This window comes from Humulus lupulus, chromosome 9 (assembly GCF_963169125.1).
Source record: "Humulus lupulus chromosome 9, drHumLupu1.1, whole genome shotgun sequence".
NCBI classification, from domain to species: domain Eukaryota; kingdom Viridiplantae; phylum Streptophyta; class Magnoliopsida; order Rosales; family Cannabaceae; genus Humulus; species Humulus lupulus.
The window spans coordinates 73,808,419-73,952,597 of record NC_084801.1 but is presented as its reverse complement, the minus strand read 5'-3'; the positions used below and the strand labels follow the sequence as shown (position 1 = coordinate 73,952,597).

Sequence of the window (144,179 nt, the reverse complement as noted above, 5' to 3'; positions counted from 1 at the left end):
GGCAACCCGTGCTTTGACCAAAGGTAAGAAAACTACACTCAGTATGTGATGCATGTGATGCATAAGATACATGTGACTAGGGCATGGCATAAATGTTGAATATGGAATTGCTCAGAGATTGAGTCTCTATAAATGTGAATGCTCATTATTATGCTAGTGATTTTTGAGTAAGCATGATTAATGACCTACATTTGGATATTTGACATATGATATATGCCTAGTTGCATTGCTTACTTATGAAAGGAACTGACCTATGAGTCAAGAATCGGCAATGGTGTCAATATTGACTTTGAAGCTGGGGCTTACTAGTCAAGTTCAACAGTAGTACTGAACACTGGTCGTATTGTATTGGCTTATGAATCAAGAATGGTATTAGTGTGTTTAAAGCAATCTGAAAAGATTAGATCTAATCGAGATAAGCATTATCATCAGAAGCATGAAATTCTTGACCGACCTTAAGTTAGATGAAAACTAAAAGCACTTGTCTATTCTAAAGGCTAGTTATTTAGAGCCAGAGCCAAAAGGCTAAGGTGACCTACACATCACATGGCTAGGAGGGTATGGGACCTCAGAGATAGACTCATTAGTCAACTATTCAAGAAGCAGGTCCCCAGAGATTGACTCATTAGTCATCTATTCAGACGCAAGACCCCATAATCATTTATTTGGACTTGCTTGCATGGATGAATAAGGCTATTAATGCTAGGCATTATATTATGATTCAGTGACATGCTATTACCTGTTCATAAGCATATTGAGTTTTCTTGCTGAGCTTTGGCTCACGGGTTCTATGTGGTGTAGGTAAAGGGAAAAGAAAGCTGGACCATCCTTGAGTTGGAGAGCTTAGGTGACAATGTGTACATATGCGGCTGCTTGACTGCCACGGCCGAGGGTTTAAAGAGGAACTAGGGATAAACCCTATTTTGGCGCTTAGGTCGGCTGGTTGTAAATATTTTAATGTAATTAACCTTTAAAATATATTTTCGAGATCCCAATTTATATAGTGAACATTTTAGTGAAACGTTGTATCTTAACAAAAAAAATTAATCCTAAACCGTTAATCAAACTTAGCTACACAATTATCGCCAAATGACTCGATTAGCGAGTTTAGCACTATTTAAAACGCACACCGTAACGGTCCTTGGGTAGTAGGATGTTACAACTTGGTATCAGAGCGACCCAAGTTAAGGGTTCCTGAAGAGAAGTTGGACATGTACACTCGTCACTAAAGAGAGCTTCACTCAGGGTATTGTAACTATTTATGTAGTTATGTGCTTAACTGCTTAAATAGAATTTAAATGCTTTACCTGCATATTGTATTAGGGAGCATGAGATTCTGATTATAACGACCCAAATTCGCCATTAAGGCTTAAGGGCCTTGAGTAGTGTGCCTGGAGGGCATAATGGGATTTTGTGTGTGACTTTAATGAGTTTAATGCACGTTATATGACTATTTGATTATTTGAGATGCATGACTATGTGAATTAGTATGCATGTAGACCTGATTATCTTAGAAAGAGCATAATTGTAATTTGGGCATTTTGGGCATGACTGTGTTGATATATGTGATCTGTGACTTGAGACGATCCTAGAATGAGCGGGTTAGCGGAAAAGTCAAAGCGGGAATCTATACCCGGCTTGGGTTAAGCCTGGGGAGTTTATATGAGAATTTGGAAATTATATTGAGGTTAATCTTGATGATGAGGAATGTATATTTGGTGACTAATCAGGTATTGGGTAGCGAGCGGGAATTATTAGGAACACTTGAGGAATTAGTGGGAATTTGGGTAATATGACTAAAATGTCCCTTTATGCGCAAAAAGGTTTAGAATTATTAAGGAGGGCATTTTGTTCTTTAGGCTTGTTAGAGATAAGTTAAAGGGGGCTTTATACTTAGTGGATTTTGTAGAAAAAGAGTTAAGGCTGAAAAAGAAAGAAAGAAGGAAGAAAAAGGAAAAGAGAGAAAAGCTGAAGGGTTTTGTTCCAAAGAATCGGTTTGTGGCTCTCCCACCATTTCCCTTCATTTTTTCTTGGAGTTAAGCTCAGTGGAGAGCTAGGGTAGGCTGAGCATCAAGGATCCTAAGCTAGACTTGAGGATTGGCAAGGGATTAGCAAGATCACATCAGAAGTTTGAGGTAAGTTCTTGGAGATTTCAGTTTTAGGGCTTGACTGGTTTGAGCTGTGTATTTGAGCTAAATAGATGGGATTTTTGGGGAAATCAGGTCAAGGTTGTGAAGGAGCAAGCTAAGGAGGTCTAGGGTTCAACTCAAGGTCGAATTTCTATCCACGGTATCATGTCTAAGACCTTATCTTTGATGTTTGAATGAATTTCTGGTTTGAGGGTTCATTATGGTGGATCTTGAGTTTTGGGTTGCTTGAGCTTGGTGTATGGGTTCTTGGGATGCTTGGGATGAGTGTGAGGTGTTGATAAGTTTGTTTTTGGGCTTGGGAAAGATTTGGACAAGTATGGGGTTGAAATGGTAGAAGGAAATCGCAGGATGCGATTTTGGGCATTTCTGGTCTGCAACTAGCGCTACAGCGCTAGTCAGTGGGCGCTGTAGCGCTAGCCCCTATTTTGGGGGGTTTGGTTATGCTTGTAGCGCTACAGCGCCCTCTTTAGAGCGCTGTAGCGCTGCACTGTTCACAGAAGGGGATTTTTGGGTTTTTGTTGAGGGATTTTGACATAGGGTTCGGGGCTCGATACCACCACTTTGTTTTGGGGATCTAGGACTTCCCGGGGGCTCGGGATTGGTCCCGAGGCTAGGTTTTGGACTTGAGGTTTGGTAATGACTTTGACTTATGGATTTTTCTTAGGTAAGCACTAGGGCTCGAGTAGGATCGTGCTCAAGGAGTCAGGCGATCAAGGCTATCGAATTTAAAGGTAAGAAAACCGTAACACCTGAGACCAGGGCATGGGCCCATAGTGCTATTGCAGGGCATGGCCCTAGATTGTATTATGTGCCAATGTATAACCTTAAATGAGTTATTATATGTGTGAATGATTATTTCGAAATGTACGATATGTGTGAGGATAATGAAATGAACGGCTAAGGCCGAGAGCGGCGAAGGCCGGGTACGGCCTTGGGGCCGGAAGTAACACTCAGCACATGGGGTGCTTATAGCCAGGGTGGGACCCAAGGGATACATGAGTTATCCTTACGGTGAGGACCGCGACCCCAGGCTTTGGTAAGGCCTCTGGGGCGGCATGGCCGTGCTTGTTCAGTTTGATGGTTTTCCTATTTATCAGTGGGTTATGTCAGCTATATTCTATGCATATGTTATGTACTATTTGGGTTTTCTTGCTGGGCTTCGGCTCATGGGTGCTCTGTGTGGCAGGTAAAAGCAAGGAGTCAGTCAACCGGCCATGAGTATGGAGAGCGTGGGGGCGGCGCGTATATGTTCGGCCTGCCCGACTGCTTTGGTTGGGGGCATTTTGTTTATGGCTGTATTAACTTATTCTTTTGATAGTTAACCTGGTGTAAATCTATTTTTGAGTTGTAAATATTTTGTAAACCTTATTTTTGGGATCCCAGATGTTTGATACTTAATGTTTTCAATGAAACTAAACATTTTCAAAGAGTACAGCCTTAAATTCTGGTTTAGTCACACTTTTGGTTTTAGAAACCACGTAGAGTCAGTCAAAAGCACGATTTCTGTTTTAAACTCACTAAGTAATGGCTCTAAGGTAGTAGGGCGTTACACTGATAGAGCCTGGCTCTTGACTATTAATATGATTATATGATTACATGCTCCGTGATTATATATATGAATGTTTTATTTGCATGCTGAAGTTGAAAGCATGAGGTGTATGTTGGAAGAGCAGGGGTTATGAATTGATGAACGAATGCTATGGGCATGTTTTTAGGACTGCTATGGTTTGTTATTGTAGTGTGGTATGATTGTTTCCATGGGGAAAGCTTTTGATATGCTCATTATGTTTAATGGGTCAAGTTATTGATTGTAGATTTAATAAGCAGGTATGTATCCAAGACAGATAATGAGACCTGGTAGTTGTTATACAGAGGCTGGGAATTACAGCCAAGGCTTGAGTTCTTCACCTGCCCCTGAGAATTTTTAGCAGGTGTTTATAGATATGCAATTAAGATTGCAGAGGCAAGAGGAAGAGATCAGGTGTTTGACCAGATGGGAATTTCTCTGTGGAAGATTCCAGGAGTATTACCCTCCAGTCTTTGAGGGAGGCCTAGATCCATTCAGAGTTGAGCAATGGATGGGCATGATCAGTTCCATCCTCGACAGTTTGGGGTTGGTAGGTCATGATAGGGTGATCTGTGCTACATATGTATTGCAGGATGATGCCCGGACGTGGTGGGAGTATCCCATACCTGAGACACAGCTGTGATGGACTGGAAAGAATTTAGGTAGCTATTTAATGAAAGATATTAGTGTGATGCAGGCAAGACTGCTAAGATGAATGAGTTTCTGAGCCTGGTTCAGGGAAATGCAATAGTAACCGAGTATGTTAACAAATTTGATGGGTTGTTCATGTATGGTTTTGATATGGTACCCACGGATGTAGCTCGAAAGGAAAGGTTTATCCAGGGATTGAATCCCAGAATAGCTCAGGGCGTTGGAGTTGCCCCAGTGCATGAAATCTCTACCTACGCTCAGGTGGTAGGGAAGGCTCTTGCTGTTGAAAGCACAGGAAATCAAATTGAGAAGGAGGCTGCTGGAGAGCGTAGTACTCAAGTAGTGACTCCTCCGTTTATTGAAGCGAGCAAGAACAAGGATTGGATATTTTTCCCAATAGGTGCCTGGTGCAAGAGGTGTCATTTGAAGGTATGCCGACCAAAGGCATGTTTCTTATGTGGAATGGTTGGGCATTTCATGAGGGATTTCCCAAGTCGAGGGACATAAGAGCAAAAGGGGGTGGACAACTCGACTCCATCTTATGTGTTTGTTCGGATGCAGTCAGAGTCGGAGACTGAGACTGTGACTGAGGTTGGTTCCTCAGGGGTGGCAGGTCAACTTTCTAGTTCTGATTCTTGTATTGTGCTGACTAGTTTTGGTTCCACGTTGTTCTTTGCTTGTTGCATTTAGAGAAGCATAGACTTGTTATATAGATCGCATGATTATATTGTGATGAGTTAGAGTTTATGTGGAAAGGACTCATCAGTTGATTTGATAAGGATGGTTATGAATGACTTCAGTATGATCCTAGATAGGGAAACATGTGGTTAATGAGACTTGTGTGTTGAGTTATGAGGATCTGGAGATTGAGGCTAAGATATCCTGTGAGGAATAACCAGTCTAAATATGAGACAGAAAGAACAGAGTTCATAAGAACAAAGCTATACCTTGGGTTAAGGTATGATACATAAAAAATGAGGTTGAGGGAGTGATCTGGGAACTGGAATCAGATATGTGGAATTTATATTCTAGGCTATTCAGATAAATTTCGAGGATGAAATTTCTTTAAGGAGGGGATAGTTGTAACGACCCAAATTTCCTAATAAGGCTTAAGGCATTGATTATGGGGCCAGGATGGAAAATCTTGGAATTATATGATTATATGATATTTATGTGTATCATTATGTGAATATGTGAGTTATATCATAATATGACTAGATATGCATGTGTTAGGTGTATCAAATATGCATGTTGGCCAATTTTTATTTAATTGGGCAATTTTCATATTTGAGCCATTTTGGACATATTTGGCATATATGTGGTATGTGTGTGGTGCTTCATTATTATTTGGTTGTGCTAAGGTAACTCGGCACGAGACGATCCTATGAAGCAAGCTAGTGGGAAAGTCACAATGGGATTTATACTTGACTTGGAGTGAGTTAAGGGGTATTTAACACATTACTAGGATATTGGGTAATGGGAATAAATATTTGATGATAAATTAGGAGTTAGTAAGATCAGGGGGAAATTCTGGGAGTTTTGAGTATTTTACCCCCGGGGGGGGGGGGGGGCATTTTCGGGACTCCGAGCATTAGGATTTGCTTGAGGCTACTTAAGCTTGAAGTAATCTGTTAAGAAATAAAAAGAATGTTCAGTACGTTCTCTCTCCCTCAAAGTTCCATTTTCGACACCCAATCACATTTTCGAAGGAAACTTGAGTTCTAGGACTCAGATTCAAGCGAGGATCGAGGCATAGCATTTTTAGGGAAGATTAGAAGCTTATTAGCTGGAGGATGTAGCTGGGAAACAACTCAATTGGAGGTAATCAAATTACTAAGTTATGAGATTTTAAAGTTTTGAACCTTGAATTGGATTTTGTGTTTTGATGAATTTTTGAATGAATTGAAGCTTGGGTTTTAGTGCTTTTGGTTAATTAGGATGTTTGGGAACTTTGATTTTGGAATTTAGAGATGTTTGGATAGGTTTTTGGAAAGTTTTTAAATGGGGAAAATGAGGTTTTTGGGCTTGTTCGTGGTTTGGCTGCGACCCTGCTCTAGGGTGCTGCGGCGCAGGTTTGAAGAAGGAGGAGTTTGGCTCTATCTGGAGGCGGGCCGCGACATGGTGTTTGGAAGGCCGCGACATTTAAGGGAAAATTTGGCCAGTTTTGGTTTTTAGTCGTTGGAACTTAACTCTAAGGGCCTGGGGTCGATCCTACTACCCAGTTGAGTGGAATTCGACATCCCAAAGGCTTGGGTTGGGTCTGGAAGTATTTATTTACTCATTTTGATGATGTTTTATATTATGGTTGTGACTAGGTTATTGCTAGGGGCTTGGAAACAGGAATGTGCTTATGGCTCGTTTATTGGTAACCCGTACTTGGACCAAAGGTAAGAAAACTACACCCAATATGTGATGCATGGGATGCATAAGATACATGTGATTAGGGCATGACATGAACGTTGAATATGGAATTGCTCAGAGCTTGAGTCTCTGTAATTGTGCTTGATCATAATTATTCTAATGATTGTTGAGTAAGCATGCTGAATGCCCTACATTTGGATATCTGACATATGATATATGCCTGGTTGCATTGCTTACTTGTGAATAGAACTGACCTATAAGTCAGGTATCGTTAATGGTGTCAGTATTGACTGTGAAGTTGGGGCTTACTAGTCAAGTTCAGCAGTAGTACTGAGCATTGGTCGTATGGTATTGGCTTATGAGTCAAGAATGGTATTAGCATGTTTAACGCAAGCCAAATAGATTAGATCTAATCAACATAAGCATTATCATAAGAAGCAATAAATGCTTGACCGACCTTAAGTTCGATGAAAACTAAAAGCGCTTGTATAGTCTAAAGGCTAGTTATTTAGAGCCAGAGCCAGAAGGCTAAGGTGACCTACATGTCACATGGCTAGGAGGGTATGGGACCTCAGAGAAATACTTATCAGTCATCTACACAAAGATAGACTCATTAGTCATCTACTTAGAGATGGACTCATTAGTCATCTACACAGAGATAGACTCATTGGTCATCTACACAGAGATAGACTCATTAGTCATCTATACAGAGTGTGACTCATGTGTCACCTATACAGGGTGTGACTCATTAGTCACCCACACAGAGATAGACTCATTAGTCATCTATTCAAGAAGCAGGTCCCCAGAGATTGACTCATTAGTCATCTATTCACATGCAGGGCCCCATAATCATTTATTTGGACTTGCTTGCATGCATGAATAGGGCTATTATTGCTAGGCATGATATTATGATCCAGTGACATGCTATTACTTGTTCAATAGCATATTGAGCTTTCTTGTTGACCTTCGGCTCATGAGTGCTATGTGGTGCAGGTAAAGGCAAAAGAAAGCTGGACTATCCTTGAGTTGGAGTGCTTAGGTGATGACTTGTACATATGCGGCTGCTCGACCACCAAGACCAAGGGTTTAAAGAGGAACTAGGGATAAACCCTATTTTGCCGCTTAGGTCGGCTGGTTGTAATAATTTTAATGTAATTAACGTTTAAAATATATTTTTGGGATCCCAATGTATATTGTGAACATTTTAGTGAAACGTTGTATCTTAACCAAAATTTTTTATCCTAAACCGTTAATCATACTTAGTTACACGATTATGGCCAAATTACTCGATTAGCTAGTTTAGGACTGTTTAAAATGCACACCGTAACAGTCCCTAGGTAGTAGGTCATTACAGGCCTAAAGTCCAATGGCGCATCTACAAGATCTCAAACAAATTTAGAGTACTTAGACTCAATTTCCTGGTACTTGGCTTCAAGCCAAAGATCCCTTTCAGACATACCCATTGTCTGTTTAAAGACCACCATATCATTGTTACTTGTGTCCCCAACCATCTTTTGGGTTTCAATTTCCATCTCATAGGAACTGGGTTCCGAGAAACCCTTCCACTACGACGACGCACCGTAACTTTCTGACTTGGCTTAGGGGTTTCTAAATCTACCATGTTTTCATCAACTTGTGTTGGTGATGATGGAACAATAGTTTATCATTTTTCATCAAATACTATTTTGTTACGAGGCTTGAAATTCATTATGAAGTCATTATCAGAAAAAGTATCGTTTGTAGTGCCAAACATTTTCTTGTCTACTGGAATATAATATAGACCACTCTGAGTACCTTTAGGATAGGAAACAAACAAACAAACCTCAATTCTTTGTTCTAGATTGCTGACCTCTTTCCTCAGAACATGAGCATGACACCCCGAAATTCCATAATGACATAAACCAGGCTCATGACCATTCCATTATTCTAGTGGTGTCTTGGAGGCAGCTTTGAGATGGGACAACATTTTAAAAAATCTCACATGCGGTCTAGGTAGTATGTCTCTAGAAACGACCTTGGTAAGAAGTCGGTAGAGTTGAATAGCTTATCATAGAACACACATTTTTATAAACGTGTGATTCACGTTGCTTTGTAACACCGTTCTGTTGTAGAATCCCTGGGACAGTTGCTTTAGAAAATTCTCAAAGTTCAATTGAATGATCTCGGTTATCAAAATATAATCCACCCTAATTAGATTGCAAGATCTTTAACGTTTTTCCTAATTTGGTTTTGAAAGCCATAGCAATGGATTCTTTGAACTTCTTAACAAATTCTCAGAATTCCTATGCTTTAGGTACTTACATGGGTCTATAGAGAAATCATCATTGAAGGTGACGAAATACTCATAACAACCCCTCGCTTGAACATTCATTTGTCTCTAGACATTTGAATATACTAGCCCTAGGTGTTCTTTGGCCCTTTCTCCTATCACAGAGAATGGATGCTTTGTTATTTTGCCCTTGAAACTATATTACAGGCATGTCACCCTAGGTGAGTTCCCTCAATGATTCAACCATTGTTAGTATTTTAATGACTTTGAATCCTATCATAGTAAATATGACCAAAGCGAAGATGCTGAAGGTACGTCATTTTTAACGTTATTAACCTTTTGTTGTTTAATGGTCCTAGATTTAGCTATCTAAACAACTCATTATTTAGTACATAGGGTTCGTTTGGTTGCAATAGGCATATCCCTTTTTCCATACATCCACTCAACAATTCACATGTGCCCCAGTAGGCAAGTGTCACAAATATTTCTTACTTTATGAGTTTGACTCACAGTTTGGATTATTATAGACTTAATTGCTATAGTCACCGTAGAGATGAGTCTATAGAAAGTACATCTATAACCATCTATCCTAAGAAATTTAACCATGTTAAGAAGTCCAGTGAACACCTTTCATAGGTAGACGAAATCAAAGCGACATGAGGCCCCACTTAACTCTATCCTTGTTAAATCAACGGTGGAGATTGAATTCAGATTTTAAAACACATTATTAAATATTTAGTATTTTATTCTTTTGAAAATTATCTACTTAGGTTTGCCAAATTATTAAAATAATCAATATGTCAACTTAATTTTACCAAATTATTAAAATAATCAATAAACCAACTTAGATTTGCCAAATTATTAAAATAATCAATAAACCAACTCAAGTTTGCCAAATTATTAAAATAATTAATAAATCATAGTTTATAATTTTCCCATTAATTCTAAAATTACCCATTGAAAGTTATTCCAAAAAATTAGAATTAATTTGTTTCTAATCAATTATTAGGTCAAACTAAAAAGATTAACCTAATACAATTAAGTTCAACATAGGTAAATGAGCCTTAACAATTCGAGCTTGCATGGAAGAGAGCTGGGTTTAGTATTTCGGACCCACTACTAAGGCTCCCTAACTTCCATACAATGCCCAAAAAGACATGAATTTGAACATTCATTTTATTAATTGTTATTCAAGTGATTATGCCCAATTTAGTAATGCAAAGCAAATGAGCATTCACAAGTGGAACCACCCACAAAAGAGGAATTTAAACTTTACATGTTTGATTGGGCCGAAATAAAACCTAACATTTTATGGAAGTTTTATTTGGGTTTTCCCATATTTATCAAACAAAATTGGGCCATCATAATATTTATATTTAATTTAATTTGTTCAAGGCTTTTATATTTTGTTTAATATTTTTAACTAATTAAAATTTAAACTTAATTTTAAATTTAAATAAATCCCATTAAGTTGCCTATATAAGGAATATGATATCTAGAGTTTTTAGAATTAAGTCTCAGTTGATTCATTGGTTAAGTGAAAACTTAGACAATCTAATCCTTTCTTGGCCACTCACTCTCTTCTTCTTTTCTAGATCTCTGTCTCATGTGTTGAGAACCAACCCACACTAGTTCTAGGTTGATCAACTACTTGGTAAGGAAGACTGTGTTGTTGATCTAGTTCAATATCTTGATAATACTCTTCAGCTGAAAGGAATTAATGATTAGAGAGATTAAAGGAAGGAGTTTGTAACGCCCCAACTCCAGGGACCGCTACAGTGCACATTGCAAACAGTGCTAAACTCTCTAATCGAGTCATTTGGCCATAAACGTGTAGCTAAGTATGATTAGCGGTTTAGGGATTAAAAATTTTGGTTAAGATATAACGTTTCACTAGAATGTTTACTGTATACACTGGGATCCCAAAAATATAGTATCAGAGTCTACTACAAAAGAATATTTACAACAGGCCGTTCTAAGCGGCAAAACAGGGTTTAACCCTAGTTCCTCTTTCAAACCTCGCCCAAGTATTGGTCGAGCAACAGCATATGTACACGTCATCAACTAAGCTCTCCAACTCAAGGATGGTCCAGCTTCCTTTTGCCTTTACCTGCATCACAAAGCACCCGTGAGCCGAAGCCCAGCAAGAAAACTCATATGCTCATAAACAGTCATATCATGATATCAAATCATATCTGGCATGCCTAGCAAACACAGCTTTATTCAACATGCAAATAAGTTCAAACAATGCTGGGGTATCCAGGATAAGAAATCCTGTCCTTCTGATTGGAGGACTATCAAGTCAATCCTAATCAGATGAGTTTCTCAACACTTGAGGTTCTAGTAAACCATGTTGAGTGACCAACAAGCAAGTCACTACGGGGATCAGCACCCAAAGTCGTGCATATGATGATCAAAATGATCATACAGAGCTCATAGCTCTGATCAGATGAGTGAATATCACTTGAGGTTCTGGTAAACCATACTGAGTGACTGACAAGCACGTCATTGTGGGGCCGGTGCCCATAGCCATGTGACATAACAGTCACGGGGCTAGCTGGCCCTGGCTCTAAATGGCTAGCCCTTGCCTAGACAAGCACTTTTTAATATTCATCTAACTTGAGGTCGGTCCGGCATTAATGCTCATTTGAGTCATTCAATGCAGATGTCGATTAGATCTAATCTTTGTTGGCTTGCATGGAACACGCTAAGGCCGTCCTGACTAATGAGTCAGCGCAATGTGACCAGTGCCCAGTACCACTGCCGAACCTGACTAATGAGTCACAGCTTCACAGTTGATACTAACAACTTTGCCAATTTTGACTAATGAGTCAGTACCATGCACAAGTAAGCATTGCTACCAAACATATATCGTATGTCACACATCCAAAGATGAGGCATTCAACATGCTTACTTAACAATTGCGAGCATAATAATGATCATGCACAAACACAGAGACTCAAGCTCTGACCAATCTCATATTCATCGTTCATGGCATGCCCTAATCACATGTTTCTCGTGCATCACATGCATCACACTTAATCATCCAGCATGCCTCAATAATAATCATATGCAAATGGGCAAAATTTCCAAGCATTCATTATGCTATCAATGTTTACATTTAAACATCCAACATGCATCAATAATAGCCATGCATGTCACACATGGGGTGCAGTTTTCTTACCTCAGATTCGAGCTAGAATGATTAAAAGAACGACCCTTGAGAACGATTAACTTTTAGTCCTTTAGCGGTCATCTAGTCATAACCAAGATATAGGATTCATCAATGAAAATGAAAACAAAGGATCCCAAACCAAAACCTAGCCTCCGAGACATCAAACATTACTAAACCGGGTAATAGGATCGATCCCGAGGCCTAAGGCTTGCATCCCCAAGCTAAAAACTCATTTCTGGACAAAAATGCCCTATGGGCCGCGACCCTCCCTAACCGCGTCGTAGCTCGCCCCTCAGACAGAGGCGGCTCTTCTCTGCCAAGCAACATGGGCCGCGGCTCACCATATCCATGCCGCGATTCATTATGCAAAACAGCAAGAACCAAATTTTTCTCCCCTGCGATTTCCTTGAAACCAACTCCTCAAACCAATCCCAAACATCAACCTAACACCCAATTCAACCCCTAAACTTTATCTACAACTCACCCTCTCAAGCTTGGTTTTGAATCCCCTTCAATGGCTGAATCAAGTTCCTAAGCTCAAACCTTGATTTCCTAGCTTATTCCTTCAAATTGGCTTCAAAATTCCAAAGAGAGAAAGAGGAAAAATGGTGCACGAGTGAGGGAGATAGAGAAGGGTGATGATGCTATGTTTTTTAACATTTCCACAACCTTCTAAACTCAAAGGGCTGATATATATCTTAGGGGTGGAAAGACTATTTTGCCCCTAGGTCAAATAAAGGCTTCTAAAGACTCCCAAGGGTAAAATCGTCATTTCCCGCCTATCTCGTTAATTATAATTAACACCCTCCAATTCCCAATATTCTCAAATACCAATAATTCACATCCCGTTACCCCTTTAATTCCTGGCAACGTTCTAACCACCCAATTACCCCGAGACTCACTCCGAGCCCCGAACATAATCCCGTTATGACTAGACCGAAAACTTGCATTCCATGATCGTCTCATGCCGAATGGCTCGAACCAATCCACATATAATGTGGTATTATTTATAATTCACCCATATGCATGAAAATACCCAATCACGCCCTCAATGGCCAAATTACCAAAATGCCCTTGCAATTAAATATGAACCCATATGCATGCATTCACCATCATATAATAATATAATTCACATAAACATGCATATAATCATTAAATACCATAATAAATCAATTATGGCCCTCCTGGCCTCCTAATCAAGGTCCTAAACCTTATTAGGAAATTTAGGGCATTACAGAGTTGTTCCAGTTCAGCTGCGTATTTGTAAGTTTCTACATCTTTGTGTTTATGTTAATTTACGAATTTGATATTCATATGTATGTCATGCTATTTTATGTTTCTATTATGTTTTTGGAAAAATAATAGGGAGCATGCATATAAATATAAATTCCAAGATCCTACACTAGGTTCTTCTTACTATACTTCGATAATTTTCTTTAAATCTTATTACAACGTTACGTTATTCTTCAAACACTCTGTACTTAGATTTGTGCCATTCTAAGATATAATTTAGAAAATTAATAAATTTACTATATTCAAATTTTAAACTTGGGTTCACTCTCCTCAAAATCCTCAAATTTATTCTAATATTAATTTAAACTAACCTGGGCTCCCACTATCTTTATTAGAGATAAATAACTCTTTATAACGTTAATTACACTCGAATAATTTAGACACGTTTCTAGTAAGAATATGCTAAGGTGAACAATTAATGTATCCGACTCTAAGTTTTACAATAACATTATCATTAATATAACTCAATACAATTAGCTTTAATCCTTTAACTATTATATACATATAACGTAACTTAAATCGAAGCTTGTTGACTCGTGCTCATACTTAAGCATACTAGGTGCAAACCTTAGATTTCAACTTAGAGGTTAGAACAAGGTTATGTAAATAGGCCACAAGGTCAACTAAGCGAAAAAAACTATACGTGCTTCCTAGAGTATTATTTCTGGCTCTAGGCCATAATTAAACTGTGAAAGATTGTTCTTGATATGTAGCGACCCAAATTTGCTAATGAGGCTTGGGGCGTTGATTAGCGTGTCTGGAGGGCAATAATTGTTATATTGTATTAATATGTGAATTTAATGAATATGTGATTAGAAGTGCATGTTTAGGTGATTAAATATGCATGTTGGCCCAATTTGGCTAGTAGGGCCATATTTGTAATTTTAGCCCGCTGAGTGCATAAATGTAATATTTGTACATGTTGTGATTGATACCATGCGTGGGTGGTGATATAACTATGATGCATGTTCCGAGACGGTCCTAGGGAGCTGTTTTGCTAAAAGTCACAACGGGGTCAAATACCGGCTCGTGAGGAGCTTAGGGGTATTTTGGGAATATTATAACTTGAGTGTGGGAGCTATTGAGGAATGGTTAGTGGAAATTTGGTAACTTGGGTAACCATAAGTAACTTTTGAGGATAGTTGTTGTAAGTGGGAAAATGGTTTTCTTGTAAGAGATTAAGGAAAAGTCAAGGATGCCTTGAGGGTTAGCTAGAAACTAAGCTAGAAAGGAGGGCAAATGGGTCATTTGGCCTTAGGAGAAGATAATTTTGGATGAGGAAAAGTCATATACGATATTTAACTTAGGCATAAACTAAATGTTTTGTTTGAAGTCTAGAGGAACCAAGAAGCTAGGGAAGGAAGGTGGAAAAGAGCTGAGTTTCTTTGAGGCTAAGGAAGGAAATCAAGGCTGAGAATTGGGGCAACAAGAGTCAAGCTTAGGCCAAGAACGATTCAGAGGTAAGGCTTCATCTCTGGTATTGGGTCTTTTTGTATGTTTTTTGGAATTTGAATTGAATGCTGAAAGTTGGGTTTTGGCTAGTGACTGTGAGATTCAGCTTGAGAATCAAAGGAAATAAAGCTTGGAGTTGGATTTGAAAGAAGTTTAGAGTCGAATTTCAGTTTGAGGTAAGAATTTCGTGCATCTTTGAAGTTGATTGCTGGTGTGGTTTAAGATTTTTGAAGGGTGGTTTGAGTTTTGTAAGTTCGGGTTTAAGTTTTATGAAGTTTTTAACCAATTTGAGAATCATGGGTTTGAATGTGTGTATGGGATTGTTTTTGATATTTTTAGGTTTCCTTATGGTCTATTTGGGGTTTTTTTATTGAATTTGGGACTTAGGTATGTCTTGGGGTTCATTTGGAAGAGTTTTGGCACGGGAAAATGTTGGGGAAAAACCCAGATTTATGGGTTCGCGTATGGGTGTCACGGCGCTAGGGTGCATCAGGGGAGGGGCACCATTCAGGGAGTCGCGGCCCCTATAGGGGAGTGCCGTGGCGCTAGGCCATTTTTGGGCAGGGGAAAAATGTGGTTTTGGGGTGTAGGCTCAGGGGGCTCGGGGGATGCTTCCGCTACCTTGTGTGGGGAAACGGGAGGTCCTGAGAGCTCGGGATTGGTTCCGGGAGATGATTATAAATTTTTTAGTAATGAGAATGATTTGTATGTGTTGTGACTAGGTTATCATCGAGGCTTGGGTTAGAGGACCGTGCAGAAGGTTTCAGTGCTCAAGAAGCTCGGGACACAGGTAAGAAAACCGTTGTACCGGGCGAGGCCCCATAGTTGTGTTGAGGGGAACGACCCAATATGGATATATGCAGGGCATAGCCCATTGATTATGTTAATACTTGTTTAAGTGTTTGATTAATTATGCCATGTATGCAAATATGTAAATGATCGGCAAGAGTCAGGAACGGTGAAGTCCGAGAACGGCAAGGGCCGGGAACGGCGAAGGCTGAGAACAGCAAGGGGGCCGAGAGCAGCGTTTAGTACGCAGAGTGCGAGTTGCAAGGGTAAGACCCTAAAGGATACCTGGGATATCCTTACGGTGTGAATCGCGAACCCAGGGCCTGGTAAAGCGCCTGGGACGGCACGATAGTATGTGTTTAGCCTGTTGTCGGATTTGTTATATGATGAGTGATTGATATGTATATGTTATCTATTTTTTTGGAGTTTTCTTACTGTTCTTCGGATCATGGGTGCTCTATGGTGCAGGTAAGGGCAAGGGGAAGATCGGCCAACCATGAGTACGGAGAGCGTGAGGCGACGCGTATATGTCTGGTCTGCCTAGCTGCCGCGGCTAGGGGTATTTTTGGGAGATGTTTTGTCAGAGTCCTATTTTGTCGTTTAATCGACTTAAAGCATATTTTAAGTTGTAAATATTAATAAACAGTATTTTTGGGATCCCTAATGTAAAACACTTATACTTTTCAATGAATGGTTACATTTTCAAATTATGTGGTTTTAATACAGTTTATTTACACTCTTTTTGAGATACATGCTTGGTTAGCGAGCTAAATGCACATTTTAAACTCACTTAGTAATGACTCTAAGGTAGTAGGGCATTACAACTTGGTATCAGAGCGAGCCAAGGTTTATGGTTCCTGGAGATTAATCGAACATGTACGCTCGTTGTCAGTGACAAGCTCGACTCAGGGTTGGTTGGTAATAAATGATTTATAAGCTTGAATATGTGGTTATATGTCTGATTGCCTGCTTAATTCATATAGAGCATGATGAATGAGTTAACATATGCATGATGCCAGGGCATGGCCCGTTGAGTGTTATATATGTTATTTGTGTTATGTGGATTGTTGTTATGGTTGGCTGATGTGAGTTGGGAGGTGGTTTTGGATGTTGTTATCTTGCCTGATGAGCAGCGTCGTTGATTGTAGGCATATTGTTGTGATGCCTCGAAAATCATCTAGACTCCGCGGTAGTCGGGCCGAGGATGACACTCAGGGTCAGGACCCTCCACCTGCCCCACAGAACTGGCAAGAGATGTTTGTCAAAATGGAAGCAAGATTGCAACGAACAGAAGAAGAACTCTGATAGTTGAGGCAGCAGGCCCCTCCACAGGTCACTGGGCTGCCAATTCAGCAGGTTGTGGCGCCAGTGCTGATTCAGTCTGTGATGGAGAACAGGTGGGAACCTTTGTATAAAGGTTTAGGAAGCAGCATCCTCCCACCTTTGAAGGTGGACCAGACCCACTGCGGGCAGAGCAGTGGATGAATATGGTTTCCTCTATCCTGGATTCCATGAGGGTTGAAGGGAACGAGAGGGTAGCCTGTGCCAGTTACATGTTTAGAGAAGATGCCGACATCTGGTGGGATGTAGTGGTTTAGAGAAGAAATGTGGCAGTTATGACTTGGGAAGAATTCAGGAACATCTTCAATGAGAACTATTTTAATGTTGCAGTCCGAGCTGCAACGGTTGACGAGTTCATCAACCTGACTCGGAATCGATTGACTGTGACAGAGTATGCCCTGAAATTTGATCGATTGGTGAAGTTTGCGTCAGATTTAGTGCCGACAGATGCGGCAAGAAGAGACAAGTTTGTACGGGGATTGAGCGTTATGATCGCCCGTGATGTGAAGATCACCTTGGATCCAGAGACTACTACCTACGCTCAGGTTGTAGACAAGGCCCTCACAGCTGAGGGGGCCAAGGACCAGATTTGGAGAGAGAGCACTGTTAGGCATGATGCCAGGAGGACAGTGCATCCTTTTGTTGGATCCAGTCGTGGTAGTGGCTCCAGTGAGAAGAAGAGGAAAGCCCCAGATTCCTTTGTTCCTCTAAGTTCGGATAGGAGGGCACGGGGTGCTTTTAGTGGCCATCAGGGTGGAGGAGAAAACTGGAGGAGTTTTCCAATGTGTCCTCGGTGCAGACGACGACACCAGGGTGAGTGCAAGATTAAGGCCTGTTTTGTCTGTCGGAGTGCCAATCATATGAAGAAGGACTGCCCACAAGCCAAAAAGGATGAGCCGAAGCAGGGTGACAGTCTCGCTCCTGCCAAAGTGTTTACTTTGACTCAAACTGAGGCGGAGGCTAGCCCCTCAGTTGTGACAGGTCAGATTTCTAGTACTGGTTCTTTGTATACTGCATTGATTGATTTGGGAGCTACCCATTCATTTATGTCTGCTAGAGTGATAGATCAGCTGTGTAAACCTAGTGCTTTGTATGCTAGGGGTTTTAAGACTTCGTTGCCAACTGGGGAACTGGTAATCTCTAGGATATGGATTAGAGCTTTACCAGTAGAGGTAGATGCTAGGGAATTGTCTGTTGATTTGATTGAGCTTGCGAGGGATGAATTTGATATGATCCTAGGGATGAATTGGTTAGGATTGACTGCAAGCGCAGGATGGTGATTTTTGAACCTGAAGGGAAGGTACCCTTTGTATTTGTGGGGACGGTTAGTGGACCGCGGGTACCTATGATTTCAGCACTAAAGGCTAGAGACCTGATGCAGGAAGGTTGCATAGGATTCCTAGCAAATGTTGTGGATACCTCTAGAATTGTGCCGGTTGGACCAGGCGAGACCAGGTTAGTATGTGAGTTTCTAGATTTATTTCCAGCGGATCTGCCAGGGTTGCCACCGCAACGGGAGATTGAGTTCATTATAGAGTTGGCACCATGGGTGGAGCCAATATCCAGGACACCATACAAAATGGCTCCGGCTGAGTTGAAAGAGTTGAAGATTCAGTTACAGGAGTTACTAGATTTGGGGTTCATCAAACCGAGTTTCTCACCTTGGGGTGCTCCAGTGTTGTTCGTCAAGAAGAAGGATGGATCTCTTAGGATGTGTATTGATTACAGGGAGCTGAACAAGTTGAACATTAAGAATAAGTATCCACTACCTAGGATCGACGATTTATTTGACCATTTACAGGGAAGTACAATGTTTTCTAAAATTGATCTTCGGTCAGGTTACCATCAGTTAAGGATCAAAGAAGAGGACATACCGAAGACTGCTTTCTGCACAAGGTATGAACACTATGAATTCCTGGTCATGTCCTTTGGATTGACCAATGCCCCAACAACTTTTGTGGATATGATGAATAGGGTTTTCAAGGACTATTTGGACAAGTTTGTGATTGTCTTCATCGATGACATTTTGGTATATTCTCAGTCAGAGACAGAGCATGAGCAACAACTACGTCTGGTATTGCAGTGGTTGAGGGAGCATAGGTTATATGCTAAGTTCAGCAAGTGTGAGTTCAGGTTACTGCAAGTCACGTTTCTGGGCCATATTGTTAGTAAGGAGGGGATTCTAGTTGATCCAAGTAAGATTGAGGCAGTGAGAGATTGGCCTAGAACGAGCAATGTTCTAGAAGTTAGAAGTTTTCTAGGATTGGCAGGATATTATCGGCGGTTTGTTGAGGGGTTCTCCAGGATAGCTACACCGTTGGCAGAATTGACAAAGAAAAAGACAAGGTATGTTTGGACAGACAGATGTGAGAACAATTTTAAAGAGTTGAAGCGGCAATTGATCACCGCGCCAGTGTTGAGTTTGCCAACAGATAATGAGAATTTGTGGTTTACTGTGATGCTTCCAGACAGGGTTTAGGATGTGTGCTGATGCAAGCTGGTAAGGTGATAGCCTATGCATCGAGATAGTTAAAGGAGTATGACACAGAGATATCCCACGCATGATTTAGAGTTGGCAGCGGTGGTATTCGCACTTAAGATTTGGAGACATTATTTATATGGTGAGAAGTACGAGATATACACCGACCATAAAAGTTTGAAGTACTTCTTTACTCAAAAGGATCTGAATATGCGCCAGAGACGGTGGTTGGATTTGGTTAAGGATTATGATTGTGACATCCTATACCATCCTGGGAAGGCTAATGTGGTTGCTGATGCATTGAGTTGGAAAGGCCCAGGACAATTGTTCAGTTCGAGATAGATATCTGATAAGCTAGCTGAGGAGATGACTAGAGCAGGTATAGAGTTGGTGGTTGGTCGGTTAGCCAACATCACTCTTCAGGGTCACAAGTAAAGGGTCAGGGAAGCGCAGGAGAATGATTTCCAGGTAAAGAGTCACAGGGAGAACGTCTTAGTCGGAATGGCTAAGGACTTTTCTATCTCGAAGATGAGATTACTGAAGTACAAGGGTCGAATCTGTGTTTCGATGGGTTCTGATATCCGACGGGAGATATTAGATGAATCGCATACCACTCCCTACTCTTTACATCCAGGTACGACGAAGATGTACCAAGATCTGAGAGCTTTGTATTGGTGGTCGGGCATGAAGAGGGATGTGGTGGATTATGTGGCCAAGTGTTTAACTTGTCAGCGGGTCAAGGCTGAACATCAGAGGTCAGCAGGGTCGCTGCAGCCTCTAAGGATTCCAAAGTGGAAATGGGAAGATATTACCATGGACTTCGTGGTTGGTTTGCCGAAGACCGTGGGGCAGCATGACTCAGTGTGGGTGATTGTGGATAGGTATACCAAGTCCGTCCACTTTCTACCGGTCAGGATGACTTATACTGTGGAGTAGTATGCTGAGTTGTATGTGAAGGAAATTGTTCGACTTCATGGGGCTTCGAGGTCGATAGTATCCGACAGAGACCCCACCTTCACCTCCAAGTTTTGGGAGAGTCTGTAGAAAGCTATGGGCACGCAGTTGCGGTTTAGTACCACTTAACATCCTCAGACAGATGGACAGTCTGAGAGGATGATTCAGATACTGGAGGACATGCTACAAGCCCGTGTGCTAGATTTTGGGGGATCTTGAAGTAAGTATCTCCCTTTAATTGAGTGGTCGTACAACAACAGTTACCAAGCGACTATCGGAGTGGCTCCGTATGAGATGCTTTATGGAAGGAAGTGCAGATCACCTATCCATTGGGATGGGACAGGTCAGAGGAGTTATTTGGGTCCTAATATGGACTAGAGGACTAATGAGGTGATAGAGAAGATTAAAGCTCGAATGCTCGCTTCCCAGAGTTGCCAGAAAAGTTACTCAGACCTGAAACGCAGGAGTGTAGAATTCCAGGTCGGTGACCATGTGTTCCTTAGGGTTTCACCTTTGAGATGAGTGAAACGGTTTGGTGTTCGGGGCAAGCTGAGCCCTAGGTTTGTGGGCCCCTTTGAGGTTCTGGAACGGGTTGGGGAGGTAGCTTATAGATTGGCAATGCCTCCAGCCTTATCAGGGGTTCATGATGTATTTCATGTGTCCATGCTTTGGAAGTATGTATCAGATTCTACACACGAGTTGAGTTATGAGAACTTGGAGCTAGATTAGGATTTGTCATATGAAGGAAAGCCGGTTCAGATTCTTGACCGAAAGGATAAAGTTTTGCAGAGCAAGACCATCGCCTTGGTGAAAGTGCTGTGGAGAAACAGTAAAGTTGAGGAGGCGACGTGGGAACTTGAATCAGATATACGGCAGCGGAATCCCAAGTTGCTCAGGTAATTTCGAGGATGAAATTTCTGTAAGGAGGGGATAGTTGTAGAGACCCAAATTCGCTAATGAGGCTTGGGGCCTTGATTTGTGTGCCTGGAGGGCAATAATTGTTATATTGTACTAATATGTGAATTTAATGAATATGTGATTAGAAGTGCATGTTTAGGTGATTAAATATGCATGTGGGCCCCATTTGGCTGTTCAGGGCATATTTGTACATGTTGTGATTGATACCACGTGTGGGTGGTGATATAACTGTGATGCATGTTCCGAGACGGTCCAGGGAGTTGTTTTGCTAAAAGTCACAACGGGATCAAATACCGGCTTGGGAGGAGATTAGGGATATTTTGGGAATATTATAACTTGAGTGTGGGAGCTATTGAGGAATGGTTAGCGGCACTTTGGTAACTTGGGTAACCATAAGTAACTTTTGAGGAGAGTTGTTGTAAGTGGGCAAGTGGTATTCTTGTAAGAGATTAAGGAAACGTCAAGGATGCCTTGAGGGATAGCTAGAAAGGAGGGAAAATGGGTCATTTGGCCTTAGGAGAAGATAATTTTGGCTGAGGAAAAGTCATATACGTTATTTCACTTAGGCATAAACTGAATGTTTTGTTGGAAGTCTAGAGGAACCAAGAAGCTAGGGAAGGAAGGTGGAAAAGAGCTGAGTTTCTTTGAGGCTAAGGAAGGAAATCAAGGCTGAGAATTGGGGCTACTAGATTCAAGCTTATGCCAAGAACAATTCAGAGGTAAGGCTTCATCACTGGTATTGGGTCTTTTGGTATGTTTTTGGGAATTTGAATTGAATGCTGAAAGTTGGGATTTTCTAGTGACTATGAGATTTAGCTTGAGAATCAAAGGAAATAAAGCTTGGAGTTGGATTTGAAAGAAACTCAGAGTCGAATTTTAGTTTGAGGTACAAATTTTGTGCATCTTTGAAGTTGATTGCTGGTGTGGTTTAAGATTTCTGAAGGGTGGTTTAAGTTTTGTAAGTTCTGGTTTAAGTTTTATGAAGTTTTTAACCAATTTGAGAATCATGTGTTTGAATGTGTGTATGGGATTGTTCTTGATATTTTTAGGTTGCCTTATGGTCTATTTGGGGTTTTTTATTGAAGTTGGGCTTAGGTATGTCTTGGGGTTGATTTGGAAGAGTTTTGGCTCGGGAAAATGTTGGGGAAAAACCCAGATTTCTGGGTTCTCGTATGGGTGCCGTGACCTTGTTCTTTCGTGCCGCGGAGCTAGGATACATCAGGGGAAGGGAACCATTCTGGGCACCGCGGTGCTAGGCCATTTCTGGGTAGGGGAAAAATGTGTTTTTGGGGTTTTGGCTCAAGGGGCTCGGGGGATGCTTCCGCTACCATGTGGGGGGAAACGGGAGGTCCCGAGAGCTCGGGATTGGTTCGGGAGATGATTATAAATTGGTTAGTAATGAGAATGATATGTACGTGTTGTGACTAGGTTATCAGTGAGGCTCGGGTTAGAGGACCTTGCTCGAGGTTTCAGTGCTCAAGAAGTTCGGGACACAGGTAAGAAAACTGTTGTACCCATAGAGCAGGGTGAGGCCCCGTAGTTATGTTGTGGGGCACGACCCAATATGGATATATGCAGGGCATAGCCCATTGATTATGTTAATACATGTATAAGTGTTTGATTAATTATGCCATGTATGCAAATATGTAAATGATCGGCAAGAGTCGGGAACGGTGACGGCCGAGAACGGCAAGGGCCGAGAACGGCGAAGGCCGAGAACGGCAAGGGGGCCGAGAGCAGTGTTTAGCACGCAGAGTGCGAGTTGCCAGGGTAAGACCCTAAAGGATACTTGGGATATCCTTATGGTGTGAACCACGAACCCAAGGCTTGGTAAAGCGCTTGGGACGACACGGCCGTTTATGTTTAGCCTGTTGGTGGATTTTTTATATGCTGAGTGATTGATATGTATATGTTATCTATTTGTGTGAAGTTTTCTTGCTGGGCTTCGGCTCATGGGTGCTCTGTGGTGCAGGTACGGGCAAGGGGAAGATCGGCCAACCATGAGTACGGAGAGCGTGCGGCGACGCGTACATGTCTAGTCTGCCTGGCTGCCACGGCCAGGGGTATTTTTGGGAGATGTTTTGTACAGAATCCTATTTTGTTGTTTAGTCGCCTCAAAGCATATTTTGAGTTGTAAATATTTATAAATAGTATTTTCGGAATCCCTAATGTAAACACTTATACTTTTCAATGAATGGCTACATTTTCAAATTATGTGGTTTTGATACAATTTAGTTACACTCTTTTTGAGCTACATGCTTGGTTAGCAAGTTAAATGCACATTTTAAACTCACTTAGTAACGGCTCTAAGGTAGTAGGACGTTACATGATACCTTTGTGTAATAATGATTTATCTAACCATTCGCTTTGTCTATTTGCATTTTACTAACCATAATCGGAGAAACACAACAACAACCCAACTTTCGGAGATTATAACCTATAATATAATATCTTATAATAAGGGTGAGTAAATTTTTTAGTCTAATTCTAATAATAGAGTGGCAATTCAACTCACATGGATAATAGCCAATAATAGTATCAACTTGGAAGGTAGCTGACAATAAACCAAAGGTAACCCTAGAAGCCAACTTAGGAGTTACCAAAGTAATTTGGGGCTGACAGGTGCCACTAATCATGCATACAGTTGAAATGGAGAATCGAGCATCCACATCATCCAATCAAATTATAAAACTACAAAAAAGGGTACGCATTGGTTCCCAAGGCATAAATATTATCATGGGTGTAAATGAAGTTACACCCTCTTATCTCTTGGCAAAATGTCACAGAATCTAACCAAACAAATAATGTTAAGACAGATTCCATCTACACAACAATTGAATATACGGATACCGTCCGCACTAAATAACAATAGGTGGTTACCGTCCACATCCTCATTAGATAGGCATAAGCCGTATGCGCAATAATTTAATAAGTGGATACCGTCCACACACTCATGAGATAGGCAAAAACTGTATGCTCAATAATTTAATAAGTGGATACCGTCCATGTACTCATGAGATAGGCAAAAAATATATGCGCCATAATTTAATAAATGGATACCGTCCACACATAAATCTTGTGTTGAGTATAAGCACCCCTAGTCTTTGTCTTTAAATGAGCATCCACAACTAGCGTAAAAATACTATTTCTAGAAAACAATACACTAGTTAAATTCATGTTGTAGCCACTTAAATCAGAGGTTAGCTCAAAATATAATTAATTCACAGAGTTCATCCTAGTCATACCAACTACACAAGATAACAGAGACATGAAACTCATTCATCAACAAAGTACCCATAGGTATAATCATAAAGTCTGTCATTCTTAGTTACACAGATAGACAAGTACAAGTATAAAATCAATCATATTCTCAATTGCATAAAAATGCACTTATAATAACCATATTGTTGACGCAGTTTTTTTTTCTTACAGTGTATTAAGAAATTAAACAGGTAGATTAGTGCTGAATTATAAACCGTAATGAAATAATTAACACTCTCTTGAACATGAAAAACTTTTATGTGGCTCAATTGTTAAAATCCACCTAGTCCACGAGCCAATATTTTTACTTTTATCTCTCAATTTCGGCAAAGTTTTGGTAATACAAAAATGGGCTTTCCAATAACTCGACCAAAACTACATTCAATGTTTCAACCTCTTTGGTGGTTGCCAGTCGAGCCAGAGCATCAGCGTTGGAATTCTGCTCGTAGGGTATTTCCTCAACGGAGCTAAACTCAAACTCAGACAACTTGCCCTTTACCTTAGCCAGGTAGGCCACCATCTCGATGCCTCGAGCTTGATACTCCCATTATATCTGACTTACCATGAGCTAGGAATCACTATAGCTTTGGATGGCTTTCGCCTTCAGCTCTTTCTCCACCCTTAGCCCTGCCAATAAGGCCTCATACTCGACTTCATTGTTGGATGCTTCAAACCCAAACTTGAGAGTTGTATGAAACTAATGTCCTTCAAGTGAGATTAAGATTATCCCAGCTTTCGATCCATTCTCGTTTGATGATACATCAATGAAGATTTTCCATAATTCCTGCACTGGTTTCCTTATCAGCTCATCCTAAAAACCAGTGCACTCAGCCACAAAGTCAGCAAGGGCTTGACTCTTGATTGCTGTTCGTGGCATGTATAATATCTCGAGCTGGCTAAGTTTGATGGCCCATTTTAATAGACGTCCCGATGTTTAAGGTTTTTGCAACACCTGCCTTAAAGGTTGGTTGATTAAGACATTAATAGAATGGGACTCGAAATACAGCCTGAGCTTTCTTAAAGCCAAAATGAGACAGAATGTCAGCTTCTTTATTAGTGGGTCGCGTGAATCAACTCCAAGAAGCCTCTTGCTTACGTAATATACGAGTTTCTGCAGCCAGTTTTCTTCTTGAACTAACACAGCACTGACTGCATTCTCTATCACAGCCACGTAAAGAAATAAACACTCTCCAAACTTTTGCTTTGATAGTACGGGGGGTTCATCTAGATGCGGTTTTAGATCGTGAAATGCCTATACTCATTCCTTGGTCCACTCAATTTTCTTGTTTTCCTCGAGCAAGTTATAGAATGGTAGACACTTGTCAGTGGATTTTGAAATGAAGCGGTTTAGAGCTGCCACCTTTCCAGTCATGCTTTGTACTTCTTTAAGGATTCGCTTCTATCACCCTTGTCTTGACTATAAATCCCTGAAAATTTCTTGACGCATCCCTGAAAGTGCACTTCTGGGCATTCAGCTTCATGTCGTACTTTCTTTGTATGCCAAAACATTCTTCTAGGTCAGATACATGGTTATTGGCAGTCTTTGATTTGACGAGCATATCATCAACATTCACCTCCATGTTTCTCCCGATCTGATTATTGAACATCTTGTTGACCAATCGTTGGTTTGTAGCCCCAACGTTTTTGGCCCGAACGGCATAACTTTGTAGCAATATACATTATGCTCGGTATTGAAACTAATATGGTCTTGGTCTGTAGGGTTCATCATGATCTAGTTATATCCAAAATACGTGTCCATGAAAGACATGAGCTCATGACCGGCCATGGCGTCTACCAATTGATCAATTCTTGTTAGTGGGAAATAGTCGACTTTAAGATTTTTCCCAATCTTTACAACTCTTGAAGTTTATTTTGAGTAAATGTTTATTTCCTCAAGATCTTCTATTGCTTTAAGCTCAGACCTGTCTTCGCCTACCCACAGATCAATATCGTCCCATTGGTTGACCTCGCCATCTTCTTCTCGAGGTTCCTCCGTCCCACAAGTGACTTCCACCTCTGAGACTCCTCACCTCCCTCACTTATGACCATTGTCCGCTGCCTAGGTTGTGACTTTCCCTTCATAGAAATGCTATAGCATTCTCTGGTGGCAAGTTGGTCTCCTCTTATGGTGCATATCCCTAAGGTTGAGGGGAATTTCATTGCCAGGTGTCGGATTGAAGTGATGGCTTCAAATGCCATCAGTGTAGGTTGGCTCAAAATCACATTATATGCGGCAGAACAATCAATTACCACGAACTCGTGTATTTTAGAGAGAACTCATGACTCTTCTCCCAATGTCACTACTTGTTCGATTGTCCCTATGGCAGATGCTCCTTCACCCGAAAACCTGTATAGAGTCATTGAGGTCGCCTTCAAATCGGATACAGACAATTCCATCTTTTCCAGGGTGGACTTAAAAAGTAAATTTACAGGACTTCTGTTATCCACTAGTATTCTCCGTACCCTTCCGTTAGCGAGCTGCACGGATTCCACCAGTGGATCATTGTGTGGGAATTGGACGTGGCTAGCATTCTCTTCCATGAAAATGATTGGTTGTTTTTCCAACCACTGTTGTTTTGATAACCGCCGCTCCGGAACAAACTCCACACCGTTATGTGCTTTCAAATCGTTGATAAACCTCTTTTGGGCCCCGCTGCTCGTGCCTGCCAAATGAGGTCCATCTACAATAATGGTTATATATCCTCCTATTATTGGGGGAGGGTCGACCTGATTCGTCTTAACTTCAAGTTGACCTATCAGAGCTTCTGGAACTGACTGAGGATTCTTCTCGATAGGTTGATTGGGAACTACTCGATTTCGGGCCTACTAGGCTAATGGTCTAACTCAATTATTAGTGTTTTGACCGATGTCATTATCGAATCATAAAAACTTTGAAGGATCTCTCTTCGCCCTCTAGTACCTTAAAGGCTCTAGCTTTTTCCATGCTGGTCGATTAGAATTAGCCAGGAATGTAACGACCCAAATTTGCTAATAGGGCTTAGGGCCTTGATTAGCGTGCCTGGAGGGCAATAAATGATTTACTATGTTAATATGTGAATTTAAGTGAATATGTGATAGAGATGCATGTTTAGTTGAATTAAATATGCATGTGGGCCCCGTTTGGATATTAGGGGTATGTTTGTGATTTTAGCCCGTTGAGGGTATAAATGTCACTACAAGAAAAAATGCTTTTAATAACACCAAAAATGTGTTATCAAAACATACCATAACACTTTTTGATGTGTTAAGACTGACTATGTTATCATAGGTCAGGGTACTTTACATAACACTTTATCATTGTTATACAGATGTGTTATTATATTGTCAACGATAACATACTTTCTGTGTTATTTTAATTATATTATTTATAGTTGATTATATAACACATTTCAATACTTATAAATTTGTGTTATACTACACTTTAGTATAACACATTTTTTGTGTTATATAATGAAGTTTGCATAACAAAATTCTTTACTTATAAAAAGTGTTATTATAATAGATATTATAACTCATTTTTCGTATTATTTTAATATTTAGATAAGTTTAAATTCTCATTATATATTCATTTATATAACACTAATTTATTCTATTATATTTTTATTTTTAATTTATATAATTAAAATTAACTTTTTAATATATACTAGCATCATCAAATGAACTTGATTTTCAAATAACAAAAAGTAAAAACATTCAACATTGTATTAACAATCCACAAATTAGTTTAAAACATTCAACACAGTCATCAACAACAAAATGTTCTTTAAGTATTCAAGTATTCTTAAATATTCAACATATTGAAAAGTTACTACTTTCAGCACAAAATATTCTACAGCTGCCCAACACAAGGCCTTCAAAATTAAGTATCATTTTCTATTTCGCTTGTCACATCTGCAAAATAAACAAAGAAATATTTTATTGTTATTATCTAGCATCACAAATTACTTCAAGAAAAATTCTATGGAAATTATTTCCAAGAGAGGACACCACATACAAAATAATGAATTTACAACTACATCAAAGCAAACAAAGAAACCAAACACAATACTTTTTTTTTTGACAAAGGTCACATGGCCTTATTTTATACTGTAAGTATGACAAAAATATGAATTGTCACTACCCCAGACCTAATTTTTTTTGTCAACAATAAAATAAGGGGCCAAAACATGATTAGAATGGTAAAATGAGACACTTGAAAGTTAAAAGGGCCAAAGTTAGAATGGTAGTGCGTAAAAAAACAGGGGCAATGGAGACCCGAGTATATCCACAACAGCAAAAAAGCCACAGCCAACAGCAGATCATAAAAAGTTCTGTAATGCTCTTTTTTAATGCAAAACAAATGTCTATAGTATACACTTTTAAAGTCTAGCTATGTAGTATGCACCTTACAAATGAATTATTTGCTAATCTATGAACAATTTTAAAAAAGCTTAATGGAAGTTTGCATGAGAACTAATGAGACAAGATAAGGGGAAAAAAACTAAATAAATAAATTCAATACCTTCCAAAAGCCTCCCCACCAAAACCTATATAAAAAGTTACAAGAGACAGAAAAAGTAAAAGGGAATTAGACGCATGTACAAAAAGTATCATAAGAAACTCAAGTTAACATAGAAACTGATGCAATTCCATTCCATCCATGTACTTAATAATATTGTCTGTTCCTTATAAAGTCTATAATACAAATACATATTTATATGTATCCTTACCTTCCTCCAAGGCTACTGTTTAATGCTTTTAATAGCCATGGCTTTGGCTTCTGAGATTCTTTAACCCAACATTCTTGGAACCTGCAAAAGGTATAAAAATAATGATGTAACCTTTATCAGTTAAATTCTATTGACAAGAAACTATAAGGTACGAATGACTGCATACTTAGCTTTTAGTGTTTCTGTTCTATCCCAAGTATCCAACTTCCACACTTCCCTCGCTATTATTGGTCTTTGATATGCACGCTGCATAAGGGGATTCATCCAACCAATGAATGTTCCTGGTAAAATAAAACACAGCCGAGATATGAATTAATAGATACAACATGAAAGAGGAATGATCAGCAGATGCAAACAACTGTAGGACAGATGAAGATAGAATAAGCTCTGCCTCACTATATATTTTACTGCATAGAGAAGCAGATATTAGTTCAAAATATGTCATTTTATTGAAATGACATTTAATCACTCTCTTATTATTATTTAACATCAAACCTACATCTCAATGGTTTAAAACAAATTTGAAAGTACATATTTGAAAAATGGTTTATAATAAAATTTTAATATGAAAAGAAAATAAAAGTAGTCATATTTACACAACCTCAATGATAATACATAGTACATACCCCTATAGAAAAAAGAATAAAAAAAAATAGCAGTGTTAGGGCGAGACTACATTGGTACACATTTCAGTGGGTTAGTATAGCCCAAATACAAGTGCACCATTTTGGCAGCCGAACATAATTGTCCAGCCATCCAGTGGAGCCAAAACAGACAATACCCTTCCTCAGCCCAAAAAATAAGAAGCCACATATATAATACTGTATGTATGAAAAGAACTAAGTTTATAACAATTCAAAGATGAAATTTTTTTTCTTTATTGAACTTAAAATGACATACTTGAAATTATATTGGCGTGCCTCTCAGAACATATCTGCTCCCTTGCAGGAAGTTCTTCATATGCAGCATCATCAACAATAGACCCCTGTGTAATTTCCCCAAAATCACAATGCTATACTCAAAGGTCAAGACAGGAGCAATATTTCCACAATACATAATAGAATTAACCAAAGATGGCAACTCAAGAGGAACAATTCACAAATGCAACTGAACCAGTCCAAGGTACATAAAAATATTACCTAGAAAGATCTACAAAGGAGCAGCTCGGTAGTGGTGGAATGAAATTGGGGCTCAGGTTGTGGTGTTGCTTAACCAGGAGCTCACGAACCTGAAATTTGGGTATTGTATCAAGAGTACGAAGAATTCCTTGTGGAGACTCAGCAACAAGTTCAATAGCTTCTTTATACTTTGTTTGCACAAACAGTTCTTGGAATCGCTGGACAACCTAAAATCATTCATGGAATATTAATTTGTGATGAACCAACAAAAGGATGTAAAAATTATTCATCAAGACAAAAAGAAAGGAATAAATTTCTGATTAAGATTCTAGACCTATCAAACATATTTGTCTTTTTTAATAAAGGGGGTGAATTAAATAATACTAAGCTAACCTGGTTGGGCACCAAGCTCTATAACATGCAACTTTGATGTAATTTGGCCAGCATTAAAAGTCTTTGTTGCAAAGGAAATGAGAGCAGAAGGATTCTCATTCCCTGGAACCTGTATAAATTCGACAATCAATCAACAAATATGCATATATGATATGCATACCAAATGCGATAAAAAACAAGAGAATTAAGAGAGATAAAGAGAGGGAGAAGTTAATTTAAGCACTTTAAATTGTGAAAAAGCAGCAGCATGAGCTTCCAGAGCTTGACTTCTCTGTTGTTCCACTAAAAAGAGTTGCATATTCCATTTAACCAGATTTTGCCTCTGCAAACAGAGCAGATAAATAAATCAAGTACAAGAAATAGGACAATTAAAGCTCAGAGTCTTCCAAGCAATCAATAAGGTATTAAAGCATGTTATAGGAAAATTCAAGAGGACCATTTGGACAAGGCTCTTTGGAAGTAACTAGTTACAGGAGAAGCAGTCCCTTCTATTCCAACTACATGGATTACATCGTTACAAATGTAACATACAAATACCAAGATCATCAAATATATTGGCTTGATGAGGATTTCCCTATGAAAAATCTATACATAAAGCATATCTACATATGAGTATCAATCTACTAAATGATGTTACAATATATAAGAACATACCTCAGGAGCACCAGTGGAAATTCCAATCAAAACCAACCACTTTTCAGAAGGGTCATATCGATAGTTTATTATCTGATTGTTTGCCAGATTAGCACTTCTTTTGAACATCTTCACAGGTTCAGTCTCACCTACAAGGAAGATATAGTGCACATACCAGCCAAATTTTTAAAACAAAAGTAGTTGTATTGTAACACAAAGCACGCTAGAAGAGAAGTTTAATAATAATAAGAAAGTGACAAACCATCAATTGACCAATGATATATTGAGGTCTGTGTAACCAGACCCAACAACTTTGGGGTAATCCATTTCCAAAATACAACCTACATAAGTGCATGGAGGCCTCCCTCATGGCGATCGGAGCGTTAGCCGCCGTCATGGTTGCTCAGATTGTATGCGTCTAACAATTTTTGCCTTGGAAACACAGTCGATGATGGTAGGCGAATAAAAAAGTAAAAAGTAGAAGATAACTTTACTAATACGCGGGCTCCAAAATTTTGGTACCGCCAATTTTTTTTCCCACCTATTATTTTATTATTTGATGTATCATAATACTTTTTCAATACTATTATATTCATATGTTATGCAAAGGGGTATTTGGTGTATTTATGGAAAGGGGTACTTATGCTTATTTCAGATTTCCTTAAATAACACCCCTTAAAAAATAAAATAAAATTAAAATTAAAAAACATTAAAATACACTCAATATAGGATTCTAAAGAGCTGCCAAAATGGGAACCAAAATATAACACAAACAAACCTGAGTGGATAAAACAATAGTAAGAAAGCATGGGAACAAAACATGTACTAATGTGGGCATCACTTTATCATCCAAGTCATCTGAGAGAAGAGCCAAGCACCTCAAAGCTCCATGAACTACAACATGTAGAAGCAAATCATGCATCTTTCAGATGTAAAATCCATAAAACTCTTAAATATGAAACAAATAACAAACAATAACTTGCAACACTTGAGCAAGTTAAAATCACTAATAGCCTAGATTTAAAATTGTCATAATATAGTACACACTTAGAGGTTATTGTTGTCAATGTAATAGAAGTTGTAATAATAGAAAAACAACAAACAAGACAGCTCAGCACCAATTGCTGCGGGACAAGCCTAATAGATGATGTGTATGTTAAAAACAGAAATTAAAATCACAGTATATGACATGTGATTCATTTTTGAGCTTCCTGATTCAAGCCAAAGCTTATATTGACGCAATAATTGAGGCCACCAAATACTTTGACTTGGCCAAATCATGTAACTAAGGAACCTTATCAATTTCTTTCAAAATGATTTTAATGAGAATGTGACAACAACCTCATAGTAAAACTTCAAATCCTGAGAGATTAATATATGTTCTCAAAGAAAATATTTAAAATTTAAAAAGCATTAACATAGACCAAGTAGTAGAAAATTATTGTATTTAAGACCACATAAACAAAGGCCAGTAAGAACAATGACGGAATACTTACTTCCATCCCTATTTGTCTGGTCCTTAATTAACTTCAGGAGATATGGCAACAAGTCAGGCCAATCCTCTGGCCAATCTTGAAGTGCAATCGTTGCAATAACCATACTAATTGCAGTGCACATTTTTCTATAAGAGTCATCTAGTGACAACAATAGAAGTCTGCGTATCCTTTCTTAAGTGTGTAAACATGGCCTAATTAGCCTTGGAACTCTTAAGATATAATATACAGAAATTATGAACTGATTTTTTTTATGAATTACAAACTCTCTCACAACTAAAAGTATTGCTCTGAAATATTTTGAATCTCCTTTTTTTTCTTTTTCTTTTTTCAAGGGAGGGGCTAATTAATTATATTTTGGGAACATGTTTGAGTTGGGATGGAACCCTTCACAGCTGCATTGCCTATGATAAATCCACACGATTTATCAATGATTCAATCTGTTGACGCGGTTCTTCGGCAACAGATAATTAAGAGAAGAGGAGAAAGAGATTAGTACTTAAAAGTAGAACCGTCGCAGATATGAAATCTTTGTGGAAAGAACTAGGTGACCCTAAACACGTTTTTAAGTGGTTCGAAGGTTAAAATCCTTCTACTCCACTAGTCAATATTATTGATCTTTTCTGGGTAATTGGTTTACAAAATATATAGTTCTTACAAGACTATTTTTTCCAACCCCTATCAATTCCCAGGGTCTCCATATTTATAGGAGAAGGCACCTGGAAATTGGTAGGGAGGTCATCCCGTGACCTTACCATTTGTCATATCAAGTCTGTGATATTCATGATTAATTCCTAAACCTGACACACAAGTGTGGTCTAATCAGTATGGAAGGAGATAATGGGCCGCACGGCCCAACCCGTCCGTGGGTGTCTGAATACGCACGTTCCTGCGGCGTGTCCGAGAAGTCAGGGGGATATCAGACACGTGATGGCAGGATTATGCACGTTTATCTTGCGTGTTGACTTCCCATAGGGTCAGAGCTTCCTGATAAGCTCGCTACCGGAGCAATCCATAACCCGAGCTGATCCGTCAGTGGCCGCCGGATGTTGTTCCCAGCTCCTGGTGCAACAGAGGGAGTTGGAAACAGGACCCCCTCGAGCTAGAAAGGGCCCGTCCTGAAAATAGAGCATCTGGCCTGTGGGAGCCTCGGGCTAAATCATGTTTAGTCCGAGGCTCGTCCTGCTAAACAGCCCGTGGGAAAACCAGGGCGTACATCTGCCCCCCAAGCTCCTGCTCGTGGTCCATGACGTCAGATATGGGAGACCACAGTAGGGGCTTTTAGACTTCTCCCACAACCCTTCGCATTCCATGCTCTTCGCATTCGTCTGATATGTGGAACGCCGTGGGTGGCGACGGTACACTCTACGAGAACCGCATTAAATGGCCTAGCCTACTGTCTAGCCGTCGTTTCACATTTCGAGTGGAGGGTCTCCCAAGGGCCTTTTACACGTGATCCTTCCCGTGTATAAAAAGGGGTGGTCATCCCACGCACGGGCCACCTTACCATTCAAAACCTCTCAACTTTCCTTGTTTTCTCTGACCTTCCGAAGAACAAAACCCTCATTTCCATTGCTCTCATCTTCTTCGTTCACGAAGCTTAAGCGCACGAGTTCCTTCCAAAACTTCGGAGACCACCGTGCCAACGAAGCTCCTACCAGCGCAGCAACCTCACTCACCATCTAACCATATACTGTAAGTCTCCTGTCCTTGTTTATTTTTGAAAGCATGCCACTGTAGCTTAGGCAAAAATGTTACTGTAGCCACATGCAGAGGTTTTCTGGGTCGCGCGGATATGGAGGGTGATAGCCCTTCTTAGATTAGGGCACACTTGCCATGGGACATCATCTTAGAATATGGTTTCCATGGTTCTTTCTTAGGAACGATTTCTGGGTAGGACCCTTAGGAATTCCGGGTGCAAAAACCGGGTAGCTTAGGGAATACGCCTTAAAAGCGGTTTTGCCACGCCTTGCTTGTTGAAACTTTCCCCCCAAGGCGATTTTTTACCCTGAGTTCTCTGACACACGAATTTCGAGTAATCTGGGATCTGTTGGAGGCATAGGCGCGTGTCCCTTGGAACGCGTGGCACCACTCTCCACGGGCTGGGCTTACCCCAGCTCGTGTACTTAATACTTGCTTCACTCTCCTGCTTGGGTCGCCTTTTCTAAAGTGTTTTCTTTTGTTCGATAGGCGACCAGATGGCTCCAAAGAGAAATCTGCCACAGAAGAATGTGGGAAGTTCGGCCTCCCAGAAGGATAAAGGAAAGGCGGTGGTGACCAGCTCGCCAATTCCTCACTTTGGGCCGGCGGTGGAGAAGCAGGCCGAGGTGGCTCCTGACGCGTTTTTTGAGGCAGAGAGAATCGTCTCGAAGATAACCAGCCAGGCAAAGATCACCAAAATCTTCCTTAACCACAACATTCCTCTGGGGAAGACCTCCGTGATCGCCCGACCTGCTGCGGATGGGGAGAGGAGCTGTACGCCGCTCGACGAGTCGTTCGCGGCCTGGAGCGGGGAACACTTCAAGGCAGGGGCCTTCCTCCCCCTGGATCAGTATTTTGCTGATTTTCTGAACTATGTGGGGTTGGCCCCATTTCAGCTCCCCCCCAATTCATACCGTCTGCTGGCGGGACTGAGGTATTTGTTCCAAAAGCATGAGTGGGAGGTCCCCACTCCTGCTGATATTCTATATTTCTTCTGCCTCAAAGCCAGCCCGGACCAGCGGGGGCGAGGCGACGGGTTCTATTACTTAACCCGCTTCCCTAACACAGCAGTAGTGATCGAGCTGCCGAGCCATCCAAACGACTTCAAAGACCAGTTTTTTATGTCTACTGGGTTCCGAAACTGCGATCATCACTATTTCAACCGCCCTCGTAAGTAATCCTTAATTTAGCTCGTCTTTTAACGGTTATCTTATTTTATCTCGTCCCTTATTCCAATTCTGATTTCAACCAACCTTGCAGCCATCTACTCGAGGACCGAAAAGTCTGTGACCCTCGGGGGTCAATACGATACACTGGCGAACCTGCCCCCCAGTGAGAAAGACTACCGCGTGCTCGTGACGGACGAGACGATGGTATTCTGCAAGCTGATTTTCCAAAATCAGACTTTGAATTTGAAAAGGCCCCGGGGGCCTCCCCCAGCTCGCGACAACAGGCCGATCGTCGCGGAGGAGGTCGCAGATGACGAAGGCGAGGAAGAAGGTGAGGAAGTTCCTCTGGTGAGGAACAGGAAGAGGAGCTTGGAGGTCGCCCAGGGGATGAGCGAGGAGAGGGCCCAATCCGGAGCAGCCGCGGGTCCTTCCGGTCAAGGTAACCCTTACTTATTTAAGAACGTAGATAGGGCCACTGCAGACCCCCGGCTGGTTCGGTTCAACCCTAGGCAGCTCGTCCATCGTCACCCAAGGAATCCGGACCTGGACACGCTCCTGCTCCACTGCGTTGACCAGCTCGTGCTGGACAACCAAGAGAGTCGGCCCAAGGGTGCCGTAGTAGTAGATAATACCCTAGCCTTTAGGTCGGCCATTTTTGGGGAGTACGGGACCAATTTACGCACGTGGCCTGCGCTCCAGAGGGGCATCTATGCTCCGGGGATTAGGCAGTACGTAGAAGAGTCCAGTCCCGATTCAGAACCGGACCTAGAACCTTCACCAGTTCGCGAGATAATCGTCCTAGGCTCTTCCAGCTCGGGGGGTAGGGCTCCCTTAGTATTTGCTTTCTTATTGCCTTTGGACCTTTTGTCTTTATTTCTGTATGATTGCTAATAACCGTGTTTTTTGCTCTTGGCAGAAGATATGTCTCAGCCCGGGAATAGTCTGCGGGGCATTGTGTTCAGTGGGAATCCCCCAGCGGGGCCGAGGCTAAAGAGGCTTCGCGAGTCCAAGAGCTCGGCCGGGGCCTCCATCGAATCCCTAGCTGTGGAGAAGGAGAAAGCCCCGCCATCCCAGGTCGCGGGGGCGAACCTTCCTGTCGCCAGGACAGGACTCATGCACCCGCCACCCCAACGATCTCCACTGGCCGTCCAGGACGGGGTAATAGAGGTCGGGAATCTGGCCGCGTCAGCCCCGGACGTGCGTATCCCGGTCGACCCCCGGGCTCTGGAGAAGATGCACGAAGCATTCCGGGGTACGGTGTATGAGTCGGCTAGCTACGCCGTCAGCCACTATTACAATATAAGGGAGAAGGAGCTCCGGGCCATCGAAACAACGAGCCCGGTCCGAGTTATAGAGTCTGCTATGGACATGACTTTAACGGTAAACTGCCCCCTTCTTTTAAGGCTTTGACACTCACACGCCGCCTTTTTCCTTCCAGTTTGCTAATTTATCATTCTTTTCTTGCAGGGCATGGCTGCCGCCTATAGAGGCATCGTTAGGACCAAGGCCCAACTCGAGGGTTTGGAAGCAGATCGCCAGACCGCCCTCCAGGAGTCTCAGGAGGTGAGAGACGCTCTGGCGGCCTCTAAAGCCGAGCTAGAGAAGATCCGCTCGGAGAACCAAGATCTTAAACGCTCCCTGGCCGCATCCGAGCTAGAGAAGCTTCGCTCCGAGAACCTAGAGCTTAAAAACTCCCTGGCCGCATCGCGGACAGATCTTGAGGTGGCGAAGGCCGAAGTCCAGGCCTCCCAGGCCGCCCTGAAAGACGAGCGGGCCGTGTCGGAGCAGTCCTTACAGGACCTGTTCTATCACTGCTGGTCCCACAATCCGGACGCGGACTTCTCCTTCATGCCGCCGGACCTCTGGGCATTCTTGTTGCCGCGGCTTCAAGCACGCCTGAATAAAGAGGCTCCTCCATCGGAGACTGGAGAGGCCTCTGCCGCGGCGGAACAGGGCGAGACCGCGACCTCCAAAGGGCCAGCTGATGGGGCTTAGGATGCTCCTCGTTTACGTACTTTGAACACTTTTTTATTGTAATTCTCTTTTTTGTGTGGGGCGTTTCCGCCTCGAGACAATTTGCTCAACCAGTTTTATATATATATTTGTATGCATTTGGTCACAATTTATCTTTTTATTTTTATGACTTAGTTCAAGTTAACATTATCCGTGTCCCGGGCTCTCTAAAGAAGATCCGCGTTCAACAAATTTTAGTTAACTTTTAAGTTTTCCGACCTGGTTAAGACCAGGAACTTATTTTGAAAAAACTCAGATCGCGTCAACTTTTATCCGTATCCCGGGCTCTTTTAAAGAAGAACCACGGTCAACAAATTTTTGTTAACTTCTAAATTTTATGACCTGGTTAAGACCAGGAACTTATTTTGAAAAAACTCAGATCGCGTCAACTTTTATCCGTATCCCGGGCTCTTTTAAAGAAGAACCACGGTCAACAAATTTTTGTTAACTTCTAAGTTTTATGACCTGGTTAAGACCAGGATAGGACTTAGTTTGTGATGACTCTTATCCGTAGACAAAAATTAACACCTAAGTCATTAAGGAGACCTGGATATATCCAGGTACCATATGCCCCCCAAGTAACTGGGAAAGGGTCTTTCGTTGTTACTTTAAAATTACACTTGCAAATAACGAGAAACATTTGATTTTTATTTATACATGGAAGGTGACCTTCTAGGTCTTACAAATGTTCATTGATAATATTTCTTTAGGTGGATTGCATTCCAAGTCCGCGGGACCGCCCCTCCACCAAGTCGAGCTAATTTATAAGTTCCCTCTTTGATGACTTCGATGACCTGGTATGGTCCTTCCCAGCTTGGTCCCAAAACCCCCTCTTTGGGATCTTTCCCGGCCAGGAAAACTCTCCTCAAGACCAGATCGCCAACGCTAAAGGCACGTCTTTTGACCTTAGTGTTGAAGTAGCGAGTGATCTTCTGTTGATAATGGGCGAGCTGGAGTTGTGAATCCTCTCGATTTTCATCCATTAAGTCTAAGGAGTGGCATAGGAGCTCGTGGTTCTTGTCTTGTTCGTAGGACCAGACCCTGTGCGACAGGACCTTCACCTCCACGGGGAGGACTGCTTCACTTCCAAAGGTGAGGGAGAAAGAAGTGTGACCCGTGGGAGTCCGATGTGAGGTCCTATAGGCCCACAGAACTTGGGGGAGCTGTTCTGGCCAGATCCCCTTTGCCTCATCTAGCCTCTTCTTGAGGCTTGCCTTCAGAGTTTTATTGACAGCTTCGACCTGGCCGTTCGCCTGGGGATAGGCCACGGACGAGAAGCTTTTCACAATTCCGTGCCTTTCGCAAAATTCGGTGAACAGGTCGCTGTCAAATTGAGTACCATTGTCGGAGACGATCTTTTTGGGTAGGCCAAATCGACAAACGATGCTTTTAACCACGAAGTCTAGCACCTTTTTCGATGTTATTGTCGCCAACGGCTCTGCTTCGGCCCACTTGGTGAAGTAGTCAATGGCGACCACGGCGTAACGGACCCCGCCCCTTCCGGTGGGCAGGGCGCCTATTAGATCTATGCCCCAAATGGCGAAGGGCCAGGGAGACGAGATCATTTTTAGCTCGGTCGGGGGAGCTCGCGCAACCGCGGCGAACCGCTGACATTTGTCGCACTTTTTTACATATGAGATCGAGTCTTTGGACAGAGTCGGCCAGTAAAAACCCTGCCGAAGGATCTTCAAGGCCAGTCTTTGCCCCCCAGTGTGATCTCCACAGAATCCGTCATGAACTTCTTGCAGGATGGCCTTCGCTTCACTTGGAAGAACGCACCGGAGGAGAGGTAATGAATGCCCACGTTGGTACAACACCCCCTCGACTAGCGTATATCTCGGAGCTTGATAAAGGACTCGTCGTGCATCGTTGCGCCCTTCGGGTAACTTGCCCTCGACGAGGTACTCAACAATGGGAGTCATCCAGGTCGGCCTGATGTCAATCATCCCAATATCTGCTCGATCTCCGTCTATGCTTGGTTTGTCCAAGAACTCAACTGGCACCAACCCCAGGGTTTCTGCCTCTCCTGAGGTGGCGAGCTTGGCGAGAGCATCTGCATTGGCGTTCTGCTCCCGAGGTATCTGTTCGATCGACCCTTGCCCAAACGTAGACAGTTCGGATTTTACCTTAGCCAAATAGGAGGCCATCTTGGGACCCCGCGCCTGATACTCGCCTAGGACCTGATTCACCACGAGCTGGGAGTCGCTGAAGCATTGGACAGAGCTTGCCTTTAGCTCGCTAGCTATCCTAAGTCCAGCTAACAAGGCCTCGTACTCTGCCTTGTTGTTGAACACCTTGAACCCGAACCTCAGCGCCGAATGGAATCTATGCCCCTCTGGGGATATCAGAATGATTCCGGCCCCGGCGCCGTTCTCGTTAGATGAGCCATCAACGAAGATCCTCCACGATGAACCTGAGGAGGTGAGCTGATGTGAGTCTTCCGATGGGATCTCATGGAATCCCGCGCATTCTGCCACGAAGTCGGCCAAGGCTTGACTTTTTATGGTAGTTCGGGGAGTATAGAAAATCTCGAACTGACTGAGTTCGACCGCCCACTTTAGCAAGCGTCCCGAGGCTTCAGGCTTTTGCAAAACCTGCCTTAGAGGCTGATCGGTCATGACGTGTACAGAGTGGGACTGGAAGTATGGCCTGAGTTTTCGCGAGGCCGTGATTAGGCAGAACGCCAGTTTTTCCATCAACGGGTACCTTGACTCAGCTCCGAGGAGTCTCTTGCTGATGTAATAAACCGGTTTCTGAGCCTGGTCCTCTTCTCGCACCAAAACGGCACTAGCTGCGTCCTCAGTGACGGCCATGTAGAGGAAAAGAGGTTCTCCTACCTTGGGCTTTGATAGCACAGGTGGCTCAGCTAGGTGCGTTTTTAGGTCGAGGAATGCGCCTTCGCATTCTACTGTCCATTCAAACTTCTTGTTTCCGCGGAGCAGGTTGTAGAAGGGCAGGCACTTGTCGGTCGATTTGGAAATGAACCGATTCAGTGCTGCCACCCTTCCTGTGAGGCCTTGGACATCTTTCCGCGACCTGGGGGATGGAAGCTCGAGCAGTGACCTGATCTTGTTGGGATTTGCCTCGATTCCTCGGGTATTGACTATGAAACCCAAGAATTTCCCCGATGCAACACCGAAAGTGCATTTCTGAGGATTGAGCCTCGTGCCATATTCTCGCAGTATGTTAAAACATTCTTCCAGGTCGGCAACGTGGTTGCTGGAAGTCTTTGACTTGACAAGCATATCATCGACGTACACTTCCATGTTTTTCCCGATCTGATCCGCGAACATTCTATTTACCAGCCTTTGGTAGGTATCCCCGGCATTCTTAAGACCGAACGGCATGACCTTATAGCAATAGACATTAGTCGGGGTCATAAAGTTGGTATGATCCTGGTCTGCTGGATTCATCGCGATCTGATTGTAGCCCGAGTACGCGTCCATGAAGGACATGAGCTCGTGCCCCGCCGTGGCATCCACCAGTTGATCGATCCTCGGCAACGGAAAGCAATCCTTGGGGCAGGCTTTATTCAGGTCGGAAAAGTCGATACAGGTCCGCCACTTCCCATTGGGCTTCGGAACTAACACGGGATTGGCAACCCAAATGGGAAATCTGGCTTCGCGGATAAAGCCACATTTTTTGAGCCGGGCCACTTCTTCTTCAAGGGCTTCGGCTCGGGTTGTCCCTAAACGCCTCTGCTTTTGAGACTTTGCAGGGACGCTTTTGTCTAGGTGGAGCGTGTGCATGATTACGCTCGGACTGATCCCTATCATGTCCTCGTGCGACCATGCGAATACGTCCAGGTTCTTTTTCAGAAACGCAGTCAGTTCCGCCTTTCTTCTATCGCAGGGGTTCTTTCCGAGCTTAACCGTCCGTGACGGGTTTTGTTCATCGATGCCTACCTCCTCGAGATCTTCAATATCTTGGAGCTCAGACCTGTCCTCGCCTACTCGGGGGTCAATGTCCTCGCTTAAGGCGAGCTTTTCGTCTTTGGAAACCTGAGGTTTTTCAATCTCAGGGGCCGCCTTGGGTCCCTGTGATTCTTCTTCATCCTGAATGGCCATCGTCACCTGCCCGGGTTTAGATTTTCCCTTCATGGAAATGCTGTAGCATTCCCTGGTAGCGAGCTGATCGCCCTTGATAGTGCAGACCCCTGTTGAAGTAGGGAACTTCATGGTGAGGTGCCGGACGGACGTGATAGCTTCGAAAGCAACGAGCGTTGGTCGGCCCAAAATTGCATTGTAGGCAGCGGAGCAGTCAATGACTACGAATTCGAGCAGTTTGGACACTGTTCGGGACTCATCGCCTAGGGTGATCACCAGCTCAATCGTTCCTATCGCTGCTGACCCTTCTCCTGAAAAACCATATAGCATCACCGAGGTTGCCTTCAGCTCGGAGACGGTCAGACCCATTTTTTCTAAGGTGGAACGGAATTGGAGATTCATCGAGCTCCCATTGTCCACTAACACCCTCCTTACTCTCTGGTTGGCGAGCTGGACTGCTACGACCAAGGGATCGTTATGAGGGAATTGGACATGGCCCGCGTCTTCCTCCGTGAAAGTGACTGGTTGTTTCTCTAATCTTTGTTGTTTTGATTGACGCTGTTCCGGGATGAACTCCCCTCCATTGTGGGCCTTCAACTCATTTATGTACCTCTTCTGGGCGCCTCTGCTCGTGCCAGCCATGTGTGGCCCTCCAGAGATGGTGGAAATCTCTCCCTCGACCACAGGGGGAGGGACGTCCTGATCTACTCGAGGTCCAGGTTGACTGGCTGGGATCTCCAGAGCGGGTCGACCTGTCGGGACCTTGTTTCGCGAGTATTACGCCAACGGACCTGCCCGGATGAGAGTCTCGATTTCATCTTTGAGGTGCCTGCAATCGTCGGTATTGTGCCCGACGTCGTTATGAAAACGGCAGAATTTCGAAGCGTCTCTCTTTCCCTTAGGGTGCTTTATTGGCTCCGGTCTTTTCCAGGGGACTCGCGTAGCGTTGGCCAGGAAAATATTCTCTCTGGTTTGGGTGAGCTCGGTATACTTTGTGAACACGGGATTGAATTTATCCACGGACTTATTCTTCTTTTGACCGTGCTGGACGTTTTCACCATTCCCTTTTCTTTTACCGCCACCGGGCTGGTTACTCTGCGTGACGTCGGGAGTCGCTACTACGATCTCTGTTCCCGTCCCAGCGGGCTTCTCGAGGACCTGGCTGGTCCCCGCGGCTGAAGCTTCAGCTTCTTCCAAGTTTATCCATTCTTGGGCTCTGTTAAGGAATTCACTAACTGAGCTGACCCCCCTCCTTTGAATATCCTTCCACAGATCTCCGCCTACTAGGATCCCGGTCCTCATAGCCATGAGTTTGGAGCTGTCGTCGGCGTCTCTGGCTCAAGCAGCGACATTTGCAAATCTGCTCAAGTAGGCTTTTAGCGTTTCTCCAGGTTGCTGTCTCACGTTAGCTAGGGAGTCAGCCTGGACCCTGGCGGCCTGAGAGGCGCGGAATGCCCTCTTGAAGTCAGCCGAAAAGGTCTTCCAGGAGCTGATTGACTGCCTTTTACTTTGTTTGAACCACTGCCTGGCAGGTCCAGTTAGGGTGGAAGGAAAGATCAAGCAACGAAGCTCTGGCCCGATGTTATGAGCCATCATTAGGGTGTTGTACATGCCTAAGTGATCAGATGGGTCTCCATCCCCGTTGAACTTTGACAAGTGAGGCATACGAAAGCCAGAAGGGTATGCCATTGCTGCTATGTTGGGGGCGAAGAGCTCCATCTCATCCCCTGAATCATATTCGTCTTTTTCTTTCTCCGACAGGAGCTTCTTCATCAGCTCCTCCATTTGAGTTAAGCGCTCTAGGGTTTTGTCCTGAGATCCTGGGTTATTCCGGGGCTGTTCAACAGCTCCGGACCCGTTGTACATATTAGGCGGGTTATTGCCCCTCCTATCTGGAGATAGGTCATTTGGGGCATTCCCGCCATTACGTACTTCGGATTGGACCCCAACTGGGCGGGCCTGGCTACCATCCCTAACTCGATCCTCTCTGTGAGAGTTGAGGCGATCTCGAAGATCGCCTCCATGGGAATTATGGTGACTTTGTGCTGAACTTAGTCGCTGTCGCAGGTCTCCTCCCGAAAGAACACTCCGTGCACTACCGGTCCAGTGACTCCTGCTGGACAGGCTCGATGTGCGTCTTTGGCGGCTCCGACCTGATCCTTCCCCCGGCACCCTGCTGCGCCGGGAAGGCCCGGCCGATGGCGGGTCTCTCCTACTATTTCCGTAGGTCGGGATGTCTCGGACGGTCTGAGGAGACGGATATCTGATGGGAGAAGGAGGATGCCTGACCGGAGAGGCGATCCTAGTGCCGTCCGGACGGACTAAATTTGGTGGGGGCCTCTCGGCCCTGCCAGCTTGATGGTTTCGCGCTGGGCGATCTGGACGAGGAACTAGACGTTCTTCGGGGATGGGCTGACGTCTCCGGATCCCCTCGGCCCTCCTTTGGGAATTTCCCCGATCTCTTCTGGGCGTCCTCGAGGAAGGCTGAGAGCTAGGGGTTGATGTCCTAACCGAACGGCTGTACTGCTGCTGTTCGGTCTGAGGCATTTCCCTGAAGTTCGCCTCTTGATGGCGTGATGAAGGGGTGGAGTTGGCTGCAGGGAGTCTACCCGAACGGCTATGCCTGGATCGATTACTCCGGCGAGACTTAGGAGCCTCGCCTTGCCTCTCTCCAACGTTACCGTTGGTTGTGAGAGGGGGTAGTTGACTCAGTATATCCTGGATTTGCTGACCAGCTGCTGCTAGCTGGCTCCTCAGCTGAGCATTCTCCATCTCCACCGCAGTATAATAACATGGATTCGGATTAGGCGGCCGGGGCGCCGAACTACCAGTGTCGTCTTGGCCGGCCGGCTGCTTTCCTGGCCTTTGCTGGACTTCAGGAACTTGCTCCTCGGGGAGGGCAACATAGCGGGCCTCTTGCCCATCATGCTGTTCTGTCTCGTTGCCATGTTTGGATCGAGTGGTCACCATAGTTGTATGTTTGTGGTAGTACTAATTAGACTTGCTCTCAATGAAAGCACCAAACTGTTGACGCGGTTCTTCGGCAACAGATAATTAAGAGAAGAGGAGAAAGAGATTAGTACTTAAAAGTAGAACCGTCGCAGATATGAAATCTTTGTGGAAAGATCTAGGTGACCCTAAACACGTTTTTAAGTGGTTCGAAGGTTAAAATCCTTCTACTCCACTAGTCAATATTATTGATCTTTTCTGGGTAATTGGTTTACAAAATATATAGTTCTTACAAGACTATTTTTTCCAACCCCTATCAACTCCCAGGGTCTCCATATTTATAGGAGAAGGCACCTGGAAATTGGTAGGGAGGTCATCCCGTGACCTTACCATTTGTCATATCAAGTCTGTGATATTCATGATTAATTCCTAAACCTGACACACAAGTGTGGTCTAATCAGTATGGAAGGAGATAATGGGCCGCACGGCCCAACCCGTCCGTGGGTGTCTGAATACGCACGTTCCTGCGGCATGTCCGAGAAGTCAGGGGGATATCGGACACGTGATGGCAGGATTATGCACGTTTATCTTGCGTGTTGACTTCCCATAGGGTCAGAGCTTCCTGAGAAGCTCGCTACCGGAGCAATCCATAACCCGAGCTGATCCGTCAGTGGTCGCCGGATGTTGTTCCCAGCTCCTGGTGCAACAAGAGGGAGCTGGAAACAGGACCCCCTCGAGCTAGAAAGGGCCCGTCCTGAAAATAGAGCATCTGGCCTGTGGGAGCCTCGGGCTAAATCATGTTTAGTCCGAGGCTCGTCCTGCTAAACAGCCCGTGGGAAACCAGGGCGTACACAATCAACTATCGAAATCGATCAAACCCATTTCAGAAATTTCCTAGAAACCATCATCCAAATTGAATAAAATCCCAATTTTTTTTTCTAAACAATTACACATATATCTCCAGAGCACTTCTCCACATAAGAACTTTTTGCAAATAATTTTTTATTACTTGTTTAAATCTTTTCTCTAAAAACAAAGCCTATAATATCTTAACATCCAAGGAAAGTTTTGATGCCCTGAACTTCACTCTGTTACGAAGCTTGAGATTTTGAAACTGGAATCTCTGGACTAACTTGAGATTTTGGAGTGAGTTCTTGTATTGTTTAGATAAGGGGCCTGAATTAGAAAACCAAAGCAAATGGAAATTCAATTTAATATGTTACTTAAGTGACAAATGAAATAGCATTAAGAATTTGATAATATTACGTTAAAGAAGAAAAATACCACTTAGAATATTAGTGCATAATCTCACATTGATAACGACATAGGTAAAATGAGCATGCATTTAAACATCATTTTTAACAAAACAAGTGTCATATATCTCACAATTCACGGCCAAATTAAGAAGCATAAATAGCCAAGTTAAGAAAGGATTTAGGCCAAAATCATTTACTCATTTATAAACAATTACACATATTTCTCTAGAAATTTATAAAATAAATACTAAAAAATAGAGGACAAAACAATAATGAACACACCCATTCAAGTAAAAGAAAAATGTACAAAAAGAAAGAATTATTTAATAAAGAAATGCTCCAATTAAAAAACAGAAACTAACTAATTAATCAAAGACAAATAATTATTTTTGCCTTTCTAATATCAAATATATATGTAATGTGGATCTTAGTACCATGTGTATGAGCCCCAAAAAAAAATGATCAAAGCTTATTCACTTCAATTGCTCTCAGGTGGAACACAGATACCCTTCAATTTCTTATCCACTTAATCATTCCAGTCAAGCATATCATTTATAGTATTTTGTCTCTAAAACTAGAAGGATTGAATATAAAAGGTAAAATAGAAAGACCTAGTAAATTCATAAGAAACGTTATATTACAAAGGATCGAATCAATCTGTATTTAATTATTAGCTGCAACTTAATACTAATCATGTTACTCACATTAGTAAAAGATTATGTCTTTAATCAGTAATATTACTATACATCAACATTAGATACTAAGAAAAGAATACACAATCTAGAGATAAAAAGAACTATTTACTTACAAAAACTATCTATATAACTCTTAAATGAATTTTTATCTTTTTATGGTTTTTACTTTTTGGGAAGCTCATGAAATCATTTTCTTGATTGCACAATAAAAAAAAGGAGAAATACTACTCATGAAATAAATTAAAAATCATAACTGAGAAAAAGATAGATTCATTTACCTTTGAAAAGAAACTCTAAAATATTAATACAGAAATAATAACCTGAAACAAAAAAGAGGGTTTGAGAAATATATGGAAGGAGAGATTGTTAGTCATTGCTGGGTTTTCAGAGAAATAGAGGACGAGACTAAGAGAGGGCTGGTGTTGGAGAAATGGACGGCCAATGAACGGATCATTGAAGAGATGAATAGTAAAAGTGTAGAGGGAGGGATTGATGGGTGGCTGTTGTTGGGTTCTTAATGCTTGGACAAACTAAGGGAAAACGTGTAATAAGCAATGACATGTACCAAATCTAGCTTCTAAAAGATGTCTAACTGTAATTTTACTAATAATGAGCATGTACATTCTCCACCCATTAAACGGGTAACTTTTCTTAGAACCCATACACTCTTAATCCTATACATTCTCTACATAAAGAGACCAAAAAAATGAAAAAAAAAAAGTGGTGAACATTGATTAGGATAATGGAAAGGAAACATAGTAAATTTCAACTTAGTGTTAAGATGATAATTAGAAATTTTTTTGGTCACAACAAACCAAGTAATAATGATATAATAAGAAATATTATTGACTATCCCTATTGAAAACAGAACATAGAAATTTCAAGGTAAACCCAAATCAATTAACAGCAAAACCCACATACAAATATCCAAATGAGCATTCAGGCCTCTGAAACATCATGAGAGCAGCCAAAGCAGCAATATTCGTAGTATCCACAAGGCACTATTAACAAATTGTTCAAAATGAAAACTAAATATACACACTCAAATCAAATGAATAACAGAAAAGGAAAAAAAGAATTGGTGCTAGAGGGGACAAAATTGACAACTTACCCTCCATTATCTAGAATATGGAGGTCAATACGGATAGCCCAAACCAATTTCCCTAGAAGAACACAAAGTGATTCAGTGTCAACAGCCCAGCTTTCTCTGCACATATATTTCAAAATTCCACTTGTTCAAACTACTAAGCACACAGTTAATTTTTTCTTTCATTTTACTAATGGTAATGACTATCAAACCTTAGGCCACGGTCTATAATGCGGCTGAGCTCAACAGCAGCCTCACTGGGTCGGCCAGGCTCGAAGGAAGGGTCAGCCATGGGGGAGAACTCGGTGAAGATGGAAAGCGAGCCCTCGTTGGAGCGGTCACGGTAGAGCTGAACCAGCTGGCTCGTGACAAATCCCATGACATGGGTTTGGCCCAGCTGCACCTTCGCCGAGCCATCCTCCTTGCCGAAGGTGATGATGAGATTATGGTAGTCGAATGGACGGCGACTGTCAAGTCGGAGGTCAGAGAGAAGCCTCGTATAGTCCCTCGCCGTCGTAGTTGAAGCCCCCACAGCTATTGGTGTTTAGAGTAGGAGAGAGAGAGAGAGAGAGAGAAGGAGAGGGATCGGGGAAGAGAGAGAGGGGAGAGCGGCTTGGAAAAGAAAGAGATAGGTTTTCATTTAAGATATTTTGTTTTGGGAAACAATAATTCAGTCCCTTATTTTTTCCTATTTTCGGCTATTTTATAGTATGTCAACTTTATGTTTATTTATTATAATACTTTTGCAATACTGTTATACTTATGTGTTGCAAAAAAGGATTTTTGGTGTAGTGTGTGATAAATGCGATGTGTATGTGATTTATCTGTGCAGCACGATCTGAGACAGTCCTGGGGAGTGGTTAGCCAGAAAGTCACAACGGGGTTGAGAATCCGACTCAGGGAGATTCGAGGGGTATTTTGGGTATTAGATGTATTATGGGGTTATCGGGTTATGAAAATAAATATTCAGAGATATATTTGAGGTTAGAATGTCTAGGAGGGAATATTTGGGAAATTTACCATTTTTCCCTCGGGGACGTTTTGGTACCCCGAGCCTTGAGGTAACCCTATAGACTTAATTTAAATAAAACAAAACTTGGAATTGTTTAGAACATTCAGAAACCGACTCTCTCATTTTCTCTCTCTTGAAGTTGTCTTCTTTCTTTCTCTCCATTTGAGCTTGGGAGGATTCTTGGTGAAATCAAGCTAAGGACTAAGTAGTGAAGCTGGGAATCTTTGAAGCTAGAAGCCTGAGGCTTAAGGACCAAATTCAGAGACTAAGTTCAGCAAGGGTAAGCTTTAAATTACAAGGTTCTAGCTTTAAGTATCTACTGCTTTTTAGAATATGCATGTAGTTGGGTGAAGGATTGACTTTGGGTTTTATGAGGTTTTTGGTTTAAGTTCTTGTTAGGTTTTGCTGCTGTGATTGTCTTAAGACTTCTGTGATTAATGTTTGGATTGTTAGGTTGATTGTTAAGGATGATTGGCTGGGTTTTAGAAGAGAAAATGGAGGATTTTTCTGGGTTCGAAGGGTCGGGCTGCGGCATTATTCTTGCTGAGTTGCGGCCCTCTGAAGCATTTGGGTGGCCTGGAAGAAGGGCGGGCCGCGGCGCGCATGCCCTGTTTTTGGTGTGCTATCGAGTTTGGGGGCGGGCCGTGGCTCTTAGTGCCATTTTGTGTTTTTAAGTGTGTTTAGGCTTGGGAACTCAAAGGTTAAGGCTCGGGATGGATTTTATCACCCGGATTAGAGTTATGGCTCAAAGTTATTTAATGGATTAGAACTTAATGGATGAATATTTTTAATGCGTTGTGACTAGGGTTTCGGCGAGGCTCAAGTTAGGGGACTGTGCTCGGAGAGCTCAGGACGCAGGTAAGAAAACGACTATTCCCATAGAGCTTGTATACAGGGCTGAGCCCAAATATGTCTGAACTGCAGGGCGTAGCCCTTTGATTGAATTTGTTAGTGGTCAGTATATGTTTATTATGCTATGAATGCAATTGTGTAAATGTTCGGCAAAAGCCGGGAAAGGCGCGGGCCGAGGTCGGCAGGGGCCGGGAATGGCAGAGGGCCGGGAACGACATTAAGCACGATGAGTGCAAGGCCGAGTGTGGCAAGGGGCTGAGAGCATCGTTGAGCATGTGGAGTGCGAGACCCTAAAGGATACCCGGGATATCCTCACAGTGTGGACCGCAAACCCAGGGCCTGGTAAAGTGCCTGGGATGGTTGGTCGTATGTGTTTAGCCTATTGATGGCTTGTTTATAGGCTATGTGTTTGTTATGCATATCTTTTCTGATTGTGAGGGTTTTCTTGCTGGGCTTCAACTCACGGGTGCTCTTTGGTGCAGGTAAGGGCAAGGGAAAAGTCGACCAACCATGAGTACGGAGAGCATGAAGCGGCGCGTACATGTTTGGCCTGCCTAGCTGCCACAGCCAGTGGTTTTGAGAGATGATTGTATTAAAACCTAGATTTTGTCGTTTAGTCGACGTGGTTTGTACTCATATGTTGTAAATATTTCAAAATAGTATTTTGGGATCCCAAATGTCAAATACTTTATGATTTTCAGTAAATGGAATTATTTTCAAAGTTTGTAACCTTGTTTATGATATAATTACACTTTTTGACCTAAAATCTCGATTAGCAAGTTGAATGCACATTTTAAACTCACTTAGTAATGACTCTAAGGAAGTAGGGCATTACAAGGAAGATACGCTCTCGGGTGTCTATTAGGTTGGTGTAGGTGGCGTAAATGGGCTTGAAATTCTCCACAAACTTGTTCTTCTTCGTCCCGTTCTAGTCGTCCTCACCATTGCCTTTCCTCTTATTATTTCCCCCTTGGTTATTCTGAGCAACGGGTTGAGTCATAACTGCAACATCTGTCACCGCTCCAATGGGTTGGACGGAGGCCTGACAAGTTTCTTCGATAGAAGCTCATGCCTCCTCCAAGTTTATCCACTCCTGAGATCAGGCCAGAAATTCTTCTATGCTTTTAACTCCTTTTTGTTGGACTTCTTTCCACAGGTTGCCTCCCACCAAGATTCCCATTCTCATTTCCATGAGCTTGGAGCTATCATCAACATCCCTAGCTCGTGGAGCAACATTGGAAAATCTACTCAGGTATGTTTTTAGTGTTTCACTAGGTTGTTGCTTTACATTGGCCAACAAATCATCTTCAACACGAGCTGCCTTTGAAGCTCAGAATGCTCTTTTAAACTTGGAAGAAAATTTCTTCCACTAGTTTATCAAATGCTTCTTATGTTGTTTAAACCATTGTCTAGCAAGTTCGACCAGCGTTGCACAGAACAAGATACATCTTAGAACAAGCCCGACATTGTGGGCCATCATCATTGTGCTAAACATCCCAAGGTGATCGGATGGATATCCATTTCCATCAAATGTTAGCATGTGCGATATCCTAAAGCCAATAGGATATGTAGCCGCTGCGATGTTTGGAGCAAAAGGTTCGAGCTCCTCATCTGAGTCGCAATCATCCTTTCCTTTTCCCGATAAGAGTCTTTTCATTTGCTCTTCCAACAAAGCCATTATTTCAAGGGTTTGATCCCAGGTCCCTAGGTTAGTTGGGGGCTGTTCAATAGCTCCCATCCTATTATCCACATTTGATAGGTGGTCGTCCCTCCAAGTTAGAGCTTGGTTAGGTGGGACATTGTAGTGTCCCAAATTTGCTAATAAGCCTTAGGGCCTTGATTAGTGTCTGTGGAGGGCAATACATGATTTATTATATTAATATGTGAATTTGATTAGCATGTGAATAGAAATGCATGTTTAGGTGAATTATATATGCATGTGGGCCCCATTTGGTTATTAGGGGCATGTTTGTAATTTTAGCCCACTGTGGGCCATAAATGAAATATTTGTGAATATTGTGATCTTTACCATGTGTGAGTGGTGATATATTTGTGATGCATGATCTGAGATAGTCCTAGGGAGTGGTTTATCTAGGAAGTCACAATGGGATCCGATACCTGATTTGGGGCGAGTCAAGGGGTGGTATTTCGAGTATTAGACATTTTACTGGGTTATCAGATTATGAAAATAAATATTTAGAGATATATTTGATGTTAGAACATTTAGGAGGGAATATCGGTGAAACTTACCATTTTTCCCTCGGGGACATTTTTGGTACCCCGAGCCTTAGAGGTAACTTAAGTGACTTAGGCTAAGTAAGGCAAAGTAGAGAAACACTTAGAATTTTCCCAAACCGACCCTATCTCCCTATCCCCCGGTTTCCCTTTCTTTGGGAGCTTGAAGGATGAAGAAAGTTTTAGGGGAATTAAGCTAGGAATTCAAAAATCTAAGGATTGGAATGTGGGAGGAGTAAGCTTGGGAAATTGAAGAGAAAGTGTGGCCTGAATTCATCCTTAAGGTAAGAAGCCTAGCATTAAATTATCTGAGTTTATGCTGAGTTTTGTTCGAATTGTAAGTTTATCCATGTAAGCTTAATGGTGGATCACTCTTGGTTATTTGGGTGAGTGTTGGGATTAGTTTTTGTTAGGTTTTGCTGCTGGGACCACACTAGAACTATTGTGATGATTAAATTGAAGTGTGGGATTGATTGTGGGTTAAATTGGCTGGGTTTTTGTTGTTAAAATGGGGGATTTTCTGGGTTTGAAGGGGTCGGGCTGCGACTCTGTTCTTGGTGAGCTGCGGCCCTCTAGAACAGATGGGAGGCCAGGATGAAGGACGGGCCACGACACCCCTTTTGTTGGGCCGCGGCACACATCTGCAGAAAGGGGAGGTTGAGCCTCTGGTTGAGGTGGGCCATGGCACAAGGCCTTGGGGCCGCAGCTCTTAGTGTTATTTGGAACCCGATGAGGTTTTTGGCTCGGGAATCCAAAAGTTAAGACTCAGGATGGATTTTATCACACGGATTGATAGAATTGAAGCTCCCGGGGACTAGAATTTCATTCCAAAGTTATTTAATGGATTAGAACTTGATGGATAGATGTTGTTGATACGTTGTTACTAGGTTTTCAATGAGATTCAGACTAGGGGACTGTGCTTAGGATATTAGTTATCGGGAAGCTTGGGACACAGGTAAGAAAACTATTGTACCCATAGAGCAAGGCATGGCCCTATAGTTTGTATTGCAGGGCACGACCCTATGTGATTGTGTAGCAGGGCCTAGCCCTCTTGATTATTTGTGTATTTGTTGAATATATACTATGTGTTGCATAACTGTGAATGAACGGTGAAGGCCGGGAACGGTGAAGGCCGAGAACGATAGGAAGTCGAGTACAGCAAGGGGTCTGGAATGACGTTAAGCACGCGGAGTGTGAGGCCGAGTATGGCAAGGGCCGGGAGTGGCGTTAAGCACGTGGAGTGTAGGTCACTAGGGTGAGACCCTTCTCGGATGCCTGAGTGATCCTCACGGTGTAGACCGCGAACCCAGGGCATAGTAAAGTGCGTGGGACAGAATGGCCACTATGTGTTTAGCTTTTTGGCTGCCTTGTTATATGCTGACTGATACCTATGCATATGTTAATTGTTTGTGCTGAGGTTTCTTGCGGGGCTTCAACTCATAGGTGCTTTATGGTGCAGGTAAGGGCAAGGGAAAGGTCGACCAACCATGCGTATCAAGAGCGTGAAGCGACGTGTACATGTTTGGCCTGCCTGGCTGTCACAGCCAGTGGTATTTTTGGGAGATGTTATGTCTTAATCCAAATATTCTCGTTTAGTCGACTTTAATCATATTTTGAGTTGTAAATACTTCTAAACAATATTTTGGGATCCTAAATGTATAACGCTTTATAATTTTAAATGAATGGATACATTTTCATATTATATGACTTTTATTACAGTTTAGCCACACTTTTAACCTAAAACCTCGATTAGCGAGTTAATTGCACGTTTCAACTCACTTATTAATGACTCTAAGGAAGTTGGGCATTACAATGATAACAACATTTAAAACAACCTCCCAATTCATAATAACCAACCAGTCTCTACAACAATATGGCTGAGGATGAAATCCATGGTTAGGACCCTCTATTTGCCCCACAGAATTGGCAACAGTTGTTTGATGACATAGAAGCCAAACTGCACCGAATAGAAGAAGAGCTTCGACAGCTCTAGCAATAGGCCCTTCCTCAGGGCACTGGGTTGCAAGTTCAGCAAGTTTTAGGGCCAGTGCCAGCTCAACCTGTTATGAAGAATAGGTGGGAACCTTTGTATGAGAGGTTTAGGAAGTAGCACCCTCCCACCTTTGAGGGTGGACCAGACCCACTGTGGGTAGACGAGTGGATGAGTTTGATTTCTTCCATCCTGGATTTCATGAGGGTGGAAGGTGTAACGACCCAAAATCGCTATTAAGGCTTAAGGGCCTTGAGTAGTGTGCCTGGAGGGCATAATGGAATTTATGTTTGATTTTAATGAGTTAAATGCATGGTTATGATTTAAAGCGTGTTATATGACTATTTGATTATTTGAGATGCATGACAATGTGTATTAGTATGCATGTAGGCCCTGATTGTGTTAGAAGGGCATAATTGTAATTTTGGCCATTTTGGGCATAACTGTATTGATATGTGATGATTGTTGAGACCACAGTGGTATGTGGGTGTATCCGTGATTTGTGACTCGAGACGATCCCAGAGAGCAGGTTAGCGGAAAAGTCATGGCGGGAATTTATACCCAGCTCGGGGTGAGCCTGGGGGTATAAGCAGGAATTTAGAGAATAGATTGAGATTAATTTTGATGATGGGGAATACTTATTTCATGATATATGAGGTGTTGGAAAGCAACGGGAAAATATTAGAGACACTTGAGGATTCGCGGGAATTGGGTAAAATGACTAAAATGGCCCTACTTGGACAAAAAGGGTTTAGAATTAATAGGGAGGGCATTTTGGTCAATTGGCTTTTAGAGATTGATTTATGAGGCTTTATATACTTAGTGGGATTGGCAGAGAGAGTGAATGGCTGTGGAAAAGAAAGAAAAAGGAAGAAAAAGAAAAGAGAGAAAAACAGAGGGGTTTTGTTTCAAAGGATCGGTTTGGGGTTCTAGCACCATTTCTCTTCAAATTTCTTGGAGCAAAGCTCAGTGGAGAGCTATGATAGGCTGAGCATCAAGGATCTTGAGTTAGACTTGAAGATTTGGCAAGGATTAGCAAGAACACATCAACTTTTGAGGTAAGTTCTTAGAGTTTTCAGTTTTAAGGGTTTGGCTGGTTTGAGCCGTGTTTTGGGCTGAGATGATGGGAATTTTAGGGAATTTATGGGCAAGCGTTGAGGAAGAACAAGTTAAGGAGGTATAGGAAATGAATCAAGGTCGAAATTGCATCAGCAGTATGAATCCTAAGCCTTTAACTTGATGTTTGACTGAATTTTTGGGTTTAGGGTTGATCATGGTGAATTTTGAGATTTGGGTGGAATGTGCTTGGGTTTTGAGGATTTGGGATGCTTGGGATGAGGGGAGAGTGTTTATAAGCTTGATTTTGAGTTTGGTAAAGATTTGGGGAAGTTTGGGTTGAGATTGGCTCAAAGAAATCGCAGAAAAGGAATTTGGGTTTCGCCTGCCTGCAACTAGCGGTACAGCGCTAGTCTTTGGGCACTGTAGCGCTAGGCCCTGTTTCTGGGGATGCTGATTCTGCTTGTAGCGCTATAGCGCCCCCTTTTGAGCGCTGTAGCGCTACCCTATTCCCAGAAAGGGGTTTTTGGGTTATTTTTGAGGGATTTTGACCTAGGGTTCGGGGTTCGATTCCTCCTTCTTGTTTTGTGGATCTAGGACTTCCCGGGGGGCTCGGGATTGGCCCCGAGGCTAGAGTTTTGGACTTGGGGTTCGGTGTTGACTTGGACCTATGGCTGTGTTTAGGTGTGCGCTAAGGCTCGAGTGGGATCGTGCTCAAGGAGTCAAGTGTTGAAAGCTATCAAATTGACAGGTAAGAAAACTATAGCACCCGTAGGACAGGGCATGGGCCCATGATGTGATTGCAGGGCTCGGTCCTACATTGCATGTTAAGATGATTGCAGGGCACGACCCTATATTGCAATACATGTTAGGGTGCGGACTTAATTGAATTGATATAAGTTTGAATGCTACTTGAGTTATACTATTTGCATTTATAGTAGAGAGAACGGCAAGGGCCGAATGAACGGCAAGGGCCGAGAACGGCAGTGGGGCCGGAAGTAACACTTAGCACGTGAAGTGCTTGTAGTCATGGTGGGACCCCACGGATACATGTGATATCCTTTCGGTGGAGACCGAGACCCCAGGCTTTGGTAAGGCCCTTGGGACGGCATGGCCGTGTTTGTTTAGTCTAATGGAATACTTGGTTATCTATGGATTATCTGATATGTTAATTGTATAAATTGCATATGTTATGTACTGTATGAGTTTTCTTGCTGGGCTTCGGCTCACGGGTGCTCTGTGTTGCAGGTAAGGGCAAAGATTGAGTCAACCAACCATGAGTACGGAGAGCGTGAAGCGAGGCGTACATGTTTGGCTTGCCTGATTGTTTTGGTTGGGGGTATTTTCGAGAAATGGCTGTAATAACCTGTGATTTTAATAATGGACCAACTGTAAACTTATTTTAAGTTGTAAATGGTTTTCAAACCTTATTTTGGGATCCCAAATGTTTAGTACTAGAAGTTTTCAATGAAACAACGCATTTTCAAAGATTACAACCTTAACTTTTGCTTAGTCACACTTTTGTTTTAAAAACCTCGGTTAGCGAGTTCATTGCACCTTTTTCGTTTTAAAACTCACTTAGTAATGACTCTAAGGAAGTAGGGCATTACAACTTGGTATCAGAGCGAGCCAAGGTTTATTGGTTCTGGAGATCGACCGAACATGTACGCTCGCTGTCAGTGACAAGCTCGACTCAGGGTTGGTTAGTATGAATGATTGACATGCTTGAACGTATGTTTGAATGCCCTGTTTGCCTGCTTATTTATATGGAGCATGATGAATGAGTTGACATATGCATGAGATACTGTTGGGGCTGGGCCCTTGACTATTGCATGTTGACATTGATGCGTGCTGAATAACATTATTATGCATGTGGATGAATATTGGGATAATGGTTCGCATATTGAGTTTATGTGGTTAATTGTTTAAATTGAATTCGTATGTAATATCCGTTTATTGGCTTGTATGAAGCATGTTGAGACCTGGGTATACTTGGTGATGTTAAATCTGGTAGCTAAACATATATCATTGTGGATTTGGCCTATATATGCTTTGTGTGTGCATGATAACTGTGGTTATTTGGATCTAGTTGTGGTTTGGTTTAGAGTATGAACCACAGAACCTAGGAGTTCGGTCAGTTTTGGCAGATGAACTCGAATTGTTTGTTCCTAGAAGGGTTATGTGGACCTGATATTGCGTTAAAAGGGGGATTCTAGATATAAGTTGGAGTTAGAGATCTCCATTTATCCCTGAAAGCAGCAGCAGAGGGTCACTAGTGTATGAGTAAGCTGTGGAGTTTATTAGTTGAGATGGAACAGAAGAACAGCAGATTTCTCTGGGAAAATAGCTGATTTTGATGTTTTAACAGTAAGGTTACCAGTGTTGGTTTACTGTGAGGGTATGGATAGAAAAGGGTATTATATGAAAGGCTTATAGGGTGTTATCCTCTGGTTTTGAGGAGAGTTCGGGCTGACAAGGAATTTATCAATAGATGGGCAAAGTTAATTCCACCCTTGGTTAAGAGGATGAGAGATCCTGATTAGAGGGTTGTGTTAAATGTTGAGGCAGAGAGATGCCTGGAAACAGCACTTGGGCTGAGGCATAGGCATAAGGGGTTGGAAAAAACCTAGATGATGAATTGTTAGAAGAGATTATAAAGACATGATTTGAACTGTGGAGACTGGTGGGCTTATAAGTTTGGTTTGGACTGTTAGAGTAACAACAATGTAAATCAATGGGTTTGGTGAATCGGGTAATTCATTTCGAGAATTTATACTGACGGATGTATCCGGAAATGATGGCGACCCATTTAAAGATTGAACTCTGGGATAGTCCAAGGTATTTGGGCCGCTCTGATGTAAGAATTTATCGTCTGTATGTGGATGGCGGAGAGGACCATGTTGTTCGAGGAGCTGATGGTTGATGTTTAGAGCATGAGTGCTAGAGCCGCAATGGCAGTGCTTCCTTTGATGGAATTAGTAAAGATAGATTCGTGATAATCAAGTTAAAAGAACCCCAGATAGTCCTGTGGCTTCTGGTTTTGCCAGAAAGGGGGAAAAGTCTGATTGATAAGATGGTACTTTTATTGATAGAATGCAGCAAGGACAGATTCTCAATTTTTGAGGTAGAAGGACCCCAGACAGTGCTTGGGCACCTAATTTGAGATTGGAAAGAAGCTTGATTGAAAAGGTGGTTATCAAGATGGTGACAGGAACCAGGGAGGTTATTTGGTATGCACATGAGGGAGAGGATGCCACCTGAGAGGAGGTCAGGTGAGGGCATGACTTCTACATAGAATGACTCGATATGCTAGGATGGACTTCCCATAGTAAGGGAACAGAAAACTTGAATGCCTCACTACATTCGTAGTTCGAGGCTGAATCCTCGAGGATGAGTGTTCAACTGAATGATTATGCTTTGGTTACGTAATGGACTGGAAGAACTCGGTGTTGAGAATGTTCCGAGAGGGAGTTAGACATAGAGAGTTTGCCTCATGGGTGTTATACGAGAGGCTGAAGATATTAATACTTATTGAGAAGGAATTAGAAACTTTGGTAGATGGATTGTAGAGGATATCATCTGGGGTATGTAAATGAGACTGAGTGGAAACTAAGCTGGCCAGTGGGAAAATTATGTGGGTATGTAAAGAAAGATTTGGGGGTACTTCAAGGTCGGACTACAGATAGGATTGGTATAAGGAATGTTGTAAAAGATGGTTTTGGCGGACAGAAAATCTATTGAAGCAATCGAAGGAATTTGACCTTGGAATAGCCAGAGCGTTATACTGCAGGGATTGTTAGCATTGTCAGTAAGGAATAAAAGTTTGAGGTTGGATACGACATGGGACAATGTCCCCAAGAGTTGATCTATGATCTGGTTATTACCAGCTGGAAACCAAGGATAGAGACATTTCATGAATTTGTCTATTTTGCATCGGGTAGGGTGTCAGGAGTTGGTAACAAAGAATCTAGAATGGTTCAAGCTACAGCAGCACAGGTAAGTTCTTTAGGCAGAGAATGCATGAACGGTATGGGCAAGTCCCCTTCAAGCTCATGAGCAATGTATGTGGATTACTCCTAGACGGAAATGGTGAGCAACTGATTATTATGCTGAAGACGTTAGTACCCAGGAGGCAGGGTCACAGGTAAGGTTCTACGGAGTGTCAGTTTGGGTGTCGATAGGAGTACTCAAAGTAGAGCTATAAGAAGAAAGGACCGGTATGAGGAGATTTGATCTGAAGCCACAAAGAAGCTAATGAAGAATATCTAAAGAGTAGAAAGCATAACAAGACTGGTAAGCGCGTCATCTATTGCATAAGTACCTCCGGAGATAACTACATCAGAGATGAGGAGAATAGTAAAACTTAAGGTTAGATGGAATGAGTAGTGTCTAGTCAGGAAAATTTAGAAGACAAGGTAAGAATTGATTGGTATCTGGCGATTCTGGAATATGTGTACGATCTGGTTAAGTGTAGAGTGATAGCATAAAGGACCTGATCAATGATGAGGATATGGAACTGTGGGGGTGCTCCATAGATTGGGCACACCCAGGCGCAAATTTATGCGAGGATGGATTGAACCTTGCGGGAGGTGACTGAATGGATCATGGTTGATACACTTGGAACGTTAAGTCGACAGTTGTGCATGGCATAAGGTACTTGAGTGTTGGGTATTAGTAAGAAGGTTAACGTTGAGACCCAGATGTGGTGAAAAATAGCGGACGGGCGATCAGTGTTTATAATCCTCGATTGAATGAGGGGAGATATAATTGGAGGCGGAACTCCTAACTGAGAGGCGTGCGGAAGTCAAGGAATAACGCCATAGATTGTAATGGAGTGGACAAGGCAACGACTGAGGTTGGCATAACGTTAGTAGGTATGATTAGCTGGTGAGTGTCACTGAGCTATGGAATCCAAAGAATGGACTTTGGTTAAAGCAGGGAAGAACCTTGCCAAGGCGGTACAAGTCAAGATACCAGGATCGGGTGAAGGATCCAATTAGAATTTGGTTTATGAATGAGAATTCTGAATGGATATCATTCCACCTCCTAGGGTACGTTGTACCGGGAGGGTTGAGCAGGTGATAGAATTTAGAGTTTTCTTTGGGACACTGACGGGTTAAATGATGTGGTAGTGTATCATGGGAATAGACCACTTTAGACCTTAAGTAAGGTGTTTGGACATGAAAAGTTTTAACTCAGTTGATGGAGTTAATGTGGTTGGGTCAAGTGAACTGGTTTTAGGGTAGAACGTCAATGATACTGAATTGAGACCCTATAGTATTTTAAATTTTGGAAAGGATCTAGAGAACAAAGAGAACAGAGTGGGAATTTGGAATTATCAGTTGATTGCAAGTGAAATGGCAGTCTGAAAGCTTATCAGATATCTTAAAGAATTAAGCGTTGAGTATGCGAATACTTGAGATATTAAGGGAAGTGTAATCCCTGATAAGTTAGTCGTGGTGGCAAATGCTGGCGTCTTGTTAATGTAACACGACATAGGACATGGCAAGAGGTGAAGGATAGTGAATACTACGGTTTGGCATTAGTTCAGAGAGAAAGCGTAAGAGGTTGTTGAAATTCTTAAGGCAGGAGTGTCTGCCTATCTGGGAGAATAAAGAAACTGGTAAATTGTTAAATTTTTTGAGAAAATATAGCTTCGGGATGAAGAGTTGTATCTCTCTACGTAATAACAGACGAGGATTTGTATGGTATTAAGGGAAAGAAGGGAGAGTTCTGACTCTGGATTCAATATAGATTCTGAAGTTGTACCAAGGGTTAGGCCAGCGGGGCCTACAAGTTGATCCCACCTGGTAGGGGTGATGGCTTATGAGTATATCTGGAATTGGGAATAAGACAGCGAGGTAATCATTGTAACCTAAGCAGACTCTGAAGTTTCAGCAGGGTTGCGGTGTAAACAAGGGGCTAACAAAAGAATGGCTATTGGACAAGATCTTGTGGAGCAAGATTGATACTCTTGTAAGAGTGTTGTTGAGAAGTAAAGGAAAGGCGGTGGACCTTGGAAATCATGGTCAGAGTTGCGGGTTTACTGACGGATGTGTTTGGGTAAATTTCGAGGATGAAATTTTTATGAGGAGGGGATAGTTGTAACGACCCAAAATTGCTATTAAGGCTTAAGGGCCTTAAGTAGTGTGCCTGGAGGGCATAATGGAATTTATGTTTCATTTTAATGAGTTAAATGCATTGTTATGATTTAAAGCGTGTTATATGACTATTTGATTATTTGAGATGCATGACTATGTGTATTAGTATGCATGTAGGCCCTGATTGTGTTAGAAGGGCATAATTGTAATTTTGGCCATTTTGGGCATAACTGTATTGATATGTGATGATTGTTGAGACCATAGTGGTATGTGGGTGTATCCATGATTTGTGACTCGAGACGATCCCAGAGAGCAGGTTAGCGGAAAAGTCATGGCGGGAATTTATACCCAGCTCGGGGCGAGCCTGGGGGTATAAGCAGGAATATAGAGAATAGATTGAGATTAATTTTGATGATGGGGAATACTTATTTCGTGATTTATCAGGTGTTGGAAAGCAACGGGAAAATATTAGAGACACTTGAGGATTCGCGGGAATTGGGTAAAATGACTAAAATGGCCCTACTTGGACAAAAAGGGTTTAGAATTAATAGGGAGGGCATTTTGGTCAATTGGCTTTTAGAGATTGATTTATGAGGCTTTATATACTTAGTGGGATTGGTAGAGAGAGTGAATGGCTGTGGAAAAGAAAGAAAAAGGAAGAAGAAGAAAAGAGAGAAAAACAGAGGGGTTTTGTTTCAAAGGATCAGTTTGGGGTTCTAGCACCATTTCTCTTCAAATTTCTTGGAGCAAAGCTCAGTGGAGAGCTATGATAGGCTGAGCATCAAGAATCTTGAGTTAGACTTGAAGATTTGGCAAGGATTAGCAAGAACACATCAACTTTTGAGGTAAGTTCTTAGAGTTTTCAGTTTTAAGGGTTTGGCTGGTTTGAGCCGTGTTTTGGGCTGAGATGATGGGAATTTTAGGGAATTTCTGGGCAAGCTTTGAGGAAGAGCAAGCTAAGGAGGTATAGGAAATGAATCAAGGTCGAAATTGGATCATCAGTATGAATCCTAAGCCTTTAACTTTGTTGTTTGACTGAATTTCTGGGTTTAGGGTTGATCATGGTGAATTTTGAGATTTGGGTGGAATGTACTTGGGTTTTGAGGATTTTGGATGCTTGGGATGAGGGGAGAGTGTTTATAAGCTTGATTTTGAGTTTGGTAAAGATTTGGGGAAGTTTGGGTTGAGATTGGCTCAAAGAAATCGTAGAAAAGGAATTTGGGTTTCGCCTGCGTGCAACTAGCGGTACAGCGCTAGTCTTTGGGCGCTGTAGCGCTAGGCCCTGTTTCTGGGGATGTTGATTCTGCTTGTAGCTCAATAGCGCCCCCTTTTGAGCGCTGTAGCGCTACCCTATTCCCAGAAAGGGGTTTTGGGTTATTTTTGAGGGATTTTGACCTAGGGTTCGGGGTTCGATTCCTCCATCTTGTTTTGTGGATCTAGGACTTCCCGGGGGGCTCGGGATTGGCCCCGAGGCTAGAGTTTTGGACTTGGGGTTCGGTGTGGACTTGGACCTATGGCTGTGTTTAGGTGTGCGCTAAGGCTCGAGTGGGATCGTGCTCAAGGAGTCAAGTGTTGAAAGCTATCAAATTGACAGGTAAGAAAACTATAGCACCCGTAGGACAGGGCATGGGCGCATGATGTGATTGCAGGGCTCGGCCCTACATTGCATGTTGAGGTTTTTGCAGGGCACGACCCTATATTGCATTACATGTTAGGGTGCAGACCTAATTGAATTGATATATGTTTGAATGCTACTTGAGTTATACTATTTGCATTTAATAGTAGAGAGAACGGCATGGGCCGAATGAACGGCAAGGGCCGAGAACGGCAGTGGGGCCGGAAGTAACACTTAGCACGTGAAGTGCTTGTAGTCAGGGTGGGACCCCACGGATACATGTGATATCCTTTCGGTGGAGACCGAGACCCCAGGCTTTGGTAAGGCCCCTGGGACGGCATGGCCGTGTTTGTTTAGTCTAATGGAATACTTGGTTATCTGTGGATTATCTCATATGTTAACTGTATAAATCGCATATGTTATGTACTGAATGAGTTTTCTTGCTGGGTTTTGGCTCACGGGTGCTCTGTGTTGCAGGTAAGGGCAAAGATTGAGTCAACCAGCCATGAGTACGAAGAGCGTGAAGCGACGCGTACATGTTTGGCCTGCCCGACTGTTTTGGTTGGGGGTATTTTCGAGAAATGGCTGTAATAACCTGTGATTTTAATAACGGACCAACTGTAAACTTATTTTAAGTTGTAAATGGTTTTGAAACCTTATTTTGGGATCCCAAATGTTTAGTACTAGAAGTTTTCAATGAAACAATGCATTTTCAGAGATTACAGCCTTAACTTTTGCTTAGTCACACTTTTGTTTTAAAAACCTCGGTTAGCAAGTTCATTGCACCTTTTTCGTTTTAAAACTCACTTAGTAATGGCTCTAAGGAAGTAGGGCGTTACAGAAGGGAACGAGAGGGTAGCTTGTGCAAGCTACATGTTCAGAGAGGATGCCCGCATATTGTGGGATGTAGTGACATAAAGAAGAAATGTTGCAGTTATGACATGTGAAGAGTTCAGAAACATCTTTAATGAGAAGTATTACAGTGTTGCAGTCCAAGTTGCAAAGGTTGATGAGTTTACCAATCTGACCCAAAACCGGATGACGGTTACAGAGTACGCCTTGAGATTTGACCGGTTGGCGAACTTCGCACTAGATTTGGTGTTGACTGATGCGGCATGAAGGGATCGGTTCGTGCAGGGGTTGAATGTCATGATCGCCTGTGATGTAAAGATAACTTTCGACCCGGGGACTACCAGCTTTGCTTAGGTAGTTGACAAGGTCCTTACAGCTGAGTGGGCCAAGGATTAGATATTGAGAGAGGGTGGTGCTAGGTGCGATGCCAGAAGGACGGTGCCTCCTTTCACGAGATCTAGTCAGGGTAGTGGCCTTATTGAATAGAAGAGAAATGCCTCAAATTCTTTCGTTCCTCCTAGCTTGGATAGGATGGGACGGGGTGCTTTTAGCGGCCGTCAGGGCCGAGGTGACAATTTGAGGAGTTTCCCAGTGTGTCCTCAATGAAGACGACAACATTAGGAAGAGTGCAGGATAAGGGCATGCTTTATTTGGTGGAGTGTCAACCATTTTGAAGAAGGGTTGTTCACAAGCCTCGGTCCTGCCAGAGTATTCACCTTAACCCAGACCGAGGCTTATGCTAGCCCCGAGGTCGTGATAGGTCAGATTTCTAGTGCTGGTTCTTCTTTTACAGCATTGATTGATTCGGGGGCTACTCATTCGTTTGTGTCTGCTAGAGTGATAGATCAGATGTGTATACCTAGTGAGTTATATGCTAGGTGATTTCAGACTTATTTGCTGATTGGGGAGCTGGTAGTCTCTAGGAGATGGATTATAGCATTGCCAGTAGATATAGACGGTAGAGAGTTGGCTGTTGATCTGATTGAGTTAGCGATGGATGTCTTCGATATGATTCTAGGGATGGATTGGCTATCGAAGTATGGGGCGGCGATTTACTGCAAGCGCAAGATGGTGACTTTTGAACCAGAAAGGGAGGTACCCTTTATGTTTGTGGCGACAATTAATGGACTGCGAGTACCTATGATCTCAGCAGTGAAGGCTAGAGACCTGATGCAGGTAGGTTGCATAGGATTCTTAGCAAAAATTGTGGATACTTCTAGAGTTGTGCCAATTGGATCGAGTGAGATTAGATTGGTATGTGAGTTCCCAGATTTATTTCTAGCAGACTAGCCAGGGCTGCTGCCACAATGAGAGATCGAGTTTGTTAAAGAGTTGTGGCCAGGGGCGGAGCTAGTATCTACGACACCTTATAGAATGGCTCCGACAGAGTTGAAGGTATTGAAGATTCAGTTGCAGGAGGGACTGGATTTGGGTTTCATTAGACCGAGTTTCTCGCCATGGGGTGCTCTAGTGTTGTTCGTCAAGAAGAAGGATTGATCTCTTAGGATGTGTATTGACTACAGGGAGCTAAACAAGTTGACTGTTAAGAACAAGTACCCATTACCTAGGATCAACGACTTGTTTGACCAGTTACAAGGGAAGACAATGTTCTCTAAGATCGACCTCTGGTCAAGTTATCACCAATTCAGGATTAAAGAGGAGGACATACCAAAGACCGCTTTCCGCACGAGGTATGGACACTATGAACTCCTGGTTATGTACTTTGGATTAACCAACGCCTAAACAACTTTTATGGACATGATGAATAGGGTTTTCAAGGACTATTTGGTCTATTTCGGACATAGAAAGTGTCTTAGTCGGAGCGGCTAAGGACTTCTCTATTTTGGAGATAGGATTACTAAAGTACAAGGGTCAGATCTGTGTTCCTATGGATTTTGATATCCGACAAGAGATCTTGGATGAATCTCATACCACTCCTTATTCTTTACATTTAGGTAAAACGAAGATGTACCAAGATTTGAGAACCTTGTATTGGTGGTCGGGAATGAAGAGGGATGTGGTTGACTATGTGGCTAAGTGTTTAACTTGTTAGCAGGTAAGGCTGAACATCAGAGGCCAACAGGGTTATTGCAGCCTCTAGGGATTCCAGAGTGGAAGTGGGAGGATATCACCATGGACTTCGTGGTTGGTTTGCCAAAGACTATGGGACAACATGATTCAGTGTGGGTGATTGTGGATAGGTATACCAAGTCCGCCCACATTTTTCCTGTTAGGACGACTTATACTGTGGAGCAGTATGCTAACTTGTATGTGAAGGAAATTGTTCGACTCCATGGGGCACCGAGGTCGATAGTATCCGACATGGACCCCACCTTCACCTTCAAGTTTTGGGAGAGCCTGCAGAAGTGTCTGGGCACGTAGTGGTGGTTTGGTACCGCTAATCATTCTCAGACGGATGAACAGTCTCAGAGGATGATTCAGATACAGGAGGATATGCTACGAGCTTGTGTGCTGGATTTTGGGGGATCTTGGAGTAAGTATCTCCCTTTGATTGAGTTTTCATACAATAACAATTATCAGGTGATAATCGGAGTGGCTCCGTATGAGATATTATATGTGAGGAAGTGCAGATCACCTATCCATTGGGATGAGATGGGTGAGAGGAGATACTTGGTTCTTGAGATGGTTTAGATGACCAATGAGGCGATTGAAAAGATTAAAGCTCGAATGCTCGCCTCCCAGAGTCGCTAGAAGAGTTGCTCGGACCTGAAACGTAGGAGCGTAGAGTTGCAAGTCGGTGACCATGTGTTCCTTAGAGTTTCTCCCTTGAGAGGAGTGAAACAGGTTGTTGTTCGGAGCAAGCTGAGGCCTAGGTTTTTTGGCCCCTTTGAGATTTTGGAACAGGTTGGAGAGGTAGCTTACAGATTGGCGATGCCTCCAGCACTATCAGAGGTTCATGATGTTTTTCATGTGTCCATGCTCCAGAAGTGTGTATCAGATTCTACGCATGTACTGAGTTATGAGAACTTAGAGCTGGACTAGGATTTATCATATGAGGAGAAGTCGGTTCAGATTCTCGACCGGAAGCATAAAGTCTTGCGGAGCAAGAGCATCGCCTTGGTGAAAGAGCTATGGAGGAACTACAGGATTGAGAAGGCGACGTGGGAACTTGAGTCAGATATGCAAGAGCAGTATCCCTAGTTATTCAGGTAATTTGAAGGACGGAATTTCTGTAAGGAGGAGATAGTTGTAGTGTCCCAAATTTACTAATAAGGCTTAGGGCCTTGATTAGTGTGCCTAGAAGGCTATAAGTGATTTATTATATTAATATGTGAATTTAATGAGTACGTGAATAGAAATGCATGCTTAGGTGAATTAAATATTCATGCGGGCCCATTTGGTTATTAGGGGCATGTTAGTAATTTTAGTACACTGTGGGCCATAAATGCAATATTTGTGAATATTGTGATCTTTACCATGTGTGAGTGGTGATATATTTGTGATGCATGATCTGAGACAGTCCTACGGAGCGGTTTAGTTAGGAAGTCACAACGGGACCCGATACCCGACTCGAGTCGAGTTAAGGGGTATTTCGGGTATTAGACATTTTACTAGGTTATCGAGTTATGAAAATAAATATTTGGAGATATATTTGAAGTTGGAACGTTTAGGAGGGAATATCGGGGAAATTTACCATTTTGCCCTCGGGGATGTTTTTGGTACCCCGAGCCTTGGAGGTAACTTAAGTGACATAGGCTAAGTAAGACAAAGTAGAGAAACACTTAGAATTTTCCCAAACCAACCTTATCTCCCTATCACTCGGTTTCTCTTTCTTTGGGAGCTTGAAGGCTGAAGAAAGTTTTAGGGGAATTATGCTAGGCATTCAGAAATCTAAGGCTTGAATTGTGGGAGGAGTAAGCTTGGGAAGTTCAAGAGCAAGTGTGACCTGAATTCATCCTTGGGGTAAGAAGCCTAGCATTAAATTATCTAAATTTATGCTGAGTTTTGTTAGAATTCTAAGTTTATGCATGTAAGCTGAATGGCGGATTAGTCTCGGTTATTTGAGTGAGTGTTGGGTTAGTTATTGTTAGGTTTTGTTGTCGGGACCACTCTTGAACTACTGTGATGATTAAATTGAGTTGTGGGATTGATTGTGGGTTAAATTGGCTGGGTTTTGGTTGTTAAAATGGGGGATTTCTCGGGATGGAATTTATCACCATCATTGATAGAATTCAAGGTCCCAGGGACTAGAATTTCATTCCTAAGTTATTTAATGAATTAGAACTTGATGGATGGATGTTTTTTTATACATTGTGACTAGGCTTTTAGCGAGGTTCGGACTACGGGACTGTGCTTAGGATACCGGTGCTTGGGAATCTTGGGACACAGGTAAGAAAACTGTTGTACCCGTAGAGCAGGGAGTGGCCCTATAGTTTGTATTGCAGGGCACGACCCTATGTGATTGTGTTGCAGGTCATAGCCCTATTGTTTTTGAGTGTATTTGTTTATGTATTTTTTGAATATATACTATGTGTTGCATATCTGTGAATGAACAGCGAAGGCCGAGAATGGCGAAGGTCGAGAACGGCAAGAAGACGAGTGCGAAAAGGGGCTGGGAATGGCGTTAAGCACGTGGAGTGCAAGGCCGAGTATGGAAAGGGCTAGGAGCGGTGTTATGCATGCGGAGTGCAGGTCGCCAGGGTTAGACCCTTCTTAGATGCCTGAGTCATCCTCACGGTGTAGACCGCGAACCCAGGGCCTGGTAAAGCGCCTAGGACTGCATGGCCGCTATGTGTTTATCTTTTAGGCTGCCTTGTTATATGCTGACTGATAGCTATGCATATGTTAATTGTTTGTGTTGAGGTTTCTTGCTGGGCTTCAACTCACGGGTGCTCAATGGTGCAGGTAAGGGCAAGGGAAAGGTCGACCAACCATGAGTATGGAGAGCGTGAAGCGGCGTGTAGATGTTCGGTCTGCCTGGCTGACATGGCCAGGGGTATTTTTGGGAGATGTTATGTCTTATTCCAAATTTTGTCGTTTAGTCTACTTTAATCATATTTTGAGTTGTAAATACTTCTAAACAGTATTTTGGGATCCCAAATGTATAACGCTTTATAATTTAAAATGAATCGTTACATTTTCAAATTATATGACTTTTATTACAATTTAGCCACACTTTTAACCTAAAACCTCGATTAGCGAGTTAATTGCACGTTTCAACTCACTTAGTAATGACTCTAAGGAAGTAGGGCGTTACAGACATTCTCATTGTTGCGTACAATAGACAGACCTCCTTCATGCCAAGTATAGCCAACATCCTCATTCCAAGTTGGATACCTTATATGTGAGTTCAAATGATCACGCAGGTCGGGCTACGGATCATATTGAGGACTTTGTGCTGAACTTAAGTGATTTCTCAGATCGCTCTCAGACCTGCCTTCACGTCGACTCTCCGTGTAGTAACATCCATTTGCAAAACTTACGGCTCGCAGTTGAGATCGAGGACCTGGGTTCTCAGCACGCGTCCGTGGGGCATAAGTATTTACACACGACGGAGTAATTCTTCTACTATTCCCACGAGTTGGAGCATCTCGCTATGGGAAAGGTGGTGGTGTATTTCTTATCGGTGATAGAGGATGCCTTAGGCTATCCTCGTTCCATCAGGACGAACTAAATTAACCCGCCTCGACTCAATTCCAACGTCCCTAGTTCTTTGTGCCTGGGCTCTGACCGTGGCACAAGAGAATTCGCTGGAGCATTTTGCCTTCCTGAGCTTGTCCCAGGCCCTCCCCGCCGATTGTTGTGCGAAATTATGGGAATATCTTAATGTGGACGCCGAAAATCCACCAAATAAGAAAAACATACAAAAGAAGTTTCTAGTCCCTTAAAGAAGTAAATAGCTAAGGGGCACCAAGGGCGCCAAGTACGCAATGAAGGCAGAAGGTAATTATAGGCCATCGAAGTGTTAGACACTCGCAGAGCTCTAGGCCTCATGAGGTCATTCCAGGCCTCCAAGCTGCATCACCTTGTTAGACGTGTTTGTCATCCACACATGGCCCTTATCCGTGCCCCTCGAAGTTAAGGCCCCAGCCTCGCGAACACCACTCCAGCAGCACCCCGCGCATGCCAACACCTCATGCGCCTAGCCTTGCCCCGAGGTGTCCCACACCAAGGACCTCACGCCAAGAAGACATTTCGCACCTAGGATGTATCCCATGTCTCATCAAGGCATGCGCCTCGCGCCCCGCGCGCACCAGGGGCCTCGCGCCCATGCGCCTCGCGCCACGCGCGCACCAGGGGCCTCGCGCCTGCGCGCACCAGGGGCCTCGCGCCCGCGCGCACCAGGGGCCTCGCGCCCGCGCGCCCATGCGCCTCGCGCCCCGCGCGCACCAGGGGCCTCGCGCCCCGCGCGCACCAGGGGCCTCGCGCCCGCGCGCCCATGTGCCTCGCGCCCCGCGCGCACCAGGGGTCTCGCGCCCGCGCATGCGCCTCGCGCCCCGCGCGCACCAGGGGCCTCGCGCCCCGCGCGCCCATGCGCCTCGCGCCCCACGCGCACCAGGGGCCTCGCGCCCCGCGTGCCCATGCGCCCCGCGCGCCCATTTGCCTCGCGCCCGCGCGCATCAGGGGCCTCGCGCCCGCGGCCCCATGCGCCTCGCGCACACCAGGGGCCTCGCGCCCTGCGCGCACCAAGGGCCTCGCGCCCGCGCGCCTATGCGCCTCGCGCCCCGCGCGCACCAGGGGTCTCGCGCCTGCGCATGCGCCTCGCGCCCCGCGCGCACCAGGGGCCTCGTGCCCCGCGTGCCCATGCGCCTCGCGCCCCACGCGCACCAGGGGCCTCGCACCTCGCGCGCCCATGCGCCTCGCGCCCCGCGCGCACCAGGGGCCTCACGCCCCGCGCGCACCAGGGGCTCGCAATGAGGTATGGCCTTGCCCATGGCCTCTCCCATGGCCTCGACCATGGTCTCGTCCATGGCTTCGCCCATGGCCTCGCCCATGGCCTCGCCCATGGCCTCGCCCATGGCCTCGTCCATGGCCTCGTCCATGGCCTCGTCCATGGCTTCGCCCATGGCCTCGTCCATGGCCTCGCCCATGGCCTCGTCCATGGCCTCGTCCATGGATTCGCCCATGGCCTCGCCCATGGCCTCTCCCATGGCCTCGGCCATGGCCTTGGAGGTGAGAATACTCACAAAGGGCAAGGTACATGCATGAATATGGAATGTGCCTGCAAACCTAAAGAAGTCAGAGTACGGATATAGTACCCTTACCAGACAAGTAGTGGGAATGCCAGGAGTGGTTATGCAAGAATAGGAGTTATGGTCCGTACGTCTACGGCCATGGGTCAGAGCCGACACCACTACCTCCTGCGCCACTACGCCTGCCACCACGCATTAGACATGGGTACCGACAAGTAGTGGAGACATCCTCCTGACACCTGCTTCTGTACGGGGTGTACGACCACAACCTCTGAAGCCACTCCCCTGACACAGTACGTATGTACCACTTGGTCCCCTGGACCACTATGTATCTAAGGCCATTAGAGCCTACTATAAAAGGAACCCTAAGACCACCTGAAAGGGGGTTGGAAAATTCATTGTAAGGAGAGGCTATTGAGAAATATACCAGGATTTGCTCCATCATTTATATCTGTGTCTACTTTTTCTTAAAGTTTTTTCTTAGTTCTTACAAAAACCTCACTCGACTTACCTTTGAGTTTTCCGATCTAATTTCGTTGACGAGATTTCACCGTCAACACTTAAGAAGGCACAGAGCTGGGGGTCACAGTCCTTACTAATCGATTGACATGCTGATGGTGACCCCTGTGATGACCAGTGGGCTAAGCACTCTGGCATTTTTTCTTTGAAGGCACAGAACTCGAAGTGGCAGTTTTGACAGAATGATTTGGTTTAGACCGGTTATTCCTGTGGTACTTATGAGACCCACTTTTCCTCTTTCCGACATTAACGTCAGTTGCAAGAGGGGGTAACCGAGCCAAGATCTCTTTGATCTGCCTATTTTCCCTAGCAAAATGGCTCCTTAATTGGGCGTTTTCAATCTCAATAACAATCAAGCATTCTGAGTTAGGATTTGGTGGGAGTGACGCTAAACTTCCAGCGTCACCCTGACCCACTGGTTGTTTCCCAAGGCGTTGTTGAACATCTGGGCCCCTTTCATTGGGAACAATGGTATGATGGGCTTCTTGCCCACCAGGCTGTTCCATCTAATTATCATGCATCGATCGAGTGAGCACCATGACGATTGTCGACTGAAACTTTTGAAGCACTAACTTCCTCTCAATGAAAGCACTAAACTCTTGATGCGATTTTTTGACAATAGTGTATTAAGAAATTAAACAGGTAGATTAGTGCTGAATTATATACCGTAATGAAATAATTAACACTCTCTCGAATACGTAAAACTTTTACGTTGTTTATTGGTTAAAATCCACCTAGTCCACGAGTCAATATTATTACTTTTCTCTCTCAATTTCGGCAGAGTTTTGGTAATACAAAAATGATCGTCCTCCTCCCTGTCCATTGTTCCTAGTATTTATAGGAGAATTTCATGGATAGGTTTGGGTAACCGCGTGAATAAATATGTTATCTATTTAATACAAATTATTCCTATTTACATTAGGATATTATTTGATAATAGAATGGAATATACATTTATTATCTCGGATAATAAATGATATATATGTGATACAGCCTGGGCATTAATGAGCATATAAGGAGTCTCCGAATCTATTGGGATCCTACAGTATGCCTTCTGTCCAAGTTTCCACGAGCTGAATATTTCACCCGTGCTCATGTTCAATGACTATTTGAATCCTAGCTCGTAGAAAGCTCAGAGCGCCCAAAGTTGGATCTGGTTATTATAAGTCTCGAACTCAATTGTTATCTTGAGTGGGGGTTTGATAATAACCTATGTATCGTCCTACTTATCCCCCAAACTCGAGCTGTTCATATCACTGTTAGCCAGGTATTCTACTTGACTATTTTTCAAGATATTCATCTACCAGTTGTACCCGAGTTGAGTAATTGAACTCGTGCTAATTTTAGAGTACAACACATATCACATAACCAGACAACACGTACACATTCATAGAAGCAATCATACCTATGAATTCACTAACCTTCACTTATCGAGGCATCTCAGATAATTCAACAAGGCAATCCATACATGCTCATAAATACAACATATAACTTATATCCTTCAGTACATAAGTTGAAACAATTTATATACAGTCGCAAAAAATAAAAAATCACATATGGTGAGATCTACTTAACTAAAGTCCTTAGATAAATAATATTGCTCAGCAAAAGCTATCAACAAAACTTTTTCCATAGTCTTTAATCCTATCCAAGAATCGTAATTGATGTAATTACTAAATCACTAAATTATACACTATTAAATGTAGTGCATACCCAGGATGATATAAATTCATAAATGATAATAGTAATTATCATCTTAATATTACCGAGACCTCAAGATTGGAACTTAGATGGAAGTTATTTTTACTTTCGAATGGAGAAGCACCAACTTCAACTATTCATGCCATCTTCATTGGTCTGACAAGAAAAGGCAACTTCCAAGTCATATTCCCCCTTCCCTCAACCAGTCAATGGCCTGGTTTTTCTTTTGTAATTCTTGCCAGAGCCTTTTCTCATAAGCGTCAGTCCATGAACTAAAGGCGGTGTGTTAACACGGAATATTAAAGACGATGAGATTAAATATAATTTCATAGATTCCCTCACCATTAAAGAAATTCATATCTAGGTAATAATAATTAATTTATAGTCATTCCTACTATTATTATAAATATCTAATTTAATAATAATAATAATAAGCAAATCAACATGCATATATTCCTTAGCCATACAAAATCTTTATTCGTAGATAATTTTGGCATAATTCATAAATAATTACAATAAGACCATTCATAATAATTATAGTAGAATTTCTTCTCTATTGTTACGAAAATTATATTAATATAACCATAATCATTGGTGAACAATATAATTAGAATTAAAATCCATAATAGTACCCATATTGCTTTTCCTAACTTGAAGCGTTTATTAATAAAATAGCCAAAGGCTCATGCTCATAAAACTTTAATCAACAAGTTTTTTAAATTATTCGCTTATTATTTCACAATTCATAATGATTATAAATCATAGTTTCCTTTAAATAATTACTAATATTATTAAGAAATTCATACTATAAAAATTATGGTGATAACTCGTACAATAACAATTTCCTCTTAAAAATCTCGTCAATGATTTCATATTTATCAAATATTAATTATTCACATAATTGCTTATAAAATGCTTTCCAAACTCAAATGATTTTTAATTATATATAACGATGTCTAATGTACTTAAAAATAAATTATTAATTTTAGAAATCGATACATATAAATATTTCAATAATTACTTTGAAAACTTACAAGATTTATTTAAATAAATATCCATAAATTTTCTACAAAATATGACAGCAAAACAGTTGTAAATAAGATATCTTGAAATTAACACATATGCTATATATCTCAGGTAGCCAGATAAATCACATAACAATTCGACACATCAAAACAGTCCAATATGCACAATTAAGATATTAATCGAATTATAATTTCATAACTCCCAATTAATTTTCAAAATATAAAATAATTAAAGGGTTAAAAATTTATACCACGACATTTGTAACATGAATTTGAGTCAAAAAGTGATTTTCAGAGTTCGAAACAACCTTGGAAGCTCCCAAAATCACAGCTGGCCGAGACCCACAGAGGAGCTCTAGCGACGACGACAGCGCCACCACTCCATAGTGGTAGTTCAGGAAACATATTACTGGGCATCGAAGGTCAAGTTATGGGGAATGTCGTGTTGGTGGTTGTTGTTTATCTTGGAAGGACCTAAAATGGCAGGATTGAAGCCATGCACTCTCGAAATCCATGGATTCCGGTGAACACCTAAACTCAATTCCGATGACTTCCAAACTTGATCCTCAGTTGGGTTTTGGTCGCCTAGAATTGTTGAGTATGATGGTGGTGGTGGCTTGGTTAAGAGTGACCTGATTTAGCCGAAATTACGTTGGAAATGTTTGGAAAATACATAGTCGCTACAACTTTGAAGGCCTTATTGAGGGCCTTAGTCCGCCCGTGAGGGCATCGACTCTCGGGGTCGAACCTACGGTGGCATCTGCTCATCCTGGGCCACCCCGTGTCATCGTCAGAGGCTGGGATGGTGGTTGTCGATCCTGGCAGATGTGAGAGGCAAGAGACAGAGAGAATCGGGTGGAGTGAGAGAAAATGTGGGATGTTGCAGAAGGCACACCTCTTCCCCACATTGGACAAGTTGTGGAGTGAGAGGTTGTTACCACCTCGGACAACTTTTACGAGGCGTAGGGAATTGAGTCCCAGGTAGACTCATTAGAATATATTAACAACATCATGGAAGGTCATGTTATATAAAAGACCTTGAAATGCTCGCCCTCCATCCAAAGGAGAATGGAGCTGCACGCCGTTTGAGGACATCTTTGGAGCTTTGAGAAATGAGCACTTGAGGGTCGTGGCTTTCCTTCTATTGAGCTCGTACTTTTTAGACTTCTTGAACTACTTGAAGCTCTCCCTGTTTCAACTACCCACAAACACCTATCGTCTCCTTGTGGGACGAAAGCTCTTATTCAAAAAGAGTGAGTGGGAAGCGGCCACTCCAGAGGATATTTTATACTTATTTTTTGTTTAAAGGCTAACCCCAATACAAAGATGGTGGTGATAGATTCTATTATCTCACTTGGTTTCCCAAGACTACTAATTGCATCGAGCTCCCATGTCATATGAGTGACTTTTAAGTTATATTCTTTATGACGAACGGGTTTGCGACCTACGAATATTGATACTTCAACAAACCTCATGAGTCATTTACCTTATGTTTCTTTAAATTTCAATTTGCTTTAGGATTAATGGTCAATCTAACTGTCTTTTCCAATAATGCAAAAATTTACAAGAGGTCTTATACTTCCCTAGTCTAGAGATCTCAGTACGCCCAGCTCATTGCTCTTGCTGCCGAAGAGAAGAATTGGTGGGCCATCATGAGAAATGCCAACATGAGGACCTTCAAGTTATTAGGAGAAGGTCAGAGTCTGGCCTTTCATCCTCACGGTTCTACTAGAAAAAGGGCCCTCCCCGTGATTTAGGTGGTTGAGGAGCCTAAGAAGGTCACCTCGCTAGTTCGTATGCATCCTGCCTAGAACACAAATCTAGCACACGCTCAATCTGGGGCCAACGCTTGCACTTCTGGTCAAGGTAACCCACAACATAACAATAACCTAGCAGTATCCTGCGTTTTTCTTGTTTGACATAACCCAAAGAAAATTGTGACAAGAACCATAGATCTAGATAAATATGTCACTCTCCAAGAATGCGTGGATTTTTTAGTGCCTGGTTACGATTTTAGTTTTCCATTTGGGACTATTCTGGAAGATAACACTTTTAGTTTTAGGAGTGGGAGGGTCCAAGAGTATGGTACATTGTATGTTATGATACCATACTATCCTCTAGTACTTAGTTCCCAATCCTAGTGCACTGAGAATATGATCTGAGCTCAGATGATGAGCCCATGCTTGAAAATGTTCCTTCTATGTATCCTTCAGAACCAAATATTCTCGACCTTACTAGCCTTGATGCAATTAGCCCAATCCCTATTTTGTAACCAATATTGATAGATTCATCCACTAGCTCAGACGGTAGGATCATTAACTATTCTCTTGTTTTAACATATTTTATTAAGCTTTACTAATTGCCTATGTTATTTTTGGGAGAAAATATGAGTGACCTAGCATCGGCCTTCACCTTTACCGGCATAGCTATAGAAAGGGCACGGGTTACTAAGAAAGGCTTCAGCCCTGGGGTTGGCGGTTCGTGTAACGACCCAAATTCGCTAATAAGGCTTAAGGGCCTTGATTAGTGTGCCAGGAGGGCATGATGGGATTTATGTGTGACTTTAATGAGTAAAATGCATGATTATGATTTAAAGCATGTTATATGACTATTTGAATATTTGAGATGCATGTAGGCCCTGATTGTGTTAGAAGGGCATGATTGTAATTTTGGCCATTTTGGGCATAACTGTATTGATATGAGATGATTGTTGAGACCACAGTGGTATGTGGATGTATCTGTGATTTGTGACTCGAGACGATCCCAGAGAGCGGATTAGCGGAAAAGTCATGGCGGGAATTTATACCCGGCTCGGGGCGAGCCTGGGGGTATAAACAGGAAGTTTAGAGAATATGTTGAGGTTAATTTTGATAATGAGGTATATATATTTGGTGATTTAGCAGGTATTGGGAAGCAAGCGGGAAAATATTAGAGACACTTGAGGAGTTAGCGGGAATTGGGTAAAATGACTAAAATGGCCCTATGTGGACAAAAAGAGTTTAGAATTTATAGGGAGGGCATTTTGGTCATTAGACTTCTTAGGGATAGATTAAATGAGGCTTTATATAGTGAGTGGGATTGTTAGAGAGTGTGAGAAATCTGGAGGAAAAGAAAGAAAAAGGAAGAAAAAGAAAAGAGAGAAAAACAGAGGGTTTTCCAAAAGGGGCGGTTTGAGGATTCTAGCACCGGTTCTCTTCAAATTTCTTGGAGCAAAGCTTAGAGGAGAGCTAGGATAGGCTGAGCATCAAGGATCCTAAGCTATGCTTGAAGATTTGGCAAGGGATTAGCAAGATCACATCAATGTTTGAGGTAAGTTTTTAGAGTTTTTAGTTTTGGGTTTTGACTGGTTTGGGCTGTGTATCTAAGCTGGATTGATAGGAATCTTAGGGGAATTTCTACGCAAGCTTTGAGAAGAGCAAGCTAAGGAGGTCTAGGAGTTGAATCAAAGTCAAAATTGCATCAACGGTATGAATTCTAAGCCTTTAACTTGATGTTTGACTGAATTTCTGGGTTTAGGGTTCATCTATGGTGAATCTTGAGATTTGGGATGCATGAGCTTGGGTTTTAAGATTTGGGGATGCTTGGGATGAGTGGAGAGTTTTTATAAGCTTGATTTTGAGTTTGGTAAAGATTTGGGGAAGTTTGGGTTGAGATTGGCTCAAAAAAATCGCAGAAAAAGAAAATGAGGGTTGCCTGCCTGCAACTAGCGCTACAGCGCTAGTCTTTGGGCGCTGTAGGGCTAGGCCCTATTTCTGGGGATGTCCGTTCTGCCTGTAGCGCTATAGCGCCCTCTTTAGAGCGTTGTAGCACTACGCTGTTCCCAGAAAGGGGTTTTTGGGTTATTTTTGAGGGATTTCGACCTAGGGTTCGGGGTTCGATTCCACCACCTTGTTTTGTGGATCTAGGACATCTCGGGGGGCTCGGGATTGGTCCCGAGGCTAGGTTTTCAGACTTAAGGTTCGGTGATGACTTTGACCTATGGATGTGTTTAGGTGTGCGCTAGGGCTCGAGTGGGATCGTGCTCAAGGAGTCAAGTGGTGAAAGCTATCAAATTGACAGGTAAGAAAACTATAACACCCGTAGGACAGGGCATGGGCCCATGGTGTGATTGCAGGGCACGGCCCTATATTGCATTACATGTTAGGGTACAGACTTAATTCAATTGATATAGGTTTGAATATTATTTGTGTTAGACTATTTGTGATTATAGTAGAATGAAATGGCAAGGAGCCGAGAACGGCGAAAGGCCGAGAACGGCAGTGGGGCCGGAAGTAACACCAAGCACGTGAAGTGATGGTAGTCAGGGTGTGACCCCAATGGATACATGTGATATCCTTATGGTGAGGACAGAGGCCCCAGGCTCTGGTAATGCCTCTGGGACGACATGGCCGTGTTTGTTTAGTTTGATGGAATACTTGTTTATCTGTGGATAATCTGATATGTTATCTATATAATTCGCATATGTTATATACTGTATGAGTTTCCTTGCTGGGCTTCGGCTCACGGGTGCTCTGTGTTGCAGGTAAGGGCAAAGATTGAGTCAATCAGCCATGAGTATAGAGAGCGTGAAGCGACGCGTACATGTTTGGCCTGCCCGACTGCTTTGGTTGGGGGTTTACTCGAGAAATGGCTGTAATAATCTGTGATTTTAATAATTAATCAACTGTAAACTTATTTTAAATTGTAAATAGTTTTCAAACATTATTTTGGGATCCCAAATGTTAAATACTAGAATTTTTCAATGAAACTATGCATTTTAAAGATTACAGCCTTAACTTTTGCTTAGGCACACCTTTGTTTTAAAAAAACCTCGGTTAGCGAGTTCTTTGCACAAAGTTTCTTTTAAAACTCACTTAGTAATGGCTCTAAGGAAGTAGGGCATTACAGTTCCTCTGCAAGGAGAAGGTCATCACAACTTAGCTCGCTCCTCCTCTGGTTCCCTTCGTTCCTCGACCTATTTTGGAATTGGCAAAGTTCCCCGAATGCCATCATGGTTCTGTCCTAGCTCTTGTGAATGACCTACTCATCCATGTAGACCAATTTCTAGAGCGAGAGCTGAACAGAATTGAAAGTGCGACTCCTACTAGCATATTTTGTGAAGCGTCGAGGATGCACCTGACCGTAAGTCCTCAGATCAACACTGTGTTATATTCAATACTCCTGATAACTTCATGCATTTGACCACTTTGATTTATTTTTGTAGGAGTTCATGGCCCAAATCAGAGCTGAGAACATAATTAAATCCTAGCTGGAGGAGGTCGAGAAGGGGAAAACTCACTCTGAGGAAAAGTATAGTCTGCTCCTTGAGAGGAACATTGAACTCGAGGGGAGGAATACTTTCTCAAGGGAGAGGTGAATCGACACCACAAGGAACTCAACATAACTCGAGACAATGAGAAGAGCTCTAAAGAACTGGCCCAGGAGGGACTTAAGTCTAAGGTTGAATCCTTGAAGGCCAAGGTGAACCAATCTGTTGAGGACATTTTCTATTAGGTACGGTGCTTCAACCAAGATGTTGATTATTTATTTCTCAACGAAGAGCTCTTGGATTGATACTTAGCCAAGCCCAATGATTTCCTTGCCCGAGAGCCCACAGAGACTATTGAGACTGCCAAAGCTACTACTAATGGTAGGGAGGAAGAGGTGTCGTCTCGAGGAACTGGAGCTGAACATCGTTGAGGAGGATTTTTGTAACGCCCTACTTCCTTAGAGCCATCACTAAGTGTGTTTAAAATTGTGCCGTAACTCGATAATCGAGGTTTTAAATCAAAAACGTGTAACTAAGCCATAATTAAAAGAAAACATTAGAGAAAGTAGATTTCATTGCTAATCATAAAGGTTTACACTTGGGATCCCAAAACAAAGTTTAGAAAATATTTACAACACAAAACTGATCAGAGTCGACTAGACGACAAAACCTAAGTTCCCTTACAAACATCTCCCAAAATCCCCTAGCTGTGGCAGCCAGGCTGGCCGGACATGTACACGCCACCTCACACCAGCTGTGCTCATGGTTGGTTGATCTTCTCTTTACCCTTACCTGCACCACAGAGCATCTGTGAGCCGAAGCCCAGCAAGAAAACCCAAAACAGATAACATATACAAAATACAAGCCAAACATATAAACAGACCACCAATGGCTAAACACATACGACCTAGCCGCCCAGGCGTTTACCAAGCCCTAGGTTTGCGGACCACGCCGTGAGGATATCCCAGGTATCCTTTTAGGGACTCGCCCTGGCAACTCGCACCCCTCGTGCTCAACGCTGCTCCCGGCCCTTTGCCGTTCTCGGCCTTGCACTCAACGTGTCTGACGCCGTTCCCGGCCCCACGCCGTTCTCGGTCTACACCGCTCCCGACTCTTGCCGATCACACATATAATATCAAACACCATATAGCAACAAGCACAGAATTCAAACATAAATAAATAAAGAGCCATGCTCTGCAATACCAACATATATATATAGGGCTCGGCCCTGCATATCACTTCCGTTCAATACAATGGGCTCAACCCTGCACACGAGCTCTATGGAAACAGGGGTTTCCTTACCTGAGTTCCGAGCTTCCTGAGCACCGATGCCCCGAGCACAGTCTGCTAACGTGAGCCTTGCCAAAACCCTAGTCACAACACATAACAATATCCGACCATCAAATTCCAACCCAACAAATAACCTCGAACCGTAACCCTAACCTCCGGGATCTTGAATTCTATCACTCCGAGTGATAAAATCCATCCCGAGCCTTCCCCTTAAAGTTTCCAAGTCAAAAATATCATAAAATTCCTCACTGACACTAAGGGCCACGGCCCCACCCCCCTAGAGCCGCGGCTAGCCTCAAAACAGAGGCTAGCTCTCCACTGACCAACACACGGGCCGCGGCGCGCCCAAATTCCTTCATTCTCCCACGGCTGTGCGCGCATGCGGGCCGCGGCACACCCCTCCTAGGGCTGCGGCACTAACAGCAAACCCAGAATTTCCATCAACTTTTCATCCCTTCTTCAAGCCAATTATCACCAAAACCAAACTAAGACTCCTAAATATTCAACACAGTTACTCCAGCACAGAAACAACATCAAAACCTCATCAAAGCATGCTCCAAAACTTACCTAAAACACCCAAAGATTAAGCAAGCTTAACTACATGCAAACCTCTAAACCAGCAGAAAATTAAAGACTAGACCTTAGTGTTTAAAGTTTACCTTGCGGAGCTTAATCCCAGAATTTTGATCCTCAATCCCAATGCTTCAAGCCCCTAGAGTTTCCCAGCAGAACCCCTTCAATTTTCCAAGCAATTCCTTTAAGTTTCTTCAAGTTTAGCCTTAGAGAGAGTGAAAGAGAGAGACAAAAAGCTATTTCTCAGTTCCAAGGAAGATATGAGTCGGTTTCCCTCAGTTTCTGTACAATTCCATTTCATTTATTTGTTTTATATGACTTAATTCTAAAGGTTACCTCAAGGCTCGGGGTACCAAAACGTCCCCGAGGGCAAAAATGGTAAATTCCCCAAATATTCCCGCCTAGACATTCTATCCTCAAATACATCTCCAAATATTTATTTCTATGTCCCGATAATCCCATAACTCAGCTAATACCAGAATTACCCCTCGACTCGCCCCGAGTCCGAATCTCAACCCCGTTGTGACCCCCTGGCTAACTGCTCCCCAGGACTGTCTCGGATCGTGCTGTACAGACATATCACACATATACAACATATATTTCATTTATCACATTTAACTCAATTAACATGCATCATAATCATATATACACATAGATTCACATATAAGCATATCTAGACCACTTATTGCCCTCCAGGCACACTAATCAAGGCCCTAAGCCTGATTAGCAAATTCGGGTCGTTACAATTTTCCTTCTTTCTTTTGGGATCATTGCATCCCTTGTAATTAGGCCTTTAACTTATGGAAAATATGCCTTTTTGGCTTGTTCGAGGTAAATTCCCTCGGTATGAATTCGTATTACCCACGCTCTTTATAAGATTCTCTTAACTATTTTGTAAACTTGTAGATGCATTTTTTTTTATAGTCATAGGAAATCTTTTAGATCAGGTTATTTTCATAAAATTTTTCTTAATAGCTACCCTTTTATTATTTAGGCCTTTTCTGCTTCGATTTTTCTTGCCAGCTTAGTTTTGTTTGGAATTATTATGAAAACACGGGCTCAAGAAAGCCACCAAATTATTCATTTCCCAAATCTATGCCAAAATTGAATTTTTCAAAGACATAAAATGTACTAAGTATAACATCATACATACCTGCCCAAAGCGATCTGAATTTGGCAATATTCTAGATCACATTTAATGGTTTAATAGACAAAATTGATTAAAATTTTGTACCGTGTTTAAAATACACAACAACCATTGTATTTGAATTATTTTGGTGTTTGAGGGTGTTTAGAGTTTTTTGATGACAACTTTTTGATAGTCTTGTGTTGTTGATGAAATTCTATGTTTAAAATGGATTATAAATCATGTGTATGTTTTGATTTGGATGGATTTTGAGGAATTGGTTTTTGGGTTTTGGGCCTCGAGCCGCGACCCTGTTCTTCAGGCGTCAGCACCCATATGAACCAGGAGGCTTGGGAGCCTCTAAAACTGTCCAGGCGTCATGGCTCAAATAGGGGGCACCATGGCCCGTTTCCCCCTGAAGAGAGCACCAAGGCTCTTTGAGATGTAGCGCACCACGGCCCTAAGGGGCTGGGCTGTGGCTCAAATTGGGATTAAGGGCTAGAATAGGGTTTTAAGCTCGGGAACCCAAATTTAAGGGCTCGGGAAGGATCCTACTACCTGGTTTAGTAGAATTCTAGGTTCTGGAGGCTAGTATATTATTTTGAGGCTTTTAATCTGTTTTGGTTCTGATGGTTATCTATTATTGCTTTGTGACTAGGATTACCGTTAAGACTCGAGATTGAGGATTGTGCTCAGGACCGCCTTACATCTTCAACTCGGGACTCAAGGTAAGAAAACTGTACCCGGGTTGTAAATGGGGCTTAGACCCCTGTTAACGAATATGTTATGCTTGTGATTTTATCTGTATCTAAGAATATCTGGATAGGCATGCTTGTATATGCTACCTCTGATTGCTTGTTGTGGAATGTATATTTAGGCTTATATCTATTCTAAAGGCCGGCCTAAGGGCACTGGGGGCCGATAGCAAGCGTGCGGAATGCAGCCTAGCCTAAGCCTAGCAGGGTTAGCTATAAGACCAGAGGAGTCAGCCTAAGGTTGTTGGGCCTGAACATTATACTATAAACAAAAGTGTTGTTTGCACTTAACTAATTATATTTGTTGATGAGATTGGTTTATCTATTGGATTGAGCTGAATATTATTGCTAAGGTTATTGCTTATATCTTGTTGTTGATTGAATTTGTTGATTTAAGTTTACTGTTCATATATTGTTGCTTATTTGTGCCTGTTGAATTAAGTTTTCATACTGATCCTTGGCTGACGGGTGCTATGTGGTGCATGTAAGGGAAAGGAAAATCTGGGGCAGTGTGTACATCACCAGCTGCTTGACCACCACGGCTAAGGGATTGATAAGGATTGTATTTTGCTGCTTAGGCTAGCTTTAGTTGCTTTTATTTTGAGGGTTGTAATTGCCTTGTAAATAACTTTTTGGGATCGTGTGTACAAACTCTTACTTTTTAATGAAAAACAACTATTTTCTGATCATAATCTTTTAACCTTAATCTGTTAATTGAGCCTAGTAACACATTTATGTCCAAACGACTTGAGTAGAAAGTCCTGCACTATTTAAAATACATAGTTTAATGGTCTTGGCTATCCAGGGCATTACAACTTGGTATCCGAGCGGTCTAGGTTTAAGGGTTCTTGAAGACTTGCTGGGCATGTACACTCATTGCTAAAGACAAGCTCAACTCAGGGTTTGGTAACCATATATGTCTTTACATGTTTTATTGTTTAGATGAAATATAAATGACTTATCTGCATATTTATTAGGAAGCATGAGATATATTGATAGGGCCTAGCTCTTGACTGCTATCAGCAAGGCACGCTTATTAGCATTGCTACGGTATGTGAATAATTGTGAAAATGCTTGTTCTCATTGTAGTTGTATTATGTTGTTTGAGTATCGACACTAGACCGTGGGGTAATTTCAAAAACCTATTATTATTGACCGACCAACCGAGTCGTTGATTATAGATAACCTTGGAGAGTTATCCCTCCAAGGCAATCTATTTGACTAGCCGACACCAGGATCGAGGCTAGAGATGATGACTAGGGCCAGAACCCTCAGCCAGGCCCTGAGAACTGGCAGTAGTAGCTTGCTTACATGCAAGATAGACTTCAGAGTTAAGAGGAAGAAATTTGTTTTCTTAGATAGCAAGTTCCGCCAGTGTAGGGTCCCAAATTTGCTAATAAGGCTTAGGGAGTTGATTAGCGTGCCAGTAGGGCAATAATTGATTTAATTATGTTAATATGTGAATTTAATGATTATGCGATTAGAAATACATGTTTAGGTGAAATAAATATGCATGATGGCCCCATTTGGTTATTAAGGGTGTATTTGTAATTTTAGCCCGTTGAGAGCATAAATGTGATATATGTGTATATCGTGATTGATACAATGAATGAGTGGTGATATATTTGTGATGTGCGATCTGAGACGATCCTATGGAGCGGTGTACCTAAATAGTCACAACGTGGTCGAATACCCTGCTCGGGAGGAGCCTAGGGGTATTTTGGGAACACAGTTGGTGTTCAAAATTTTATGGGTAATGGGTAGTAATTTAGAAATTATTTGGACATGTTGGACTTTTTGGAATTTTTGGGCTAGGGATAGATTTAAACACACTTAAGTAGCTGGTGGCTAGAGGAAATACTAGAATTAAGTAGAAGACAAAACAGATCTTCAGCTCTAAGTCTCTCCCTCTCTCCTTCGGTTCTCCCTCGCTCTCTATGATGCTTGGAGATTTTTTTTTTGGAGAAATTTGAGGATCCTGGGCTAAGGAAGTGAAGAATTTGAAGCTAGCTATGTTGAGAAGTGGCTCAGGGTCAAATTTAGTACAGATGTAAGTTTCTAAACTAAATCTTTCTGCTGAATTTTGTTGTGAATTGAAGTTTCTAAATAGTTTGATTTTGAGTGTTGATGAGTGTATGGAGTTGTTTATTGATTTTTTGTGATGTTTAGGCTATGTGAATAAGAATTCTAGGCTTACTTTTGAGATTGGATGATGATTTGGGTATTGTTGACGCGGTTCTTCGCCAATAGGAAATTTAGAAAAGAAGAGAAAGGGATTAGTGCTAAAGGTGAACTGAAACAGATATATGATCTTAGGAAAAAGAAATGGCTACCCGAGACACGTTTTTAAGTGGTTCGAAGGTTAAAATCCTTCTACTCCACTAGTCGATATTATTGCTATATTCAGGGGATACAATTATAGGGTGTTTTTTAGAAGAGAGAACCCAACCCTTATCAACTCCCAAGGTCTCCATATTTATAGGAGAAGGCACCTGGGAGTTGGTAAGAAGGCCATCCCGTGACCTTCTTACCCATCATGTCGACTCTGTGACATTCATGATTAATTCCTAAACTTGACACATAAGTGTGCTCAAATCAATAGGTAAGGGGATATTGGGCCGCACGGCCCATCCTAGTTGAGGGTGTCTGAATACGAACGTTCCTGCTGCGTGTCCGAGAAGTCAGGGATATATCAGACACGTGATGTCTTATATATGCACGTTTACCTTGCGTGGCTGACTTTATAAAGGGTCACAGCCTTCAACCCCAGCTCGTACTGCGGGCTGGATGCTTGACCCGACCTTCGGTCGTCGTAGCTCGGCCTCTGTCTATAAGTTATCAGAGGCGAACCCCCAACCATCCTCGAGCTGAGGAGGTATGACCTTAGGACGCAGCTCTTGTTGCGAGGGATGTCCGCGAGATAATCAAGGTTAGGCCGCAGCTCAGCTTGCTAATCAGCCCGTGGGAAAATCAGGGCGTACATCTGCACCCCAAGCCCCTGCTCGTGGCACACGACGTCGGATTACGCCACAGTAGGGGCTTTTAGGCTTCCACACGAACTCTTCGCCTTCCACTCTTTACGCAGGCATTTGACATGTGGAACATCGTGGTTGGCGACAGTACGTCTTCCGAGAACCGCATTTAATGGCCTAGCCTACGCCCAGTCATCGTTTCATATTTCGAGTGGAGGGCCTTGGATCCCACATCAGGGCCACCCAACGACCATTCTAACGTGACCCTTCGCGTATATATAAAAGGGGTGGCCACCCTATGCATGGGCCACCCTTTTACTCGAAATTTCTCAGAAACTCTCTCCTTCTTCTCCCTTTATCTCAGAAGAAAAACCCTCTTCTTTGTGGCCGCCATTTTCTGCATCCAAGAAGCTCAGGCGTGAGGACTCCTCCAAAGCTTAGGACAAGTATTCCGGCGAAGCCCCTACCTAGGCGACACCTTCATCCATCTTCCAATCAAATATCCTGTAAGTTCCCTGACCATGCGTGTACTTTGATTATTCTTTTTCCCTCTTTGTTTTTGGTTTCTATATGATTGCTAAATTTCGTACTAACCATGTTTTTGTTTTGGAAGAAGAGATGTCTCAGCCCGAAGAGAGCCTGCGAGGTGCGTTCGCCGGGGCCTCTGGGCCAAAGATGAAGAAGCTCCGGACCTTGAAGAAACCTGCTGGAACTCCCACTAAATATCCTGCAAAGGAGAAGGAGCAGCTCCCCCCCGCTCAGATCGTGGGAAGTAATCCTCCTGCCGCTTGTGGGATCAATATGCCCCCACCTCCTCCGCGAGCTCCTATCACCATCCGGGACTCAAAAATGGAGGCCGGGGCTTCGGCGATTTTCTCCCCCGAGGTCTGCATCCCACTCAATCCCCATGAAGATCCCAGAGGCCTTCCAGGGAACGGTGTATGAGTCGGCGAACTACGCCGTCAGCCATATATACAAGTTCACCGAGAAGGAGCTCTAGGCCATTGAGACAATGAGCCCGGTTGGCGTAATGGAGTCTTCAATGGGCATGACCCTAACGGTAAGCTTCCCTATTCTTTTAAAGCTTTTACCATTACACTTTGCCCTATTTTTCCTCTTAAGGCAATTTATCTTTCATTTTTCGCAGGCCGTCGTCGCTCTTCACCGGAGCATCGTCAGGGCCAAAACTCAGCTCGAGGATATGAGGACCAAGCACCAGACCTGTCTTCAAGCGGATAAGGCGGCTAAGGATGCCTTGGCGACCTCGAAGGCCAAGTTGGAGAAGACCCGCTCGAAGGTCCAACAGCTCGAGACCTCCCTCGCCACCTCGCGGACAAACCTAGATACCGCGAAGGTTGAGGCCAAGGCCGCCCTGGAGGCCGAGCAGGCAACTTCGGAGAAGGCCTTGGAAGACCTGTTCTATCATTGATGGGCCTACAACCCGGATGCTGACTACTCCTTTTTGTCAGCGAGTCTTTGGGAGCGCTTGTTGGTGAAGTTCCAGGCTCGCCTCGACAAAGAGGCGCCTTCCGAGGCCGGGGAGGGCTCTGGTGCAGCTGAGCAAGGCGAGACGGCGACCTCCAAGGGGCCACCTGGCGAAGCTTAGGGCTTTTCCTCTCTTGTGCCCTTCACTATTTTTTATTATTTTTTGTGTAACCTTTGCATGAGGTGCTTCTACCTCGAGACAATTTGGTTTTATGTTTTTAATTGATCTTCTTGTCTTTTCGCACTTTGGTTACAATGAATTTTTTTTGAGAAACTTAGTTCGCGTTAACTTTTATCCATATCTTGAGCTCTTTAGGAAGAACAACGATCAAATAGATTTAAATTAGCTTCTAAGTTTTATGACCCGGTTATATCCAGGAGCTTAATTTGAAAACTTAGTTCGTGTTAACTTTTATCCATATCTCGGGCTCTTTAGGAAGAACAACGATCAACAGATTTAAATTAACTTCTAAGTTTTATGACCCGGTTATATCCAGGAACTTAATTTGAAAACTTAGTTTGTGTTAACTTTTATCCATATCTCGAGCTCTTTAGGAAGAACAACGATCAACAGATTTAAATTAACCTCTAAGTTTTATGACCTGGTTATATCCAGGAACTTAATTTGAAAACTTAGTTCGTGTTAACTTTTATCCATATCTCGAGCTCTTTAGGAAGAACAACGATCAACAGATTTAAATTAACTTCTAAGTTTTACGACCCGGTTATATCCAGGAACTTAATTTGAAAACTTAGTTCGTGTTAACTTTTATCCATATCTCGAGCTCTTTAGGAAGAACAACGATCAACAGATTTAAATTAACTTCTAAGTTTTATGACCCGGTTATATCCAGGAACTTAATTTGAAAACTTAGTTCGTGTTAACTTTTATCCATATCTCGAGCTCTTTAGGAAGAACAACGATCAACAGATTTAAATTAACTTCTAAGTTTTATGACCCGGTTATATCCAGGAACTTAATTTGAAAACTTAGTTCATGTTAACTTTTATCCATATCTCGAGCTCTTTAGGAAGAACAACGATCAACAGATGTAAATTAACTTCTAAGTTTTATGACCCGGTTATATCCAGGATAGGACTTAGTTGGCGTTAACACCTATCAATATCTCGCGTTTTTTTTTTTAAGAAAAACAACGGTCAATCGATATGGGTCAACTTCTAAGTCATTAAGGAGACCTGGTTATATCCAGGTACCATATGCCCCCCAAGTAACTGGGAAAGGGTCTTTCTTGGTTACTCTAGATTACACTTGAAAACATGTACAAATATAAACAAAAAGTTGATTCTCATTGCTTAATACATAAAAAGTGGCCTTCCAGGCCTTACAAGTGAATCATTGATAATATTTCTTTAAATGGATGGCGTTCGAAGTCCGCGGGATTGCCCCTCCATCAAGTCGAGCTAATTTATAAGTCCCCTCCTTAATGACCTCGATGACTTGATATGGTCCTTCCCAGTTTGGTCCCAAGACTCCATCTTTGGGATCTTTACTGGCTAGGAAGACTCTCCTTAGGACCAGGTTGCCAATGCTGAAGGCGCGCTTTCTAACTTTGGAGTTTAAGTAGTGAGTGATTTTCTACTGATAATGGGCAAGCTGGAGTTGCGAATCTTCTCGCCTTTCATCAACTTGGTCAAGGGAATTGCACAGTAGCTCATAGTTGCGATCCTTGTTGTAAGACTGGACCCTATGCGAAAGCACTTTAACCTCCACGGGGAGGGCTGCCTCACTCCCAAAGGTTAGGGAAAAAGGAGTATGACCCGTAGGAGTCCGATGCGAGGTCCGATATGCCCATAGGACCTGGGGGAGTTGTTCTGGCCAGACTCCCTTTGCCTCATCTAATCTCTTCTTAAGGCTCGCCTTTAGAGTCTAGTTGATAGCTTCAACCTGGCCATTCGCCTGAGGATATGCCACGGAGGAGAAACTTTTGACGATTCCGTATCTTTCACAGAACTCGGTGAACAGGTCGCTGTCGAACTGAGTACCGTTATCGGAGACAATCTTCTTGGGCAGACCGAATCGACAGATAATGCTTTTAACCACGAAGTCAAGCACCTTTTTGGACGTTATCGTTGCCAGAGGTTCTGCCTCAGCCCACTTCGTGAAAAAGTCGATGGCTACCACGGCGTAGCGGACCCCGCCTTTTCCAGTAGGGAGGGCGCCCACCAAATCGATTCCCCAAACAGCGAATGGCCATGGGGACGAGATCATCTTCAGCTCTACTGGAGGAGCTCGGGCAACCGCAGAGAATCGCTGGCACTTGTCGCATTTCTTCACGTATGAGATCAAGTCCTTGGACAAAGTTGGCCAATAATATCCCTGCCTAAGGACCTTTAAGGCCAAACTTTGCCCCCCAGCGTGGTCTCCGCAGAAACCCTCGTGCACCTCCTGCAGGATGGTCTTTGCCTCATCTGGAAGAACACATCGGAGGAGAGGTAGGGAGTGCCCGCGTCGGTACAACACACCATCGACTATCATATATCTTGGAGCTTGATACAGGACTCACCATGCGTCGTTACGTCCTTCGGGCAGTTTGCCCTCGATGAGATATTCAAGGATGGGGGTTATCCAGGACGGCCTGGCATCGATCATCTCGACCTCTGTCCCGTCTCCTTCTATACTTGGTTTTTCCATGAATTCTATTGGTACCAACCCCAAGCTCTCCGTCTCTTCGGAGGTGGCGAGCTTGGCAAGAGCATCTGCATTAGCATTCTGTTCCAGAGGTATCTGTTCGATCGAGCCTTGCTCAAACGCGGACAGCCCAGCCTTTACCTTTGCCAAGTAAGCGGCCATCTTGGGTCCCCGTGCTTGATATTCGCCTGAAACCTAGTTTACCACGAGCTGGGAGTCACTGAAGCACTGGACGGAGCCCGCCTTCAACTCTCGGGCTACCCTCAGTCCAGCCAGTAACACTTCGTATTCGGCCTCTTTGTTGGAGGCCTTGAACCCGAATCTCAGTGCCGAGTGGAATCTATGTCCCTCGGGGGATATCAAGATGATTCCAGCTCCAGACCCGTTGTCATTGGATGAACCATCCACAAAGATCCTCCACGACGTCCGGGACGACGTGACCTGGGGTGAGTCTGCGCGATCCTCCTGGAATCCCGTACATTCGGCTACAAAATCGGCCAGGGCCTGACATTTTATGGCAGTTCGCAAAGTATACATAATCTCGACTTGACTGAGTTCGATGGCCCACTTTAGCAATCGTCCCGATGCTTTAGGTTTTGTAATACCTGCCTTAAAGGCTGATCGGTCATGACGTGTATCGAGTGGGATTGGAAGTACGGTCTGAGCTTTCGAGAGGCCGTGATGAGATAGAACACCAATTTCTCCATCAACGGGTATCGAGACTCAGCTCTGAGAAGTCTTTTGTTAATGTAATAGACTGGCTTCTGAACTTGGTCCTCTTCTCGTACAAGAACGGCGCTTGCTGCGTCCTCGGTGACTGCCATGCAGAGGAAAAGAGGCTCTCCTGCTTTGGGCTTGGACCGTACGGGTGGCTCGGGCAGATGTGCCTTCAGGTCGAGGAATGCGCTTTCGCATTCTATTGTCCATTCAAACTTCTTGTTTCCCCGGAGTAGGTTGTAAAAGGGCAAACACTTATCGGTGGACTTGGAAATAAACCGGTTGAGGGCTGCTACCCTTCCGGTCAGACCTTGGACATCTTTTCGCGACCTGGGCGAAGGAAGTTCGAGTAGTGATCTGATCTTGTCGGGGTTTGCCTCGATTCCTCGGGTATTGACTATGAACCTCAGGAATTTCCCCGACGCGACCCCGAAAGTGCATTTCTAGGGATTGAGCCTCATACCATATTCCCGCAATATCTTAAAACATTCTTTCAGGTCGGAAACATGGTTATCTGCAGTCTTTGACTTGACTAGCATGTCATCAACGTACACTTCAATGTTTTTTCTGATCTGATCTGCGAACATTCTATTTACTAGCCTTTGGTAGGTATCTCCGGCGTTCTTCAGACCAAAAGGCATGACCTTGTAACAGTAGACGTTTTTCGGGGTCATGAAGCTAGTGTGTTCCTAGTCCGCCGGATTCATCGCGATCTGATTATAGCCCGAGTATGCGTCCATAAAGGACATGAGCTCATGCCCTACCGTGGCATCTACTAACTGATCAATCCTGGGCAATGGAAAGCAATCCTTACAGCAAGCTTTATTCAGGTCGAAGAAGTCGATGCAGGTCCGCCATTTCCCGTTAGGCTTCGGGACCAGCACGAGGTTGGAAACCCATATTGGAAACTTGGCTTCACGGATAAAGCCGCATTTCTTGAGCCGGGCCACCTCTTCCTCGAGGGCTTTAGCTCGAGCCGTTCCTAAACACCTTTGCTTCTAGGACTTGGCGGGAACGCTTTTATCTAGATGAAGCATATGCATGATGACGCTAGGGCTGATCCCCACCATGTCTTCATGGGACCAAGCAAACACGTCCAGGCTATCCTGCAGAAACTTGGTTAGCTCCGTCTTCCTCTGGCTATAGAGGTTTTTCCCGAGCCTAACCGTACGTGACGAATTATGCGGATCAATGTTCACCTCTTCGAGCTCCTCAATTTCTTGGAGCTCAGACCTGTCCTCGCCTATTCGAGGGTCAATATCTTCTTGGCGCTTTGAGGTTTTTCAATATCAGGATCCACTGAGGGTCCCTGAGATTCCTCTTCAACCTGAATGGCCATTGCCAGCTGCCCGGGTTTAGATTTTCCCTTCATGGAAATGCTGTAGCATTCCCTTGCAGCGAGCTGATCGCCATGGATAGTGCATATTCCCGTCGAAGTAGGGAACTTCATCGCGAGGTGGTGAATAGACGTGACGGCCTCGAAAGCTATGAGTGTAGGTCGTCCTAAAATTGCGTTGTAGGCAGCAGATCAATCGATGACCACGAACTCGAGGAGCTTGGAGACTGTCCGAGATCTTTCCCCCAGGGTGATCACCAGCCCGATCGTCCCTATTGTTGCGGATCCTTTTCCTGAAAAACCATACAGCATCATGGAGGTCGCCTTCAGTTCAGCGACGGTCAAACCCATTTTTTCTAAAGTGGACCGGAATTGGAGGTTCACCGAACTTCCATTGTCGATCAATACCCTCCTAACCCTTCGATTGGCGAGCTGAACCGCCACGACCAGGGGGTCATTGTGCAGGAACTGGACACGGTCCGCATCATCTTTTGTAAAAATGATCGGCTGCCTCTCCAATCATTGCTGCTTCAGCAGGCGCTGCTCCGGAACGAACTCTTCTCCATTGTGTGCCTTAAGTTCGTTCACGTACCTCTTCTGGGCACCCCTGCTCGTACCAGCCACATGCGGTCCTCCAGATATGGTGGATATCTCCCCTCCATCCAAGGGAGGGGGGACGTCTTGATCGATCCGAGACCCGGGCTGACTAGCCGGTACTTCTGGAGCAGGTCGAGCGGCTGGATCCCTGTTTCGCGCATACTGAGCCAAAGGACCGGCTCGGATGAGAGTCTCGATCTCATCCTTTAAGTGCCTACAATTGTCGGTGTTATAGCCAACATCGTTGTGAAAGCGACAAAACTTGGAGGTGTCTCTCTTCCCCTTTTGGTGCTTCAACGGCTCGGGCCTCTTCCAGGGGAGGCGAGTAGAGTTGGCTAGGAAGATATTCTCCCTAGACAGGGTGAGCTCCATATAAGTAGTGAAGACGGGCTTGACTTTGTCCACAGACTTATTCTTCTTTTGGCCGTGCTGGCTTCCCTCACCATTACCCTTTCTCTTGCCTCCACCGGTCCGGTTATTCTGTGCAACGTTTTGGGTCGCTGCCACGACCTCCGTCCCCACTTTAGTGGGCTGTTTGGGGGCCTGGCTGGTTCCCGTAGCCGAGGCTTCGGCTTCCTCCATGTTTATCCACTCTTGGGCCCTATTAAGGAATTCGTTAATTGAGTTGACTCCCTTCCTTTGTATATCCTTCCAGAGATCTCCTCCGACGAGGATTCCAGTTCTCATGCCCATGAGCTTGGAGCTATCATCCGCGTCTCGGGCACGAGTAGCGACGTTCACAAATCTGCTCAAGTAGGCCTTTAGAGTCTCACCGGGCTGCTGCCTCACGTTAGCCAGGGAGTCGGCCTGAACACGGGCAGCCTGAGACGCTCGGAATGCCCTCTTGAAATCTGCTGAGAATGTCTTCCAGGAGCTGATTGACTGTCTTTTACTTTGCTTGAACCACTGCCTGGCAGGTCCAATCAGGGTGGAAGGGAAGATGAGACATCTCAGCTCGGGGCCAATGTTGTGGGCCATCATCAAGGTGTTGAACATCCCCAGGTGGTCCGAGGGGTCTCCATCCCCATTGAATTTTGACAAGTGCGGCATACGGAAACCAGATGGGTACGCCGTTGCTGCTATGCTGGGGGCGAAGAGTTCCATTTCATCCCCTGAATCATATTCATCTTTCTCTTTTTTTGACAGGAGCTTCCTCATCAACTCCTCCATCTGAGTCAGGCGCTCGAGGGTTTGGTCCTGATGTCCGTGGTTATTCTGGGGATAATCAACAGCTCCGGTTCCATTGTACATATTTGGTGGGTTATTGCCCCTCTTATCTTGAGATAGGTTAGCTGGGACATTCCCACCATGACGTACTTCGGACAACGCCCCCCTTGAGCGAGCGTGGCTCTCTCCTCCTGCTAGTGCTCCCCTATGAGAGTTAAGGCGAACTCGAAGGTCGCCTCCCTGGGTGGTTTGGTGACTTTGTACCGAACTCAAACGCTGACGCAGGTCTCCTCCTGAAAGATCACTCCGGCGACTGTCGGTCCTGTGGCTCCTGCTAGACAGGCCTGGAGTCCGCCCTCGGTGGTGATGATCCAGGCTTTCCCTTGGCGCCCCGCTACGTCGGGAAGGTTCGGCTGATGGCGGGTTTCTCCTATTATTCCCATAGGCTGGGATATCTCGGACGGGCCGAGGAGGAGTCGGATATCTGATCGGAGATTGAGGATGTATGATTAGAGAGGCGATCTTGGTTCCATCAGGTCGGATTAAATTCGGCAGGGGCCTTTCGGCCCTGCCGGCCCGTTGGTCCCGCACCTGGCGATCTGGATGGGGCGCAGGACGGTCGTTGGGAACGGGCTGATGCTGTGAGCCCTCCCCGGATCTCCTTCGGGAATTTCCTCGAGCCCTCCTGGGCACGCTCGAGGAGGGTTGGGAGCTAGGAGTCGACGTTCTGATTGAACGGCTGTATTACTGTTGTTCGGCTCTAGGATTTCCTTTGGCGTCTGCCTCCCGATGGTTTTAGGAAGGGGTAGAGTTGGCTGCTGGAAGTCCATCCGAACGGCTATGCCTTGACCGGTTACCCCGGCGAGACTTAGGAGCCTCGCTTTGCCTCTCTCCGACGTTAACGCCGGTTGTGAGAGGGGGTAGTCGGGCCAGCATATCCTGGATTTGCTGACTAGCTGTCACTAACTGGCTCCTCAGCTAAGCGTTCTCCATCTCCACCGCAGTATAATAACATGGGTTCGGATTAGGCGGCCGGGGCGCCGAACTACCAGTATCATCTTGGCCCGCCGGCTGCTTTCCTGGCCGCTGCTGGGTTTCATTAACTTGTTCGCCAAGGATGGTAGTATGATGAGCCTCCTGCCCATCATGTTGCTCTGTCTCGTTACCATGCCTGGACCGAGTAGTCACCATAGTTGGATGTTTGCAACAGCACTAATCGGACTTAAGCTCTCAATGAAAGCACCAAACTGTTGATGCGGTTCTTCGCCAATAGGAAATTTAGAAAAGAAGAGAAAGGGATTAGTGCTAAAGGTGAACCGAAACAGATATATGATCTTAGTAAAAAGAAATGGCTACTCGAGACACGTTTTTTAAGTGGTTCGAAGGTTAAAATCCTTCTACTCCACTAGTCGATATTATTGCTATATTCAGGGGATACAATTATAGGGTGTTTTTTACAAGAGAGAACCCTACCCTTATCAACTCCCAAGGTCTCCATATTTATAGGAAAAGGCACCTGGGAGTTGGTAAGAAGGCCATCCTGTGACCTTCTTACCCATCATGTCGACTCTGTGACATTCATGATTAAGTCCTAAACCTGACACATAAGTGTGGTCAAATCAATAGGTAAGGGGATATTGGGCCGCACAGCCCATCCTAGTTGAGGGTGTCTGAAGACGCACGTTCCTGCTGCGTGTCCGAGAAGTCAGGGATATATCAGACACGTGATGTCTGATATATGCACGTTTACCTTGCGTGGCTGACTTTATAAAGGGTCACAGCCTTCAACCCCAGCTCGTACTGCGGGCTGGATGCTTGACCCGACCTTCGGTTGTCGTAGCCCGGCGTCTGTCTTTAAGTTATCAGAGGTGAACCCCCAACCATCCTCGAGCTGAGGAGGTATGACCTTACGACGCAGCTCCGGTTGCGAGGGATGTCCGCGAGATAATGAAGGTTAGGCCGCAGCTCAACTTGCTAATCAGCCCGTGGGAAAATCAGGGCGTACAGGTATGAATTATTGATTTAGGCTCGGGAAAAATGCAAAAAAGTGGTGAGAATTGTGGGTTTAAGTGCTCGAGTCACGGCCCTGTTCATCAGGCGCTGCGACCTGCTTGAACATTTAGGCCCAGGGGCCTTGGTGAATTGCCCAGACGCTGTGGCGCAAGGTCTAGAGCGCCGCAGCCTGTGTCTTTCAGTTGAGTGGTGTTTTGCCTCTGACTTGAGCGCGTCGTAGCCCTTAAGGGGCTGGTCCACGATTCAAATGCAAATAATGGCAGTTTGGGGAGTTTTCAGCTTGGGAATTCAAATGTTAAGGCTCAGGAAGGGTTCTACTACCCGATTTAGTAGAATCCAAGGTCGCAAATGCTAGATTATTATTTCAAAGTTATTTATTGGTGTGGAACATGATGGATGGTTATTATGAATGCGTTGTGACTAGGTTTTCAATGAGGCTCCGGTTAGAGGACAATGCTTGGGATCGCAGTATTCGATTGCTCGGGACACAGGTAAGAAAAATACTCTACTTGTAGAGTAGGGCATGGCCCTATTGTTTGTCTTGCAGGGCGCGACCCTAATGTTTATGGTTAATATGTGTTTAAATATTTCTGAATATTATGTTATGTTATGCATGTTTGTGAGTGAATGGCAATGGCCAGGAACGGCGAAGGCCGAGATTGGCAAAGGCCAAGAATGACAAGAAGCTGGGTACGGCAAGGGGCTGGGATCGGTGTTGAGCACAAGGAGTGCGAGCATTTAGGGTGAGACCCTCCTAGGGTGTTGGAGTCACCCTCTCGGTGAAGACCGTGAACACATGGTCTGCTAAAGCGCCTGGGACAACATTGGCCGCTATGTGTTTAGCCTGTTGGCTGCTTTGTTGTATACTATGGTTTGTTATGCATGTGCTATATGTTTTGTGTTGAGTTTTCTTGCTGGGCTTCGGCTCATGGGTGATCTATTGTGCAGGTAAGGGCAAAGGAAAGTTCGACCAACCATGAGTACGGCGAGCATGAAGCGATGGGTACAAGCTCGGCCTGGCTGGCTGCCACGGCCATGGTTATTTCAGAGAATGTACTGTAGTGAACCGTTGTGTCGCTTAGGTCGACCTAAATTGTATTTTTGAGTTGTAATTTCACTTATAAACAGTATTTTGGGATCCCAACTGTATAACATTCTATAATTTCAATGAATAACCAAATTTTAATACTTTATGTCTTTAAATAAGTTTTATTTATGTTTAGTAACACTTTTAACCTAAAACCTCGATTAGCGAGCTAATGGCACATTTTTAACTCACATAGTAAATGTAACACCCTAACTCCAGGGACCGTTACGGTGTGCCTTGTAAACAGTGCTAAACTCTCTAATCGAGTTATTTGGCCAAAATCGTGTAATTAAGTATGATTAGCAGTTTAGGGATTAAAATTTTTTGTTAGGATATAATGTTTCATTAGAACATTTACTATATACATTGGGATCCCAAAAATATAATTTCAGAGTCTATTATAAGAAATTATTTACAACAGGCCGATCTAAGCGGAAAAACAGGGTTTAACCCTAGTTCCTCTTCAAACCTCGGTCGTGGTGGTCGAGCAGCTGCATATGTACACATCGTCACCTAATCTCTCCAACTCAAGGATGGTCTAGCTTTCTTTTGCCTTTACCTGCACCACATAGCACCCGTGAGGCGAAGCCCAGCAAGAAAACTCAATATGCTCAAGAACAGTAATAACATGTCATCAAATCATAAGGCACACGCCTAGCAGATATAGCCCTAGCCAAGCAGGCAAGAAAAACCACGTAGCAATGGGTATCCAAGATAAAGAATCCTGCCCTCCAGAATGGACGACTATCAAGTCAGTCTCAATCAGATAAGTGATTTAACACTGGTGGTTCCGGTAACCATATCGGGCTGATAGCCCTGGACAAAAGATAGATGACAGATAAGTCCATCTCAGTCAGATGACTGATAAGTCTATCCTGGTCAGATGACTGATAAGTCTATCCCGGTCAGATGACTGATAAGTCCATCTGGATTAGATGACTGATAAGTCTATCTCGGAGGTCCCATACCCTCCTAGCCATGTGACAAGTAGTCACCTAGGCCTTAGGCCCTGGCTCTAGTAAATAGTCTTAGACTAGGCAAGCACTTATAATTTTCATCGACCTTCAGGTCGGTCCAGCATTAATACCCCATATGAGTCATTCAACGCTGATATCAATTAGATCTAATCTTCATTTGGCTCAGCGTTCATGACGCTATGCCATTTCTGACTCTTAGGTCGGTAAAACACGACCAGTGTTCAACCCATTGTGAACTTGACTAGTAAATCACAGCTTCACATATGGATCTGACACCATTGCCGATTCTGACTAATAAGTCAGTGCCATACACAAGTAAGCCATGCCACCAAACATATATCATATGTCAAATATCCAAATAAAGGGCATTCAACATGCTTACTCAATAATTACTAGCACAATTAGGATCATGCATAAACACAGAGGCTCAAGCTCTCAACAATATCATACTCAGTATACAAAGCATGTCCTAATCACATGTTTCTCGTTCATTACATTTAAGCATCCAACATGCATAAAAAATAGCCATGCATGTCACATTTACACAGGGTGCAGTTTTCTTACCTTTGGTCCAAGCATAGGTTACCAATAAATGAGCCACAAGCACGACCCTAATTTCAAGCCCCTAGTGATAACCTAGTCACAACCATGATATAAAACCTCATCAAAATGGGTAAATAAATACTTCCAAACCCAACCCAAGCCTTTGGTACACCGAATCCCACTCAACTAGGTAGTAGGATCGTTCCCAGGCCCTTAGAGTTAAGTTTCCGTCACAAAAACACAATTATGGGCAACTTTTCCCTTAAGGGCCGCGGCCCTACAAGGACCATGCCGCGGCCCGCCCCCTTGGCAAAGCCTCCTCCACCTTCATCAAGCTAGGGCCGCGGCCCAACCTCGCACCAGCCACTTTTCCTCATTTTTCCACTTTTAAAACCTTCTAAAACCCTATCCAAACATCTCCAAATCCCAAAATCAAAGTTCCCAAACATCCCCATGATTCAAAATCCATAAAACCCAAGTCTCAAATCACCCAAAAACACATTAAAACACAAAATCCAATTCAATATTAAAATCTCTTAAAAAACTGAAAACTGAAAACTTGAATTACCTCCAATTAAGTTGTTTCCAACTAAATCCTCCAGCGAATAAGCTTCTTATCTTTCCTAGGATCACTATGCCTCGATCCTCGCTTGATTTCGAGTCCTAGAACTCAAGCTATCTTCGAAAATGCGATCGGAAGACGAAAATGGAACTTTAAGGGAGAGAGAACACACAGAACGTTCTTTTTATTCTTTTAAAAGGTTACTTCAAGCTTAAGTAGCCTCAACAAAAACCTAACACTCGGGGTCCCAAAAACACTCCCGGGGGCAAAATAGTCGAAACCTCCAGAATTTCCCCCTGATCTTACGAACTCCCAATTTATCACCAAATATTTATTCCCACTACCTAATAACCCGGTAATGCTCTAGATACCCCTTGACTTACTCCAAGTCAAGAATAAATCCCGTTGTGACTTTCCCACTAGCTTACCTCCTAAGATCGTCTTGTGCTGGGTAACCCTGGCATAACCAAATAATAATAAAGCACCACACACATATCACATATATGCCAAATATGCCCGAAATGGCCAAAATATGAAAATCACCTAATTACTCAGAAATGGGTTCACATGCATATTTAATACACCTAAACATGCATATTATCATTTAATAACATAATAAAGAAATTATGGCCCTCCCGGCCTCCTAATCAAGGTCCTAAACCTTACTAGGAAATTTGGGGCATTACAGTAAAGACTCTAAGGAAGTAGGGTGTTAGAACTACGTATCAGAGTGTAACGCCCTACTACCTTAGAACCGTTACTAAGTGAGTTTTAAAAGAAACTTTGTGCAATGAACTTGCTAATCGAGGTTTTTAAAACAAGGGTGTGACTAAGCAAAAGTTAAGGCTGTAATCTAAAAAAATGCGTTGTTTCATTGAAAACTTCCAGTATTTAACGTTTGGGATCCCAAACTAAGATTTGAAAACTATTTGCAACTTAAAATAATTTTACAGTTGATTAATTACTAAAATCACAGATTATTACAGCCATTTCTCGAATAAACCCCCAACCAAAGCAGTCGGGCAGGCCAAACATGTACGCGTCGCTTCACGCTCTCCACACTCATGGCTGGTTGACTCAATCTTTGCCCTTACCTGCAACACAGAGCATCCGTGAGTCGAAGCCTAGCAAGAAAACTCATACAGTTCATAACATATGAAAATTATACAGTTAACATATCAGACAGTCCACAGATAAACAGGTCATCCATCAGACTAAGCAAACACGGCCATGCCGCCCCAGAAGCCTTACCAAAGCCTGGGTCTCGGTTCTCACCGTAAGGATATCTCATGTATCCATTGGGTCCTACCCTGACTGTAAGCATCCCATATGCTAAGTGTTACTTCCGACCTCGCTGCCGTTCTCGGCCTTTCGCCATTCTCGGCTCCATTGCCGTTCTCGGCCTTGCCGCTCTCGGCCTTAGCCGTTCATTGCACTATAATCACATATATAATACATTTCGAAATAATCATTCAAACATATAATAATTCATTTAAGGTTATACATTAGCACATAATACAATCTAGGGCCATGCTCTGTAATAACACTATGGGTCCATGCCCTAATCTCGAGTGCTACAGTTTTCTTACCTGTATCCCGAGCTTTCCGATGCACCGAGGCCACAAGCACGGTCCTTTAGCACGCCTCTCCGAAATCCTACTCACAACACACATAAAACACTTTTAATTACTAACCACCCAAAACCACTTCCCGGGACCAATCCCGCACTCTCGGGACCTCTAATTCCTCAAAACAATACATTGGAACCATCCCCCGAACCCCCGGAGCAAGAGCTCAAAAATGCAAATTTTTAAGTCCTGAAAATGGCCTAGCACCGCGGCGCTACCTAAGAGGGCCGCGGCGCCCAGCAAGTCAGAGAGCCTACCCTGACTGGAAATATCCTCGCTTCGCGGCGCCCAAGAACAGGGCCGCGGCGCTCCATCGCGAACTCAGAATTTCTGGGTTTTTCTCCTTCAATTCCCTCATCCAAAACACCTCTAAACCAGCCCAAACACATATCTCAACCCCAAAACCAAATTGAAACCTCAAATGAACCATCTAACAACCTATAGACACTATCATCAAGATCAAAAACACAATCACACCCAAAAATCCACTCCTTTGATTTCAACTTCAGAAAATTTAAACCCATAGCTCAAAACTTAAACCATGCATCAATTTCTTAAACCAAAACAGAAACAAATCATAAATTTGCATAAAATCCTTACCTCAAGTTGAGAATACAACCTTAAGCTTCTTTGATCTCCTCCTAAACTCCCACTTCAGCCCCTTCTACTCTTTTTCTTCTTGCCCTAGCTTTCTCTTTCTTCTAGTTTTCCTTCCCTTCAATTTATATCAAAGCCATCATATGACCAAGCCCAAACCGTGTACCCCTTTTACCCAGCTGCAAGATATCTAATTCCCAGCCAAATGACCATCTTACCCTTCCTTAAATTTCCTTTTTTAGCTAAACCTCAAGGGCCTTTTGGTCATTCCTACTTTCTTGCAATTCTACCACTTCTTTCAACCAAACTTGTTACTCTCAATGGTTACTAACAGTAACACAAATTACTGTATCACCAATTACCAATAACTCACAAGAACCCAATTACAAAATCCCCAAAATACCCCTAGGCTCCCTCCTAGCCGGGTATAAAAATCCTGTTGTGACATTTGAGTTAACTAGCTCTCTAGGACCGTCTCGGCACGTGCATCACAATAATAACACCACCCTCACGTGGTACAAATCACATAATACAATTATCACATAGATACCCAAAGCGGGATAAAATTACCGATTTACCCCTATCATACAAACGGGGTCCCCATGCATATTTATTTCACCTATTCATTAAATTATTGCCATCCAGGCACGCTAATCAAGGCTCCAAGCCTTATTAGCAAATTTAGGTCGTTACAACTATCCCCTTCTCATAAAAATTTCGTCCTCGAATTTTACCCAAACACCTCAGTCAGTAAACCCACAACTCTGACCATAATCTCCAAGGCCCACCGCCTTTACCTTACTTCCCAACAACACTCTTACAGGACTAACAACCTTGCCCCACAAGATCTTGTCTAACAGCCATACTCTCGTTAGCCCCTCGTTTACACCGCAACCCTGCTGAAGCTTCAGGGTCTGCCTAGATTACAATGACCACTTCATTGTCTTATTCCTGATTCCAAAGATACCCAAAAGTCATCACCTCTACTAGGTGCGATCAATTGGTAGGCCCCGCTGGCCTAACCCTTGGTACAACTTCAGAATTTATGTTGAATCAAGAGTCAGAACTCTCCCTTCTTTCTCTAAACACCATACAAATCCTCGTCTGTTATTACGTAGAGAGATGCAAATCTTTCCTTCCGGAACTTTATTTTTTCTAAATTTAACAATTTACAAGCTCTTTTATTCTTCCAGATAGGCAGACACTCCTGCATTAAGAATTCTAACAACCTCTTTTGGCTTTCTCTCTGAACCAATGCCAAATCGTAGGATTCACTATCGTTCACCTCTTACCATGTCCTAGGTCGTGTTACTTTAACAGGACGCCAGGAACTGCCACCACGACCAACTTATCAGGGATTACACTTCCCTTAATATCTCGAGTATTCGCATAGTCAATGCTTAATTCTTTAAGATATCTGATAAGATTTCAGACTGCAATTCCTCTTGCAATCAACTGATAATTCTAGGTTCCCACTCTGTTCTCTTTGTTCTCTAGTTTCTTTCCAAAATTTTAGAATACCATAGGGTCTCAATTCAGTATCATCGGCGTTCTACCCTGAAACCAGTTCACTTGACCCAACTATAACAACTCCATCAACTGAGTTAAAACTTTTCATGTCCAAACACCTTACTTAAGGTCTAATGTGGTCTATTCCCACGATACACCACCACATCACCTGACCCCTCAGTGACCAGAAGAAAACACTAGATTCTGTCACCCGCTCAACCCTCCTGGTACAACGTACCCTAGGAGGTGGAACGATATCCATTCAGAATTCTCATTCATAAGCCAAATCTAATTGGATCCTTCATCCAATCCTGGTATCCTAACTTGTACCACCTTGGCAGGGTTCTTCCCTGCTTCAACCAAAGCCAACACTTCAGATTCCATAGTTCAGTGACATTCACCTACTAACGTTATGCCAATCTCAGTCGTTGCCTTGTCCACTCCATTACAATCTATGGTGTTATTCCTTGACTGACACACGCCTCTCAGTTAGGAGTTCCACCTCCAATTAAATTTCCCCTCGCTCAATCGAGGATTTCAAACACTGATCATCCGTCTGTTACTTTTCGCCACATCTGGGTCTCAACGTTATCTTTCTTACTAATACCCAGTACTCAAGCACCTTATGATATGCATAACTATCAACTTAACGCTCCAAGTATATCTACCATGTTCATTCTTTCCCCTCCCGCAAGGTTCGATCCATCCTCGCGTCAATTTATGCCTGGGCGTGCCCAAATCGTGATGCACTCCCACATTTCCATATCCTTACCATAGATTAGGTCCTTTATCCTATCACTCTATACTTAACCATAACACACACATATTCCAGCATCGTTAGATACCAATCAATTCTTACCTTGTTTTCTGAATTTCTTTCTGATTTGACACCACTCATTCCGTCTAACCTCAAGTTTTACTATTCTCCTCATCTCTGATGTAGTTGTCTCCGGAGATACTTATGCAATAGGCGACGCACTTATCAATCCTGTTATGCTTTCTGTTCTTCAAACGTTCTTCATTAGCTTCTTTGTGACTTCAGATCAAATCTTCTCATACCTGTCCTTTCTTCTTGTAGCTCTGCTTTGAGTACTCCTCACGAAACCCAAACTGACACTTCGTAGAACCTTACCTGTGACCTGCCTTCTGGGTACAAACGTCTTCAGCATAATCATTTGCTCACCATTTCCGTCTGGGAGTAATCCACATGTACTGCTCGTGAGCTAGAAGGGGACTTTCCCATACCGTTCACGCATTCTTTGCCTAAAGAACTTACCTGTGCTTCTGTTGCTTGATCCATCCTAAAATCTTTGTTACCAACTCCTCACACCCTACCCGGTGCAAAATAAACAAATTCAAAAAATGTCTCTATCCTTGGTGTCCAGCTGCTAATAACCAGGTCATAGATCAACTCTTGGAGACATGTCCCATCTTGTATCCAACATTGTACTTTTCGTTCTAACCCGACGATGCTAACAATCCCCGCAGTATAACACACTGGCTACTCCAGGGTCAAATTCCTTCCTTTGCTTCAATAGATTTTCTGTCAGCCAATACCATCTTCTACAACATTCCTTATACCAATCCTATCTGTGGTCCGACCTTGAAGTACCCCCAATCCTTCTTTACATACCCATATAATTTTCCCACTGGTTAGCTCAGTTTCCACTCAGTCTCATTACATACTCCAGATGATATTCTTTACAATCCTTGATTATCTCTTAACTGATTAACTTTCTCACTATGAGTTTCTTAATCACTTACTTCCCAATTCACCTGCCAGAAGTTTCTAATTCCTTCTCAATAAGTATTACTATCTTCAGCCTCTCATATGGCACTCTTGAGGCAACTCTCTATATCTAACTCCCTCTCGGAACATTCTCAACACAGAGTTCTTCCAGTTCGTTACATGACCAAAGCATAAACCAGTCAGTTAAATACTCATCCTCAAGGAATCAGCCTCGAACTTCGAATGTAACGAGGCATTCTAGTCTTTCGTTCCCTCACCATGGGATATCCATTATAATATTCCGAATTATTTCATATGGAAGCCATGCCCTCACCTGACCTCCTCCCAGGTGGCATCCTCTCCCTCATGTGCATACCCAAAAATAACCTCCCTGGTTCCTGTCACCATCTTGATAACTACCTTTTTCAATCAGGCTTCTTTCCAATCTCAAATTAGGTGCCCAAGCACTGTCTGGGGTCCTTCTACCTCAAAAATTGAGAATCTGTCCTTGCTACATTCTATCAATAAAAGTACCATCTTATCAATCAGACTTTTCCCCCTTTCTGGCAAAACCAGAAGCCACAGAACTATTCGGGGTTCTTTTACCTCGATTATCACAAATCTATCTTTACTAACTCCATCAAAGGAAGCACTGCCATCTGCAGCTCTAGCACTCATGTTCTATACATCATTCATCAGTTCTTTGAACCACATGGCCCTCTCCGCCATCCACATACAGAAGATAGATTCGTACATCAGAGCGGCCCAAATACCTTGGACTATCCCAGAATTCAATCTTTAAATGGGTCGCCATCATTTCTGGATACATCCGTCAGTATAAATTTCCAAAATGAATTACCCAATTCACCAAATCCATTGATTTACACTGTTGTTACCCTATCACTCCAAACTAAGCTTATAAGCCCACCAGTCTCCACAGCTCAAACCATGTCTCTATAACCCCCTTTCTTATCAATTCACCATCTGAGCTCTTTCCAACCCATCATGCCAATATCTCAGCCCGAGTACCATATCCAGGCATCCCTCTGCCACAATATTTAACACAACCCTTTAATCATGGGCTCTCATCCCCTTATAACCAAGGGTGGAATTAACCTTGCCCATCCACTGATGGATTCTTTGTCAACTCTAACTTTCCTCAAAACCAAAGGATAACACCCTTTTTAAGCCTTTTACATAATACCCTTATCTTTCCATACCCTCACAATAAACCAACACTGGTAACCTTACTGTTAACACATACAAAGCAGCTATTTTCCCAGAGAAGTCTGCTGCTCTTCTGTTCCATCTCAACTATTAAACCCCACAGCTTACTCACACACTAGTGACCAACTTCTACTGCTTTCAGGGATAAATGGAGATCTCTAACTCCAACTTTTATCTAGAATCCTCCTTCAACACAATGTTAGATCCACTTAACCATTCTATGAATCAACAAGTTGAGTTCATCCGCCACTACTGACCAACTCCTGAACTCTGTGGTTCATACTCTGAACCAAACCACCACTAGATCCAAATATCCACAGATATCATGCACACACAAAGCATATTTAGGCCAAATCCACAATGATATACATTTAGCTACCAGATTTTAACATCACCAAGTATACCCAAGTCTCAACATGCTTCATACAAGCCAATAAACATATATTACATACAAATTCAATTCAGACAGTTAACCACATACATTCAATATGCAAACCACTATGCCAATATTCATCCACATGCATAATAATGTTATTCAGCACGCATCAATCTCAACATGCAATAGTCAAGGGCCTAGCCCCAACAGTATCTCATGCATATGTCAACTCATTCCTCATGCTCCATATTATTAAGCAGGCAAACAGGGCATTCAAACATACGTTCAAGCATGTCAATCATTCATACCAACCAACCCTTAGTCGAGCTTGTCACTGACAGCGAGCGTACATGTTCGGTCGATCTCCAGAACCAATAAACCTTGGCTCGCTCTGATACCAAGTTCTAACGCCCTACTACCTTAAAGTCGTTACTAAGTGAATTTTATAAGAAATTTTGTGCAATGAACTCGCTAACCGAGGTTTTTAAAACAAAGGTGTGACTAAGCAAAAGTTAAGGCTGTAATCTAAAAAAATGCGTTTTTTTATTGAAAACTTCCAGTATTTAACGTTTGGGATCCCAAAATAAGATTTGAAAACTATTTGCAACTTAAAATAAGTTTACAGTTGATTAATTAGTAAGATCACAGATTATTACAGCCATTTCTCGAATAAACCCCCAACCAAAGCAGTCGGGCAGGCCAAACATGTACGCGTCGCTTCACGCTCTCCATACTCATGGCTGGTTGACTCAATCTTTGCCCTTACCTGCAACACAGAGCACCCGTGAGCCGAAGCCCAGCAAGAAAACTCATACAGTTCATAACATATGTAAATTATATAGTTAACATATCAGACAGTCCACAGATAAACAGGTCATCCATCAAACTAAGCAAACACGGCCATGCCGCCCCAGAAGCCTTACCAAAGCTTGGGTCTCGGTTCTCACCGTAAGGATATCTCATGTATCCATTGGGTCCTACCCTGACTGTAAGCATCCCATATGCTAAGTGTTACTTTCGACCTCGCTGCCGTTCTCGGCCTTTCGCCATTCTCGGCTCCATTGCTGTTCTCGGCCTTGCCGCTCTCGGCCTTAGCCGTTCATTGCACTATAATCACATATATAATACATTTCAAAATAATCATTCAAACATATAATAATTCATTTAAGGTTATACATTAGCACATAATACAATCTAGGGCCATGCCCTGTAATAACACTATGGGTCCATGCCCTAATCTCGAGTGCTACAGTTTTCTTACTTGTATCCCGACCTTTCCGATGCACCAAGGCCACAAGCACGGTCCTCTAGCATGCCTCTCCGAAATCCTAGTCACAACACACATAAAACACTTTTAATTACTAACCACCCAAAACCACTTCCCGGGACCAATCCCGCACTCTCGGGACCTCTTATTCCTCAAAACAATACATTGGAACCATCCCCTGAACCCCCGGAGCAAAAGCACAAAAATGCAAATTTTCAAGTCCTGAAAATGGCCTAGCGCCGCGGCGCTACCCAAGAGGGCCGCGGCGCCCTGCCCAATAGGGTCGCGGCGCCCAGCAAGTCAGAGAGCCTACCCTGACTGGAATTATCCTCGCGCCGCGGCGCTCCATCGCGAACTCAGAATTTCTGGGTTTTTCTCCTTCAATTCCCTTATCCAAAACTCCTCTAAACCAGCCCAAACACATATCTCAACCCCAAAACCAAATTGAAACCTCAAATGAACCATCTAACAACCTATAGACACTATCATCAAGATCAAAAACACAATCACACCCAAAAATCCACACCTTTGATTTCAACTTCATAAAATTTAAACCCATAGCTCAAAACTTAAACCATGCATCAATTTCGTAAACCAAAACAGAAACAAATCATAAATTTGCATAAAATCCTTACCTCAAGTGGAGAATACAACCTTAAGCTTCTTTGATCTCCTCCTAAACTCCCACTTCAGCCCCTTCTACTCTTTTTCTTCTTGCCCTAGCTTTCTCTTTCTTCTAGTTTTCCTTCCCTTCAATTTTTATCAAAGCCATCATATGACCAAGCCCAAACCGTGTACCCCTTTTACCCAGCTGCAAGATATCTAATTCCCAGCCAAATGACCATCTTACCCATCCTTAAATTTCCTTTTTTAGCTAAACCTCAAGGGCCTTTTTGTCATTCCTACTTTCTTGCAATTCTACCACTTCTTTCAACCAAACTTGTTACTCTCAATGGTTACTAACAGTAACACAAATTACTATATCACCAATTACCAATAACTCACAAGAACCCAATTACAAAATCCCCAAAATACCCCTAGGCTCCCTCCGAGCCGGGTATAAAAATCCTGTTGTGAATTTGAGTTAACTAGCTCTCTAGGACCATCTCGGCACGTGCATCACAATAATAACACCACCCTCACGTGGTACAAATCACATAATACAATTATCACATAGATGCCCAAAGCGGGATAAAATTACCGATTTACCCCTATCATACAAATGGGGTCCACATGCATATTTATTTCACCTAAACATGCATACTTATTACATACTCATTAAATTCACATAAATTAATGCAATATAACAATTATTGCCCTCCCGGCACGCTAATCAAGGCTCCAAGCCTTATTAGCAAATTTAGGTCGTTACACAGAGCGTGTCAAGGTTTATGGTTCCTTGAGATCGACCGAACATGTACGCTCGGTGCCATTGACATACTCAACTTAGTGTTTGTTGGTAATTAATTAATTATATGCTTAATTGCTTGTTTATGTGCCCTGTTGTCTTGAATATATATAGATAGATCATGATGAATGTGTTATTATATATGCATGATGTTAGGGCATGGCCCCTTGATTGTTTTATGTTGTGTGTGACTTGTGGACTTGCTCGTTATGATCGGTTGATGAAATTGGGAGGTGGTTTTGGATGTTGTTATCATGCCTGATGTGCGGCGTCATTAATTGCAGGCATATTGTAGTAATGCCTCGGCCATCAATCAGAACCACCATGACAATAGGGCCGAGGATGACAACCAGGGTCAAGAACCTCCACCAGCCCCACCGAATTGGCAACAGTTATTTACCGAGATGGAAGCTATACCTCACAAAACAGAAGAAGAGCTTTGAAATTTGAGGTAGTAGACCCCTCCTCAGAGCATTGGGTTACAGGTTCCACAGGCTGTGGGACCAGTGCCAACCTAGCCTACTATGGGAATAGGTGGGAACGTTTGTATGAGAGGTTTAAGAAGTAGGAACCTTCCACCGTCGAGGGTGGTCCAGACCCACTACGGGTAGAGTAGTTGATGAATATGATTTCTTCCATCCTGGATTTGATGAGGGTAGAAAGGAATGAGAGAGTAGCCTATGCAAGCTACATGTGAGAGAAGATGCCCGCATCTGGTGGGATGTTGTGTCGCAGAGAAACAATATTGTAGTCATGACCTAGAAAGAGTTCAGAAATGTATTTAATGAGAAGTAGTACAGTGTCACAATCCAAGCTGCGAAGGTTGATGAGTTTACGAACTTGACTTAGAATCGGATGACGGTTACTGAGTATGCTTTGAAGATTCACGGTTTGGCAAAGTTCGCACCGAATTTTGTGCCAATTGACATGGCACGAAGAGATCGATTTGTGCGGGGATTGAATGTTATGATCGCCCATGACGTTAAGATAAATTTGGACCTGAGAACTTCTACCTATGCACAGGTAGTGGAAAAGTCCCTTACAGTTGAGGGGGCCGAGGATCAAATATGGAGCGAGGGCGCCGCTAGGCGCAATGCTCAGAGGATGGTTCCTCCTTTTACTAGATCTAGCCAGGGTAGTGGCCCTAGTTAATAGAAGAGAAAGGGCCCATACTCTTTTGTTCCTCCTGACACATATAGGATGGCACAAGGTGCTTTCAGTGGCCGCCAAGACGGGGGAGACAACTAGAAGAGTTTCCCTATGTGTCCTCGATGCAGAAACAACATCAGGGAGAGTGCAGGATCAGGGCCTGCTTTACTTGTGGGAGTATTTGTCATTTGAGGAAGGACTGCCCACAAGCCAGGAACGAAGAGCCGAAACAGAGGGATAGTATCATTCCTGCCAGAGTATTTACCTTGACCCAGACTGTAACGCCCTGGATAGCCATGACCGCTACACTGTCTATTTATAAAGGTGCAGGACTTGCTAATCAAGCCAACCAGTTAAAAACATGTTTACTAACGTCATTAATGTGCTAGGATTAAAAGGTTTTTGTTTGAAAATATTTTTTCCATATAATTTTACATTTTACACATGGGATCCCAAAAGAAATAGCGATTCAAAAGTCTGTTTACAAAATTTCCAGGGTACAGACAACCACCAGCCTTTCTAAAGGCAAAACAAATGTTTATGGCTCTCCTGTCCCTATCTCCCCTCAACCGTGGTGGCTAAGTAGCTGTCCATGTTCATTCTGCTCTCAGAGCACTCTGAGTCAGGGCTGATCAATCTTACCCTTGCCTTTACCTGCACCACGAAACACCCGTGAGCTAAGGCCCAAGAAGAAAAAATAACATCATATAACGAGCAATGATAACAGTTAAATAACCCTCTAAGCATGACCATATACTTAACATATCACATTAATCGTATAGCATGTAGAGACAATCAAATATTCAGCCAATCAACACTTAACTATACAATACGACGAATTCACCAACCAATCTCAGCAATCAAATCACATATTAATCAAGGTCGACACCTTAGGTCGCACCCTCGATTTACCCCACTGACTCTAGCCCGTTTAAACCGAGCTCAGTGCATAATAAGCTGTCCTCAGCTACCAGTGGCCGAGCCGCGCCCTGTGCGCTAGTGTAAACCTCGACACTCTTAGTCTGTTTGTTTACTATTTGCATGGCATAATACCATCCTCTAAAGATCATACAGATCAGGGAAACCTTAGTCCCATAATAAATCCACAACCGGGTGCAATTTTCTTACCTTTAATTTCCATGTTTACTGAATACGAGCAATGCCTCTCGAGCACAATCCGCTTCCCGAGCCCTAGCTTAATACCTAGTCATAATTTCCATGTTTACTAATCCTAGATCTATTAAACTGATTTCGATAGTGAGACATATCTGTGGCACTTGAGATTGGATCATATTGGTCTAGACAGAATAAATAGGCTTGTAAAGGATAGTCCTTTAAGAGAACTATCTATTGGATCTCTCCCTATTTGTAAATCCTATCTAGAAAACAAAATGACCAAGAGACCTTTCTCTGCTAAAGGTTGAAGAGCCACAGAACCACTTCAGCTAGTACATATGGATGTTAGCAGTCCACTTAATGTACAAGCAAGAGGAGCTTATGAATATTTCGTCACTTTCATTGACGATTATTCTAGATATGAATACCTATACTTATGCAAAGAAAATCTGAGACTTTTGGAAAGTTCAAAGAATTTCAAGCAGAGGCTAAAAAGCAATTAGGTAAATCACTAAAAGCACTTCGATCTGATCGAGGAAGAGAGTACTTGGACTGTGAATTCAAGAACCATCAACGTGAGCATGGCATTCAATTCCAACTCACTACACCTGAAACAACACAGTAAAATGATGTTTCAGAAAGTCGGAATAGAATGTTATTATATATGGTTAGATGAATGATGAGTTTCTCATCATTACCACTGTCATTCAGGGGCTATATGATTCAATGTGTTCTATACACATTGAATGATGTTCCACCTAAGTCTATCCAAAAGACATCCAAAGAATTATGAAATGATTGTAAACTTAGTTTACACCATTTTAGAATTTGGAGGTGTCATGCATACGTGCTCAAAAGGAAGACCGAGAAGTTGGAAACACGCTCTGAAGTGTGTATGTTTGTGGGATATTCCAAAGAGACTAGAGGTGGAATTTTCTATAGTCCAAAAGAAAATAAAACATTTGTATTGAAAAATGCAACTTTTCTTGAATATGACTATGTTAATTACCACAAACGTTGCAGTAAGGTTGTACTGGAGGAGATGGTCTCAAATAAAGTCGCAAAGTCACCAGCAATAACCAATGAAAAACGGCAAGAGGAAACTGCTAGTTCTAGTAAGAATAGTAGCGAACTTCATCGTAGTGGGAGGGTTAGTAAGTAAACCACGTACTGTGAACACGAAGTTCAAATGCTTGTGTTTGAAACAAACAAAGACGATCCATTGACATTTGAAAATGCAATGAATCATTCTGACAAGGAAAAATGGCAAGAAGCCATGAACCAAGAAATGGAATCGATGTATTCCAATTCTGTCTGGGTTCTTGAAAATCCACCTAAGAATATCAAACCCATTGGTTGCAAGTGGATATTCAAGAAGAAAAGAGGAGCGAATGGGAAAGTAGAGACTTTCAAAGCAAGGGTTGTAGCCAAAACGTTACACACAGAAAGAAGGGGTTGACTATGAAGAAACCTTTTCTCCTATAAGAATGGGTTGATTATGAAGAAACCTTTTCTCCACTAGCCATGCTAAAATCCATTTGTATACTCTTGTCCATAGCTACGTGCATGGATTACGAGATCTGGCAAATGGATGTCAAAACAGCTTTTTTGAATGGCTACCTTGACAAAACCATTTACATGTCTCAACGAGAAGGGTTCGAATTAAAAGATCAAGAGCAAAAGATTTGCAAGCTTCTTAGGTCTTGGAATCTTAGATTTGATGACACAAGAAAAACATTTGGTTGTTGAAGAAAATGTTGATGATCCTTGTGTCTATAAACAAATCAAAGATGGTAAAGTAGTATTCCTCGTTCTTTATGTTGATGATATCCTACTCATTGAGAATGATGTAGAGACATTATCAAATCTCTAGAACTGGTTAGCTGAACAATTCCAAATGTAAGATTTGGGAGAAGCCAAGTATGTTCTGGGCATTAAGATTCTTAGAGATAGACAGAACAAAACTTAGGCACTGTCTCAAGCAACCTATATTGATAAGGTGCTAAAACGCTTTAATAAGCAAAACTCCAAAAAGGGTGATATGCCAACCCATTATGGAGTATTCATTTCCAAAGAGTAGTGTCTCAAAACATCTAAGGAAAAGGAAAACATGAGACAGTATCCCTATGCCTCAGCAGTAGGCAGTCTGATGTACGCCATGTGTGTACAAGACCTGACATTTGTTATGCAGTAGGGATAGTAAAATGTTATCAATCCAATCCTGGATTGAGTCATTGGATTGCAGTGAAGAATATTCTCAAGTATCTTAGAAATACTAGAGATTATATGCATGTATATTCAGGTGGAGACCTGAACCCCACTGGTTACACTGATTTTGATTTTAAATAAGACAGAGATAGTCAGAAATTGACTTCTGAATCAGTGTTTATTGTTGGAGGAGGAGCATTAGTCTGGAGAAGCATTAAGAAAACCAGCATTGCAGAATCCACCATGGAAGTCGAGTATATAGCGGCTTGTGAAGCAGCTAAGGAGGCTCTGTGACTCAAAAGGTTCTACTCCAATCTAAAAGTTGTTCCAGAAGTGGAGAAACCACTTTTTCTTTACTGTGACAACAATGGAGGAGTGGCTAATTCTAAAGAACCAAGAAGCCACAAGAAGGGAAAGCATATAGAGTGCAGATACCACTTAGTCAGAGAAATTGTACATAGAGGAGATGTGACCATTCTGAAAATCGCATCAGAACACAACCTGGCGGACCTGTTCACGAAGACGCTTCCAGCAAAGCAATTCGAGGGTCATGTACGTAATATGGGATTGAGAGAAATGCCTCACTTGCTTTAAGTACAAGTGGGATATTGCTAGGAGTGTGTCCTAAAAGCATGTAAAGACATTTGTTTTTTCTGTGAATAAATAAATACGATGGTTTATTATTATTGTCATAATTAGATTGTTAAATTATTGTTTGAATAATTTTGTAAATATCAGAAAAATTCCATATTCATTATTGAGAATGTGATCTTGTATTAGTACGAGAGAATTAAGATCACATGAATGAATAAAAATAGTCAACAACAACAAATTAAAGTTAAGGAATTCTTTAGTTGGAGTTGTAAGTATGATTTATTGAGTATCATAATGATACAAATAATCTAGATTCAGATTATTGATGTGGAAAGACATCTCGGTAAAGGTGCTTTATATAATATGATTATATATGACATGGATGGATATGATTTAAAGTCTTTATCCAAAATCCATTTAACAATAAAGACTTGTAATTCATATCATAACTGATGATCATTTAAAGATCAACCTAAATCCTGAGTGTTCATGAACTCCTGTTCATGTTTATTAAATCTTTTGATTGATTCGTTAAGGTTCCTTCAAAGAATGAGGCTAATGACTTTTGTTTTGGAGATTTAATATCATGGATGGCTGGGAACATGTATCAACAAAATGGAATCTAATCTTTCCTAACGGATCGTATATTAGTTCCCTTAAGGGTTAATTCTGGAACTGAATGATTTTGAGCTCAAATCTATAATTAGATTATAGATTAATTATTCACTAGTGAATTAATGGCACTTAAGGAATAAGAAGTAAATTAGAAAGGTTAAATGGTAATTCTTCCATTCTAATTTATGAACTTATTAATTAGAGGGTAGAACTACTGCAAGATGGTTATATCAATGGACGACTTAAGAAAAAGATTTCTGTAAAAGTATATCTATAACATAAACAGTGCAATTCTGAATTTATAGTGGAGTAATATCAGAATTAATAAATTAACTATTATAATTAAAGAGTTTAATTATTTAGTTTCAATTTATTGGAGCTTAATGTTATAGGTCCATGGTCCCCGAAATGGCTCAAACAAACACCGATAAAGGTAAATACAAAAATGGGCAAAAAGGACTTATGTGACAAGTAAAATATTTTTCTATGTATCAAACATAATTATTGCTTAATTATGTGTAATTAATTAATTATTTGATTGGGAAAAATAAAAATTGGGAAAAATCACATGCCATCACAGGCATGTGGTACATGTGTGGCACAGTGCACAGGCATTGTGCTACACGCATAAGAGAATGTACTCAGTCTCTTGATTCCACAATTTTAGTTATTTAAATATTAAATAGATAATGAGATATTTTAATATGATTAAAATATTATTATTTAAACAAAAATATGATAACTGATAAGTTATTTTGAATTTGTTTAAAATAAAAAATATTTTAATATATAGAATATATTTAATATAGGATATCAGTTTTTCACTGAACGTAACTTTTCAGGGATAGAAAAATATCTAGGAATCTCTCTTAGAGAAAGAGAACAGTGACATAAACAAAAGTCATTGTTCTTCACAAAACCTAGGTCCAAAACTTTATCAGATCTCATGTGTTGAAAACATCAGATAAATAGTTTATTGCCTATTATTTGTATAGCAAGCCCACACTCGTTCTTTGTGTGCCTGAGAACATTTTGGAAGATCTTGGTGTGAGATCTCGAGGATTTAGCCATACGAAAAGATAGCAACTTGGAAGGACCTGAGGTAATTTTTCTATTCATGTCCTTGATTCAATATATATATGCATGTGAAGAAGTAGATCTAGAAATCTTATGGGATTAATCTAACAATTTGATTGTTGTTCCGCTGCGTATAATCTCTGATTTGATCAATAAAGACCAACAAAAAGACGATGACAAAGGCTTAGGAGGCAAATGCATCCTCACAATGACCATAAAAATAATAAGGAGTGGCCAAAGCCCAAAGGGATAACACACCCTTAATAAAGACAATCAGCCACACAAAAGATGTCATCAAAATAAGGAAAATCGTGTAAGTTCCTTACAAAATAAGAACTTATGAAAACGTTCTCACAAAAAAAGGGACTCACAAATGTTCTCAGAAAAAAGAAAGAAAAGGACTCACAAAAGTTCTCACAAAAAAAGGATTACGAAAGTTCCTCTCTAAACATAAAAGACCTTGAGAAACCTCCCATGGAAAACAAGATGAACGACAATACAACCAAATCAAAAGACCAAATAAAAGCATGAGGCATTGAAACCATGCAGGAACATTCAGTCTGCTCTTGGGCTACCATGCCTAGGAGGGAGCGACTTCTTGTTGGCATCCCATTCAGAAGCAAGCTACACGGCATCTTCTCCAAAGTGAGAGAAATCAAAGTTGGGGTCAATCTCTCACACCATAAAAAAGAAGATTCTCTGTGGCCACATCCTCAATCTTCACCTGAGCGGCCTCCACCGATCCAACCTTTCCCTCGATGAAGCAATTGTGAACTTCTCAAAGTCCCATACTGAAGAAAAAAGTGGGCTTCTCAAAGTCCCGTGGTAAAGAAATAAGTGGAGTTCTCAAAGTCACATAGCAAAGATAACATGACTTCTCAATTTCCCATACCAAAGAAAAAAGTGGGCCTCTCAAAGTCCCATGATAAAAAAAGAAGTTGGCTTCTCAAAGTCCCATACAATAGATAACATGACTTCTCAAAGTCCCATACTGAAGGAATAAAAAGGGATTCTAAAAATCTCATACCAAAGAGGGAAAGGGAAAGGGTCTTACACTTCCTATATACATGGTTCACAAGAAGTGCACTGCAAGAGACCTCTATGTGAGAGATACACTATGTGAGACCTGATAGCATGAGAGGCTACATTTCTAAAAGTCATTGTACCTTGGTGTTACCTCGATACACCCCTAAATGTCATGCTGCAAAACTAACCTCAAAGAGTCATTGTGCAAGGCCACACCTTGGGAGCACACCCCCCGAGACAATCAGACGAGATGAGCGCCAAGAACCTACCTAGGGAGAGCATGATAAGGGTGTCCACATCGAGAGGCTTATTATAAGTGTTTCATCTCAAGAACGTGTCCACCAATTCACCATGCGTAACCCTTGCAAACATCCACATAGTTTTTCGGCGGATAAGAGCACAAAGTTCAACATGTACAAAGATTAAGCTCTAAAACTAGAAAGTCCATCACTTTACCATACTTTACGCACCGTGTTGAAATGCTTGCTGTCAAGTATATGTCCACAAGACCAAGGGAAGCCTCTATTTGCGAGGTACAATAACATGCTTTTGACATAACGAAAAGAGTAGCAGACTTGAATAAGAGGATCTTAAGGTCTAAAGATAAGTGTGTTATTTTCTTAAACACCCTAAAAGGGAGAAAAATGTACACTTGGAAAGAAGAATGCAAATGAGCCTTCACCAAGTTGAAAGAATACTTCGGGTAATCACCCCTTTATGCCAAGCAAGAAATATGGGAAATTTTTTACCTCCAGTAGCTTGTATTCGAATATACCATATGTAACGCCTTGGATAGCCAAGACCGCTACACTGTGTACTTATAAAGGTGCAGGACTTGCTAATCAAGTCATTAATTTAAAAACGTGCCACTAAACATGTATGAGCTAGGGTTTAAAAAGGTTTTGCTCTCAAAAGTTACACTTTATATAATTAAACAGTTTTATACATGGGATCCCAAAAAGAAACAGAGTTTAAAAGTTGGCTTACAGAATCTCCAAAATGCAGACAACCATCAGCCATACAAAGGCAAAATAGACATTTCTAACCAAGTTATTGAGTTAGAAACGTGTTACTAAAACTACAATTAAACTAGGGTTAAAAATATTTTGGTGACAAAAGTTACATTTCATATAATTAAACATTTTGTACATGGGATCTCAAAAGAAATAGAGTTTAAAAGTCAGTTTACAAAAATTCCAGGTTGTAAACATGTACTGGCCATTCTAAGGGAAAAACAGACATTTAGGCTTCTCTCGCCCTGTATCACTCCTCGGCCGTGGTGACCGATCAGCTGACTATGTTCATTCAGCCTCAAAGCTCTCCAACTCAAGACTGGTCCACCTTGCCTTTGCCTTTACCTGCACCATGTAGCACTCATGAGCCAAGGCCCAGCAAGAAACGATAATACATTGTAATAGCAATAAACGACAGTCACACATATAACAATTCATACAACTCACATAAGCAGTGATATCAAACTACAAACCAATAATCACTTATTCGGATAACAAGCTCGTCACCATCATCAATTAAACAACATTTAACATATCATGCAAAATACAGGGTCGGCTCGCTTAGGCCAAGCTCAGTTATTATATATTTAACCTCAGCTACCAGTGGCCGAGCCGCGTCCTATGCGCAAGTATTGATTCTAGCACTCTTAGGCCGTTTATCACATGTCCCATGGCATAATACCATCTCATGACATCACATATAAACATAGGGAGCTCTTAGCCCCAACACTAACACATAATCGGGTGCAGTTTCTTACCTTTGATTCTGATAGCTTTCATAAGTGAAGTCGACATTCAAGCACGATCCCATCCGAGCCCTAGCGTACACCTAGTCATAGCCATAAATTAGAACCATCACTAAACTTCAATTCCAAAACCTAACCTCGGGACAAATCCCGAGCCCTCTGGAAGCCTTAATTCCACCAAACAGGGTGGTGGAATCAAACCCTGAGCCCCCGGATAAAAACCTAAAGAAATAACCCAAAAACCCACTACTGGAAACAAGGTAGCGCTACAGTGCCACAAAGTGGGCGCTACAGCGCTACAACCAGAAGCGAAATGCCCAGAAATAGCCAGGCCTAGCGCTGTAGCACCCAAAGGCTAGTGCTACAACACTAGTTACAGCGCCAAACTTCCCAGAGTTTTCTTGTTCGAATTTCCTCGAACCAAAACCCCCTAGAACCCCTCCAAACCTCAAATACACTTCAAAACAAGCCTACCAATCACTACATCTCACCCTACATGGCCCAAAAACCTCAATTCTAACCACATTCATCATTAAACAAAGAAAACAAGCATTGAGCTCGGAATTCAAGAACTCATCAGAAAACCAGAAACTACCTAGCAATTCAAGATGACCAAACCTAGAAATCCTCAGTTTTTATGGAGAGTTCAAACCTTCGTTGCATAAACACCTATCCTCACCTATCCTTCCCGTCCTTAGCTCCTCAATTCCCAAAGCTAAGCACCTTGAATTCCCATCCAAAGTTCAGATTCAAGATCAACACAACAAAGTTCAGCAATCCCAAAAAAAAACCTAGAAACCTTACCTTAATTGAACTTCATTCCAGCAGAAAATCCTAGCTTCACCAAGGATCCATGTTCCATACCTTAGCCTAAGCCTCCTCTGAATTACAACTTCTAAAATCCTCAAGAGATGGTGAGAGAATAGTGATATCGATAGGGAGAGGAAGAGAGTTTCTTTGTTTTTTCTTCCTTCTTCTATTTTTTTTTTCCAGCTTCTACTTGTTTCTACAACTCCCACTAAGACATATAGGCAGAAAACACCCTTATCACGTCTTAACCAAAAAAATGACCATTTTTCCCTCCCATTAAAATTAAACCCTAAAACACTCCAAGGGCAATTTGGTCATTTATTCCCAATTCCCGCTAATTCCTCGAGTGTCCCTAATAATTACCGCTTGCATCTCGAGACCTAACTAATCACCAATTATATTCCTCAATATCAAATAGCCTCCAATATATTTCCCAAATTCCAAGAAATACCCCTAGGCTCCCCTAAGCCGGGTATAAATCCCCACCAGGACTTTTCTGCTAAATCGCTCCCTAGGATCGCCTCGAGTCACAAGCTGCAGATATATCCACATAATAATATGGTCTCAAGAATTTATCACAAATATTTACATTTATGCCCTCAATGGGCCAAAATTACGAATATGCCCTTATAACCTAGTCAGGGCCTACATATATCGAAATAATCATATAATCATGCTTATCACATAATCATATATAACACATAATCCACTTATGCCCTCCCGACACACTAATCAAGGCCCTTAATCCTTATTACTAATTTTGGGTTGTTACACTTTCTCTTCTTCTCACTGGGGTCACTAACTCAACCAGAACAAGTGACGGGAGGCACCATCCTCGAGCATCACACCTTGCGGTGCCTTCTTTCCATCTCTGATCTTCGGCACCCTCAGTGTAGCGTCCCAAAATTTTCTAATAAGGCTTAGGCCCATGATTAGCATGCCTGGAGGGGCAATAAGTGATTTATTATATTAATGTTTGAATTTTATGAATATGTGATTAGAAATGCATGTTTATGTGAATTAAATATGCATGTGGGTCCCATTTGGTTATTAGGGCAATGTTTGTAATTTTAGCTCGTTGAGGGCATAAATGTAATACTTGTGAATATGGTGAATATCACCGTTGAGTGGTGATATATTTGCGATGCATGATCTGAGACAGTCCTAGGGAGCGGTTTAGCTAGAAAGTCACAACGAGGTTGAATACCCATCTCGGGAGGAGTCTAGGGGTATTTTGGGAATATTATATGTGTTCGGGAATTATTGAGTAACGGGTAGTAATTTAGTAATGATTGAGATATGTTGGGATTAAATTGGGATTTATAGGAATACTGGAGGACTCAGCGGGATTCCGCAAGTGATCGAAATGCCCTAATGACATTAAAGGGTTGAGGATAGGCTTATGGGTAATTTGGTCTTTTTCGCTAATGGGTATACACTTAGAGGCTTAGGAAATTGCTGGAACTTAGAGAAAGAAAAAAAAAACATAAAATTTCTCAAGACTCTTTCTCCTTTGGTTCTCTCTCCACTTATTGGTGTTTGAAGGCTTTGGATTAGTTGGAAGATTTTGACTGAGTTCTTTGAGTATTTGGAAGCTTAAAGCTCATGGAATTGGTTTAAGTGTAGAGGTAAGATTTTAAATTGATTTAAAATGTTGAATTCTCCTAGTTTTGGTTGTTAGAACTTAGGATTGCATGGATTTCGTTTCCAAGATTGATTTTGAATGTTTAATGGGTGTAAGAATAGGATGTTTAGGCTATATGAGTATGAATTCTGGGCTTAATTCTGAGGTTGGCTAAAGTTTGGGGTGTGAAATATGGGTTTAAGCACGGGGAAAAACTTGAGAAAGAGGTTGATTTTCTGGATTTGGAAGTTGAGTCGGCCTGTGTGTGCGTGCCATGGCCCTTAAGGGGGATGGGTCGCGGCCCTATTTCAATGACTTGGTTGTTTTGTAGGCTTTTGGCTTGGGAACCCAATTGTTAAGGCTCGGGATGGATTTTATCACCCGGATTGATAAATTCAAGGTCCCGGAGTCTAGAATTATATCCCAAAGTTATTTAATGGATTAGGGTTTAATGGATGGATGTTTTTGATAAGTTGTGACTAGATTTTTAGTGACGCTTGAATTAGGGGATTGTGGTCAGGATATCGGTGCTCGTGAAGCTTGGGACAGAAGTAAGAAAACTGTTGTAACCATAGAGCAGGGCGTGACCCGATAGTTTCAATTGCAGGACATGACCCTATGTGATTGTGTTGCAGGATGGGGCCCTATTAATTATGTTTGTGTTTGTTTAAGTATTTTTTAAGTTTATGCAATGTGTTGCATATTTGTCAATGTATAGAGAGGGCCAGGAATGGGGAAGGCTGAGAACAGCATGGCTGAGTACAGCAAGGGGCCGAGAGCAGCGTTAAGCACGCGGAGTGCGAGTTTCCAGGGTGAGACCCCTATTGGATACCTGAGATATCCTCATGTTGTTGACCGCAAACCCAGGGCCTGGTAAAGCGCATGTGACGGCATGGCTGTTATGTGTTTAGCCTGTTGGCAGCTTAGTTATATGCTGATTGATAATTATGCATATGTTGATTGCTTATGCCGAGTTTTCTTGCTGGGCTTCGGCTCACGGGTGCTCTATGGTGCAGGTAAGGGCAATAGAAAGGTCGATTAACCATGAGTACGAAGAGCGTGAAGCGGCGTGTACATGTTCGGCCTGCCTGGCTGCCATGGCCAGAGGTATTTTTGGGAGATGATGTGTATTCAACCTAATTTTTTCATCTTGTCGAATTTAATTATATTTTGAGTTGTAAATATTTATGAACAGTATTTTTGGGATCCCAAATGTATAACGCTTTGTAATTTCAATGAATGGTTACATTTCCAAATTATATGGATTTTCTTACAGTTTAGGTACACTTTTAACCTAAAACCTCGATTATCGAGTTAATTGCACGTTTTAAACTCACAGATTAATAGCTCTGAGGAAGTAGGGTGTTACACTCAGCTATAAGGGCTTTTTCCACTACTTGAGCATAAGTGGTAGTCCTCAAATCTAGTGTTTTCTTAACATCACGTGCTATCATCACATTCAACCCCCATACAAATAGATCTCTCCTTGCCATGTCAGTAGGCACCAAATACAGTGCGAAAGTCGCCAACCAATAAAAATTCAAGGCATACTCTGTGACTATCATCCTTTTCTTATTAAAATTGGTTAATTCATCCACCTTTGTAGCTCGAACTGCAACATTGTAATACTTCTTATTATATACATCCCTGAATTTATCCCAAGTCATGATAGTAACATCTCTCCTCTGAGTCACAACTTCCCACTAGATGTGAGTGTCACCTCTCATCGTATAACTTGAACAAGCCACCCTCTCGTTCCCTTCCACCCTCATGAAATCCAGGGTAGAAGAAGTCATGTTCATCCTCTGCTCTACCCATAGTGGTTCTGGACCGCCCTCAAAGGTGGGAGGGTGTTGCTTTCTGAACCTTTCATACAAAGGTCCCAACCTTATCTCCATCACAGGGTGGGCTGGCACTGGTGCCACAGCCTGTGGGACATGTACTCCAGCATCCGGAGGAGGTGCCTGCTGTCACAGCTCTTGATGTTCATCTTCAGTTCTCTGAAGTCTCTCTTGTTTTTCTGCAAACATTTGTTGGCAGTTCTTTGGGGTAGGTGGAGGGTCTTGACCCTGATTTTTATCTTCGGCCATATTTTCGCGGAATCTAGTTGATCACCAAGGCATTGTTGGGAATAGTGCCCTTAAAGAAATTGTAATTGACAAATGTTTTAAATGAAATAAATAATTAAATTATTATATATATAGACTATGTCTGATATTATATTATAATATTAAGTGAATATCATAAAATTCCAAAGTTTATATATGTGGTCTTAATCTCATATTGGTACGAGAGGATCAAGTTTAAGATAATAAACTTAAAACAGTTCGCAGTAAAATAAAGTTATGGAATCTTTAGATTAATTACTGCTAGTACGGTTCACTAGTATTATGAATACAAGTGACCTAGATCCGGGTCGCTAATGTAGTAGGACACTGTACTGAAGGTACTTTATATATAGTGATATATAGAATTTGACCAGAAGTGACTTGTACATACTTGTTTAAACACCGTTTCATAGTATTAATCAAACACATCAAACAATGATCATATACACGATGATCTTAATCCTGAGGTTGTTATGAACTCCTATATAAGTCATTTGATACTTTGATTCATGCGTTAAGGTTTGTCGTAATGATCAAGCTCTAAACAATTGTTTTGGGAACTCAATGATATATATGTCTGGGAACATAGTTCAACAGATATGGAATCTATACCTTCTTAAAGATTGAATAATGGTTCCCTATTGGGTTGACTTTTGGAACTGAAAAGGTTATGAGCGCTCACGTCACAAACTTGTTGTGACACAACCTTCACTAGTAAAGTCAATGGTACTCTAGGAAAAAGGTATAGCTAAAAGGGTAAAACGATAATTTTATTCCCTTTTAATTATGAACCATTAATAGAGGATTGAAGCTTTATGTAATGATTATATCAATGGACAATATATTCTTTAATAAAGTACTCAGTAAAAAAATGTCTATAATTATCAAGAGTTCAATCTCATATATATAGTGGAGTAATCATGAGATTAATAAATATGATTATTTAATCGAAGAGCTTTGATTAATAATCTAATATTTATTGGAGCTTGATATTACAGCTCCATAGGTCCTCAGGGTGGCTCTATCAACACCATATAAATGTAAGACTTGATAAAAGGGTATACCTGTAATTTGGGAATTTGAGAAGAATTTTATTCTTCAGGTAAACTATACAATTATAAGATAATTGAAGTTTAATAATTAATTATTCATTTTGAAAATATATTTATTAATTTCAATATATTTTTTAAATTAATTATTTTATTTCAGCAAGAGAAAACTTAAATTGGTAAATGAAAAATAGTTTTTTTATTTATTGAATTTTAAAAAATGATGATCATCAATTTGATTTTTTATTTTTTAATTTAAAATTTAAATTTTGAAATATGGTTGTCATTATTTTCTTAAAAAGATAAATACCTTATTTTGTGGGAGATTGATTTTAGTTAAATAAATAAATAAAAGAAAATTTTAATATCTCTCAAAAGGGATATAGCAGTACACACATGACACAGTCCAAGGAATGTGCCATGCATGTACCAACTGTACTTATATTGTATCTGTGTTGTTTTTATTTTATTTATTTAATTAATTAATAAATTGAATTTTTTTTTTAAATTTGTATGTTAGACATTTACCTAAATCAAATCTTATAATCATTATGATATTATTATTATATTACTATTATTATTATGAATAATAATGTAATAGAAATATCTCTATATATAGGATATAGAATAAATAGAAGAAATACATATACATATAACAACAACACAATATACATAATAGTTCTCAAAATTTCGATCAGACAAAAACTCTTTCATCTTCTTCTTTATTCCAGTCATTCTCAAACCATAATCCAAGTTCTCATGTGCTGAGAAATACTTGTGATTCCTAAAATTGCAAACCCATGTTCTCTATGTGCCCACACACATCTTGATGCGTAGAGAACACTCTAGAAGATAGTGGTTTGAGTGCTTAATGCTTTGGATAGTAAGATCGATAATTATAAGAAAAGATTCAAGGACACTTGATGTAATGACCCAAATTTCCTAATAAAGTTTAGGACCTTGATTAGGAGTCCAAGAGGGCCATAATTTACTTATTATGCCATTAAATGATTATATGCATGATAATGTGAATTATATTATTATATGATGATAAATGCATGCATATGGGTCAACTTTTCATTATAAGGGAATTTTGGTAATTTGGCCCGTCGAGGGCATATTTGTATATTTTCATGCATGTTGGTGAATTTTTAATAAGGCCACATTATAATGTGGATTTTTTTGAGCCATTCGGCATGAGACGATATTTGAATGGAAGTTAGCAGTTTGGTCATAACGGGGTTAATTTCGGGGCTCGGGATGAGTCTCGAGGTAATTTGATGATTAGTACATTACCGAGAATTAAAGGGTAATGGGATATGATATATTAGCATTTGAGAATATTGGGACTAACGAGAGTTGGAGGACGTTAATTATGATTAATGGGAAATTTTTACCCTTGGTAGCCTTAAGAGGGAATTAAATGACCTGGGGGCATTTTAGACTTTTGACCTAAGGGTATATATCAACTAGAAGGCTGTAGAACTAAACCAAAACAGAGCCTCTTTCTTCTTCCTCCAGATCATTATTTCTCCTTCCTATTTTTTAGATTTTTTGAAGCCCCAATTGAAGATTCAATCTAGGGAACCAAGCCTTCAGGGTCTAGGGTTGTGTTCTACTATTAAAGAGGGTTTAATTTTGAGCTTGAGGTAAGATTCTAGCCATGAAAACTCTAGTTTTGCTCTGTTTTTCACTTGATTTTCAGTTAAGATTTATGTTTTGGATAGTGAGAATTCAATGGAGTTTTGGCAAAGATTGATTAGGTTTTGATTCCTAGGATTTGTATGTTGGGGTTTAGGGTTCATTTGTGAGTTTGAATGAGGTTTGGAATCAAGTTTTGAAGCTTGGAATCGGAGAACATGAAAGAGGAAAAACCAGGCCTGAAATAACTTGGTTCTAGCGCTACAACGCCCAAGGGTGGGCGTTGCAACGCTGTCTAGGGCATGGCAGCTATGGTTGTAGCACCTAGGCGCCAGGGGGGCAGTGCTGCCCTATTTTCCAGGGTCCTATTTTGGGCACTTTTTAGGGTTTTGGCTTAGGATTTCAATTCCTAAGGCTCGGGATCGAATCTACTAACCGTTTCAGTACGATTAGAGGTCTCAAGAGTGACATTTTGGTCAAGAACCTTTTATTGTTGATTTCATTAATTGGATTCCATATTTGGTTATGACTAGGTGGCCGCTAAGGGATCAAACTTTTGATCGTTCTCAAGGGTTGTTCATTTATTATTTCTCGCTCGAACCAGAGGTAAGAAAACTGTACCCAGTATGTGACATGCGTGGTTATTCATGAGGCATGTTGAATGCTCTAAATGTGGACATTGATTGCATATTAAATGCTTAGCATTCTTTCTTATCTGTGAATGGTACTGACTTATTAGTCAGAATGGGCAATGGTGTCAATATTGACTGTGAAGCTGTGACTCATTAGTCAAGTTCGGCAGTAGTACTGAGCACTGGTCGTATGGTATTGGCTTATGAGTCAATAACAGTATTAGCGTGTTTAACGCATGCCAAAAAGATTAGATCTAATTGACATAAGCATTGCCATCATAAGAGTGAAATGCTTGACTAACCTTAAGTTTGATGAAAACAAAAGCACTTGTTTAATCTAAAGGGTAGTTTTTTAGAGCCAGAGCCAAAAGTCTAAGGTGACCTACACGTCATATGGATAGGAGGGTATGGGACCTTAGAGATAGACTTATTAGTCATCTACACAGAGATAGACTTATTAGTCATCTATATAGATATGGACTTATAAGTCATCTAATTTAGAGTGTGACTCATTAGTCACCTATTCATAGTGTGACTCATTAGTCACCTATTCAGAGTGTGACTGATTAGCAATTTATCCCCAATGTGTCACTCATTAGTCACCTATACTGAGTGTGACTCATTAGTCACCTATTCGGAGTGTGACTCATTGGTCACCTATCTGAGAGAGTGACTTATTAGTCAACTATACAGAGATAGACTTATGAGTCCTCTACTTAAGGGTAGACTTATTAGTCATCTATATAGAGAGACTTATTAGTCATCACCTCAGAGATAGACTTACCAGTCATCTAAGAGAGATAGACTTATTAGTCATATATATAGAGTGTGACTCATTAGTCACCTATGTAGGGTGTGACTCATCAGTCACCCACAGAGAGATTGACTCATTAGTCATCTATTCAGACGCAGGACCCCATAATCATTTATTTGGACTTGCTTGCATGCATGAGTAGGTTTATTACTGCTAGGCATGCCTATTATGATTTAGTAACATGTTATTACCTGTTCATGAGCATGCTAAGTTTTCTTGCTGAGCTTCGGCTCATGGGTGCTATGTCGTGCAGGTAAAGGCAAAAGAAAGCTGGACCATCCTTGTGTTGGACAACTTAGGTGTTGATGTGTACATATGCGGCTGCTCGACCGCCACAGTTGAGGGTTGAATGAGAAACTAGGGTTAAACCCTATTTTGCCACTTAGGTCGGCTGGTTGTAAATATTTTATTATAATTAACCTTTAAATTATATTTTTGGGTTCCCAATGTATACAGTAAACTTTTTAGTGAAACGTTGTATCTTAACAAAAAAATTTAAACCCTAAACCGTTAATCATACTTTGTTACACGATTATGGCCAAATGACTCGATTAGCGAGTTTAACACTTTTTAAATGCACACCGTAACAGTCACTGGGTAGTAGGGCGTTACACTTGATAGACTTCAAGAGGTAAAAGTTCATGTTCTTGTATGTTTATATGTTTATATGTTATATATGAATATATTGTATATTTATATATATGTTGCATGATTAATAATAATGAATGTAAATGTTTCTGTCTGGATGTTTTCTTGTTCATATAAACTATTTATATGAGTTATGAGAAATATTTTTGTTGTTACCAAATGGGCCCATCATGCTCATTTCACTGCGTGCTCTGAATGTTTTTCCAACAATTGGTACCAGAGTAGGTCATTAATCCATGCATATTATTAATTGTTGTGTGGGATCTTATGCATTTTTATATTATATGTGATATATGTTTGAATGGATTTATGTTTATTTTCTTTATGATAGATTGGTAAGGATTGTTTATAATGGTGCTTTTAGGGTTAAGGAATTGTTCTTAAAATTTCTAGATAAAATATGTAAGTCATTTTGGGGCATAAGAAATTTGTAATTTTTTCTTTTAAAATTATGGGTAAAATATTGTTGTGGCTCGAGCTCGAGCCCTAAGCCCAGAGCCCGAGCCTAGCTCCAAGCTGCGCCAACCAGCCCGTAACGCCTGCCAGGAACCGTGCCTGCCTGTTGCCCAGTCCGTGCCCCTGTGCACCAACCGTACGCCCAGCCATGCTTCCCAGCCAGTGCGCCCATACTCCTGCAGCCCCACCCCTGCCGCACTGAGCGAAGCCTACATTAGCCCCACCCGTAGCCAGCCGCTCCTCCACTGCTGGACCAGCCATCCTACTGTCATACCCTTGGTACAACCTAGATTTTGTTTCAAACAAACCCTTGTATGTTGTTACCATAATTATTTTTTAATTATTCATTTAATTAAAAATAAAAAAATGAATTAAAATGGTTTTAATTTGGAAATTTATTTAATTGAAAAAATGTTGATTATTTTCCCTAATAAAAAATGTTGTAATTGTTATCTTCCATAATAATTTTTTTTAATTAAAATGCCCAAAATTAAAATAATCTTGAATTTAAATTTATTAAAATTAAATTGTTTAATTTTATTTTTGAATGAAATTACCAAAATTCAAATTGGGCCTTAGAAACTTTTTGGATTTTAAAACCCAAGGTTTAATTATCTAAAAAGTTTGTTTAAAATAATTAGAAAGTAGTACAATTCAAAATGGACATGGAAAAGAGTGGCATTGGCTCATCAAGACTACATCTAAAAGGCTAAGATTAAAGTGTTCTTTATCATGCCTCAGTTAGTTTTGGTTACATTTTCATGTATTTTCTGCAAGTGTTGTAATTTTTCTATAAATACCAAAAATTTACCATGCCCCCTTTTATTTACTTATTATAAATGTTTGAATGTGATTAAAATATTTAATATTTTTTCATGCATTATAACATGCCATTCATATACCCACATAGTATGCAATTAGCATGCATTGCATTTGTAATGCCCCAAAATCCCAAATGCGGTTGAATGGTTGGATTAGTAGGCCGAAAGGGCCATAACTATTTTATTATGCCATTAAACTATTATATGCATGTTTATGTGAATTATATTATAATATGATGTTTAATGCCTGCATGTGGGTTCACATTTCATCACAGGGGTATTTTGGTAATTTGGCACGTTGATGGTATAATTGTATATTTGTATGCATGTCGGTGGTCTATTCTTGAGGCCACATTATAATGTGGATTTGTTCGAGCTATTCGGCATGAGACGATCGTTGAGTGCAGGTTAGCGGTTTAGTCATAATGGGATTAAGTTCGGGGATCGGGATGAGTCTCGAGGTGATTTTAATGATTAGAGCGTTGTCGAGAATTAAAGGGTAATAGGATATGAATTATTGGAATGTGAGAATATCGAGAATAGCGGGAATTGGAGGGTGTTAATTATGATTAACGAAATAGGTGGAAAAGGACGGTTTTACCCTTGGGAGCCTTTAGAAAACTTTATTTGACCTAGGCACATTTTAGTCTCGTTGACCCTAGTTTTGGTCAACGACACGGAGTCTAGAAAACGACAGAAAAATAATGTAGAGCTTGAGAAAATGATCTAATGGAAAATAAAGAACACAGAGAATTATAGTGGTTCAGCCCCAATGATTGGTAATAACCTACATCCACTTGATACTATTATTAGTATTGAGCTTCAAAAGTGTGATCAAAGAACTAGGGTTCTTGAGTTTCACAGACCTTAGAAGAAGAAAACAATACAAACGATGGATAATAGTAATATAATTCCGAAAAAGAAAAAGATCGATCCCCTTCCTTGAGGTAATTCTTGTGTATTTATAGGCTCAAGAAGGATTACATGAATTAGGAAATAATATCTATCCTTAATTAACGGATATGCAGGTCACAATGAAGAGATATTCTCGTATATCATTAGAACAATACAGATCTTTACACAAATGAACGTAATATACGACCAGGCTGGTCGTATATAAAACTTGATCTTTTCATGTGGAAATAATGCTGGTTGATAGGCGAGCAGTATCACTGCTACGTGTCCGCTACATGTTGAAAATCCTTGCCACGTCATCAACAGCTATTTTATGGATAAACGTTTTCCCCCCAAGTTTATTTATTGCGACCAGCAGTAAGTAAACTTAGGAAACTAACTTTTCGTATGCCCCACGAAATCTGTCAAAGCCTCTCGTACGTTCTTGAAAACTGTGACCTAGTCACGTCCAATCATGCTTTTTCAGTTTCCAAGTAACCTTTCCGACGGCTGTTACACTCCCCCATGCCTTGAAAAAGGTAACTCGTAATTACCCCTTTTCAACACATCTCAGCTTCTATAAATAATCCTCACATTTACCTTTTAACTCTTTACACGCCATCTCCTTGCCAAGAACTCTCAAGAACTACATTTCAGAGCCTGAAACTTCGAAGGTCTTCAGTTGCTTTACTAAGGGTCCTTCGCTTGCAAACCCAAAGCCATTCCTTTTCAGAATCTCCAATCTTTATCCAGGTAAATTTCTTCGATGTTTAAACCCTTTGAGATGCCATGTATACTGCTTCCGTGTTCTAAAACTTTTTGTGTTCTTGGGTAGAAATTTGTGAGGATTTTGTATATACCGTTTGGTGCTTAATAGGGTAGTGTAGTTTTGCTCTGTAGATGTTAGGACTCAGTTTGATAGTCAGGATCATGGGTTTAGGGAGTAAAATCATAGTAAAAATTTGATTTTTAGGACAGCTAAAATACTAGGTTTCTCCTGCCCCTTCGGAGTTGAAAAAGCTTTTTCCAGAAAAACTTTTTACTTTCACTTTTTGATCCGTTTTTCAATCTGTTCGCATAAAACTTAGTGTTTCAGTTAGAATGATGATGGTCATAGATCCGAGCAACGTTATTCCAACTTTCAACATAAGCTCCCAGGCTGTGCGTCTTATCTCCTCCTTTGTCTGTTTGCAGTTTACATGCAAGACCCGTGGGGAGGAGAAGAACAACCTCGTGATTGATACCCAAAATTCCATTTTCTCGTACCAATCCAAACACTTCCCCAGTCTTGACCCAAAACATGGCTCGCACCAAAACCATGTCCCAGAAAAGGAAAACCTCCGACCCTTCTCATTAGCCTGCTGCTTCGGCTGATGTTCTTTCGACCAGTGGTCGAGATGAAAATGCTCCCGACCCAAACATCCAAAGACATGCCTGCCCTCGACACGCCATTCAGCCAGATGTTGAGTGGTATGTAGTTGTTGAAAGTAGGGTGACGATCAGAATGATCGCCAACTACTTAAGGAAATATGGTCTCCCAAGGGTGGCCTTAGTCAAACCCAACCCAGACCAAAGGGCGAATCTACATGGAGGCACCTGGTCGCGGTTTCATATTGAGGTAGGGGCTACCTTGCCTCTTCACTCATTCTTTCAGGGGTGGCCAACTATTTTGGAGTTGCCCCCTTTCAAATAACCCCGAACGGATATAGGATGCTTGCTGCACTCTATATCTTGTACAGCCAGAAGAAATGGCCCGTGCCATCGCCTCATTAGGTCAACTACCTGTTCGACCTCAAATATAACCCTAACTATGAAGGCACGGGGTTCTTCCATTTCTGTCATTAGGAAACTGGGCGCACCTTCCTGAGTGACACAACCCACATCTCAAACGTGGGGAGGTACTACCAAGAGTAATTCCTCAAGGCTGACATGGTCGCGGACAACCTAGCTTTCGCACGAGGAGGTAAAAATTTCATACCACTGGCTGACTTCTTCACTTAGTGTTTTCCTCCACAATGTCTTAAATTGTTGATGTCTTCCAGGCCCGTGGCTGCGACCAAACCCAACTCCAGAGATGGAGTTGAGATCGGCACTCCTAGCCAGCATGACTGATGTTGAAAAGAGTTTCAAGGATATAGTTACAGAGGCTAACCTTAGGATGGTTGGCCTTTGGGCCCCTCAATTGGACATGAGGGGGCCCTCAGTAGGGAGTGCCTGCACCCGAGGAGGAACCCGAGCAGCAACCTCAAGCGTCACATCCACGGAGGAGACCGACTAGGGTCACGATCAGGGAACCTGCTGGCACTCCTCCAGTAGAGAGGCCCTCGGCCCCCTTGGAAAAAGGAAAGAAGAAGGCCGCCGAGCCTGCCGACCTATCTGACGATTCATCGGATGATAATGGTATTGTTATTTCGCTTTTATAGAATTTACCAATTCCTTGTCATCTATTCGACGGGGACGACAATTTTAAATATGCTCCACATTTAGGGCCAGACTTCTTCATGTCAAGAATGAGTATAAGACTAGTAGAGTCTATAGTGTAGCAACCAGTAATAATAGCTCAGGTATTTGACTTTGCATTCCTTTTTTGTTTCTTTTTCTGATGTAATGTACTTGGTCATTCATGCTATCTCACTATTTCACTTTGTTTTTGCTTTTCAGACATGGATCTGCCAATGTGTTCGATCTTTACAGCACTCCAGAGGCTGCCACGGCTCCTCCAAGCAAGAAGAAAACCAATAAGAGACACCCTGGGGAGAGCAGAAAAGCGCCTCAGGCGAACAAAGCCCGGAACACAGGCCCTTCGGAGGATAGGCCCTCTGCCACCATGACTCCACCTTCTCCCCGCGAGTAGCGGACTCCATCTACTGCGGCCAGGTCGACTCCTTCTCCCGTGGCCCCGACTGACCAACCTCAGCAGGTTGATCCTACTTCAACCGGGAACATGATGGTTGGTCGCGCCTTTAGACTGATGAAGGAGAGGATCACCAAGATCGCGAAGCACGATCGCTGCCAAGAGGCAATGGCTGCTACAAAGTCGATGGAGGTTGACCCGATCCTGAACCATGCCCTGAACGAGTTCACCAATGTAAGTCATCTTATTTTGTGGAAAATGATCCTCTTTAGTTTACTGTTTGCCTAACTTCTGTTCTGACTACAAGCCATGCTAACCCTTACTGTCGGCCGCATCTGCCTGGGTGCTGTCACCGAGCAGGCTAGGATTTCTGAGCAACGGCACGAGGATGAACTCAAACCTACTGAGGCCAAAAATGCTGATCACCTGGCGGTGGTGGTTGAGGAAAAGGCCCAACTGGCTAAGGAGTTGGAGGAGAAGCGGAAGTCTCTGGAGAAAGTCCACGAGCAGAGGGACCAATACAAGGGGTCCAACCGTTTTAACTTGATCGCGAGCAGGCAGGAGACCACAACTCTGGAGGGCCGGGTTGAGGAGTTGGAGAAGTCCAACGCGGGCAACTTGGAAAGGTACAAGAATGCCACTCTGAGATGCTTCTATGATTTCTTGAAGCACAATCAGGGTGCCAACTTTGATTACCTTCCCGAAAATGCGAGGGACACTGAGCTTGCTTGCTGCGTTGCCCAGCTGGCTGAAGAAGAAAGATCAAGGGTCCCTGCCTCCCCTGAAATCTCACTGGCCACTGGGATTGACGGTGCAGACAACGAGGCTGCTGATGCTGTTGACGAGAACCTTCCCCAAGATCCTCCGGCTCCTCAAAATCCATAGTCTTTTCTCTTTATGTTTTTTTCTTTTTTAACTACATGACCTACGGGTCGTGATGTCAAAACAATAAGATTTTTTGGATTGCTGCATGGGCAGCTTTTACTTTTATTTGAACAATTACATCCAAGCAGTTACTGCTTGTGGTGTAAAAGGGATTTGCTTTGATATTATATTATACTTGCATATTATTATAACATCTAACTATTCGCATGACCTAACTTAGCATAGCACTTTGGTTTGATTTAACAAAATATCAAAATTTTGAAAAATACTCTAAGTGCCCTAGAATGCTTTCACTTATTTTGCTCATGTGTTTACATACCTTTTAACGGTATACTTTGCTTACTTGTACCTTATATGTCTCCCAAGTGATCGGGGAGCTTTAGGTCCTTGGTCACTTTCCTTGACTAGAACCTACTCGAACATTACTGCTCGTAGCAATATGATTAGAATTATAATACAGCAAAACAACACACGTAATGAGCAAATACTTGTAATCAATACAATAGTTGGCAAGAAAAGACTGGCTGAGCATAGTCCCTTTTATTCTCGTAGTAAATGGACTAAACATGTCTTTTCAAGTGATCAATAAGATCTTACACGAAACTTGTAAAAAGTAAAATTTATACAAGCCAAATCTTTAAGAAGAATTGTTCATTGATAATACTTGCGTAGGTGTTCTCCATTCCAATAACGAGGAACGAGATTTCCATTTAAGCGTGCAATTTTATAAGTGCCTAGGTGAAGGACTTCATCAGTTTGGTAAGGTCCTTCCCAATTTGGCCCGAGTAATCTAGCAACCTTGTCACGGGTGTTAAGGAAAACTCTTCGGAGCACAAGGTCTCCAACATTGAATTTTCTTTCTCGCACTTTAGAGTAGAAATACCGGGCGACCTTCTGCTGGTATGCAGCTACTCGGAGTTGGGCTTGTTCACGCCTTTCATCAATCGAGTCCAAGGATTCCATCAGTAGCTGGCTATTAGAGTCCTGGTTGTATTTTAATCTACGGTGCGAGGGTGGATCCAACTCAACAGGCAGCATGCCTTCATACCTGTATGTTAAGGAAAATGAGGTATAACCTGTTGCTGTTCGGTGGGAAGTTCTGTACGACCAAAGGACTTTAGGCAACTATTCTAGCCATGCTCCCTTAGCTTCTTCAAGTCTTTTCTTCAGGGTATCCTTCAACGTTTTGTTAACTGCTTCGACTTGCCAATTCGTCTGGGGATGAGCGACTGAAGAAAATCTTTTGATAATATCGTGATGTTTGCAGAAGTTCGTGAATAGATCACTGTCAAACTGGGTGTCGTTATCTGAGAATATCTTCTTTCGCAGTCCATAGTGATAGATGATGTTTTTGACTACGAAGTCAAGTACTTTCTTCGTCGTTATGGTGGCGAGTGGCTCAGCTTCGACGCATTTGGTGAAGTAGTCAACGGCAACCACCGCATACTTTACACCACCTTTTCCCGTAGGCAAAGATCTAATTAGATCTGTTCCCCAAACTACAAAGGGCCATGGACTCTTCATCTGCTTTAACTCATTGGGAGCTGCTCGTGGGATTTTAGAAAATCTCTGACACTTGTCACACCTTCGCACGGACTCCATTGAGTCTTCATTAATGGTTGGCCAGAAATATCCCTGCCTTAGGATCTTTTTTCACAGGCTTTGCCCCCCAGCGTGGTCCCTGCAAAAGCCTTCGTGCACCTCTTTCATCAATTCTCTGGCTTTCTCCTTTGTAACACATCTGAGAAGTGGTAGTGAATATCCCCTTCAGTACAGGATTCCATTGACCAGAATATACCTAGCAGCTTGCCGCTGAGGGGTCCTGGCTTTGTTTCTGTCCATTGGCAGTGCGCCGCTTGATAGATACTCTACAAATGGTGCCATCCATGTGTCCGCCATCTAGATGACCAGAGTGTTTTCTGCTGCTTGGATGCTTGCTTCTGATAGTCTCTCAACTGGCACTATGTTTAGAGTATCAACATCTTTTGCACTTGCCAACTTCGCCAAAGCGTCTGCATTGGAATTCTGATCGCAAGGTACTTGCTGGAGACTATATCTGTCAAACTGGGCTAACAGATCCCTTGTTTTTTTCAAGTGAGCGACTGTTGACGCGGTTCTTCGCCAACAGGTAATTAAGAAAATAAGAGGAAGGGATTAATGCTTAACTATGAACCGAAATAGATGAATGATCTTTGTAAATGGACTGGTGACACAATTACGCTTTTTAGGTGGTTCAAAGGTTAAAATCCTTCTACTCCACCAGCCAATATTATTGCTATATGCTTGGTATTCTTTTACAGGGTATTTCCTTACACAATATAATCCAACCCTTTGCAACTCCCAGGGTCTCCATATTTATAGGAGAGGGCACTTGGTAGTTGGTAAGAAGGTCATCCCGTGACCTTCTTACCTATCATGTCACTTCTGTGACATTCATGATTAATTCCTAAAACCTGACACATGAAGTGTGGTCTAATCAATAGGTAAGGGGGATAATGGGCCGCACGGCCCAACCCAGTCGTGGGTGTTTGAATACGCACGTTCATACTGCGTGTCCGAGAAGTCAGGGATATATCAGACACGTGATGTCTGATATATGCACGTTTACCTGGCGTGGTTGACTCTATAAAAGTTCACAGCCTCCAACTCTAGCTCGTACCACGAGCTGGATGATTCCCTCGACCTGTGGCCTTCAGAGTCCAGACTCAGTCCTTAAGTAATCTTGGCGAACCTTTGGATACACCGAGCTAACGAGGTAAGACCTAATGACAATAGCTCCGGTCATGGGGGATCCACGTGGCTGATATAATTTAGGCCGTATCTCAGCTCGCTAATAGCCCGTTGGAAAATCAGGGCGTACATTTGCCCCCGAAGCCCCTGCTTGTGGTACACGACATCGTGTACGGCCACAGTAGGGGCTTTTAGGCTTCCCCACGAACTCTTCATATTCCACATTTTACGCAGGCGCCGAATACGTGGAACATCGTGGTTGGTGACGGTACGTCTTCCGAGAACCGCATTAAATGGCCTAGCCTATACTCAGCCGTCGTTTCGTCTTTCGAGTGGAGAGCCTTGGATCCCACATCAGGGCAATCCAACGGCCCTTCTCATGTGGCCTTTCACGTATATAAAACGGGTGGCCACCTTACGCATGGGCCACCCATTCATTTGAAATTTTTTAGAATTTTCCTTCTTCTTCTCTCTTCTTCATCTTCAAAAGAAAAACCTTCTTCTTGCCGGCCGCCATTCCTAGCACTCAAGAAGTTCAGGTGCAAGGGCTCCCTTGAAGCTTTAGTATCAACTACTCCGACGAGGCCCCAACCCAGACGACCCCTTCATCCTCTCCTCAACCAGAACACTCCGTAAGTCCCCTGACTGTGCATGTTTTGAAATTATTTTTCACTGTTGCCTAGGAAATATTTACTGTAGCCGCATGCAAGGTTTTGTTGGTTTTTTGTGGGGATGAAGGGTGAAAGCCTTTTAGGTTAGGGTATCGCCTGTAGTATAAAACCATTTAGGAGCATGGTTTATAGGGTACATTTTCTGGGGAAATTTTCTGGGTAGGATTTTTGGTATGCTTGTTTAAAATATCTAGTACTTTGGGTGCAAAATCGGGTAGCTTAGGGGACACGCTTCACAGGTGGTTTTTCACTCCTTGCCTACTGAAACTTTCCTTCCAAGGAAAATTTCTATCCTGACCCTCCTGACACACAAATTCCGAGTAATCAGAGATCTGTTGGGAGCATAGGTGCGTGTTCATAGAACCGCGTGGTCTCATTCTCCACGGGCTGAGATTACCTCAGCTCGTGCAAAGAAAACAACCCTTTTGACTCTCCCTTATGCTTAGGTCGCCTTTTCTGAAAATTTCTTCTTTTCTACGTTAGGCGACCAGATGGGACCCAAGAAGAACGATTTAAAGAGGATCGCCGGTAGCTCATCCTCCCAACAATACAAGGAAAAATAGGTGATGACGGACTCCCCAATTCCTGTCTTCGGGCCGGCCGTGGAGCAGGAGCTCGAGGTGGAGCCCGATGCTTTCTTCGAGGCCGAGAGGATCATCTCGAAGATCACGGACCAGGGGAAAGTGAATAAAATATTCCTTTCCCATCACATCGAACTGGGGAGGGGCGCCCTGATTGCCCGACCTCCCACAGAAGGTGAGCGGAGCTGCGCGCCGCTGGACGAGGAGTTCGCGGCCTGGAGTGACGAACACTTTAAGGCAGGGGCCTTCCTCCCACTGGATCAATACTTTGCCGACTTCCTCAACTACGTGAGGTTGGCTCCTTTCCAGTTCCACCCCAACTCCTATCATTTGTTGGCGGGGTTGAGATATTTGTTCTTGAAACAGGAGTGGGAGGTCCCCACTCTGGCAGATATCTTGTATTTCTTCTGCCTCAAGGCCAGCCCGGAGCAGCGGGGGCGAGGCGATGGGTTCTATTACTTGACCCGGTTTCCAAATACGACTGTGGTCATCGAGCTGCCCAGCCACCCCAACGACTTCAAAGACCAGTTCTTTATGTCCAAGGGGTTTCGCAACAGCGACCTGCACTACTTTAACCATCCTCGTAAGTACCTTTCATCCTTAGCTCATAAGTTAAGTATCGGTTAGCTCCACCTGTATCCATTTTTGACTTAGAATAATTCTGTAGCTATCTTCGCGAGGATAGAGAAGTCTGTGATCCTTGGGAGCCAGTACGAGACACTGGCAGGCTTGCCCCCCAATGAAAAGGACTATCGCCAGCTCGTGATAGACGAGATGATGATGGCCTGCAAGCTGATCTCCCCAGGCCTGAATTTGAATCTAAGGAGACCCCGGGTGCCTCCCCCAACTCGCGAGATGAGGGCCATCCCCAAGGAGGAGCTCACGGGGGATGAGGACGAGGAGGACGAGGTGCCCCTTGTGAGGACGAGGAAGCGGGCGCTGGAGGTCGCCCAAAGGACGGACGAGGAGAGGATCCGGTCTGGAGCAGCTGCAGGTCCCTCCGGCCAAGGTAACCCATATACATTTAGGAACTTAGATAGGGCCACTGTAGACCCGCGGGTAGCTAGGTTCAATCCTAAACAGCTCGTCCAACGCCATCGAAGTGATCCAGACTTTGATGTAACCCTGCTCCATTGCGTCGACCAGCTCGTGTTGGATTATGAAAGTAGCCGCCCTAGGGGTACCATAGTTGTAGACAACACCCTAGCCATTAGGTTGGTCCTATTCGAGGAGTATGGAACCAACCTTCGGTCATGGCCATCACTCCAGGAGGGTGTCGTAGCTTTGGGTCTTAGGCAATACGTAGAAGAGTCTAGTCCTGAGCTAGCCTCGGATCCAGAACCCGCGCCAACTCGAGAAGTAATTGTCTTAGATTGCCTTGCAGAAGCTCCGGGGCCAATGGTCGTGACCATAGATTCCTTTTCTAGCTCGGGGGGTAGGATTCCTTTTAGTATATATACATAGACTTGAGTTTCACTTTTTCCCCCTTGTTTTTGTTTTTGCATGACTGCTTACTGATATATTGATGTTGTCTTTGTTTTGCCAGAGGAGATGTCTCAGCCTGGGGGAAAAAATCTGTGAGCTATGTTCACTGGAGGGAACTCCTCAGCTGGGGCCTCTGGGCCCAAAATGAAGAAGCTCCGGGTGGCAAAGAAAGCCGCTAGGACCCCAACCAAGTCCCCTGCAAAGGGGAAAGAGTAGACCCCAGCTGCCCAGGCCAAGGAAACTGCACCTCTTGCTGTAGTGGGGAACATGCCCCCACCCCCTCCGTGAGCTCCGGCCTTTGTCCGGGACACAGGGGTGGAGCTCGGGGCCTCGGCAACCGCGGCGCCCGAGGTACGTATCTCGGTGGACCCCCAGGCCCTGGAGAAGATTCCAGACGTCTTTTGGGGGACGGTGTATGAGACGGCGAGCTACGCCATCGACCACTTCTACCGCTTCACTAAGAGAGAGCTGCGGGCCATCAAAACAAGGAGCCCGATGGGAGTAATGGAATCTTCATTGGGCATGGCCCTAACGGTAAGCTGACCTTACCCTTTTATGATTTTTGGTTATCATGCCTTGCCCTGTTTTTCCTCTCCTTTTTTTTTCTAAGGAAGTTGCTTCTCTATTTTTGCAGAGTGTCTTGGCCCTTCACCGGAGCATAGCCAGGTCCAAGGCCCTGCTTGAGGATTTGAGGGGCGAGCATCAGGCAGTTTTGGCCGCCCATCAAACTTCCTTGCAGATGGCCCAACAGAAGGAAAAAGAAGCCAAGGATGCTCTGGCGGCTGTACAGGCCGAGCTGGAAGAAGCCCATCCCAAGCTTCAAGAGGCCGAGGCTACCAAAGCCACCCTTGCTGCCACGCTGATCGAGCTAGACTCTGTGAAGGCTGGGGCCGAGGAGGCTAAGGCCGCCTTGGAAACGGAGAAGGCAGCTTCCAGCACCGCCATGGAGGACATGCTCTACCACTGTTGGGCCTATAACCGATACGGCGACTTCTCCTTCTTAGGAGCAGACGGGGAGGTCTTCTTGGAGTGGTTCAAAGCTCGCCTCCCGCAGGAGACACCTTCTGAGACCGGCCGAGCAGGAGGGCAAGACAGCGACCTCCTCGGGGAAACCTGGTGGAGCTTAGGGCCTTCCTTTTTCGCACCCATTCCTTTAATATTCTCATTTTTTTTGTGTAACTTTGCATGAGGTTTTTCTACCTCAAGACAATTGGTTTTATCTATTTTTTCTTTTAATTGGTTTATTTCCTTTGCCTCTACGCATTTATGTTACTACTTTGAAAAACTTAGTTCGCATTAATTTTTATCAATATCTCGTGCTCTTTAAGAAAAACAACAATCAATCAATTTAAATTAACTTCAAAGTTTTATGACCTGGTTATGTCCAGGAACTTAGTTTGAAAACTTAGTTCGCGTTAATTTTTATAAATTTCTCGTGCTCTTTAATAAAAACAACGATCAATCGATTTAAATTAACTTCTAAGTACCTGGTTATGTCCAGGACCTTATTTTGAAAACTTAGTTCGTGTTAATTCGTTTACTAATATCCTGTGCTTTTTAAGAAAAACATCGATCAATCAATTTGAACAAACTTCTAAGTTTTAGGACCTGGTTATATCTAGGGTAGAGCTTAGTTCACGTTAATCCTTTATCAATATCTCGCATTTTTTAAGAAAAACAACGATTAATCAATTTGAATTAACTTCTAAGTCTTTAAGGCGACCTGGTTATATCCAGGTACCATATGCCCCCAAGTAACTAGGAAAGGGTCTTTCATGGTTACTTTAGATTACACTTGTAAACATGTACAATCATAAACGAAAAGTTAATTCTCATTGCTTAATACATAAAAAATGGCCTGTTAGGCCTTACAAAGGGGTCATTGATAATATCTCTTCAAATGGATGGCGTTCCAAGTTCGTGGGACTGCCCCTCCATTGAGCCGAGATAATTTGTAAGTTCATTCTTTAATGACCTCGATGATTTGATATGGCCCTTTCCAGTTCGGTCCCAATACTCCATCTTTGGGATCCTTACCGGCTAAGAAAACCCTCCTGAGGACCAGGTCGCCAATGCTAAAGGCGCGCTTTTTGACTTTTGAGTTGAAATAACGAGTGATTTTTTGCTGGTAATGTGCGAGCTGAAGTTGCGAATATTCTCGTCATTCATCAACCAAGTCAAGGGAAGCGTGAAGTAGTTCGTGGTTATGATCTTGATCATATGCCTGGATTCTATGCGAAGGTACCTTAATCTCCACAGGGAGGACTACCTCACTCCTAAAAGTCAGGGAGAAAGGAGTATGACACGTAGGAGTCCGATGCGAGGTCCAGTATGACCACAGAACCTGGAGGAGCTGTTCTGGCCAGACCCCCTTGGCTTCGTCTAGTCTCTTCTTAAGGCTCGCCTTTAGGGTCTTATTGACGGCCTCGACCTGGCCATTTTCCTGAGGATAGGCCATGGACGAGAAGCTTTTCACAATCCCGTACCTTTTGCAAAATTCGGTGAAGAGGTCGCTGTCGAACTGAGTCCCATTGTCGGAAACGATTTTCTTGGGCAGCCCGAATCGGCAGATAATGCTCTTAACCACGAAGTCGAGGAATTTTTTGGAAGTTATAGTCGCTAAAGGTTCTGCCTCAGCCCACTTCGTAAAGTAGTCAATGGCCACCATAGCGTATCGGACCCCGCCCTTTCCAATTGGGAGGGCGCCAACCAAGTCGATGCCCCAAACTGCAAATGGCCATGGAGAAGAGATCATCTTCAGCTCGACTGGGGGAGCTCGGGCAACTGTGGTGAATCGCTGGCACTTGTTGCACTTCTTGACATACGAGATCGAGTCCTTGGACAGAGTGGGCCAGTAATATCCTTGCCTCAGGACCTTTAGGGCCAAGCTTTGCCCCCCAGTGTGATCCCCGCAAAAGCCCTCATGTACTTCCTGCAAGATGGCCTTTGCTTTGCCTGGGAGAACACATCGTAGGAGAGGTAGGGAGTGACCACGCCAGTACAGTATCCCATCTACCATCGTATACCTTGGGGCCTGGTACAGTACCCGCCGCGTATCATTACGCCCTTCAGGTAGCTTCCCCTCGGTGAGATACTCAAGGATGGGGGTCATCCAGGTCGGCCTAGCGTCGATCATCTCGACCTCCGTCCTGACTTCTTCTATACTTGGTTTTTCCAAGAACTCTACTGGAACTAACCCCAAAGCCTCCGTCTCCCCGGCGGTGGCGAGCTTGGCAAGAGCGTCGGCCTTAGCATTCTGCTCCCGAAGTATCTGCTCGATTGAGCCTCGCCCAAACGCGGATAGCTTAACTTTTACCTTTGCCAGGTAGGCAGCCATCTTAGGTCCTCGTGCTTAATACTCGCCCAGCACCTGGTTTACCACGAGCTGGGAATCACTGAAGCACTGAACGGAGCTCGCCTTCAGCTCCTGGGCTATTCTCAGTCCGACCAGCAAAGCTTCGTATTTGGCCTCGTTGTTGGAGGCCTTGAATCCGAATCTCAGCGCCGAGTGGAATCTATGTCCCTCAGGGGATATCAAAATGATTATGGCCCCAGAGCCATTCTCATTGGATGAGCCATCCATGAAGATCTTCCAAGATGCCTGCGCCGAGGTGACCTGGGATGAGTCTTCTGCGGGATCCTCCCGGAATCCTGTGCACTCTGCCACAAAATCGACCAGGGCCTGGATTTTTATAGCAGTTCGTGGGGTGTACAAAATCTCGAACTGACTGAGTTCGATAGCCCACTTTAATAGACGTCCCGATGCTTCAGGTTTTTGCAAAACTTGCCTTAAAGGTTGATCTGTCATGACGTGTATTGAGTGGGACTGGAATTACGGTCTGAGCCTTCGGGAGGCCGTGATAAGGTAGAACGCCAATTTTTCCATCAATGGGTATCGGGATTCAGCTCCAAGGAGTCTTTTAATGATGTAATAGACAGGTTTCTGAACTTGGTCTTCTTCTCGGACCAATACGGCACTAGCCTTTGGTTTGGACAATACGGGTGGTTCGGCAAGATGTGCCTTCAGGGCGAGGAAAGTACTTTCGCACTCTTCTATCCATTCGAACTTCTTATTTCCTCTGAGCAGGTTGTAGAATGGCAGGCACTTATCGGTGGATTTTGAAATAAACCGATTGAGGGCTGCCACCCTTCCTATCAGGCCTTGGACGTCTTTGCGCGACTTGGGTGAGGGAATCTCGAGTAATGACCTGATCTTGTCGGGGTTTGCCTCAATTCCTTAGGTATTGACGATGAAACCCAGGAATTTTCCAGATGCGACTCCAAAGGTGCACTTCTGAGGGTTAAGTCTCATGCCGTATTCTCTTAGTATCTTGAAGCATTCTTCCAGGTCGGAAACATGGTTATCGGCAGTCTTTGACTTGACCAGCATGTCGTCAACATACACTTCCATGTTCTTCCCAATCTGGTTGGCGAACATTATATTTACTAACCTCTGGTATGTAGCGCCGGCATTCTTCAACCCGAATGGCATGACCTTGTAACAATAGACGTTAGTCGGGGTCATGAAGCTAGTGTGCTCCTGGTCTGCCGGATTCAAGGCGATCTGATTGTAGCCTGAGTACGCATCCATAAAGGACATGAGCTCATGCCCTGCCATGGCATCCGCCAATTGGTCGATCCTTGGCAAGGGAAAACAATCTTTGGGGCAGGATTTATTCAGGTCGGAGAAATCGATGCAGGTCCACCACTTCCCGTTGGGCTTAGGGACCAGCACGGGGTTGGCGACCCAAATCGGAAACTTGGCTTCACGGATAAAGCCGTATTTCTTGAGCTGAGCTACTTCTTCCTCTAAGGCCTCAGCCCGAGTTGTTCCCAGGCGCCTCTACTTCTGGGACTTTACAGGAACGCTCTTATTCAAATGAAGGGTGTGCATGATGACACTTGGACTGATTCCCACCATGTCCTCGTGTGATCACACAAACACATCCAGGTTATCCTGCAGAAATCTGATCAACTCCGCTTTCCTCTTGTTACAGAGGTTTTTCCCGAGCTTGACCATCCATGAAGGATTCTGGGGATCGATGTTTACTTCCTCGAG

The 144,179-nt window shown here is 42.7% G+C and overlaps 1 long non-coding RNA gene and 1 pseudogene across 2 annotated transcripts; both read right to left on the bottom strand.

Moving 5' to 3' along the window:
• Positions 1 to 28,336: 28,336 nt before the first annotated feature.
• LOC133801777 (uncharacterized) lies at positions 28,337 to 29,554 on the bottom strand. 2 transcript variants are annotated; one of them, XR_009876964.1, is made up of 3 exons: positions 29,370 to 29,554; positions 29,162 to 29,186; positions 28,337 to 28,551 (listed from the first exon to the last, which is right to left on the bottom strand). It is a non-coding gene; the product is annotated as an uncharacterized LOC133801777 (long non-coding RNA). The 2 variants fall into 2 exon arrangements; XR_009876963.1 differs by lacking the exon at positions 29,370 to 29,554 and having other exon boundaries at positions 29,162 to 29,265.
• An 18,177-nt stretch (positions 29,555 to 47,731) lies between these two features.
• LOC133799804 (exosome complex component RRP45B-like) lies at positions 47,732 to 90,295 on the bottom strand (annotated as a pseudogene).
• Positions 90,296 to 144,179: the final 53,884 nt, after the last annotated feature.